This window comes from Uloborus diversus, chromosome 5 (genome assembly GCF_026930045.1).
Source record: "Uloborus diversus isolate 005 chromosome 5, Udiv.v.3.1, whole genome shotgun sequence".
In the NCBI taxonomy this organism is placed as follows: domain Eukaryota; kingdom Metazoa; phylum Arthropoda; class Arachnida; order Araneae; family Uloboridae; genus Uloborus; species Uloborus diversus.
Genome location: NC_072735.1, coordinates 159,430,315 through 159,551,501, shown reverse-complemented (window position 1 = coordinate 159,551,501; position 121,187 = coordinate 159,430,315). Strand labels below are relative to the sequence as shown.

At 32.2% G+C, this 121,187-nt stretch overlaps 3 protein-coding genes across 5 annotated transcripts; 1 reads left to right on the top strand and 2 right to left on the bottom strand.

Moving 5' to 3' along the window:
* Positions 1–3,908: 3,908 nt before the first annotated feature.
* LOC129222881 (ankyrin repeat domain-containing protein 13D-like) lies at positions 3,909–39,151 on the bottom strand. 2 transcript variants are annotated; one of them, XM_054857442.1, is made up of 15 exons: positions 38,970–39,151; positions 33,320–33,455; positions 30,208–30,332; positions 28,301–28,346; positions 28,168–28,221; positions 27,989–28,078; positions 21,221–21,407; positions 20,206–20,272; positions 18,878–19,036; positions 18,389–18,565; positions 18,183–18,285; positions 11,579–11,740; positions 6,574–6,674; positions 5,668–5,738; positions 3,909–4,986 (listed from the first exon to the last, which is right to left on the bottom strand). In XM_054857442.1, exons 1-15 carry the CDS (start codon positions 39,063–39,065, stop codon positions 4,782–4,784), a joined length of 1,779 nt encoding a protein of 592 aa, XP_054713417.1. In that variant the 5' UTR covers positions 39,066–39,151; the 3' UTR covers positions 3,909–4,781. The 2 variants fall into 2 exon arrangements, with proteins under 2 accessions (XP_054713417.1, XP_054713418.1); XM_054857443.1 differs by having other exon boundaries at positions 21,221–21,404.
* Positions 39,152–39,439: 288 nt separating this feature from the next.
* LOC129222880 (myotubularin-related protein 14-like) lies at positions 39,440–79,505 on the top strand. Of its 2 annotated transcripts, XM_054857440.1 has the most exons (19): positions 39,440–39,659; positions 48,323–48,379; positions 49,191–49,294; positions 49,378–49,495; positions 51,744–51,819; positions 54,737–54,785; positions 55,528–55,644; positions 59,135–59,208; positions 59,284–59,354; positions 60,664–60,741; positions 63,449–63,512; positions 66,912–67,074; positions 71,276–71,312; positions 71,787–71,851; positions 72,776–72,828; positions 75,898–76,072; positions 76,193–76,369; positions 76,826–76,924; positions 78,894–79,505. In XM_054857440.1, exons 1-19 carry the CDS (start codon positions 39,573–39,575, stop codon positions 79,063–79,065), a joined length of 1,836 nt encoding a protein of 611 aa, XP_054713415.1. In that variant the 5' UTR covers positions 39,440–39,572; the 3' UTR covers positions 79,066–79,505. The 2 variants fall into 2 exon arrangements, with proteins under 2 accessions (XP_054713415.1, XP_054713416.1); XM_054857441.1 differs by lacking the exon at positions 76,193–76,369.
* A 3,965-nt stretch (positions 79,506–83,470) lies between these two features.
* On the bottom strand, positions 83,471–118,368 carry LOC129222269 (probable cytochrome P450 49a1). The gene is made up of 10 exons (XM_054856749.1): positions 118,313–118,368; positions 115,201–115,413; positions 111,844–112,075; positions 109,371–109,558; positions 107,623–107,818; positions 97,428–97,590; positions 95,292–95,458; positions 94,955–95,033; positions 85,403–85,615; positions 83,471–83,696 (listed from the first exon to the last, which is right to left on the bottom strand). Exons 2-10 carry the CDS (start codon positions 115,391–115,393, stop codon positions 83,577–83,579), a joined length of 1,551 nt encoding a protein of 516 aa, XP_054712724.1. The 5' UTR covers positions 115,394–115,413; positions 118,313–118,368; the 3' UTR covers positions 83,471–83,576.
* Positions 118,369–121,187: the final 2,819 nt, after the last annotated feature.

The window sequence follows — 121,187 nt, the reverse complement described above, 5'->3', positions numbered from 1 at the left end:
CCTAGCATTTGAAATTCATTAATGCGATGTTTTGAATCAATTTATCCCAAGATCTTTTGCACAATGCTACAAATCTTGGGATACATTGGCAAATTCCTGGCTGCAATTTCTTAGAGTAGCGTGTCATCTCTATGTTATTTCTCTGACTCTGTAGTCGTTGGTGCCTGGACAAATTAAACGTTGCCAACAATCAAAATGAATAACAGTAATTACAGCAGTGCTTCTCAACCGATGTCATGTGCCGCGTCAAGATTCTTGGTGTTCCGCAATAGTTTTTAGAGTTGTAGAAAAAGGAATTACAGAAGGGGGTCATTCTACAAAAAACGCACTTTTTTGGGTCTAAGGTGGTTACTTTCAAAAATATTTATTTTTAAACACTTTTTTATGAAATTTAGAAAAGTATAACAAATTTTGCAAATGATCAAAAAATTCATAACATTATAATATTTTAAAAATGTTTTTTTCACTGAACGGAGGGATACTTGTATGCCTCCGTTACATGTCCCAACACATTTCTTCCCATGTACTTTTTCATTTATTTACTCAATACAAAAAATATAACAGATTTAATAGTGAAATTTGAATCATTTGAAAATTACTTGTGACCTAGTCACAAAGTAGTTTTAATCCTGAAATTCTCTCAAAGTTTTAAATAACACGTGCCCTGAAATTTGACCCTGCTGTTGCACAAGTTTTAATATTATCTTTAAGCTCAAAAAAAGAAGGCAAAGTAATAATTGTTTTAAGATCTAAAAATTTTTATTTTCTTCATACATGCAACAATTTTCAGGATTATATCATTAATTAAAAAAAAAAAAGGTAAAATGTCTTCAAGTATTTGGCAAATTAAAAAAGTAAAATACATGAATAATACTTTATGGACATTTCATGAACAGCAACCAAATTGTTGATATTTGTAGTACAGAAATTAAGTCTCCATTCCCACACAAAGCATTTAAAAAGTATAACAGGGTAGATTAAACTAAAAAATTAATTTGAAAAACGCAACAAAATATATTAATATATTTTAAACATTTAAAAAGACTAGAAACAAGTGAGATGATCAAGAAATAAGAAAAACAAAGATCCCAAAATAAATAAAATTTTCAGCTATGATGCTGTTTTTGCTTATAACTCAAATGATGTAATTTGAAATGTTATAGATACTGATTCAAAACAAAATTATATCTATACTGGGGTAGAAAAAGAAAAAATAACACCAGGCCCGCCCTTTATGCGGATCGAGAAGGGTCCAATTGCTGCCCTTTGGATTTGAGAAATTTAACTATAAACATATACAAGGGCATGGTTTTTGTTGTTTTTTGAAATTACATTACATAATACATACATTATACCCTTCGAACACCCGACTGGAAAAATTTGAACCGCTGGGCCTAGGTAACATTATTAGCAAAACAAGCTACTTCTGAGCACTAATTGGAAGACTACGACATGAAACATAATATTTTGTTAGCTCAAAAAAATCTCAACAAAACATATTTCTTTTTATGCAAACTGATATTTCAACGAGAAAATGGAAATATATTTAATATTTTTACTGACAATCATTTCATTTGCAGAGTAATTATGATAATTTTACAAATCAAAAGTACTGTTTTAAAAATCTACAAAACTGATACACAAAATCATTTAAGTTTTAAATTCTAAGGGTGCCTACAAAAATTTATTTACGTGGGGTGGGGGATCCCCCATTGTAACGCCCCTGCCATGGTTGGAGAAATTAACCCAATACATCTTTAATTATATTTAATCTATCAAATTTCAACGTTAATAAAGCACAATAGTGCAGGAAGGGTCGGTTACAAAATTTTTTTTATACATAAAATGCATTCATAATTTTTACTGTCTGTTAAGTTAAATTGCGATTTCCTCACGAAAATAAAAAATTGGTCTCAAAAACTGTGCGGACTGAATGGACTTCGCATGGACAATAGAAACGGCATTGGATATATACCAAGGATTAATTGGTGCCACTTTGGTACTGCTTTTTTTGAAAAAACAATTTCCTCTTTCACTTGAAATTGGTCACAACTCAAGATTCATTTCTCATTGGTGTTCCGGTACTGACAAAATTCACAAAAAACTGATATAAGTGCAATGTGTTTTCTGTTAAAAAAGCAAGTAATAGCATAAATAAGTTAGTTTAAGTACAGATTTTTGTAATCTTCTTGATTTAGCTTCATTTTATAAAGTAATATTGTCTTCTACAGTACAATGAATAAATGAGCTTGTTATTGTCAACAAAGCCAATAAAATTAGTCAGAAGGAATGTCACCTAAGAAAGATAACTTTGGTATGTTACTCGGCATATTTAAGAGAAAAAAAAAACTTTTACAAAATCTAAACTTCATATTTATCATGATCAGTAGGCACCCTAGTAATTACAGTAAATTCCTGATTATTGGTGGTCCCATTACCCGCAGGTCTTTTCACGTTTTTGTCTTTAACTGCCATTAAATGTTTTTTTTCTTCAATTTTATGATTTTTATTTTTACCTTTTACATATATTTTTAACTCCTGACACAAAAAGGAAAGGGGTTATAAGTTTGACGTGTCTGTGTAAACAGATGAACCGATTTCGAAAAAAAAAAATTTTGTTCGAAAGGAGAGTTGATTGAGAGTGTTCTTAGCTAGGTTGCATTTTTGGATGACATTAATTAACGAAAATATTAAAAACCTCTAAAAGATTTTTCGTGATTTTTGCAATGAAAACATAGTTAAAATTTCTGAAATTTAATACCAAAATAAAGAGAATTTTTTTCCGGGTCTGATAGAATGTGTTTGGAACTTCCATGTTTCATAGAATTCAAATCATAACGTTTTTTTAAAGCAGATTTTAATAACAGCTAAGCCTTTATTCACCGATTGATAACCAAATTCATTGTTGGCTGACAAGGAAATTAAAAGCAATGATTTAAAATTTTTATCTGTTGCCAGTTTCTATTTAATAGCAAATAAAATACTTGACATTGATTTGTAATGATATAAGGCTTTTAAAAGGATTTTCAATTTTCCCTCTTGATTTTACAGTTGACTCAGTCGGGGTTTTTTGAAATTTTTAATTTTATTGTTGCTTGTTTACATTCAATGATAGCAGATGCAATATAGCAATGTTTTTAGCTGTAATTTAAATGTATGTGTGAGTGTTTTTCATATTGTTTAGCTATTGTTTACAGTAGTATCGTTTTTTACTTATTATTCGCATTATCTGTGGTTTTCGCTTATTCACAGTTACCATGCCACCCTTTTCTGCGGTTAATCGGGAGTTTACTGTAATTATTTGAATATTTATTGAAATGCTTCATCAAAAAAAAAAAAAAAAAAAAAGCATCAAAATATAATTTATCTTAAGTTTTTAAAAATACTAAAAATAACATGTCTTTTACAAACATCTCATTATAATTGCAGTTTTTTTTAATACATAAGGGCATCAAAGATAACTCTGTTTATTTTAACAAAAACACACATGTTGTATCATGGGTAAAACATTTCCTTTTTGTTACATTAACCCTAATAGTAACCACCAGAAAATATTTAAAAAATAAAACTCATAAATTCAAACTTCTAACTACTTACAGTCTAATTAGTTTTCAATTAAAATCTGGCATAACTGAAGAATACAGGCCATAAATTTTGCTTATGGCCAATATCAAATATTTGTTGAAATATAAAAAATATAACGTTTCATGATTCACAAGATGCAATTTTTATGTATGGAACAGGATTAACATAAAATTTACAATATATATATATATATATATATATATATATATATATATATATATATATATATATATATATATATATAAAATCAATTTTATTTTATAAAAAATGATTTTTTCAAGTAAAAACCAAGTTAAAATAATACAGATTCATGATGTACCCACTCAAAATTCTTCTCTCAATAAGTTCATCTATGATTGCCTCAAAATTATGACTGGCCCATTTGGTAATGAAGGAGTTGGAGTTTAAATAAGGACATGCTAATCTAAATAAATATTAAGGAACTTTTAAGCCCTTTATTTTGCTGCATTTTTGAGTTCAGTGGGATATAACTGATCAACGTATTGAAGAATTATTCAAGAAGTGAAACAAATATGCTTCACAAAATATTAGTCAGCTAGTTTTAAATATTACCAAAATGCATTGGCAACCTTACATCTGAAAATCGATGGTGAAATTTAAAAATTAAGCATCATACAATTACAAGACTTGGTCCCCATTGAATAAATTTTGAATGACAAGGTTTTGTTACAGTCTTCAAAGGAAAAAAAAAACATAACAAAAGAATCAATTGTATCTCTATTGACAAACAAGGGGAGTAGTAATATGGCAGTGAGAAAATACCTGAGGCATTTTCAGATCAATTTAAAAAAGTAATTGATTATTTTAATATATCTTACAGCAACATTAAAAAGCTTTATTGTCATCAGAGTATAAATTTTAAATAAAAAATGCAGATTTGCAGCATTAGCAAGTATATAAAATATAAACAATAAAAGAACCATTTAACAATTCACCACATCTGGGTCTTCATCTGCAAGCTCTAGGATTATCATCTAAGCAAAAAGCTTTTAATTATCCATTCAGTTGCCAAGTGCTCAACATCAAACTTCATATAACAAGAAATTTCATTATTGTCTTCACCACATCTCGAAATCAAGCTCTTTCACGTAATTCTTAAAAGCCTGATGCACGATGAAGCCATCAGTAACTAAATCACATTTCTATTCCGAAGACAGAGCCCAAATTTGTTTCAGTTATTGTTCAGCTAGGGAAAGCCGAAGTACCCTTTCTAATACTTCCTGTTCTTCTTGGAGTTGTTTTTCCTCATCCTCTCGAGCTTGCTGAGAAAGTTTTAAAGCTATTTCAAGCTGCGTTTCTTCACTCGTCCTAAAATCATCCATGGGTGAAGCAACAACTTTAGGTGCAGCAGGTGTTTCAGATAAGCTTTCTTGTATAGCTCTACAACAGGAAGTAACAGGGTAAGCAAAAGCAAGCAATAAAAGCTAATTTTAACTTTACAACTCTAAGGAAACTAAAATTACAGCTAGATTTACAACTCAAAGCTAAGCACAAATGATTTTGCAAACTACACTAATGGTGTGCATTCAAATGATACCTACCTAAGGAGTTCTGTCAATCTTAGTGTGACTACACAAACACTAAGATTTATTTAAGACCTCAGTCAAAATCATATTAAATTTGTTACAAGAAAATATGAGTCTCTTAGAAATACAACACACATCATTTTACAAGCATAATTTCACAAAAAACGTTTTTTTAGATTAGCTAGAGATCAGCAGAAGTTTAGAAATATTTTTTTCTCCTTTAAATTCAAAACAGAAATACAAAGTGAGATGATTTTTGTTAGATCTATTGTAACATGTACATTCTCCTTCAAACCAACTCCAATGAAAAATGGATAACACTATCAAAAGTACTGTGACAAATTGCTTGTTGTAACAACTATGTGACTTTAAATAATTACATTCAGTAACATTACACATATTCATTGATTGTAATTTACACATTAGAAAAAGCACTGAATTTCTAAACGATTCATGGTTTTACAAATTAGAGTGATTCTAAATGTTTTTGAATTTCACAATAGCTTGAAGCCCCACAGGCTGTAATGAAACTTACTTTTGTAGATCCTCATCTTCACTTCCATTTGAATTTGGTTTTTGAGCTCTTAAAGCTTCCCAAATGGTAACCTAATTGAGAAAAGTCATGATAAGTAAAATAAAAAAAGTTTTAGTTTCTCTATATAAATGGAAAAATTATTCAAATTTTTAACATTACTAACAGACAAAAATTTGGTACACTGTAGATAAACAAAACAACAAGCTATTATTTAACTATTTTCTTCACTTATAAAATTTGAAAAAGAAACAAAACATAGGTTAGCTCTAAAATTCTGCATTCAAAGTGACTTTGGTTGATTGGACCTAAATTCTACTAAATTAACTGTGATTTACAACTTTTTTTAAAACCAGAAGAATTGTCTTATCTTTGAAATATGCTTTTCCAAGTATGTTTGCTCAGCCTTTTATTTATGTATGCAATGTGAGGCAACACAGTCAATTGCACACATTATTCATGAAAAGGAAATCTATTTAGCATTTATGCAATGCTGATCAAAAGTAATGCAATGAATATGATTTGTCCCAGTAGTTAACTCATCCTTTCCTTTTCTTCAGTTATTTTCTGTCTCAAGATCTGTCAGTTCTGCTTTTTTTTTTTTTATAATTGTTGCCAAAAAAACAAAGAAAAATAATAGTGATTATAAAGTTAATTTTTGTCAATAAAGTTAATAAAATAATTTCAAGGTTCAACATAAGCAAGCATAAATTTGTGGATTTTAGGTAGTTAAACTTTTTTAAAAAATTAAGGTTCTAAAAGGGGTCTTTGATTTAAATAAAGTCATCAGTTTAAAATTGTTTTAAAAGCACATCATAGGTCCACAGACACCAACCACAGAAAATGAAAAATACGTTTTTTTTTTGTGATCAAAAGAACCATTTATCAACTTTTTTGTGCCTAACTTACTTGATCTTCTTCACTGCCTGCTTCCATGAGGGATTGCTGTATCGCATATTGTAATAATTCATCATCTTCATCGATACTGAGAGGACGAAGTGAGTCAGAGCCTGCAGAAGGGATTCTATTTATTAACATTTGTGAAAATGCTTTTAATTTTGAGAAGAGTAACATACTTAAGGCACACGCTTTAAAAATGTTGCTTTCTCAAAATTAATAAAGAGTGTTAAAGGTAATAAATAATCTATGCCTTGGTACGTTTTTGAAACACAAAAGTCCAAGTCTTTTGTTTCAAAAAATCATTTTCATTAACTAATTAAAATATTCAACATAGCAGCAAATACAAATCTAATAGTTTAAACTAGTTTAACTTATCTCAAGTGATTATGGCCTACAAAAAACTCATGAAACAATAATAAAAGACACCTATTTTAATATGCCACAACCTAATTTTTCAATACAGTAGGCTCTCTGTTTAAGGATCCTCTATTTAATGACTTTCTCTATTTAAAGATGGCTTTTCACGGTCCCAGATGGCCCACAATAGTGTTAAAAGCATTCTATTTAAGGACGCTTTCTACTTAAGGACGATTTTTTGTGGTCCCTTGAAAGTTGTTAAACAGAGAGCCAACTGTATTTCGGATAAATGTTGCCCAAAACTATTTTGAACATAAAATAATCTGCAATACTTTTGGTAAGATTTTTGCATTTATTGTTTAGGGGAAACCTAATTTTACACAATATAACATCAGGATAAAATTATTTTTCACCAGTAGTAATTACTTCCGACAAACTTTTCAACATTATAATAGCAGTAATCCAAGTATTTTAAATAGTCGAATATTTTGGTAAACTTGAATGCTCCTACGTTTAACTCTTAAATCAGAAAAGTTTAAAGACTATTCAATCATAGGACACTTTTGACTCGACAAATTGATAATATTTTTTTGGAAATTAAGAAATTACTAAAATTGTTCACATATGCCCCCTTTCCCCAACAAAGTGTGAAAATACGGTTGGACTACTTTTCTGAGGCATATTTCCAATTTTCAATATGCTAAATGCACCAGTAGAGGTATTAAATATGCATTCAATTACCAGACAGCTCAAGTTATCCACATATTAAGTTAATGAGGTTCAACTGCGTTCATTAATTTTTATTTAAATGAATGTATAGAAACTGAAAAAGAAAACTGCACTTTTCTTAATTTAGAAAATAAAAAATTATACATTTTAGAAAGTTTAGATTTTCTAATTGCTTATAAAGAAGCTACAAAGAATGAAATTTTGAATTTGGCATCAATAAAAAAAGATAGACGGAAGTGTATTTGATTGTTGGTAAATGAGAAATACAGTAATAAAATTCTTTCTTAGGAATAATCCATAATGATTTGTTAAACAAGGGGGGGGGGATAATCTTAAAGTTGAATTACCTTATGTTAATAACTTACAAATTGAATATAATAGAAAAGCTTATACTATTAAGTGAAAAAGTAGTTCTTGGCAAGAAACAGTTGTTAATTAGAAGCAAGTGTTCACTCAAGAGAAGTTCGGCAGAATCATTTCATAAAATAGTAAGCATTTTTAACACACTGTAAAGCTATGAAATGTCTTTCAATACGAGTATTTCAAATCACTGCATTATTACAAACTAAAAATAAAATTAATGATTTTATCCATAGTGCAATATTCATATTAAAATAAATTCCTGATAAATCTGAAAGCAAACTTTATGAAAGTGTATTAAATTGAACAAAACTAACAGTTTGGACAGTGCTAACAACACTGAAAATAATAATGAAACACAATTCTTGGCTTTTAATGAGTGAGATTAAAAACTTTTTCATTTTTACTTGAAGATTTTCTTTTAAACTGTATTACTGTTATAACATATGCATTAAGCAAAGCAACAAAAGACCTTCTATCATAAAGAAGGGTAGCAAGTTTTATTTGCAGCTTTCATGCAAGCATCCATTTTAACCTAGGACTATACATTTATTTATGTATTCATGCACTATATTACCTATCCTGAAATGCAACTTAACGCACCTTCAAATATTAGCTTTCCATTCTTCGTTTAGGTACTTGCTACACTGGAGCCAAAGTAATGCATATGAATATCACAGCAAAAAATGTATTAACAAAAATGCCACATACAATAATTATATTGTTCCAGAAATTAAGAAAAATATTTTTAAAATAAGTAAACTAAAGGGGCAAGTAACTATTACTTAGCATTGCAATCAGTCTCTCAATATTTTTTAAACATAATTTTACTCAAGTGATTTCAACCAGGTGTACATTAGTTTTCATTTTTTAGATTTGGCAGTTTTGTTACATGTAGTGTAAGCCCGGATCCACATTGATAAACTTATTTAATTAAGAAATTTTTTTGAAAGAAATTAAATAATTTTAAGCTATTAAAATAATTAGCTTCAACTTCTTATTTTATTTATTTATTTATATATTTTTTTTGATATATTTGAAATGAACATTTGCAAAAATGTGTCAAAAACTAATGATTTAAATTTGAAGATTTGAGTTGCAGGACCAAAAACAAACAAATGAGACCATGTAACTAAAAGCATAAATAATAGCAATTAAAAGTTAAAATTAGCAAATTGAAAATGTTAAGCTAATGAAGGAAGGGGAGCCTCTACATCATAGCAAAAAACGAGAGGCTAATAGTGACTCAAAGGCAGACCACTTCTAAACAGCTATTAACTAATTTTTACCATTTTATCACTTTTATTTGTGCTTTTAATTACTGTCTTATTATAGTCTATATACTTTAAAGCAAAATGTTTCATTATTTTTATTAATGTTCAAAATAACTCATAAATACTTAATTTAAATTTATAAAAGCATGCAAGGAACTTAAAAAAAATACATTATATATTGAGAAAAAAAATAAATTGTTTAATTTTAAAAGAAAATTTTCAACAAACTGCCCAATGAATCATTTGATCTTTTGAACATACAGTATAACAAATGAACAAATTATACTGCACAAGATTTAGAATTTCCTACTAAAATTATACTTTGCTTTGAGGATGAATATTTTGCTATTACAATAACAAAATTATTCATATCATAGAACAATTTAAAATGCATCATGAAAAGGTAAGTTCCATCAAAATGTAAAAGAAAACTTAAAAATTAAACCTTTATTATTTTAAATTGAATAAGCAGCTGTTAAGTTACTTATGAGCTTGAAAAATTAATGATCTGAAGCAAAGCAATGAAGCTCCTGCATTACTTAAAGATAACCAAATTCAAAAAAGAGAGTTGAAAAATTATTTTTGTTGAAAAGTCAATTACAGTAAAACCCCTCTAATGCGGACATTAACGGGACAATTTTTTTGTCCACAATAGAGGGGTGTCCCCAAAACAAGGGTTTAATGATGTTATTTGCCTTGGAATCGGGGAATTGAAAATTGTCCGCATAAGAGGGGAGTCCACATTTGAGGGTCGTCTGTTAGGAGGGGTTTTACTGTATTTGAACAGCAAAATCCATCCTACTGCAATAAGTATGCATTACCAAAACATGCACTAACTAAATGCCATCAGCAATACATGTGGCTGCAACAATATCTATTCAAAAAAAAAAAAAATGAATTGTTCTAAATGACATAATTTAGCAGTAACGTTATAACGTTTATGGGAAAAAAAGGAAAATAATTTCGGATTTTGAAGACATACTTGACAACCATGAGTGCTTTCTCAACCGAAATAAAATAAAAACTAATTATATTTGACAGGGTTTGCCGATATATATCATGATATATATCACAATATATATCCAAGATTTATTTGGAAAATATCATGATATTTTGATATTTTCGATATTTATTTTTTCAACTACCGTTTTTTCAATATAAAAATTATTAGTCATAGTAATTTTGTTTATTTTTTATTAAAAATAACCAAAAGTTATGTACTGTATTTTTATGATGCATTAATCCATGATTAATGTAACAAAGTAATGTAATATTTCTTTTTATTTTATAATTTTAAATATATTAGCAATGTAATAATTGTAATTCCTATTAAAAGTGCCTAATTAAATATTAAACATTGGTCAGAAAAAAAAGAAAATGTCTTATGATTGTGCACCAACTAATGCATATTTTTTTATTTCTGAATCCTACAACTGTGCAAAGAAGAAAAATGAGTAAAACAGCTAATGCTAAATTAACTCCATTAAAAATTGATAAAAATCTAAAATGAAATATTAGATATAAGTAATGAAAGAAACCTTAATTTTAAGTCTACATATATAATAATATAAGAAAATAAAGAGTGATTTGAGGATGTGCATTTACTATTTTGAAGGCTTTAGTTTGTGCTGATTGAAAATATTGGATATATATCAAAATATCCGATATATATCAAAATATTGGATATATTCGAAAATATCATATTTTTGAACCCTGATATTTGACGATTTTCATTATCTTGTGACAAAAAATATTTATATATAATACATTAGATGTACTGTACAATATGGATCTCATCAATACTTGTATATTAGACAATATTTAATATGATCTATGAGCAGCAGGGGAGGGGAGGAAAAAAAACACCCGCACACAAAGTATAATCTCCATGTAACTTTTTGCTTTAGCTGGGTTGAAACAATTGTATTCTGTTTTTATACATTTTTTTCAATTTCATTAAAATGAGATACATTTATTTTTAAACGTTACAAGTTTTGTAAGTATGTCAGCAAAAACAGTTGAAACTAAAATATATTTGGCACTATAAGGTCAACTCAGTAATAAACTCAGTACAAATACAGCTAATCCCCAATACAACAAACTTGAAAGAAACAGAAATTTTCTTCAATGTAACGGGATTTTTGTTGTTATTCAAGCAATGTAATGACAGTTAAAATGGGACTGAACATTTATTTGGTTCTAGACAGATGTTTCACTGTATTGGTATTCAGTGAAATGAGATTTTACTGTACATGTCAAACATTTAAACTGAATAACGAACTACTAATTCTTACCTAGGCGTACATAACCAGAAGGTACATCAAAGCAATTGTCATCCAATACACATGCTACAGCTTTTTCTTCTTCGATTGGCGTGACACCAGGCACAGCTTCATCAAGAGCAAAAATATTTCCAAAAGTGATTCTAGCATTTAGTACATGGAAAAGTGGAATTTCTAAAATCATAAAGGCATGTCAAAAATTAATTTCAGATGAAGTTTAGTGATTGTTATTAAATGTTCGTTGTATAATTGCTGCAGCATACTTTGGCAGTAATGAAATCAAAAGATAAAAAATAGAATACAAAAACTCAGAAACAGATTGCTCTTTGAGTAAAAAGTATATTAAAATTCTTTCAAATGCTTTTAACACTTCAAACTAGTATGCTGTGGCCATCATGAAATTTCTTCTATATCTTTTTTATGAATTCTGATCCCTCCGCATGAACTTCTTCACAATCATTTTGATATGAATACAAATAAAATGCAATAAAATGTACACATTTAATTAAGATCTAAATTTGTTAAAGCCATATTCAAAGTCTTAACATGATTAGTTATCAACTGTAAATTATTAGGACTCGACCAATGCATCGGCGCCGATGGTTCAACAATTTAGCAATCGGCATCGGCATCGGCGGCTGATGCTAACTTGCAGGAAACATCGGCCCATCGGCCTTAAAAACATCGAAAAGCCGATGGAATTGGCCGATGTTTTTGAAAAAAAAAGACCTTCGTTTTACTTTTTAATGCAAAGTAAAGGGAGTTATTGTTTTCAAACAAAATTGTTTACTTAAATTTCAGTCTGAATTTATATTTTAGTCACCCCTGAAAGAGAGAGTTTTTAATAATGCATTCAGATACCAAACACGTTAATTATTGCGTTGTTTCTTGCGGCTGGATGTACGTATGTATCTCTCATAAGTCATAACTAAAAAATGGTAAGCTGTAGAAGGCTAAATTTTCGCCTGTGGGAAGTGCGCACGTTCCAGTTGTGGCTTTTCCCTTTTTAGCCTACTTTCCCAGTAAAAGTCAGAGAAAGAAGAAAAAAGCATGAAAGAAGGCTTAATGCAGCTCAAAAATATCCCGAAAAACAAAAAAAAGTCAAAAATAAATAAAATAATTAGATAAATATTGAAAAATTCAAAATTGGAAAGTAAGCTATTGAGATGGGGAAAAATGTCTCTCGGTCTGTCTGTCGGTCTGTCTGTCTGTCGGTCTGTCTGTCTGTCCCCCCTAATAACTTTTGAATGAATAGTCCGATTCGAAAAAACTTTTTTTGTTCGAAAGATCTCGGTGAGGACACCTCATTCCTATACTTCATTTTTTGATTTGAACTATTTTTTGTTCAATTTTGAACAGTTCAAAAAAACTTAACATTAGCGCCTACGGGGAAATTCAAGGCAATTCCGAATTGTGAAGCGAATTTGCTTCAAACAAGCTTTGTAGCAAAAAGATTTTGACGAAAAACTTGTATATAAAATATCTTTTTGATTTGAACAATTTTCCGTTCAATTTTGAACAGTTCAAATCCCTTAACAATAGCGCCTACGGGGAAACTGAAAGTCAATGTAGATTCCGCACTTGAAGGCGGATTTACTTCAAACAAATTTTGTTCTAAATAACTCTTGACGCCAAACTCCAGACTTCGACTCCGAGAATTTAGGGGCACTGGACTCCGACTCCTGTGCCCGACAATTAATCGGACTCCGACTCCCCGACTTCGACTCTGACTTCGTAGTTTTGGCAAAAATTTATACACGGAGGACAAATGACTGACTCCGATTCTTAAATATTCAACTCCGACTCCTTTATCTCAAAATGAGATTGACTCCGACTTCGACTCCGCAGCTATGGTTTTAACTGTGAAATATTTATTGTTGATATGATTTGTTTTTATTTTTACGCTAAAGTTACAATTTAGGTACTCAGTTTTTGGCGAATAAACTCGAAGTCATTTATGTTTCTACATTAAGATATGCGCAGACGATTTTTTTTTTTTTTTGACAAAGAAAATTATTTCTTTAAGTTTACATTTTATTGTTTTTTTTTTTTTTGGTAAGTGCATTAATTCATTTAAAATAATGTTTTTGGCAACAGGGGAAAAAGAAACGATTTTTTTTTTTTGATATCATGTATTCATTTTAATGAGCTTATTAATTTTAATTATTATTCTTTCGTTTTGAAAGCTGCTAAAGATTTTTTTTAATGGAAAAAAGTGTATTAGCTGCTTTGTTTAAAACTTGCTGCGATTTTATTTGTTCGGTTTTTTTTTTCTTTTTTTTAACGCATCTAATTTTTTTAGATGAGTGAGGAATATTTTATTCCTAGAAATCAGCTTAAAGTATTTTAAAAATATGTTTGAAAAAATTTGCGATTTTAGCTATTTTTGAGATTATTGATCAGGTACTAGAAAGTAGTATGGGTATACGGGAAAGTAGGCTAGTCTAGTTCTAGACAGAACTTCTTGTTGTTTTCGATCGGGTGTTCTAAAAAGCCTATTAACTGTTTTTTTGTGGCTATTAATAACTTATTTCAATGCAAAACTAATATAGCGTCTCAGACTGACGATCATTTGGTGATATATTGCAGAATTGGAGACCTTGGAAACAAATATGAGATGGCGAAACCGGTTTTGTTTCATTTTGTTCGATTCCCATTGAACCGACGGTAATTTTTAATTTTTCGATGTTTGTAATATGTATCACAGTAATGCAGTATTTTCTGTATCGCTTCAGCGGAGCTACAAGTTTGGGGCCCGTCGAAATACATTTTGGCGCCGTATTTCTCTATCACAAAAGTTGTAAAACATTTATCGAAAGCATTTTTGTAACTCCTACGGTGCCCCTATGGTTATGGGGCCTTCTCGCGCAAATGCAACATTTGCTACATTTTAAATCCGCCACTGCACGTCAAAACAAACTCGGGTGCAAGTTTTAAAAGGGTTTTTCTGCTCAATGTTTATGATTATTTTGAACTTTATTTTTTACGACTATTTTTTGTATTTCCGAGAACACTTGCGTGCTCCTCCTCCCACTCCCTCAATTTCTGAAATTAAACTAAAGTTGTACTTCCGAGTTGTTTAAAACTAACACCATTCATAAAATTAGATATTTTTTTTTTCAAGTTTTATCTATTGTTTAGGGAGAATTTAGAGCATTAATTAGAAATTGATTAAAGACGTTTTGAATGGTGACATAATTCGGAAAACAAAGGGATTTTGAATTTTTTCTTCGGAAGTGCTGAAGTAGATTCAGAAACTCTTCCGAGGCATTGGTGGTAGCGGTTTTGAACTAAAAAAATTAAGCCGAAGTTGGGGCCGAAGTTTAACATTGTGAGTTACTCCAAAATCAGAGGGTGACCCCCTAATCCACCCTCGTCGTTTCAAGCATTTCTTAAATATTTAGTGATTATTTATTTTGGTCAAGAAATGTCATTTTGCGTATTTTTTATATTTGTTTCACCTATATTTTGTAATGCGTCACCTTTTCTGCATCATTAATAGCGATCGATTTTTTTTTCTGTTGTAACTATTTTTATGTATTTATATAAAATCAATGAATAAGTTATTTTCGTTTTCATTATATGTTTAATAATATGTTATAGAAAAGCTTCAAGGATTTTCTACTATGCAATTTTTTAAATTTCAGAAAATTATTGTTAAATTGAAAAATTTAATTTGAACGTGATTGTAGTGCTTCATAAAAGATTAATCAATCAAATTGTTCAATATTACGTGTGCAAACATCAAATCAAGTAGTATATATATGTATTCAGTTATTAACTTGGTGTAAATATTGAGTTTGTTTATTGTAGCTGCGTTTTAAGAACCTCGCTCATTTCATGGCTATTTCCTTTTTCCGCAAAATTTATGTCACTGTTATACATTTTATGAAAAATGCCAACTTTTCTACTCATAAATTTTAAATAAGTATAAAAATATTCCTATTATGATTTAATATTATAATTTATCTGTTACCTTTTTTGTTTAACTTGATGACTAAAAAATGTCTACGTGCAATCTTTCCACTTTAATAGCGTACTTTGTTGACGGTTTCATAGCTTTTTTTTTTTTTTTGAATGATTAAACAACATAATTTAATGCTTTTTAACTATGTTTAGTTTACCTAAATCCAAACATTATTACAATAATACTGAAATCTTAGTTATATGTTCAATTTAAAAAAAAAAAATCAATTGGTTAAGACTGTCTCTTTGTTTCCCCTCCATTTTTTTTTTTTTTTTGGCTGTTGTTCTTTGTCTTCCATCATACAGCAGTCAAAAAAGGAGAAGCATAATTACACCCTATACAGATTGTACGTAGTATGATCCAAAAGTTCGAGGGACAAGCTGTATAAAACCTTACCTAGAATAGTTCACATTACCGAAGCACATCCACCTACAAAAGGTCATCTTGAGGGACTGTGTACTTCTGCCAGTGTTCATATAACTTTTGGAAAAACTCCTGGAAGCCATTTTTCGCTACATTCTGTGATGCAGCTTTATCTTCTCCTGACGGAAGAAAGCGGCGTCCATGCAAATGTTTTTTTTTTTTTTGCTGGGAACAGGTAAAAATCACACGGAGCTAAGTCCGACGAAACGTGATGTTATTGGTTTGTCATATCATAGTATTGACCAATCGAACCGTGCATCCTCAACATGAAAGTCGCCTTCTTCCCCACGATGAAGTCAAAACAGCAGCGAAAGAGGTCTTACAGGAGGTTGCGATAAATGTCTTCCAGGAGTCCTTCTAAAAGCTATACGAACGGTGTCAGAAGTGCATAGTCGTTCAAGGTGACTATTTTGTAGATAGATTCACGGTAAATTTTTATACAACTTGTCCTCGAACTTTTAGATCATACTACCTACGTATGAGTTTTCAACTTACAATTTCATAACTTTTTTGAGTAAGTTTACGCGCATGAAAACATCACAAGAGAATTTGCGATAATTAACTAAGGAGACTTTCAAAATGGATATTTCGATCATCTATATGTTCTTAGGTACATATGCATGAACATTGGAAACACAGTTTAACAGTTGAACAGTTTAAATTGGATGATCGTAAAATAAAAATTTAGGTCGAAATCTGATTTTTTTTTTGGGGGGGGGGGATTACAATTCCTTATTTGTAGAAAGGAAGTAAAGTGAAATGAATCAATAATCCTTTAAATCCCTGACAATCTTATCAATTTATTTCTGTTAGATTTTTTTTTTTTTTTGCCATCGGCCAACAGCATCGGCCATCGGCAATCGGCCATTTGGAGGAAAACAATCGGCCATCGGCCATCTTTAAACAATCGGCATCGGCCCATCGGCCAAAAAATGCCATCGGTCGAGCCCTATAAATTATATAGTGAAGCACCGTTTATATGTTTTTGTAGGGACTGTATGGAAAAAGCGTATAAGTGAAAAATCGTGTCATAGGTACTTGTAAATGCGTATTAGACTCAGCAGGGACCAATTTAAAAACATATAAAAGAGAAACATATAAACGGTGCTCCACAGTATTTTGATTTTATAAAATTCATGAAAGAGTACAGATTCATACTAATAAGTTGCCCCTCAAAAATAAATTACATGATGAGTAGTTTTCTTCAACTGTGAATACTTTGATTCTGGCACAAGTTACCAGTTACTGATGTAATGTGCTACATTTGCCATATCTAATCTTTTAATTCTAGTTCCTCAGTCCTATTTTTAATTAATATTTTTTTCATAAAATGATGATTCTTTTTAAATAATATATCACAAAGGAGAAGATTTACAAAATATATAGTTCAAATACTTAGAGTTTGAAACCACAGAAATTATGAGGAGAGCCACAGTAAACTGGAGAAACAACCACATCTCCCCAATGTTGGTTTGCAAGAAATTAAAAAGTCATAAGAAGTGTATATGTTACCGTTTAAATATGAAATTCAATATTTTATAGAATACCTAGTTATTTCCTGGAATAACTGATCGTGTCCGTTAAAGTGTAAAACTCTCTTGTATTTCATGGTTTAACTATTATTTCATAAAATTACGATCTGCAGCCCGTTAAAGTAAAATAATCTATATCATATACATTGTCCGACAAATACATTTACCTTCCACTCCTGTGTTATCCCTAAAATGTTCGTGTTAAACCCAATGTGTCAACAAAAAATGTTTTTGTTTTAGAAATAATGTTCTTTGTAATTCCAAGTGTCATTTTGGTAATCCTTGTTGTAACAAATGATTTTATGGTACGTTTCCATAAATACCATTTATACACTGCATAAATTGGATAAATTGCTTCTTTTTCATTTTAATTGTCTATCATTAGTTTATTTATAGAATACCTAGTTATTTCATTTTAGATAAATTGTTTATTGTACACTTTAACTCTCTCTCATTAGTTAATTTATAGAATACGTAGTTATTTCATAGAATAACTAGCTAAAAGTGTCAAATTAATAACATATTACACACTTTAATAGACACGATCAGTTATTTCATGGAATAACTAGGTATTCTATAAAAAAACTGCATTATATACTTTAACGGTAACACATATAATTTTTGACAATTTCTCAAATACCATATTTTCAAACTATTCAATTATTGAAGACAGTAAACAAAACTTAAATCTTACCAATCTTAACAGGGAAGCCAGCGGGTAACTGTAGTGTTATAAAATCTCTCAATTTTGCAAAATGGGTGCTGCTAATAGCCATAAGATCAACAATTGGCAGGATCTGCATAAATACCAAATCAAACATCAAAATTCATACCGTTATGCATTACATGCTAAAATATATATTTTTTTAAAAAAATTACCTCAATTAAAAGCTTTATTACCTGTTCTGGAAGAGATAAAGGATAATTTTCACAAAGCCATAAATTGGCTTTAAACTTTTGAACCTTCGTAGAAATTTCTCGAGGACGACCAATATCCCTTCCTCCTAAGTCTACTTCCGGATTAAAATACTCTTCTGGAGTGATATGACAAGGATTTACTGTTGAATTTTTACTTTCCTGTATAAGAATGTAGATTTTTTTAAAAAGCAAATAGGCATTCTATAAAACATCTGAAAACTCAAACTAAATTACAGTTTGACACTTCACACAAAGTAGACTATGTGTGCCTGTGGGCATTGAACATAAGATCCTGCAGCAACTACAATTTTGTTTGGTACAGAATTTGTTTTTATTCTAATCATTAAAATTAACTATCATTTCTAATTAACTATAGTTAATTAGAAATTAACTATCATTTATTTATACATTCATCATACATTAAGTAGTTCAGTAGACACTATGGTCATTTTGAAATTGCATAATACTTACACCATTGACTACTGCAGAGGGGTTCTTTTCTTCTACTTCAACAATGCCCAATAATGATTGTAGTGGAGATCGGGAGGTTTTATGCCGAATCTTATCAGCTTCAGTTAAATGTTCTGTTCTCGTCTTTGTAACAAGTTCAACATTGTTTGCACTAAAAACCTAGATAAAAATTATTGGTCATTATGTATTCATTTACTTTTTTATATCACATAACTGTGGAGTACAAAGCTGGTGTATTAACATTGTAATATTTGAAAATGCAATGGGAACAAAATGAAAAATTGAAAAGGGGGAAAAATTACTATGTAAAATTTAAAAAACTATTACTAGCTAGATACTAGATATTAGATAAACCTTCAGCAACGGAGTATAATATCAAGGGGAAAACAATAGTGAGTTTCAATTTCATAGGAATTTTACAACGAGAAATAGGAATTAGAAAAACCCTAACAAGCAAAGTATCGACTTTTGAGGTTCGATGGATATTTTCCACAATGGAAAGTGTAAAAAAAAACTTTATTTTTTATTTTGCTCTGCATTTAAGATGAAGAAAGTAAATGATTTTCTACGAATTTTTTTTTCATGAAAATCAATTTTTGAAGTATTTTTTACTAGCAAAAGTTAGAAGCAAACAATCATTTGGAAGAAAATATAAAATAATTGGGCAATATGGAATGGAATAAACTAAATTTGGTAATAAACAAGCTTTAACAAGTCATAAAAAATCATGGTTTTAAGAAATGTAAGGTCAAGAAAATTTAATAACTCATTAAGGAATAGTAGGATAAAGAGAAATCATTCAGAGTCAAATTTGTAGAAACTTGAATAATCATAACATTCTAGTTCTGGTGCTTTTGGGGATTATTTGTTACTTTTTTGTTAGGATATTGCGGTTGTTTTGCATTTTGTATCCTATGTTAAATAATGTATACATATGTAGTATTAAACCCAATAAGCTGTCTTGTAAAAAACAAAACCTTTCTGCTATACAAAAGCCAATATCAGCCAAGAAATGAGACTTATGTGAAATATTACTACCCCTTTACAACACAACTTTTAAAGAATTAAAATATAATAAACATTTCCAAGCATTCATCAATGGCTATGACCAAAAAGCAATTTTGAGTACAGAAACATCAATTTGTAAAAATCTGTGACCAAAAAACACAATTTAAATTCATTATGTACATAAATTATAGTAGAATAATACAAGGGATTTTACAGTTTTTTTAAAAGGTTAGTTGCTTTAAATATGGCTAACAATTATTTATATATTTTAAATTAGTATAAGAAAACTAAAATTATAACGAATCAAATTGATAACATACTTTGCTTTCATGACCATTCACAACTTCACTTCTATCACTTCTCCAGCCCCAAATGCCAGATTTATTTCTGGAAAATATAAATATTTCATCATAAAACTAATGTGTTACCATTGATCCAACCATAGTTAAAAACAACGTTATTATTATTATTATTTTTTGAAACAGCTTTAACTGCAACAAATATCAGCAATGCTGCATTATTGTAAAGTATTATTTAATTTTAGTGAATTATTTTTTATAAAGAAAATTAGCTTGCTACTTTCCTTTCTCCTGTGAAATTATCTAACTTTAAGTGTTTATTTAAATAATTCAGAACTAAATTAATAACATCGAATTTCGCAAATTGAAAACTTCTCTTTGTAAGATGATCATTTAGTGACTGAATTATTTTGTATTTCATGTATTTATACATAGTTTTTCTCCTTTGAACTGGTGAACATTTCTTTATTGTTTTGTTGTTAATAATTTTATTGTTTTATACATTTTAAAACTTGTTAGTTTCTTTAATTCAATTTTTAGCTCCAATCTTATGTATCTGCGATACTGAAGGTCCATGATATAAAATCAAGAGCTTTTGCAAAAAAAAAAAAAAAACTTTTGTATAATTATTTTTTAAATGTTAGATTGAAATTCAGATTATGCTCTTGCTACTCTGCATTTTAAAATTTAGAAAGTACATGGTTGTTTAAAAATCATTTTGACATAAACAAACTGATGACGTAACAGTGGAATAAAAATACTTTTCTGTATGAAATTATGCAGAAGTAAAAAGTTATTCTTTGAATGATTCAAAAAGTTAAATTTTTTACATGTTTTTATGATTAATTTAGCCCAGAAAATATAAGACTTTTAATGTTCATAAGACTTTGAAATGTAAATATTTTTTCGGTAATTACATTTCAAAGCTTTGACATGAAGTTTGAAAAATAAACAATACTGCTAACTAACCTGTAAAATGGAGCAATAAACTTAAAGTGCTAAAACCATTAATAACCATACCAAATTGAATTAATACCTTTCAAAATTGATTTTATCAGTGTCAACAAATGTAGTGACAATTGGTGTCGTAAGGCGAGCAGACACTGATTCGGAAGTAGGACGGAAGGCGTGCATATCATCTAGCTGAGGCGAGAGAACTCTCATTTGTTCAACATACACCTGGCCTGATTCATGGTCTATCTCCATCATTGTTGCACTGTCTTCTGCATTAGAACTCAATAATTAAAATACATAACTTACCATTACCATCTTTAGTTTTAATAAACATACAGATAAAAATGATCTACAGACTGGATATGAATACAAATACAAAAGAAACGCAATGGTGTTGTTTCCTTCAGTAAAAAATACTACTTTTAGTCACTGAAATTGATAGAATAAGCAAAAAAAATAATAATATGGAGCAAGAAAAACTTTCATGATGTACTTTGCCACATCTGTCTATTGCGTTTCCACATTATGATAATCAAGCAGTGAATTAAATATTGCGCTCTACGCTTGCTATCAACATTATCGTTGCCAGTACTCATGAGTAAAGATGCGAATTAAATATCACTCTGTGAATCGCATCAGTGAACAGCATTTCATCATTTGTGATGTCATCAGCAAAAGCAGGGCCCGATCAAGCCAAACTGGTGCCCAGGTCCTGAGTAGAATTTGGTGCCCCTCCCCCATGAGAAAATCCGCACAATTTTAAAGTCAATGTTTCATACTAGAAACTACATTTTAAAGGAACATTACTACATTTAAAAAAGGAAACCTGGGATTTGAATACTAAACTCTTGATAGTCACCAAACTAATCACAGTTGCCTCTTAAGGCGAAAAAGAGTTAAAAAAACAATTTAAAACTGCAAAAAAAAAAAAAAAATTCTTACTAATTCTGACAGCAAGCTTTAAAAAGGCTTCGTTATGGCTTTAACAGAGGCAAATGTGTCGATCAAATAATCAAAATCTATGTTTGATGTCACAGAATTTTCAGTGGTTAATAAGGAAAACACCTGTAACTTATCCTGAGAAATGCAGCTTCTCAAATGATTTTTGATTCTTTTCAAAATTGAAAAGGAACGTTCACTGGAACAGCTGCTGATAGGCAAGGTAAGAAGAAGCTGCAGGGGTGAATCCACATTCGGTGTATGTGTAATGTTTAGTGATCTTATCCTTTTAAAACATTCTCCAGGAGAAGGGTTACGTTTGCGAAAATTTTAAAATGTGTTAATTCTTCTAGAAAATGTTCATCTATGTCATCCAAGTAATTTTTCTGAAATTCCAGTGCTAAGGAACAACGACTTCTTTACGCGAAATTTTTTTAACTTTATGAGTTTTTGAGTTGATTTTTAAAAAATTTTGAGCCCCTTCTTCCTTAAAGTCGAGAAAAAGTAAAATAAGCTTTTTTTAAAAGAAAAAAAGGAAGTATGGGAATTTAGACTAGGCCATTTTGGTGCCCCTAAATTTGTGGTGCCCAGGTCCGCGGACCCGCCGGACCGTGCGTTAATCAGGCCCTGAGCAAAAGCGTAAACAATGAAAGCACACTGATTAAAATAATTTTTTTTAAATATTACACTTGGACAAATTATTTCAAAAATGGTCAGATCCTATGTTTTTAAGCATGCTCTTTCAAAAAAAAAAAAAAACTTTTAAAATTTTGGAAACAACCCCATTATAAAATTATAGTTTAACAAAGCACAAAATACCATTTGCCACTCTTAGAGAACACCTTTTATTTTAAGAAACAAAATTTTCAGAAGCAAATAATAACTTTTTCTGGTAGTGACTATCCACTATAATATTAAAATCTGTTCGCGTCTGTCTGTCTGTCTGTCTGAAGATCTATCTTCTCGAGAACCGCTGCGAATCGAGAGTCAAACGAGATACCGATCAATTCGAAATTTTCCAAAGAAAACAATAGGACCAATCTCGTAATTCTGCGACTTTAATTAGCGGAGATATTAATTAAAACGTTAATTAACATAACGTTATTCAGGAATTTTTTTTTCTTTCCTGTTGCCATTTTGCATATTGGTGAGCAAGTAAAATTCTGATAATTCTTTTAAAAGAGATTTTTTGGCTGCTGTCCAAATCTTAAAACAACGTTTCCATCTAGAATTTCATTTTAAATTAGGTTAAAATTGGTTGCCCTATTCGGACATAGCCTTTATTTTATCGTCTGTCCTTTTTTATTTTTTACATTCAACGTTCTTAACTCTTTTCAGCATATGAAAATGATTCTTTAATAATGTTTATTGATTGTAGTGTAAGTTTATCATTCACCGGCCTCATATTTTGGTACATTTAGGATGTGCGACTAATTATGTTTATTTTGTTGGACTTTTTACCGTCACATGGGTGAGTTTTCGAATGGTAATAACTCTCTTTTTCCTTCCTGTTTCTATTTTTGAAATAACAGTTTGTATCGTTAAAAGAACATGTTAAATTAAGATTGTTTGGATTTCTTTAAGTGAAACAGAGTTGAACAAAAATATTCTTTTTAAGGATTTTAACTAGAGCTTAATTCGAATCTGATGGCTTGGTATTAAATTAATGCTTATTGATATTTATTTAGTCTTGGTGCTTTAGTTTCACGTAAGCAACCAAAAAGTATGTGTCATTTTATGTAAAAAGCTGATCTTAATTGTACATACAAATGTTTCAGGTATAGTCTATCAGATTTCATTCAGTTTAAAGTGAGCACAGATTATAATTGATAATGCATATATTTTCATCTTTTGTGCTAACTGAAAATACTCATAACTTGCATTATTGATAACTATGATTAACTTTAAAGAGATTTTTGCCAAAAATATGCTCTACTGGTGTTTTGCAAACCTTGCATTACGCGTATTTTTTACTCCTTAGCGCTTTAGAAACTGATGTCAGAGTAATACAAAAACATCAATTGGACATCTCTTTCATTTTTTAGGTAGCCCGAGCAACGCCGGGCACGCAGCTAGTAGTCAATTATTTTCTGAGAATAAAAAGTACAGTACAAAAAATTATCAATTCAAGATATTTTTATTAAAAAATAATAGCTGCAATTTCATACAAGTGAAGAACTCTCCAAATGTAATAAAAGTGACAACTGTTCTTACAGGAGCAGCAAGCATTTTTTTCTTGGGAAGGGGTATTATACTCCACACGTAGAATTTCAAACTAGTTTAATTCGGTCAAAAAAAAAAAAAAATTGAGTAAGAGAATTTATTTTTCCATATTCAAAGAACATTTACTCTACATCAGAGAATATTTTTCATATTCACTTCTGCTATAAACATGTTTTTACTGTCAGCCCCGCTTAATTGAATATTGTCGGTTTCAAGAAATATTATTCGATTAAGAGGAATATTTGATAAAGTGGGGAAATTTCCTTTACCTTTCTAAATTGACATTATTTATCTTAAAAATTAAAATCAATGGTTATATCAAGGAAATAACTAATGTTATTTGTAAAAAGTTTTTGAAAGAAGCCAAGTAAACATCAAAATAGTTTATTTGTTTATTAATACACTAGTGGTACACGCACGGTTTTGCCTGTAGTAGAAAATTAAATGGTCATTTGGTTCACCTGTATATTTACAAATAATGGATGATGAATTTCTGGCCAATTAGCTATGTTCATTTGCTCTCCAATGTTACAGTTCCACCACGTCATGATAATTTTGTAATTTACTTGTCCATCTTATGATAATTTTGCTAAAAAAATGTTCTTAAAATTGAAATAGAAAAAGAACAAAATCTAATTTTTGAAAAATCGTTTTGAGGTGCACACCCCCATGCTACAAATTAACTTTGTGCCAAATTTCATGAAAATCGGCCAAACGGTCTAGGCACTATGCGCGTCACAGACATCCAGACAGATATCCAGACAGAGAGATTTTCAGCTTTATTATTAGTAAAGATTATAGTACGTATGAAAATTATAAAAAAATAAATTTCAACTTGTGTTATGAAACGTTTGTCTTCTCACCTTATTTCAGCACAATTTTTTTTGAAAAAAATTCTGTAATAGTGGATTGCTAACTCCAAAATATTTTGGGAACACTTTTCCAAGTCCTTTTTCCCTTCTCGTATGCCGTGTTTTACATTTAATATTTTTCAATTTATTATCGCATGAAATGTGTCTATTTCTTTGTGTCATTAATTTAATTATCAATTGCGCTCTTTATTGTTTTTTGCAATGGCAATAGAAATGAGATAGAATGGAGGGAATGTTTTGATGAAAAACAGAAGTTTTTTCAAGCCTGTTGAAGGCAAAAAAACATTGTTTTATATTTTTACATCCACAATTGTTCTTACTTATTTCTAATTTATTCAAAAAAATTTAAACAAAAATATTTGCGAAAGCTGATAAATATTATTCCATTATCCGGGGGAAATTATTCAATTAAGCGAGGATCTTTAACATCCCGTCTATGGGGAAATACTCAGTTCCAGGAGGTTTTATTTGTATAAGAGGGGTATTCATTTATCTGCTACCAGATCAAGCGGGGCTGACAGTATTATTCTCTATCTTTCATTTAATTTATTTTTTTGCTCTATTTGACTAACTACTCTTCGTACGAATTGCTACTTCTAAAACTTGTTATCTGACTCAAGTAACCAGCAAGGATCATTGCTTTTGATCAATGATTTTAAACAGAATAATAAAGTCACAATACAAATGCTTTATATATTTTGAAAGGAGATGACGCTTTTTCAAAAATGCAATAAATTTAGAATGGTACTTTAAGGTAAGGAATACACAGTTAAATTTTTCCCTTCCCTCTGCCATTCTATTCACCCAATTTAAAACCTTATCGCTTAATTCCTTGCAGTTAAATTCTTTTGCCCTATATAAAGCCTTTAGATTCTAGTCTTGCAAATCAAGTCAAATGTTTTTAAACTTTTCCAATAGGGGAAACAGCTTTAAATTCTGGATGCAACTACTTAGATCTATTCTATTAGAAAAAAAAAAGATTGGTTTAGTACCAAAATTGATAGTACAGTTTACATTTTAAATCAATGAAAACAAATTTATCTTTAAAAAAAAAAAAAAAAACCCCACAAGAAGGGACAAGTTAAAAAACGTACAGATTTTACATGATCTCATGGAAAAATACTGTATTTAAAACATCAATCAAGGCTTTACTCTGTCTGAAATAAAGTAATTTCCTACAAGTATATATCAACAGTATAAATACGACTTGCTTATTTGGGCTCATCAATCTGGAATAGCCATAACTGAGCTATCTCAATGTCCTTTCAATGAAGCTGAGATTACTCTCACAATGGTAGCTAAAATTAATTAAGCACACCAGCTAAAGTCTGCAAGCATGGTGTCACTACAGTACCTGGATGTCATAGTCGAGCTGCTTCTACATGTTTGCAGTTCTCTAGACCAGGCTTGCGGCAGTAAATTACAGCTTATAAAACAACTTACTTTATTTGACGTAAAAATTACATTAGTAGCAAATTAATAAAAAATATGAAACATAAAATTATCTATCTGAAAGATTCAAAGTTATTTAATGTTCAGAGCTGTACTATTTATAATGACTAATGAATGAGATTAGGAACTAGAAATATTTAAATTCTAACACGAAGCTAAAAGCTGATACTGCAATTGTTCACCAGATAGAAAAGCAATGAATATATTTAGCAAAAAGCCATTTTCTTTCTCTTTTTTTTCTTGCAGTACACTATGACGATTCTACAAAGCAAATAGCTAGTGATGATGCAAAGCAGATTACCAGCAGTGCTAGTTTCTAAGGTCAAATATATATAATTTAAGATCTTCATTACCACTAACACTGTGATCAAGTGAAAAGATGTAGCTGCGGTCACATCTGATTGCTTTCATAAATTGGTAATCTATGATTTGAATGAAAGAAAAGGACTGGATTAAACCCAAATTAAGCAATATTCACAACACAGTACAACCTCGTTTATACGGACTAAATGGGACCAACAGCAGTCTGGAGAAATGAAAAATTACAAGTAAAATGGAAAAGAAGCAAAACAAATTTCCAAATAAGCAGACTAACTCTGCCCTGGGCAGGTAAACAGCAGTATCTACAATTTTTTCTTTTGCATTTTTGTCATCTATTTTACTTATTGTACAAATCTGCTTATTTGGTTCCCAATGAAAATAAAGTATTAAAGAATCTCAAATACCAATGTTTTACTAGTGTTTGCAAGGAATCAAAAACACGGTTTCACCAAATAGCTCAAAAACTTATTTTTGTAGATACTGCAGTTTATGTACCCATTGCAAAACTGTTTATTAAAAACAATGTTTCACAACACAACTACGCATAATTGTTTACAAGACAACAAAAACATTAAATAATTTTTCACTTCATTTTTTAACAAAGAATTGATTTGCCATCTTCTGTTTCAAGCACCTGTGACATTTGAAGGAAGCACGGTCATGCAAACGCTTTAGTATGAATAAGCTGGAGAAGTTTCTGGCTGATGTTCAAATAATGACATGATAGTTATTTGATTTAAAAAAAGCATTGTACAATCTACAAAGCTGTACATATCAAAATAAAAAGTGGATGTTTGCAGACCTATAGTTATGTTCTTGCTATCATATTTGTGAATTATTATTTATGTAATTGCACATTAAAGTCTACAAACTTAATTCGGATTATCAGGAGATCCGATCAATAAGGCTAGATATATGAGGTTCTACTGTATTGTAGTAAATGACCAAAGCATTAGAAGCACATTTGGTAGCAAGGATGAAAAGTAAAACTTTTAGTTTAAATAACTAAAATATTGAATTATAATTTGCAAAATCTTGATTACCTTGGCCTTTAAATACATAGCTTCGACTCCCTCTTTGCCAGTTTGACTGATCAAATCCTAATAATGTTGTATCAATTCTAACATTTGATCCTTTAAATAAAGAAACCAACATATAAATAACAAAAACACAAGTTAAAAACAATTGATAATGGGTATTTAGATAATTCATGCATTATTACCTGATTTATAGACTTTATATGTATCACTCGGACACATTCTGGATACCAGAGGTACTGAAAATGAATGTTATGTGATATGATTATAAGTAAATTAACAAACCAAAAGGGGAAAAAAAAGTATTTAAAAACCTACCCCAACTAGTAAACTCCCATTTCATTTCCACATAAAAGTCAGGAGTCTGAAAAGAGATGATACATTACAAATTACACATAAGATTCACAAATAACGAAATCAACGAGCTGATCAGTTTCCAAATTACGCAGAAAAACGAGCTGATATGTGCATCCCATGACTTCCTCTTACTCCAATTTAATCTTATTTCCCCATTATTGGCAATTTTAATGTGATTCAAAATATCACCAACAGTAGCCAAATTAAAAGAAAAAAAATCGCCAAATTTGTCGCCAAGTTGGTGGCAAAACTTGGTGACCAAAAGACTGGCGATATATCGCCAAGTGTCCCCCAAATTATAACACCACTTGAGTTTACATCGAAATTAACAATGATTTCCCCCCAAAGAAGGGGGAAAGACCCCTTTAGAAATACCCGAATGCAACCAAATGGGGAGGTGCACAACTAGACCCCATTAGGAGTCTACGTATCCATTTTCAACTTTCTAGGATTTACTGTTCTTGAGTTATGCGATATATATCTGCACATACATACATACGTACATACAGACGTCATGAGAAAATTCATTGTAATTAACTCGGGAATCGTCATTATAGATATTTCGCGTGTGTAGTCGAAAAAACCCTAAATATTCATTCGAGGGTGAATAAAATGAAAATTAAGGTCGATTTTTGAGTGAAATTTTTTTCTCGAATACAATACTTCCTTTTTTGTAAAAGGAAGTAAAAAATGTAAAAAAATGTGAACAAATTCAAATTTAAGGTGATAAGAGGCCAGATCTTAAGAGGCCAAAAATATTACATAAGGTTATTACAGCTAGACAAAAATCAAGGAACTCAAACTTGGAACTTTCTAACACAAATTTCTTGACTTCAGATGCAGTTTTAGATTGGGGATGAAACAAAGCATCGGCCTTGCCAAAAATTTGGTCTAGCCCAACCATAAGCTCATTGTACAACAATTTATGATGTGAATGGTCTGTTTACAATTATTGTTTTTAAAATATTGCCTTCTAAGTTATGCACAATTGTTCCTTTAATAAAAGATAAAGCCTGCATGCATCCTTGGAACCATAAGCCATTCAATAAATTTATGATACATTCTATTTTATTTGAAAGTTGCTCAGAAATAAATAAGTTATATTACATAAATGACTAATAGTTATATTAATAACTTTAGGTGCTTTAAAATGAAGCTATAAACATACTGCATGAAACATTCTTCAAACATTTCATGCCTCGATATTTGTGAGAACAATAGCGCCATTACTCTTATTATTTACCAGGACTGATGTGTCGGCAATGACTATCCAACCTTTTTTACCTCATTTTTAATAAATAAGTTTTGTCACCTTTGGAGTCATTAAAATAAAGATTTATTCCATTAAAGCATAACAAGCTTCAATTTAAGCTCGGCAAATTGGCCGAGTACTGAGTACTCAGTATGTCTCTATTTATTTCAAATTTACAATGATTTTTGAAAATAAAATTGGTCTAATAAGTTAATTAAGGAAGTTTAGAATGGCAATAAAATATGATACAGCTCAAAGAATTAGTTTATAAACTTATTTTAAATTATTTTAAAATATTCAACTGTCTCATGAAGTAATTCATGAATATGTTGCAGTTTTTATTATTGTTTTCTTCTTTAAATTTCAAGATGTAGCTTACAGTTCATTTCTTTACTGCCTGAAATCCACACTACCTCTTCTGTCAAGTTGCACAACTGTCCCCTTTTTTTCTGCCTTTACTGTTGCTGGGAATGGGTTCATGTACAAATGTAAATATAAATGGCTTTTGTCAATCCTTTTTCTGATACATTAGAAAACTACTAGTTTATTTTCAAAGCACAAAGTGTTTTATTAAAAATAAATTTATAAGAAAGAGAGTGAGAAGAAAAATGCTTACATCACGAATCCTTTTAAGAAGTTCAGGAATTCCACCAACACGACTGCTATACCTCTGATAATCCCTTCTTTCCAAAATTTCTTGGATTAACTCAGGGTCACCTGTACTTATTGCTTCATGAAGAACTAAAAACGAAAGTTGAGTGAAAAACTTACAATAAGTTCACTAAAACTTAAAATTATGATCATTGCGCTGCTCAAACTTAGTTTAATTATCAAAGCCTGCATTATATAGAAATTTATATTTGTAAAAGTGATTGGATATTTTTGCTTTGTCTGAGATTAGGTGCATATAAAAGTGTGAAAAGGGAACCATTTTTAAATAACAAAGAAACACACTTCACAAAGAAACAAAAATCCAATAACTCTTCGGAAAGACATTTTGTAGACTTTCTCCCAGTGGCTAATAAGAAAAATAAGGGGATGGGGGCACTCAGCGAGAGACCATGAATTTATTAGAGTATTTGTCTAATACCTGGGGGCGATTGCCTCCAAAGGGGCAATTTGGTTCCTCAAGGGGGCAAAAAATTCTCGAAGAGCGATAGTGGGACAATGAGTATTTTAAAGATAAAACAAACTTAAGTGAATTTTGATATTTAAAACAGATATGAAACAAATTGTTCAGAGTTCAGACAAGGAATCACAAGTTTAAAAAAATGAAGTTCAGGAGCTTCTTCGTCACAACTTGGTTGAACATTGAAGAATCAATTCATTATTTATTGCCAAGTTTTTGAAGTTTAATAACTGAATTTTTTAAATATTGTATTTTAAGTGTGTGTTTTTAATTCAACCAACTTCAAATTTGAAAAAGAAAATAGTTTCATAAAAAATGCATTTGTTTTTGAAAAGTAAGTCAATAATCTCAGTTAAATCTTTTCCTACAAAAAAAAAAAAAAAAAAAAAAAAAAAAAAAAAAAAAAAAAAAGAGAAGAAGAAGAAGAAAACATAAAAAAGGTACTTTTGCTTTTTTTAGTTTAAGAGTGATTGAAAAAATTTGCTTGTTATGTACTTTACTTTAAATTAAAATTTGGTACCAATACTTTCAATAAATCGATGCTCAATAGTGCTAACTTAAAGTTTTTTCAAGAAAGAAGAGGCGGGGGAAGGGGGGGAGGCAATGGGCTCAAAAATGTTGGGAACCACTGGTCTAGTACAGGTGTTTAGTGGGTTTGAGTGACAGAGATATTTCAGTTGCATAACACTTTTTTTAGAATAGTCTTTTGAATAATCCCGGTTTAATCAGGGGTCTATCCAGGATTTTTCACAGGGTCCATTTTTTGTGAAAAATCAAACTGATGAACGTTTGATTGAGGAAAATATTAGAAAGAGAGAATTGGGAGGAATGGGACAGTGTTGCATTTATTCTGAAATAAAATGTAAAAAAGCTTTTTTAACTTGTCCAGTGAATGTAGCAACTTAAGTACAAAGCTGCTACATCTACTGAACAAGCTGGAAATATATTTTTTCTTAAAATTTGTTTTGGCATGAATGCAGCATTGTCCCATTTCTTCTGATTCTCCCCTACAGGAAAAAGATGTTGGAGGATATTCCTAAGCCAATGAGGGATTAATTTTAAAAAAATGTCACGGATTTGGTAGCCACCAGGGTTGGCAAGTTTCTGCCGAGGTGGTTAAAACCACTGGTAGAAACCGGTTAAAACCGGCATGGCAAAAACCACTTTCTGCCACATTTGTGGCTGAAACTGGCAAAAACTCACAAAATGAAAAATTAATTCTTTAAATACAACAGAAAATGCATGGAAAAAATAATTAATTGTTAAGCACTGTAATTTTATTGCAAAATTATCACAATTCAAAATCAAATGTTACATTGTTGGGACCCTGCAATTGCGTCTTCGAAAAGGTGGGTTCTAAAATCTAAACAGGTTCTCAATTTAATATGCACAAACGAGAAACTTAAGAATATTCTTGAAACAGAAGAGCTAGCAGACAATGCATCAAGAAGCAAACAATGTTTGTGAAACTTTCATCTACTGTATTACTGGTTCACCATGTAGTAACTGGGGTTGTGGTAAAAATTTGACTAGAAAAATAAGTTTTGAGTAATGGGGCCAATTTGTTTTGCAAAGCTGTGACATTAGGTACAAAATTCTAGGCAAGTAAAATTCTGGCACTTTCTTCTTGAAGCACATGACATTATAATTTCAATCACAAACAATTTAGAGGAAGCATATAAATGAGCAAATTACATTCAGTAATGCCCGTTTAATTCTGTTTGTCCCTCCTCTTTTCCAAGCTCTCCCGTATGATTTTTTATCCTTTGTTAAATTAATCCAAATACTATGAGCCTCTGTAATTGAAAAGTTCACTTTCTGAACTAAATCAAGGGCACTAGCATTGGATTTTATTTTTTTAAATGATGAAATGATGTTTAATTTTTTAGTTGACTTAAACAAATATCATTTGCTAATTACTTGAGTTATTAAAGACACTTTTAAGTTTTTGCCAGTTTCTGCCGCTTTTTACCGGTTATAACCAGTTTCTGCCACTGGCACGGCAAAAACTAGTTTCTGCCGGCAGAAAGCCAACCCTGGTAGCCACACAAATAAAGCTATTCGGAATCAATTTTTAAGTAATTTTAATTGTTTTATCTTTTAACCTAATTGTTCACAAATGTCAGGTATAATATTCATTTTTCTGACATCTGGAGGATGAGAACTGAAGATTTGCAGCAAAGCTGGAAACGTGTTTTTATATTCTACGAAAAAATTTACTTTTTGCACATTTTGATTGTTCTACAAAAATATGCCTGTGATTCTGAATTACAATTAAATTTGTATGATGAGCTATCTGAGGGGGGGGGGGGCTGTGTGTCTTGAAATTTTTTCAAATATGGCCCTTTGGGCAAAAAATTTGGAGACCCCTATTTTATAGTATAACAATTTGAATACAGATGGAAATGCAATTTTATGAAACAAGAGATTAAGTCAAAGAATATTTTAGGAAAAGACAATTGCCATTCTAAATTGAAAGAGACCAAGAGCTCTCTAAGGGGCATGCATTATTACTTTCTTTAATTTGAAAGGGATATTAACATTATAAGAGGACAGGGAAAAAAGAAAAAACTCTCTAAATATTAAAGAACGAAATTACCTGAAAATCCATCTTTTGTTTCAACATTAACATTGGCATTTGCTTTTAAAAGCACCCTTGTACATTCCAATCGACCAAGAGTAACAGACAGTAATAAAGGAGTTCTTCCACGACAATCAAACTTTTCAATATCATGCTGAAAAAAAAAGTTAAATATTTATTTATAAATACTTTAAGGCAATTTTTCTTTTTAAATTTTAGAGGAAAGAGCCTATGATCAAAATTTGAGTAGATATGCAATTAGATGATTAATAAAATCCTAAGATTATTTTATAAAATGAGTCATACTTCGAGAACTTTATTAAAAAATCTCACAAAATACAACTTTTATAAATTAAAATTTACATTAAAACATTAAAACTTACTGAATGCTATCTATTTATAAACTTATTTTATACAAGAAACATTTATATAGGTCATTACAACAACAAGAAAACCAATACATTTATGAACTCGTAAAAAATTGCGCTTTGTTGTGAAATGTTGAGAAATGACAGTATGCTGAAGAGTATTCAGGAAATGTGCCACAAGTCTTACTATTTATTTAGCAGTTAGGATGCATACAGAGAAGCGAATTGGCAAATTAATTAGTAAAATTGATATCTTAAAGTGAAATTTTAAGCAGTTGTTTTGGAACATTACTTATATACTTATTTTCAAAACAAACCGGCAGAAGTACAAAATACGTTCAAACTAGATTCGGAGGAAATTTTTGCATTTTCAAGATAAATTTCTCTTTTTTCTTCTTTGCTGTCAAACAGTGACGTTTCACTGATGGTTTAAGAAATCAAAATCTTATTAAGCCGATTTAAAACAAACTAGTTAAGTCATTTAATCGTTAGATTTGTCATTTTATGCAAGAAATTTTACAACTGACATTGATTAGGCCTATATAACATATTCAAGCTGAATAACATATAAGCTTGCTCTGTTTTCCCATACAATAAATTTTTAAAAATGCAAATACAGTTTGGGGAACTTAGGACAAAACATATGTTTTGGGAAAATTTTAAGCTTGAATAATCTGCATGCTTGCAAATCAAAAGGTGTGTTGTTGCTGATCCCCTTGGTCTAGGCCCCTCGACCAAGTCCAAGAGATCATGTCGCACTAAGAGATCAAAGAAAATCCCACTCTTATCCGACAGTCACACTGATACAGCAAATAATATGAGAGGGAGAGGCAATAGCTGAGCATGAGCAAGTAAAAAGTGTATATGTCATATGCCTTCCAATGCAGCCCAACAGTCACCTACAGGGACAGACAAAGGGGGAGGGTCATGATCCCCCCACCCAAACTGTCAACAATATAATCCATCTTTCATTATTGTATGTTATCATAATTTAATAACTACAAGATGGATGGATGTAAAGTATCATGTAAGCATATCATTACAAGTTGTATTCAAATACTTTAAGAAAAAGCATATGTGTTTTCCATAATCTTTTGAAATGCTTCTTTTCATTGCTTCTGATATTAATTTAAAAAGTTTGAAAAATATGCAATACTGAAGTGGATTATTCCTCACCGATTTGGTACTTTTGATTGACACTCCTCGTAAACAATATCAAAATTTTTCAAAACTCAAAATTCCTTATTTTTTGGCATAACCCTTAAAATACTAGTCCGTATCCGCCCATGGTCACCAATATATGCCTCATTTATGCCCTCTACAAAATCTGATGCTTGACCTAATGTTTTTTCCTGGCTACAAGCTGAGGCAAATAAAAAGGCTTCAAATAAAAGGTAATAAAAGATGACGACAAAATAAAGCCATGACATGTACAAATGCTTTTAAATTTTGAGAGCTTATAAGGCTTCTGCTCTTTTATAAAGTACAAAAATCACTTTTCGATTACAGTACAGAACCTTTTATCCGGGATCCAGAAAACTGGGAAACAAAAACACCCGGAAATTCCGGCACAATTGTCATATTATTTAAAAAAATTACGTATTTTCAGCTATTTTTTAAAAATTCTGCATTTTTTCAAAATATCTAAAAAAATATGAACAGTTCCTTTATGAATACTGTATATATACCAGTATAATTTGAAAAATTTTGCACAAAAACAAGGTTCAGAGTTGAGGGTCACCTTACATGAGGGGCAAAATTTACAAAAATTTTTCTGGGTGAAATTTGAAAAAAAAAAAAATACTTAAAAATCTAACAATTTATTCAGTTATTCTAAAAGTAAAATACTGACACATCTTAATATTTCTTCAGAGAATTTACAAAATTTTAATGCAATTCTAAAGCAACAACTAACAAATATAGTCAGGGGTCTGTCCAGGATTTTTCACAGGGTCCGTTTTTTGTGAAAAATCAAATAATTTTGCAAAAAAAAAAAAAAAAAAAATTTTTTTTTTGCAAAAACGGAAGTTTAGACTCTTGAGATGGTGGAAACTGCATCATTGACACTTAAAGTTGAGTGTTTTCCCTCTTTTCTGTTGAGAATATCATTCTTTAGTGCTTTTCTAGTATTTGGGGGGGGGGGGAGGCATCGCCCACTGGGAGATTGGCACCCCTCAAGTATCAATATTTATCTACCATTCTACATCATGTTAAATTATACTAGAAATGTTATTTGTATAATATTTAAAACAACTGTAAGAAAAAAAAATTCAGTCGGGGGTTCAGCATTTAAATTTTTAACCCAAGACACTGTTTAAGAGCACAGAATTTCGTTTAAAACTTACAAATTCCGTGATTTTTACAAAAATAAAAAAATATTTTATTTGTTTACTTCTTAACTAAGCGTACTAAACATCGAAAATGCGAAAAATCAGATTCCCATAGCAGATGCAAAGAGATTGCAATCCTCAAAGTGAAGGCATCAAAAGTATAAAAACGGCTTGTAAAATAAATATTTTGGATAAAATTATTTTAGAATTGCATTTTAGAGCCCTATGATAAACATATCATTAATATCTGGACACAGTTGAAGCAAAAATAATAATAATAATAAATAAATAAAATAAAAAATAAACGATCGATTCAGCATTTTAATTATTGACTCATAAAAGAAAATGGAATTCCCCTTTAAAAACCTGAAATAAGCTTTCTTACAAAAATAAAGAATCTTTTTCCTTTATTTGCATCCTAATAAAGCGAAGTTAGCTTGAAAAAAGAATGAAATATGATTCTCATATCGGATGTAAAAAGATTTCGTTTTTCAAAATGTAGGCATCTATAGGAAAAAAAGGTAAATAAAAGAGTTTATTTTAAGTTAATTATCCTTTTTAGCATCGAAAAATCAAACCCATATAACTTTCTCCCAAAATAACAGTTTAACATCGCACCGCCAGACGCTAAGTGGCGATAAATAGTTAAACATCGCACCGCTTTGAATTTGGTAACCCTATCTGAAGCGATCACATCCCCCCCCCTACTACCCTTGCAGTTCTAAGTTCATTTCGCTGTATATTATTGATTATTAAATCATGAGTGGGGAGAAAAGTGCTTACTACGCCTATTCAGAGAATGTTGACGCTTTTTCAAAGAAGTTTACAACAACACCGCTGCATAAAACAAACAAGCAAAATTATAAACCAAACTGACATTCAGCTGTTAATTTCTTTCAAAGAAACCAACAACAGGCATTATATTTATTTGGCCATAGTAATTATTTATGGCTTGCCCCCAAGGAGCATCACAAGAGTGCCGATTTTTTTTTTCTTTTGCAAAATTAGCTGATTTTGTATAAGTTGATTCCTCTAATTTAACTTTAACAAAGTTTCCAACCATTATCGTTTTTATACAGGAAATATGCTGTATTATTTTAATCTGAGATTTGCTCTTTCAATAAACAATTTGTGAAAGATCCGTTTTTGTTTATCAGAATTTTGTGAAGGGTCCGTTTTGGTTGATCGAGATTTTGTGAAAGGTCCGTTTTGGTTGATTGGATTTTTGTGAAAGGTCCGTTTTGGTTGATCGGATTTTTGTGAAGGGTCCGTTAACGGACCCAAATTTGCTCTGGCCAGACCCCTGATAGTAATCACAACAACGAAACCTTTACAAAAATAAATAAAAACATGTTCACAAAAACGGCCTGCTTTCATCCACTAGTATAAAAAAATGCCCATTTACACATAAACACATTTCTTGCATTTTGTTTTATTTCTTTTTAAAATGTTTATTATTGAATACTGAGGTGAAAACTTTCTTTTTAATTTTGATAATGAGGTTCTGGTGAATGTCTTGAGTTTTTTGGCATTTAAGTTGTTCTTTTATTTAATATTTTTCACTATTTTGAATTTTATACGCATTTCTAAGCTGTTTTCTTTATTATTTTTTACAGCAATTTTAGTTTTATAAGCAATTTCCAAATAGCATTTTACAGCAATCCTGAAAACCGGGAAACCCAGGTATCTGGGATGGGGATGGTCCCGAGAATCTGGGATGATTGATTTCCAGATTATTTTTACACAATCAGGGGCAGATACAGACTACCTAATATTTTAGGGGGTCCATGAGGAGGAATGACGCCGCACTATTTTCCGCCCCTAAGAATGAACCAACGGTTTTGGGAGTGAAATTTTTTTGAAACTGTTTCAGTACCAATAGAAAGCACCAAATTGGCCAGGAATAATGCACCGAATGGGCCAAAAAATGAGGGGCATTTCACGACATTTATATAGAGTCCATAACGTGACCTTTTTTTGCCATAACTTTTTAATTTACCGTTTGATTTGCAAATTATTTTAATTTCAGTTAGTGTGTTGGTAGGAAAAGCTCAAAATAAAATATGCTAATCAATTAGTAAACTAAAAAGTTACGTCAGAAAAAGATCACGTTACGGACTCTACATAAGTGTCTAAATTACTGTGAAATGACCCATTACTAAATAATTTCAAAAGCAATTAAAAGAAGTATTTCAAATGTATCAGGTAGTAATTTTTTAATGAATTAAAAAGGCATCTGCAATCATGCATTTTGTTTATAAATTGTTTGAACACAATGTGGATGTATAGCAGTGTCGGTGGTTTAGGGTGGATGACTCCCACGACCCTGCTCCTGCATACATTCCTACTACATTTCACTAAAAGATAACTTTAAAAATTACGTTTTATGCATCAATACAAGTTCTCTCACCTAGATAATTAACATTTTTTAAAGCACTTGAGTTTGAAAAGCTTCCATTAAATAAAATTATATATTTTCATTTTTTGATGCCTTCCATTTTCCCATGTATGCATTTCCCACTATTTTCAGTGCTCAAGAGACACTGATCTTTACTTCTGATTCTGAAGCGAAAACCATGGGAGCAAAATTAAAATCAAACACGAAAGAGAAAACTGTGGACTGGGAGAAAACTAGACCAACACAATTGTGTTTGAAATAAAATTGAAAGAACTTATCATACTTCATGATGATGTAAAACTTATCTAGTGATTTTTTTTAAACTATGAAAATAATAATTTTAAAACAGAACGAGAGAAATAATAAAATAAAACAAACATGACTTGCATCATACAAAATTCATAAATGAAATAAATTTAGAGTTCAGTTCATATTATTAATATTCCTCTTAGAATCTGAAATTCCAAAATAAGTTCTACGATTTCATCTAAACTATTAGTAGTCCTGATGAGGATCCTAAATCCAATTATGTTATTGATGTATCAGCAAGAATTTTAATTGTCAGAGCTTACCACATTTGAATCTAATGCCTTTTGAAGTTCAGAAAAATCATTCTGCCAAATAAACCAATGCAAAGGATACTCTTCTCTAAATCTTCCGCTGGACATTTTAATCTTAAAAAAAGGCTTTAAAAAACCTAGCTTATTTAATCAAAAGATTTTAAATTTCATGATTATTCTCATTACACACGGACATTTGTCGATTGACGGATATATTGTTGCCACTCATGACCTTAAGTTTCGATTTGATTTGACATTTCCATGTAAAATGGATGTTTGAGTGTCGGAGGTAACCAATAGTGATTTTAGCAAAGTTTGCTCAATCAAAAGTTGTTCTTAGTTGAAATAAAGAATTTTTACTATTAGTTATCGTTATTTTTTGGAAAAGATTTCCTTTTAAGTTATTTAATGATCTAATGGCAACTAAAAGCTACTAAAGCAACCAATCACCATCACTTCCTACACGTGACTAATTCTAACAGGTTAATTCCGTAGTTGATAAATACGACGTGGAAATACATTATGTTTCAAATCATGAAATTGAAACGGTGCAAGTTATATATATTTATAGTTTAAGCATTTTATCATACTCTTATTCACGCAAGAATTCTAGATATGACGTCTGTGTGCATTGAAGATATTGAACAACTTTTGGTTTCATTTGCGACGGAAGGCCAATATGACGCAAGGACCGGTGAAGAAGTTCGTTGTTTACATTTCTCTTTCTTGCTCACTTGTCAATAAGTGTCTTGCGCAAAATATTTTAGTGTATTTTAACGAAGTAATAGCTGCACCTTATAAATGTTCTTACTCACACCCTCATTTTATTTTTTACGGAGTAGTCTACATGCCTTTTTCATGGGAATTTCAACCCATTTAAATTTTAAGATAATTATGGTGAATAAATTCATTTACACAGTCGACAAAGACAGTTTCTCGTATTTATTTTGGTCACATGACTTTTTTGAGGGTTTTTCTTATTGCAGAAGGAAATATTCGGAATTTTTTAAATGAAACATTATTGTAATCTCTAAATTTTCTGTAAATAAAACAGCTTTAGCCATAATTTATTTGCAGTCACCCTAATGTTATTACATTGTTTTTTCAGAAATTTTTTGAGTATTCCCCCCCCCCTCCCTACATTAAGATATATTTTTTAATTTTAGCAGTATTCTCAGAGCTGAAAGGTTAAATTTTGAAGTGATGGGAGACAAGACTTAGTGTTAAAGGGGTTATAATGTTTGGAAGGGCCAAATGTGACACATTATGTCACATTTTCAGCTTTTACACACATACTTTAAAATTTTACTTTCAATGCCTTGTTTTGCTCACCCTTCAGCTTTATCCACTACCATAGCAGTCGTTATGTCATGCCTGCAACTAGAGTTTAGTTCAAAAGCTTTCCAGTGTCAAAAGCGAGCAGCATTTGCGCTACTGTGGGTGCCCTTCAAATCAGACATTTTTCCCCAGGAAGAATTCTGCGATATTTTAATAACATTCCGATTCCCATTATCCTGTGCCCCATACTGAATTCTTGTCCCTGACTCATGTTTTTATTTGCAGTACAATTTCTACTATTAATGATCTTGCTTGATCAGTTTCAGCATATTGGCATTTAAATATGTGGCAAAATATTTGATTCTGATACCTGGATTTGTAAACTAAAGGTGCAGAATTTAAATCAAGTCACTTATTCTTTTCTAACTCATCCCGACCAGAACTTGCACTTGATTAAAAAAAAAAAAAAAATTTATAAACTTCTGTTATTAGATAATTAAAGTTTTTACTTGAAATTCAATTTTAAAAAATTACAAATCCACCATCTTCACTGAAAAATTTTCATGATGTTATGTAAAACCAACTAGATGACATAGTAGTCACAGGAAAATGATATAGTAATACAGGAAAATAAAAAATTTACAGCTTGAGGATTTTGTATTTTCGAGGGAGGAGGTTCTATTTCTTTTGAAAAAGGTTAAAGCAACTAAAGTTCCGAGACCAAATATTACTTATCCGAAAATTTTAGTTGAATGTGCAGAGGAATTAGTGGATGTTATTTTAAATATTTTCAATGCTTCTTATTACTTGGGGACAGAGAACTGGAAGCTGGCCAACGTAATGCCACTCTCCAAGAAGGGGTCTGAAAGTAATGCTGGGAACTATAGACCTGTAAGTGACTTCAGTGATTTGTAAGATTTTCGAAGCTTTGATCAAAATTAAGATCATGAACTTCTTAGAGATTAATAGTCTGACTAGTTTGCAGTATGGTTTCAGGAAAGGTAAATCCTGTGCTACTAATTTATTGCATTTCTAAGACAAGGTTACCTCAGCTTTAGATAACAAAAAATGTGTGGATGTTGTTTATATTGATTTTCAAAAAGCTTTTGACAAGGCACCACATGTTGCTCTTCTCAGCAAACTAGTTGACATAGGAATAAGAGGGAAAACTTTACTTTGGGTTAGAAATTGGCTCACTGGTAGGAAGCAAAGAGTAGTTGTGAGAGGAAATAATTTTCAATGGAGTGATGTTTTAAGCGCGGTTCCTCAGGGATCAGTTTTAGGGCCTCTTTTGTTTAATAACTTTATTAATGACATCAATGACAATATTTCTGCAAGCGTGAATTGTTTTGCTGATGAAGTAAAAGTTATGGGGATTGTCGAAAATGAAGAAAGAGTAAAACAGATTCAAGAGGATTTTGATCATATTACTAAGTGGGCAGATAAATGGGGTATGGCAGTTAATGTAGGGAAACGTCAAGTGCTGCACTTAGGTCATGGCAATAAGCATATGAGTTATCGTTACAGGGTTCAGTCATTTGTCAGGCAGAAAATGTTACAGATCTGGGTATCTTAATAAATCAGGACTTTATGTTTAGTGAACAATGCAGCATTGCAAGTAACAAAGCCAACAAAATGCTTGTGTTTATCAATGGATCTATTTCAAACAAATATAAGGTTTTTCTGCCTTTATATAAGAGTTTAGTGAGACCTCATTTGGAGTATGCTGTTCAGTTTTCTTCGCCTTATCTGAAGAGAGATATTTCTGTATTGGAAAGGGTAACTAGTAAGGGCACTTTCAGATTTAGATTATGATGCCAGACTTAATAGGCTTAATATGTATAGCCTGGAGCAAAGGAGAGTCAGAAGGGACATGATTCTGTTATTTAAATTTATCGAAATGAAAGATTTAAATGGATTAAATTTTTGTACGGAAAGCAGGGTGGAGGGATCACTGTTTTTAGCCATTAAAACCTCAGGCTAACTTGGAAATCAGGAAAAACTACTACTTTAGTGGAGTCGCACAGTGAGCACTTGGAACAGCTTACGGGAAGAGGCGGTTATGAGCAAGGGGCTGGATAGCTTTAGGAGGGCCATTGATCTTCATTGAGGACTAATTAATTGACTAGGACCAGCCTAGCTGGGCCCAGAGCCTGTTGCTGGTCATCACATTTGTATTTCTATATAAATGAATTGGCTAATGTTGTTTGAGATAAAAATCGAGAGAGAGTTAAATGTAAGTGAAAGAAAATTCAATTTAAGTAAATTTTTTTTGGTTACTGTTGGTCCCAATTTGCCATGAAATTGGTAGGCAGCCAATTAGGAATACTCCATCTCAATAAGAGGATCAAGGGAAAATTCAATATTAAAGTTTTTTGTTTCTTTCCATGTGACTGTGTTCAGTTAAGTAGATAAGCATATTTGTTAATGGTAAACTAGCATCCCAGCAAATCAGTGTCCTTTTGTAAAACGGATGCTCACTTTTCTGTCACACTGCAGTCAAACATGAAATTTCTGGGGATTTTACTGTTGTACTGACCGCAGGATTGGCAAGTTTCTGCCGAGGCAATTAAAACCACTGGTAGAAACCGGTTAAAATCGGCATGGCAAAAACCACTTTTTGCCACATTTGTGGCAGAAACTGGCAAAAAAAACTCACAAAATGAAAAAAAATTAAATTATTGACATGCAATAGGAAGTGCATGGAAAAAACAATTATTAACCAAAGCACAATTTAATTACAATATTACCACAATTTAAAATCGAATGTTACATTGTTTGGACCCTGCAGTTGCTTCTTAGAAAAGGTGGTTTCTAAAATCTAAACAGTTTCTCAATCTAATATGTACAAATGAGAAACTTAAGAATATTCCTGCAACAGAAGAGCTAGCAGGCAATGCATGAAGGAACAAGCAATGTTCATGAAACTTTCATCTATTGTTTTTTTTTTTAACTGGTCCACCATGTAATAACTGGGGTAGTGGAAGAAATTCAACTGGAAAAATAAGTTTCGAGAAATAGGGCCAATTTGTTTTGCAAAGCTGTGACATTACGTACAAAATCTATGTTAATATTGGCAAGTAAAATTCTGGCACTTTATTCTTGAAGCATGTGATAATTGCGATCACAAACAATTTAGATGAAGTATACAAGTGAGAAATTAAAATCAGAAATGCCTTTTAATTTTGTATATTGCTCCTCTTTCCTGAGCACCTATATGATTTTTCGTCCTTTGTTAGATTAATCCTAACATTACGAGCATCTGTAGTCGAAAAGTTCCCTTCTCAAACTAAATCAATGGCATTAGCATAGAATTTTATTTTTTTGAATGATGAAATGAAGTTTAATTTTTTAGTTTACTTAAACGAATATCATTTAGCAATCACTTAAGTAATTAAAGATGCTTTTAAGTTTTTGCTAGTTTCTGCCAGTTTTTACCTGTTATAACCAGTTTCTGCCACTGGCACGGCAAAAACTAGTTTCTGCTGGCAGAAAGCGAACCCTGACTGCCCGCATTGTTAATTTCTTGATAAAATGATAAGTAATGAAGGAGATGCATCTCCAGAACTAGATAAATATACATTATTGCTATATCATGTGCTCACTTAATTTCAATTTTTAATGTTAATTATGTCTGCAGTTAAGACACATATTCAGCATGCAGTGTTTCCAAAGTCTTTCAAAGATATTTTTACAATTTAGAAAAATTTTTTTTACACGGGATTCATAGGAGTGCATGAACAAGAATATGAGGAAAACCAAAGTGCTTCCGTCACTCTGGTTTTATCTCGAAAAATAAGTGAAAGAATTGTCAAACTAACCCGTACAAAAAGAGATGATTTCTTCCCTAAAGTATTTTTGAAAACATTTAAAACAAAATATTAATTATTTTAGGGGAGAAATACACCCTAACCTATTTTTGTGCAGTAAATAGGGACCACATAACAAAAATCGCACAAAAAAAAAAAAAAATCGAAACTTCACACTTCATGAGTAACTATAAAAATGTTTTCGTAACACAATTAAAATTTTTTTTTTTTCATGCGGTGGATAAAGACGACATAAAAAATAGTCTCACGTAGAAAACAACCCAAAAAACTTACGAAATAGGTAACTTGGAATTGCTTCTGTAACGAAAATCAAAATAAATAGAGTGATAATTTTAACAATTACTCAGGCAAAATTTCTCGAAAGAAGAAATTTGTGGGAGGTCACAGTGATTTCTCACCAGGGTGCCCCTGGGGTCACTTGAAGATACTACCTTGCACTCGTTTTATAAATAATTTGATCAATTGAGTCCCAATTTGATTGAAAATTTTATGTATCGCACAAAAAAAGTTGCAAAAAAAAAAAAAAATCGCAAAAAAATAAGTACCTTCATAAACCTTAACTTGTTACAAATATTCATGGTTTTGAACTTTTCACACCTTATCTTAAGAATGTTAAGAATGGTAAATAGGATGCTCCCTTCCATTGAAATAAAAAAAGTAATTTGTAAATCAACAAGAATGGTGTCAAAAGTATTGTAAAAGATTTCTTCTTTTTGCTTAGCATTGTTATTGATCTTAAAGAGTATGATTGATACTTCTTACTTATCTGATTTTTAAGTACAGTAGGGTCTCAAATATCAGAGCTGATTGGGGCTCATGCTAACTCGGATTATCCGGAAAATTCTCGGTGATTTATACTTTACGCTATTCTAATGACATAAAATTTTGCACCTGGGTCATTCCATGTCAAATCAACGAGCCTCACAACTTGACCATCACGGATTCCAACAAATTTCAGGGGATTGATTATATATATAAAATGATACAGAAAAATATTTTTTTCAGATTTTTAAGTTGCCCAGTTTTTTGTGTAGGGCTTTGTAAAAAAAGGGAAAAAATGCAAAAAACGAGGTTTTAGTTATTACAAAAAGTTGATTTTCTCAGCTTCTATTGAAGCTAAAGAGTTCATTTTGGTTTTAATTTAAAGCTTTTGAAATGGGCTTTTATAGGATATGTCACATTATAAGGTTTGGAGTCGTTAATATTTCAAGGTCACAAAAAATATAATTTGACCTTGAATATTTCAAAAAGTGTATCTTTTAAAAATCTGAAAATAAATTATTTTTTACCCACTAATGCATTGTATATGTGGGAAAAATTTCATAATGGGATTGCAATGGGATCATGGTAAAACAAAATTTTGAACATATATCTACTTACTACTTAAATGCAATTTGTAGCGTTTCCGAAAATATTTACAGAAGGACACAAGTTTTTTTTACCACTTTTGGTTAGCTATGTCCATTTCTTCCTTCGACAAGTTATAAACTCTTCCTTTGAGATTTATCCTGGGATCTACTTTTGATATTACATCATTTACAGGTAAGTACATTCAGAATATCCTCTGCATCTGGATAGTAAAAAGAATATGAAGGTCCATGTGGATGCAAGAATTTTATCTTAAGTGTTTTATTTTCTTCATCAGTCTAAAACACAACCTAACCACCAGTGTCCATCATACCTGCAGATTAAAAACCCGACCATTTCTGCGAATTCAATACAATCCCGAGCAGCTCTTACATATTCTATTCTTGAATTTTTTGAAAATGAAAATACTTTGACTTCCATGTGATTCATGTTCAGTGGAACAAATGAATGGAGTTTCTGAGTACCTGGTATTCTTCTTGCGGTCATTAACCTGTTTTTCAAAGTCTCCTCTTGTTTATGTTCTTCAGTTGTACTATATTGAAAATGTATTGTCTTAATGTGATCTATTGCCCATTCATACAGCTGTCGAGGAGTCATAATTTGGTCAGTATGTATCATTTGAAGACTAGCTCTCGCTGCTAGTCTTTTCACAGTGCCTCCTACACCATCGCATGCACTTTTGCCATGTGATGTTGCAAAAAAGTGCCATTGTGCTTTGATACCAAAGTCTGACCCATGGTAGCAGAGATTCAGAAAATTGAATCGATTTTTGTACTGAGAAGCAGAACCATCACTATAGTAATAGTTAAGTTTGGTTTTGTGTTATAATGAGATTGTATGTTTTTGAAAAAGATTGACTGCTGTTGTGTCATGTACAAGGCAATCAGAAATTATTACTAGAGATGTATTCATTACTGCTTTTGTGGAAGCGTCCTGAAAATAAATGGTGAAGGGGTGAATTGTAGCTTGAGCATCGTTCTAATAGAAACCTTGGGCAGCATCCTGGAGGATAAAAGAATAATTCTCTGCAAAGTCGCAGATTACAAGGTATTCACCTTCTTTTAACGATTGAGATAGCTCAATTGTTGACTTACAAGAAATGAGTGAAGAAGTTTTGGGAGATTTTCAAAAAATATATTGATGAATTCTTCAGTAGTTTTCACTAATGTCTCGAGAGATGTTCTTTTTTCAACTTGTATCCACTGTTTATATATGATGTTTTCAATGCAGTTGAATTCAAAAGCTTCGATTCTTTCTTTGACTCTTTCAAACCCAGGACAATTTATACAATTTCCAAAGTAACAAGCTGCAGTAGGATTTTCGCAAACTGAATATTTCATAACATCTTCATACATGGTCCTGTAGGGCCATGTGGTTGAATGGGAAACTCTAGTATACTTCAAAATCCAACAACATATTTATTTGATCACAGTGCTGTTCTTGTTTAGTGCATGATTTTAAAAAGAGTAAAGGAATATTTAAAATGAAAAGGAAATGGAGGTGAAAAATTTATAATGAAAAAGTCATGCAATTTATTTTATTTTTAGTAGATATACATATTATGATACTAAAAAATATTTTTCATTTTAAAAAAAATGTTATTCCATTTCAAAAATAAATATGCTAGCAAATTTTATTTTTCTTTAAAATTCATAGAATAAAACTACTTTTTTTAATATTGATATTAATTTTAATTTATGTTCAGTACATATGTATAGTATATAATACCCCTTAATAATGTGTTAATTTTAATATATTATTAAATAAATATTTGCTGCAGTATGGTTGATTTTTTAAAAAATATGTGTATAAATTAAAACTTAAATGCCGATTTTGTACTGAAATGGTAAGTTACATTTTATTTTATAACTTAGCATCCCATGGCAATCCCATGTTTATATGCTCGTATATTGTAAAAAATAGATGTAGGAATAAAATTTTTTTTAAAAGAAAAATTAAAATACACTTTCTGAAATATCGAAGGTTAAAGCGTTTGACCTTGAAATTAAAAAATCAATAAACATAAGCATGTCACATATCAAATAAAAGGTCCATTCAAGCACTTTCTAAAAACACCAAAAGTAATGTTCTGCGACAATACGGGAACAAATAATGACTTATTATATGATTAGCAAAATGCAAAATTTTACATTTTTTGCTTATCTTTGGATCGAATTATCTCAGAAACTAAAATAGATAGACTTATTATTGTATATTTATTCCTTTTTATGTAAACCTAACAATTGAACCAAATATCAAAAAAATTTGAGAAGGTCAGGTTGAAAATGCCATTTTTTTCGTTGATTTGACATGGAACGACCCACCTTATACTTCCTTGTAAGGTGAAAAGGATGCATTATTTGCATGAAAGATTTGTCATTTAAATTTCAACAAATTTAAATTTTATTTGCCTTTAAACTAAATTTTATTAAATTTTATTTCATGATGTCTTTTTATATGTTTGTGTGAAAACTTGAAAGCAGTGTAAAAATGAATTTTGCTTATTTCGAAACCCATTTTTATAAGTATTGCCGTGACATCTGTATGAGTGTGTATATGTGAGTAAAGTGCCTCGTATAGCGCAAAAACAATTAGTTATAGAAGGTTAAAATTTTGCATACACGACTCGTGCGACGTCTAGTCACATTCGAGAGAGTACTCTTCCCTTGTGGATTGTTATGGGACATTTCAGAAACGCTTATTCCTTCTTTGTTGCAAAACAATGTTAATTGAAAGTCGTTTGTTGTATTCAGTTAATCTCCACAGCAAAAAAAAAAAAAAAAACATTAAATATGAACAACGCACCTCAATTAAACAGAACTTTTGAGACTCGGATTTTCGAGACTCTACTGTTAATGACTTGTTTTAAAGTTGCTCTTTTTATTTCAGAACATGGAGATTCAGAGGAAATGCAAAGAGCTCTTTGAAAAAGATTATAGCTGTTGTGTAAGTAGAGCTTAAACTAAAAAAATTTTTTTTTGCTTTATTTTTTTTTCAGTTCAGTAAGTTGGCATTGAAAATGTATTTTTTTTTTCCATTCTTTCCAGGCTCTAGTAGTGATCTATTTATTTTTCAGTGCTCTAAGTACACCAGTATGCTTAGCTTTTATCACTGTAAAAATTGAACTAAAGAATGTCTGTCTTTTTAATGAAGAAAATCATTCATTATATTATTTATAATAAACTTCGTTATTGTTAAAGCATTTATTTTTACAAGCTGTAATTTACGTTGAAATAAACATTGGTAATTCCGGCGCATAAATTGCAATTATCTTTCAAAGTGGTGAATGGTTATATATAAAGCTCATAAAATGTTGTTTTTTTTCATTGCATTACTTAATTATATTATTGTTTTATATTCAAGGAATAGTTGTATAGCATCAAAAAAAAAGGTGGTTAATTCAATAATTTTTTCTCCTTATCTAAGTAACTGTGCAGTAAATCATTAAATTTTGGGTGAGTGGAAATTTTATTTTTTAAAAAGTTATTATTTGAGGCAGAAAAGAAAAGTTGCAAGGCTTAAATTTTAGCGATTATGGTGGCCAGCAAACATTAAAGCTTTATCAAAATAAGTGCTTTCACAGTGTATAATATTTTAATGTATTTTGAAGAATGATAAGTGGTGCAAGTTGCATGAATTTGATTACCGTTTTCAGTTTACAAAAAATACTTCTCTAATTACTGTTAGTGCACATAAAAAATGATATTTCCAAGTTCTTTCATGTTGAAGTTCTTAACGTAAAATAATTATTTTTTAGATAATTGAGAATGAAAAAGGATTATTATCTGTAAATTATCCCTCAGAAATCATCATTCCTTTTGAAAAGAAGGTTTTATCCAAAGAGTCGGAAATTTCCGAGAGGTAATTGGTCTTTTCCCCCCTATTATTTTAAGTTATTAGAATATTTTATGATGCAATTTTAAATGCTTTGTTGAACATTTTAGCTCAGACAGCTATATATCAACATTCAGTGCTGCAAACTTTAAAGAAATTGCCAACAAATCGAATTCAGCAAGATGCAGAAAGAGATTTCCAGTGCCAGTAATATTTTGTGAAGGAAAAGTATGTATGTTTTGTGTTATATAAAGCAATTGTAAAAATTATAACCAAATGCACAAAGGAAGTAATTAGTTGGCTAGCAGAAAAAATACAAATTTATATTGCCTTAGAATGTATAATTTCTCAAATGCAAAAATAAAGCGTAATAGTAAAACTAAGATAGCTGTTTGAGACTGATCTCATCAGCAGTGAAAATCTCGATTACAAAGTACCAGAGTGAAAGATATCCTAGATTTAATGATTACTTTTTCCAGTTCCTTGACAATCATTAAATCAAGGTTATACTGTAAATAGAAAAACTTCTTTTAAGCCAAGAATAATAAATAACATCCTTTCATACAATTTTGAAAAAATAAGAGGAATGCAACTAGTGCTCTACTGCAATGAAAGTTATGTCTAAAGGTGAAATGGCAAATTTTTTTAGGAAATTCTAAAACGCAAAAAATTAACATATTTAATGGGCTATGCTGTCAACATACTATATGCAAACCACTCAGAACAGAAACAACAAAATTAAATCTTAACGGGAATTAGTGAAATTTTAGAATATTGCTTTAGTTTATATTAAATTTTATTAAAAAATTTTTGTGCATTTCAGTAATGAAAGCATCTATTCAAGTTTAAGAAATTTTTTTTTAAAGCATTTGTTTTAAAAATGGAATGTCTTTTGTATGGCTATATGTAAGGTTTTATAATTAATTCAGTTTAACTTTGAGGTTTTATTATAATTTAGTGTTTTTATAAACTTAGAAATTATTTAGTGCATAAATTTTGTTTTTCATTTATACTAATATAGGGTCAGATGGGGTAGAATGGGTATAAAAACAGGTATTTTTGAAATGATTATCAAACTATTCAAATTTTATATCCAACAATTAAAAAACCTTAATGAGTTTTTACAGTTCAACAATACACTTCACATATCTATAGTTATTATTTCTGAGATAATTTTATTATTTAGTGAAAAAGCTATTTCAAAGTCAGTATTTATACCCATTCCACCCCATGGGGTGGGGTGAAATGGGTAGTATTGTTTTAAATTAAATTTCAGGGTGGAAAACATGAACTTATTTATTTTTTCACAAAAATATATTATGAGAATAAAAATCTATTGAACAATTTAGTCTGTAATTTCACTGCAAGTAAAGGTATAATGTCCACAATTATTGAGGATTGGCTGACTTAGGTTTTGATGATCTGTTCTTCAATCTCCATTTTCGCGTTATTGGGGAAGGTGAAAAAATTTCCAAAGACAAGACTTTTTAACGACTTCACAAGAATTTTTACAACATAAGTATAAGTATATAAAGATTCTAGAGCTTGAGCAATAGAATACTTTTTTAAATTTCTTAACACTCTATTCAACTAGCACCCAATCTTCTGTAGATATAGTTCTTGAACATAAGCTTAGTGGAATGGGAGTTTGATCTGACTGGTTTTCAATTTACTTATTCGGCTCTGGCGTTGTGTAGTGGTTGCATGGTATGATTCATATTAGGCGGTAGGCAAATGATAATTTCATTATCGATTGCATGCTTTACAGTTTCATAGGTCAGCTGGCTTGCATGTCTTTTCAGATGCCTTGCGAAAAGTTTGAACCATTCTTTAAAGATATCTTCCGTTCAACCAGATTTAGTGCAACCATAAGCAACTCCGTATCATAAGGATTTCAGAATGTAAAACTTTTGATAAAATGAACTACTTACTTCAGAGAATAACCTTTAATGAGAAAAAATGTTAATTCCACAGCCTATGTCAGTAAACCTAATATTATACTCATTTCACCCTATTTTAACATTTCTTAAAATCTATGGAATTTTTCTCTTCTGAATTTTTCAGTTAACAAAGACTTCCTTTAATATAATAACAGCAATAGAATGCTATCTGAATTCCAACAAAATCCTAAAAACAAAGTTTCAACAATATCAGTTTTGATTTACAATGTAACTTACAAGTCTGCCACTAAACTGTTTCCATTCAGTTTTTTCTTGAACCAAAATAAAGTCAAGCTATTGTAAACAACATGAGTGTTAATATTAAAAAAAAAAAATTTTTTTTTTTATTCTGTAATTTAAAAGATTAATAAACTACCCTTCCACCCCACATACCCATTCCACCCCACCTGACCCTATTTAAGTATTTTCAAAGTTTCATATTATGTGTGTTAAAATTTTATTCTAAAGATGCATTATTCGAAATTTCAGATGAAGTGTGTTCATTTTCTGTTAATATCAAAATTTCTTTTATTTAGTTTGTGTGTAGGTCAGCTACACTAGCATGTGGTGGAGAAATGTTGTTTCGGGACGTATCTGGTTGCATTTTTAATGGTAAGTGCCAAAGATATCAATGTAGGTTGAATATTTCTGCACTTTTGTTTTTCTTTGCTTTAAAAAATGCTAATATTATGTGGCTGAGGTTCACCTTTTATGATACAGTGGGTTAATGTGAAAGTTTAGGAAGATAAAGATGAGCTTTGGTTAGCCATGGTTTAAAAATGGAAAAATAAGCTAAAATTTCGAAGATTTTGCATCATTGTTTAAATATTGCGACTCAAAAAGGTTGTTATTTGTGGAAATGATTTCTTTAAAAAGCAAAATTTGTTAAAAATGTATAGAAAATAAACTATTGTATATATTAAGAATTAATAGGGCTGTTGTAAAATACATGGAACTGGGCTTATTTGCTTGGGAGTTCAACTGTTGCACCCTTTTTCAAATTTATATGAATTTTTACATATTGGACAAAATTCAGACTTATGCATTATTAAAATAATTTTTGAAGACTATAGAGCTCCCACTCTTTTTTTTGTATGAAATTAAGCCCTTTCAGGACCTCCGTAAATCTTTATTAGGTTCAGATAGACTTGATCTGCTTTGGCATGCCATATGTTTTCATTTCAAATTATCCTTTGCTGCAAATTATTATCAGAATTAAATTGTTCATTGAAGTTGCTTCTGTGTTCAAGGTTCAATATTTTTCAAGATAGTGAATATTTTATGTATGGAGCTCATAAACTTTAAAAATGTTATTTGTTTTCATTTGAAAAAAAAATCATTTAAGCTTATCAAAATGCAGCTCATTGCTTTGGATCTTGGCATTCATGCAGCTTATTTAGCGACAAATCACACATTGTTTCTACACCAACATATGATATGTCTTTGCATCCTGTGTTTATCAGCCACATTTAATTGGAATTTGGAAAAAAAATCCTTCAAAAAATGTGATATGACTAAAGATATTTAAAATAAGCTTCTTCTAAACAAGTTATAGAGGAAAATCCAAAAAAAAGTAGACTTAAGGATCAGTACATACTGTAATGGGCGCTGGGATTCAGGATCATAATGGTCCCAAACAAACACAGGAAATGATATAAATGATGATTTAAATATAGGAAGTCATGATGGAGCCTAAGAGAGAGTATAAATTTCTGGGCATCAAAATGAACAGCCAATAATAGGATGGCAAACCTAACATGGCACTGTTTTAATATTATGATTAGGATCTGTGCAGCCTTCACAACACTGCCAAGTTGGGTTAGCCCCAACTATAGGCTAACCTGTTTTTAATGAATCAAATATGAATCCAAGTAGAATTTTTATAAAATTAAACACACTACCAATATGAACGGTTGTATGCTCCGATAGCATATTTGTAATGTACAAAAAAAAAAAAAAAAAATTAAGGCTGAATTCATTACATTTGAAAATTACTTTCAAAAATTTGTCCTTCGGGACAATAGTGGGTCTTTATCATAATTAGTCAGTAAAGAAAAGCTTCAATGTGATCAAAAACTTTAGGTGTCAAACTTAGCGCCTCAGGTTAGAAATCTAGGTTTCAAATCAAAATTTTTGGTTATAAAACGCAATTAACAACCATTTATTTCTTACACTGAACACAGGTAATTAATGCTTAATTATACAGTAGTCTCGAAAGTTCAAGGTTCCGCTTAATTCGAGGTGCTTACTTTATGTGTTCAGATACATTTTTTAGTTCTAAAAAAATTTTCATTAAAATCTGAAAGGAAATTTTTCATGAAAGTCTAACTCATTTAACTACGCAGTATATAACAAAAAATGCATTGAGAGGTTTGTTGCAACAACACTCCTTAAGTAACATGAAATATTCATCGATTATTAAATATGGATTAAGAGATGTCTTGGAAATAATAACTTGACATTGATTAACCACAACGAACATAACTTGCCTTTTGGACTACCCGATTGGACTAAAAACAGAAGATTCAGAACTTATCTATACTGTATGAATGATACTATATATATACAAAGCTGCCAACTGCTACGAAAAAATTGTAGTTTCTACGAATTACAGCTTTAAACTACAACATTACGAAAGTGGATCCAAAAATTACGGTTTTCTGTTTATTTAATTTATAATCACAAAGAAAAAAAACCCCCATAAACTGCATGAAAACTAAACCAGTATGTTTAGAAAATCCAACTTCTAAAAATGTGCTGATGGTCTTTGCGAATAAAAGATGTCCTATTTGCTCGTGTCCTTGAACTCGTGTATTGCTCGTGTGAAACTTTCTATAAACAAGAAATAAGTGATATTCTGACTTTTCATTCACTTGGAACAAAAATGCATTGCAAATTATCCAACAGACGTAATGGACAAAACATATCAAAATGGATTCAGGCACTGTCAAAATGCATGTTTGGTTGCATACATATTTGGGTGCACACATAAATACGTACAAAGACATTGTGAAGAAAATATTCAAAATTCATTTAGAGATATTAAAAGCGAAATTTATGCTGAAATTTCAGTGATATTATTTTTTTTTGAAGACAATATTTTCTCTTCTTTGTACAAAAGTAAGTAAAAGGTGCTCCTCCTCCTTACTTAATCAAAAAGTATAAAATTTTAATCTGGAAGGATTTTCTGGATAATCTGAGTTTTCAGTAATCCGCGGTGGTGTTCAGTTTTGAGACTCTACTAAAATTAATAATTGGTTAAATAAGCTTGTTTTTTGTGGAATCGACTTTAGAAATAGGTTTTTTTCCCCTTTTAAGAAAAGATGTAAGACTGCATAAGTTGATTCTCGTTAAAAGTTTTATCTCTGTGTAGTGTGTATATGGGTATATTTGTGATGCCATGTTTAAAAAGATAATTTAGCAAGTTTGTTTCCTTATTCAGTTGGTTTTTTGGTTTCTCTTATGTGTTCTACTGCTCACATGGTTTGTTTTGTAACAATAGTTTTCCCTAAATATTGTTCATTTGCAGCATATACCAACTCTGACATTGAGGAGAAAAATAGCTCTCTGTATACAAGGTGAGAACTTACAATTTTATATCTATGAATTATATATTTGTTAGTAAATATCTATAATTTTCATCTCTCTTTGTTAATGAATGCTATCATTGTTCATAACATACTTTCTACAATAATTTTGAATGAAAGAATGAATCATTAATATAAATTTTGGTTCTTTTTCAACTTAATTTAGTTAAGGTATTTTGTTAAGCTTTATCAGAATTGCCAATGTTTCAACTTGGAGTGTTTCCATTTTCTGAAAGTAGCATATGTGACTAAAACGTTCTTCCAGTTCTTTGCAAGAATTTAAGATTCTGAAAATGTGTTCATCTTGTCTAAAAGTACAAGTTTGTACTGCAAATACAATAGATGCTGCCTAAAAGGCTTTCACCTTTTATTTTTTCTTTCAAAATGTTTCTTCTGATTAAAATGTATTGGGGCAATTCCACGAAAAATGGTTCTTCCCCTTCAATCATCTGTAAGTAAGGGAGGTGACGTCTCTTTGTTTGTAGAAGATGTCTGGAGGTCCTATAGTTCCATAGAGTATTGAAATAGAATTAAGAGTAAAAAGTATTAAAGTATTCTTTTCTTTTCATTTCTGTGTATGATAATTTATTCAAGTTAATTCTCCCCATAAAGTTGTTTATTGTAATTTGATTATAATGGCAACCAATCTTTTATTTACCTTTAAATAATGTTTTTTGTTCAAAACAATGATTATTTTGTTTTTTTATGAGTTATGCCTGTAATTTTGATTTAGTAATGGAGCACTATCAACGGATAGACGAAGTCAGGATATCAAACTTTTGAAAGAATTATCAGTCAGTTATATCTGTGATCTTATGGTAGAAAATAAAAAAGTGAAGTTTGGACTTAGGTAAGTGATATAAATGAATTTTAACTTTGTTTTATTATTTATTTATTTATTTATTTATTTATTTTTTTTTTTTTTGTCCTTTTTTTGATGCTATGGATAAAATGTTGTCAAAGAGGTTTTTATTTGAATTAGGATGTTAAAATAAAGTCCACAAACAACCAAACAATGAACTTTTTCTTTTTATTTATTTGTGACATAAAAGTTGTACTGTTGTTAGATGACAACTATAATTAAAGAAGCATAAGTTGCATTAATTATTAACAATTGAAAATCTATGGAATTCAGCAAAACCAAGTGTTTATTTACAGATATGAATGTTATTTAAGAAGCAATTTTACTTTCTTTTTGATGTGCAAAATTTTTTTTAAATGAAAAATCAAGAGATGGCATTTTCAATAGAGGGCTAAGGATGAACGGAAGAACTAGGCATCATTGATCTCAAATACGTTTTTATTAGTTTTAATTTTGAAAACGTTTTACCGCTAATTTTATTGCATTTAAGTTTTTGTTTCTCTTACTTTTACATTTTTCATTTCTCTTTTAAATGTGTTGAAGTTATTTTAATAATTTGGATCAAATTTGTAAATATCAATTCAAATTGTATTGATTTGTTAATGTAATTAACAGGTATTTTTGAGGGTGAAAGCCCTCTCCTCCCAGTTCAATTTTCTATACATTTCCATGTTTAAAGATAAGGGAAGAATTTCAATGACTCATGTTCTCACATTCTGTGGTCAGTCAGTTTTTTCACCTCTTAGTGTACCCTTGACTAAATGAAACGGAAGTAATGAAGTTTTTACAGCATGGCTAGCTCTTAAAATTTACTTATATTTAGATCTATGATGCACACCAAAGCTGAGCAAGTTTTAGAAACATTTGTTAAAGATTTTTATAAATTCAATGTAAGTAAAATTCATAGATGTATATCATGAGACTGCAATTGTTTGTTCACTGTTTCTAAGACAAAATAAATTTGATGGATTTTTGTGTGGTTCAGAATAGATTTTTTACAAGAAATGTTCAGAAAAAAGTCAAATTAATGAGTTTTTTTGGCCTTAGATAACAAACTAGGTGTTGAAATATCATTTGGGAAAAGTTCTTTTAGGTCACATAGTTAGTGAATAGTGATAATAACAATGATTATTTGTTAATTTTTTATACTGAACATCTTGTAATTAACAGATATCTGCAAGGGCGCCCATATGGGGGGAGGGGGCAAATGGGTGCTCAAGCCCCCCCCCCCCTTTGAAATTAGAACTTTCTTGCTTTTAGTGCTTTTTTCTTTGCAAAAATTTAAAAACATTTCTTCTCCCGCAATTAACGAATAAGTTATTAAAAATGTCAAATTTTAATAACTCTCATCTGTATTGAAATCTGTTTCTATGGGGAAAATATCCTGTTAAACCATGGGGAAAATATCTGAGAGACCCCCCCCCCCCCCCTCGAAATTTTGCATATGGGCGCCCTTGGATATCTAGAAATAATGCAGTACATTAAGAATTTCTATTTGCAATTTTCAAAGTCGATGCAGAATTGAAAAGTTTTGAACCAATGCAAAAATACTTTTATTTTAAATTAATTTAAAATAATCTTAGTTTGATTGAAAGGTACCTTAGTTCACCTTATCTTTCGGTTTTGGTGTACTTAGTTTAACTTCACTAAGTTTGGTGCACTTAGTTAGGTTTTAGTTTTGGTTAATTAGTTCACCACAAGTATTTTTTCTGTTAAGAGATAAGCCATGTGTTTCTTAAATTTTTTAGATGCATCTTTTTATAAAATTTCAAACTTGTCTAAGTAAGATTAAAATGTTCATTGATCCTTTAGCATTTTGTTTTATAAAATTTCATTCTACTATAACTGGTTTTAAAGTAACCATTTTAAGTATTTGTTTGAGCTTTAAATAAAAATAGAACTGTCTTAGATGTCTCAAAGTTATTGAGATAAATAATAAAATTACATCAAATAATCTCAAATAAATTTTTGAGGCTAAGCTTTATTCTTACGAGTGAGAGAAGATTTTTAAATTTCACTAACAATATTTCAAATATGAGCTAAGGGGGTATTTGAACTAAGTGGAGGGTTTAAATTCATTCAAATATTGGAACTAACAGTGGAGCTATTGGTAGAAGTAAAGAAATCTGTACTATTGGGATTCCCCCCACACCCTCCAAATAATCATGTAAATGTTACGTACAAGTTAACAAGGTATTGCAGTGAAACCTGTGTAAGTTGACCACTTGCGGTGCAGTACTTTGGTGGTCAACTTAGACAGGTGGTCAACTTATAGGTAATGATTTATTATTATTTTTTTTTTTTTGTCATTTCTTGCACCATGTATTCATTTTTTGACTAATTGACACTTACTCTTTCCGTTCAACTCACTTTCATTGCTTAACACTACTTTGAAACAATAATTTAAAATGTTATTCAAATATTTTAGGAGGTTATTTTCTCAAAATGACGTATAATGTGTCATGTAAATTTAAAATTTCAGTAAATTGATCAAAAAAAATCATTGTTTATAAAAAGGTATTTGATATTAATAGTTCCTAAAAATTCATAGCTAATAAAAAATAACAAATTTTTCCCTTTTTTTTCTCATATACATTTAATACATTTATAACCATGATGATCTACTTTTCAACAAATAACTCCTTATTGAAATTTGGTGCACTTATTAGACACTAGTTTTGGAAATTCCATATGTGTCAGCTAATTTTCTCTGGATTTCTCCCTTTCAATTAATTTTAATCTGGGAAAAAATACTTTGAACTTTTCTACTGACACATGTTTTCATTGACCAGAGAGAACAAAAGGTAATCTCAAATAGAACAACAAAAGAAAAACAATTTTTTAGAATTAAAGGGTTCTTAGTAGTTTTTCAATGTGGGGGTTAAACTTACAAGGAGGTTTAGTTATGCTGCTGTTTTATTTAGTTGGTAAAATGCTTGTCTGACATCAAAAATATTCTTGGAAAGCTATAAGAAAAATAATAATAAAATAAAATAATTTGCTAAATTAAGTTTTAAAAAATAAATTAAGTGGTCAACTTACAAAGGGTTTTTTACAATACTCCAAACCAAATTTGGGGTACATTAGTGGTCAAGATAGACAGGTGGTCAAGATAGAAAGGTGGTCAAGTTACAGAGGTTTTCCTTCATTATACAAGATATGACTAATTCCGTTCCTGACAAAAGCGGTCAACATAGACAGGTGGTCAACTTACAAAGGTGGTCAACTTTATAGGTTTTACTGTATTACTCCTGATAGTTACTCTATATCAAATTTTAAGTTCATAAATGTAGCATTTTAATTGAAATGTTCAAACCAGACTAATTGTTTTATCGATTATAACCTCTATATTTTTACATCAGCTCGAGTAATTCTACTTTCTTATGCATGTCGGATGTTTTGATTCTTTATTTTTTAAATTAAATTTATCCAGAAACTTGATTAAAATATTTATTAAAATCACAAACTTTATTTTTAGGGTTACTTCATCAGAAAAAGTTGACAAAGAGAACAGATACTGTGATTTTAAAATAATGCAGCTTCCATATCCAGGTAATTTGTTTTTAATCTTTGCAACGGCTCATGATTTGTAAGCATTGCATTAGTTACATACATTTATATTTTTAGGCTGCGAATTTTTTAAGAAGTTTAAAGACAATAATTATGTTGCTCAAGGTTTGATGTTCGACTGGGAGCAGGTGAGAAATCTTTCTCAAATGCTATAACTCTATACCCTTGCTTTAATTGTTTTTTGCAAGAACGTAAGTTTGTGTATTGCAAATTAGCGTTTTTGTCATGACTTGTCAAAAACTTATCAAGCATTTAAAACCCAATGTGTTAAAAAATCTCATTTTCTGCGATGAGGTGCTCTCCATAAATGTCTCCTTTTTTTCCCCAACATTTTTCACCCACTCCCCTTTTAGTCACAGAAAGCGTTAATTTGAAAGTACTTTTGTAGTCTTGATTACTAATGTAAGTGAAAACTATCTTCTTCCCCTAAAGGTACGTATAAGCTTGTTTGTTATCAATGACTAGCCTAAATTTAGTAAAATATGTTTGTAAACAGCAACCATTGAAATATATTTTTTCTCTAAAGGTAGGTTTCAAGTCCTTGTTATTTAAGTGCTAAAAACGTTAAATTGTTTAATTACTGTAAATAGCATGCTGTAAATCGGATATGAGATTAAAACAGCAGAATTTTAATCTTAATGGTACTCAAAACCTCCATACTTGGAACTCTCCTTATCTTATATTTTCTACTTTTCCGTGCAATTAAAGATTTGCTGATTTAACTGTTGTGGGATTCCAGTGAAAGAAGTTTTTAAATTTTTAATTACAATCAACCTAGAACCATCCTGCTGGTTTTTTGGGAAATTGGCCTTACTGTACTAGTTAACTGCAAATATCTGCTTTAATGTGTATTAAGTAGACAGTTTCCTTTATTTTGCAATTTAGACCGATGCAAATTAGATATTAGATTAGAAAGGTTCTGAATTGTAGATTGCTGTTTATGAATGAAAAGAAAATAATATCAAAGTATTATTTATGATTAGTTATGTGCAAACAGAAAAGGAACTGATGTGTTTTTGTTAATTTTTTTCATCCCTGTGTCCTCAACCTTATAAAATACCTTCCCAAAAAGATGTTTCCATTCTTCCTCAAATGTGCAATATGTAGTTTCAATCTCTTATTCAAAATATGAAGTTGCTTTATTTAGACACGAGTTTAAATAAGATATGATAAGAAAAAGTATTGCATTGTGTTCAAATATTGTTGCATCCAATTCTGTGTTTCTAATTTATCTTTATTACCTGATCATTTTCTTGTCTGATAGCGTGTTCAACATGTGGCTTAGTTTTCTTAAGGCTTTGATTTTTTTTTCTTTATTTAATGCAACTTTGATGCAGTATTGCCTATTTAGACTCTTGTGTCAAAAAAACATTAGAACTAACTTAATGCTATGTTTATTTTGTAAAATGCTTGCATAATTAAATTTGCTTTTTTTAGAGTTATGTTGATTCGCCATTAAGATTACCATCTGATTCAGTTGCATCATCATTGGGTATTCAATGGTGTAATTACAAAGTAAGAATATTCTCTACTAGTATCAGTTCAACTTTTAATTATTGCAATTATAAAATGGGATGCTAATCTAATTTACTATGATCCTTAAATTCTGAAAATCGAAGTTAAAATCTTTTAATAACCAACTTGCTTTTTGTTGTAAATGTTTAGGAACTTCTGAAATCACGAAAGGATTTATAAAGCATATAAAGAAATTTTATGTGTTCTCTTAGTATTCTTAAGACTTAGAAGAAAAAAAAAATTTAATTTTTCATTCTTCAATGCTGTAAAGACTTACAATTGTAAAGGTTGCAAGTCTGAAGGTACCAATGCTGTCAAATCTTACTCTTTCTGTGTAATTATTCCGAAATTTCTCCCTGAGCATCTGCTTGCCCAACACATCTTTTCTAATGAACAAATAAATTTTCTAAAACTGTATTAGTCCATTTTTCCATATAAGAACTTGGATTTTAATTCTTAAATTTTCTAATCTCAGGCATCTTTCGGTTAGCTTTTTTCAAATTATTTCAGTTATACTTTTTATCGATGTAGTTTTCTGAAAACAAATATATTAAGTTGAAAATAAAATGATTTGTGGTCATTCAACAGAAAAAGACATTTTGTCCTGCAATTGACTCACATATATTTATTTAAAATATTTTTGAAGTGTAACAAAAAAAATGTACTTAAGAAATCGCAAACATGTGTCACTTCTAAAGCAAAACATTTTGTTCATTAAGGTTAACACGCATGTTAACAAGCCTGGGCACATATGAAAATGGTAAAAAAAAAAATAATGCTTTAGATCAGTTTTACAAATTTTATAACAACTATAATGGTGTTACTGATATTTTTGATGCAGAAACTTGTAGAATTAATGGTAAAAATGTTTAATTTTTTAATTAAAATCAAAAAGAAAGAAAAGATCGCCACATTCAAGGCAATCTCGTTTCACTTTACTTTCACTTGAAATTATATTTTGCAGTGAAAAAATCAGAGTTATTCCCTTAATTTAAGAAATCTGCACCCTTTTTCACTTTGTATCATATTTGCTGAAATGTTCACGATCTAAGAATTTCTATTCTAAAACATCTTTAGGTTTATATTATTCATTGATGAAACAGTTACTCAATTTCAATAAAAAGTGTTGGAAATTGATCTACTTCTTCCTCGTATGGTATTGGTATTAGCTACTATTTACATGAAATAACTGCAATATTGAAGAGATATAAACAAAATACAGTCAAACCTCCCTTAACGGACACTCCCAGATAGCGGACACTTCCCGTTAGCGGACAGTTTCTGAATCCCCAGACCCTCGAGATGGGCATATAATGTATTTCACTCCTCGTTAGCTGACACGGCCGTTAGAGGACCATAATTAGCAGAGTTTCGTTTTATTTTTCTGTGTCTGGTAAGATTTTACTCAGCACTGCTTTTGTGGCAAGAAGTGTTTTCTACTCCTTTAGGATGTTCTGGGGCCAACCAGTACCGATAAGAGGATTAACACCCCTTTTGCTCCGAAAAAGAGCCATTCAAGTCGAAAAACTTTTAAGTCGAAACTTATGAAAGTTTTGTTTTTATTTCATGCACAAAATTTCAGCAAAAAACAGAAGAAAAAAGTCTTTCTTATTTTACACAGTACTTTGCCTTATCAGTTTGCATGGGAGAGAAATTCATTCAAAAAAACTCTCGTGCTACTTTGGGGTTTCTCTCCCCCCCCCCCCCCCCACTGAATTTTGGGAGATGAGCGTTGGCGCCGTGTGTTTTCCCTCCAGACGATGATGAGGAATCCGCACAGTATTTCCAGATTTAGTGAAAAGTAGCGGATTGGGCTACATTTTGCTACTATCTGAAACTTTATGGAGTAGAATTTACGAAATTATCCAATCACATTTTGTATAAATTATGTAATACATAAAAAATGCCTTCCTATTTTATTTTCCCGAAAAATTCAACGGATTATTTACTTATTGGGTAAGTACACTTATATAAGTCTACTTATTAATTTAATTTAAAATTGTACACTATGTCTAGGCTTAGAATAAAAAATTAAAATGTTATTGTAAATTCAAACTCCCCCAATAGTGGACACTCCCCGTTAACGGACATAAACTCTGGTCATGGCAGAGTCCACTATTTGGAAGTTTGACTGGATTTGCATTGGCCTTTCTTAATAGTTGATCTGTGGAGCAAACGGCAGGACGCGCAGAGTCATTTTATGACCCCAGTAACTGATTGAGCGTGTTTTAGTGGAGCACAAAAACTTGAAATCCGTTCAAACTGCTACCAAAAGGTAGATGGGGACCGAATTCAGCTTTTGATAAGAAAAGAATGAACTGGTGGCTACTTTTTGAAAATTACTATTTGCAGAAGGCTTGGGGTCATAAAATGACCCTCGCGGGTCCTCTTGGCTTAAAACAAATACTTTCAGATCACTATAGAACTAATAACAAGAGTTTAAATAGGCCACCCGATAAGTCCAAACATTCCAGAAGCGGAACAGCTCTCAACACCCCATTTCGGTTGGATTTCTGAGGTCCCACTGAATTTTCATTCTGAAATATTCTCATACAATATATTAATTTTAGTTTGAAAATACGAGTAGAAACTAAAATATTTGATTTGTGTCAGTTCTTTTCAAACTTGATCTTTCCCTTTAATATTTCAAGTGAGCTTTTCTTGTTCATTCTTTCTTAATAGAACCAGTAAAATTTCCTTTTTTCAGATGTGGGATCTAGTCAAATTAACTCAAAACTACTTAAAATTGCTTCTAACTTTCATTGTTGAAGGTATGACATTTTTTACTAAGTTTTCTTCATGTAAACTTATTTAGTAACTCTGATGATTATCTTGATTTAAAAAAAAACATATTGAAAATAAATGAACTTTTTTTTAGTTTTATTTTTTAATTTTTGTGCAAATGATCTTGAATTTTGACTTGTGATTATAAAGAGAGCTGCCAACTGCTACAAAAAAATAGTTTCTATGAACTACAGCCTTAAACTACGATGTTACGAAAAGGAATCCAAAAATTTGATTTTCTTTTTTTAGTAATCCTAAAAAAAATTCAACCTTTACAGATATTGTCCATGTTATTAATTAAAAAGATGATAATGCATGCTCTCTAACAAGTGTTCCAAATTTTTGTTCAAAAATTATCATATTAATTGACAAAATAATAAGAAAATTAATATTTTTTCAACATAAACTGTTAGTTGTCCCAATGGAAATCCAGAAAGTAACACTTCTATTGATTATACCCGTTCCTCTTTCAACAAAAAGTAAGATGTTCTCGTATTTTTTGCTGAACTTTTTCATTTGCTACTCCTTCATAGAAAAGAAAAAAAAAAAACATTTTCTGCTCTGTATATCAGAAGGTTTTTAGAATTTTACTGCCCCCTTCAATGTGCAGATTTACTTTTCTAAAAAAAAAGTAAAGAAACAAGTCATACATTAAAAAAAGCCATTCGCCAGTTTTGGGGATTCATTCCTTCCACCTTGGCAAGACGCTAGTGCAAATGAGCAGTCTCCAAGGTGATGACATTAGGAAAACACTTGTTTAAAAATTGTCGCAAAACTTAGAAATAACAAAACACAAAAAACAAAGTTCAAAAAACCTCGATTAACTCCTACCCCCTTAAATTTATCAGCTTGCTCTTAAAAATAGGGGGGGGGGGGAGGTTACTTTCAGGATTTTTCGAACATTACTTATTTATAGTGTCTGTTCAATTTGTTATTTAAAAGTGTTGTCCCCCCCCCCCCCCCCCTCCACGCAAAACTCTGCTACAAATTCAGATTTTCAAAAGTTGGCAGCTCTGATTATGCATAAAATGTTAGCAGCATAAAATTAACCAGAATTAGTGTTCAAATATTTCTGCTGTCTCTCTAAACTTTTTCAGATAGAAATCCTGAGCTGTAATTCTCAATCTTTACGTTTAAGCATAAAAATCCTAGAATTAAGTTTTTGGAAATGTAATGTTTCTTTTGTTAATTATCTCTTTTCTTAGGATATCTATGTATGTTTTAACAATCAGTTTTTTTTGTTAACAGTTTAAATGTTGTTTTCCGTCATAAGAATATAAAATACTATTGGTTTTTAAGTTATCAGAAAATTGAAGCATTGTGTAATAGGATACTAATAGTTATGGAAGGACTTCCTAATTTTCTTTTGTTAGGAGTGATTATTATAATATAAGGATGGAGAATTCTGTGAAAATTTAACTTTCTTTAAAGAATAAGTACTTAGCTTGACATAAGTGTTTGATTTTATTTATCGGCAATTGCGACACAACCATCAAACAAGAGTAGACATCTTGGCAGAAATAGTTTTACTATCAACGTTGCAAGTTTGCCATATTTGACCTTTTAGTTCTCTTTGAATGTAAAGGGTGTCCGAAAATTAATGAAAGATTTGAATTTGCTGTCTTTTTTGTAGTTAGTTGTTGGCAACCCTGAAAAAAAAGGAAAAACTGACAACTGAGAGTTTAGGGTTATTAAAAATGGAGCGTTATATTATACAGTAATGCGTTTTCATTATTGAACAATTATTTCAAAAATGATGAAAGTTGAGGCTGGTCAAGCAGTTTGTGTTATTGGCCTTCGATATCGCACCATGGTAATGAACAGGTGGTTGTGGGCCTGTTGACATAGACCTTTGACTTCAAATAATCCCATAAGAAGAAATCTAATGATGTTAAATGAAATCACATGATCTAGGGTGCCAATTCTGATCACTGAAACGTGAGTATGCGACTAGGAAAGGCGTTATGTAGTAATGTTTCACTGGCTGTATTGTAGCATAACACTCCATTTTTACTAACCCTAAACTCTCAGTTGTTAAATTGTTCTTTTTTCATGGCTGCCAACAATTTACAACAAAAATGGTGGCAATTTCAAATCTTGCATTTATTTTGGGGCACCTTTTAGAAATATTTGTTCTTAGAAAAGTTCCTTGTTGATATGTTTGAATAAATAATTGAACTGTCATATTTGAGGTCAAATTGAGAGCCTTAATGCAAGAAACGGGTAATTCCAGACTCGCTCATTTTTAGTAAGATTAACAAATAGCATCATCAGCCAATACAAACTGAGAAAAATTTGGACTTACCTGGTTTTTGTATCAAGACCCTCGATTAAATGACTAAGTATTGCTGATGTATTCTAATGCTTTAGAAGCATGTTTACATGTAATGAAATGTTCCAGAGCTATTAAATTTCAGATCAAATAATACTACATTAGAATATCAAAAATCCGAATGCACTCCCATAAAGTTTTAATTAAATGCTTTGCAATTGCACAGGAACAGATACATTTCGTGAAATAAATTTTTCATCCAATGATTCAAGGAATGAAATAATTTTTTAAAATCATTTTAAGTCTTTTTTTCTTACCAAAATTGAGTCGACTTTTTTCGTCTTAAGTGGGTGTGTATTTCAGAAGTTCATTTAATTTTCTTTGTTTAGTTACTGTATAATAGTTACTCTCAGAGTACGTTCAGTGCTGTGAATATTTTCCTTTTAACCTTTATGTTCAGTTAACAAGAGTTTTTGCTAATTTTTTTCAAAAAATCTAATTAAATATTGCAGCATTATGTACTATATTATATGTTATTGTATTAAAAAAAATTTTACATGCAGTACCTGCACGTTTTTTCCCGTAGTAGAAAATTAGGTCTTTTGGTCGTCTGTATATTTACAAATATAGGATGATGGATTTTTTTTGTCAATATGCTATATAAGTTGCTTGTCCATGTCAAGATAATTTGCTCAGTGCAGAGGAATTAAATCCACCAATGGTGATAAAAATAAAATCATAGAAAAAGAAAAAAAATAAATTTTTCGAAAAATTGCCTGGAGGTGCTCATTCTTATGCTACAAACTAATTTTGTGCCAAATTTCATGAAAATTGGCCGAACCGGTCTAGGCGCTGTAGGTAACCGAGATCCATAGACACAGACTTTCAGCTTTATTATTTGTAAAGATTAAATGACATTCTATTTTCCTAAATGGTATTTTACCAATTCTGAAATTTTATTGATTACAGAGCATGTGCTTCAGCAATCTTTTTTTCAAGATTTTTTAAACGTTATTTCAAGATTGATTTTTTGTTTTATTTGCTTTGAGAGTTTTTATGAGTTTTGCCTTTGCACATTGATGCAAAAATAGTGATTATATTTTCTTTGTTTTAGATACTTCTAGTATTTTAATTCATTGCATATCTGGATGGGATCGCACACCACTTTTCATTTCATTATTGCGAATATCATTATGGGCTGATGGTAGAGCTCATGCAAGCTTGTCAGCTGTTGAAATTGCATATTTGACTCTTGCATATGATTGGTATCTTTTTGGGTAAGTCTTTTATTTTATTCTCAAATAAACTCGTGATTTTCATCCTTTCCAAACGTTTATTGCTAGTTTTTAATTATTAAAGTATTAAAATCAAGAATCTTTATATTATTACTTTTAATCAAGTATTTAAAGATAGTTACCTTGAGTAATAAAAAATAGCTTTATTTAAGTTCATTTTTAAACTTAAAAAGAGTCTTTCTAAAAGGCTATTTAACTCTCTGATGGTTTTGAACGTCTTTTCACGCCCTACTAAGCATGTTTCAAAAGCATTTTACACTTATTTTTCTGATGCTAAATGTTCATTGTCAAACGGTTCAAGGCACAGGGCTAGTCATTGATAGGAGGTATGGCACTTTATTTGCATGGCAAGTACACAAAAAAAAAAAAAATCAGGGGGAAGAATTTCACGAATATTACTCATGACCCAGGACCGTTAGGAAGGTTAAATGTCTTTCAAAATATAAGAGTTTTCACAGTGCTTAGGGATGCTGGAATTTTAAAATATTTAAAATTCCGTAGTAAATATAACTCCCAGTGGCAGAAAGAATACTAGTTTTTAGTTATGATAGGGAAATATTTAACTTAATATTTTTAAAATTGAAGCAATTTTATATTTTGGTGCATGTTATGCTTCCTTTTTTTTGTGTGTCCATTTTAGTTTGAGAATGGAGCAGATTTACATTTTAATTTTGCTAACATTTGATATATTTATACAGGGGCGGCATTTCAGCATTTCATTTGGGGGGTCGAGTTTCTTAAACATGAATTACCTCAGTATGGAACAAAACACATATTGGCTAACAGCAAGTAATCATGGTATGGGGGGAGGGGGAGACTGCATAAAGAGCCCCCAGAAAAGATATTTGTTGTTGCGAGATATGTTTTTCAAAAATAGTATGTATTTTTAAAGAGTATCTATGAAAGCATACTATGCATGAGCAGCTGAAATGTGTTTCTAGCGGAAGAAAGTGATGAACACTCATTAAATAGTCACACTTAAAGTATGAGCGTAACAATGAATGTAAAATACCACGGCATTTTCTTATGAAAATCATACAGCCACACCACTGCACGGCCTCTCATAAACCATCGTTATGCAGAGCACACAAGAACGATATACTTAGCCTATATGAGGAAATTACGTCTTTCGTTAAAATTAACCATGATTCTTCATCAGTTTTTTTTTTCTGTTACGAAAAGGCCGGTAAAAGCTTGATGAATTTCTAATAATTTAAAAAACGGAAAATACTTGCTCTTGTCTGGAAATGTGTCAAGTTTCAACCATTACGGAGAACCAGCAAGATTGTTTTTCTTCAACTTTGATTGGCGATTTACGTAAGTTGAATTTGCTCACTTTTTATTATTCCTCTGAAAAAATTTGGGGGTGCAACCGCCCCCTCTTGACCCCCCTATTTGCCGCCCCTGTATTTATAGGAGTAAAAGTTTAAAACTCATTGTATTGAATATAATGATGTAGTACATAAAATAATGGGAACACCTCTAAAAAAATTGAAAATCTTTTCTTAGTAAGCAGTTGGGTCATTCCTGTATGACTTGAATTCGCAGAGGAATCGATTGACCAATAAAGGTCTTGAATCGAGTTCATTGAGATTCACACCCATTCCTTATGCTGAGCAGGCTCTTGTTCAGATAGTGTACGTTCAAGAGGAAACCGAGCATAGACTTTCTTTTCTAAAATCGGAACTCATCCCGAAATTTTTGTATAGTTGATTCAGGGTGGCGACAGATCAGGGAGATCAGGGAAAAGTCAGGGAACTTTATTAATCAGGGAAACGTCAGGGAATTACAAAAAAATCAGGAAAAATTGATTTTATGAAGGATTTTTTTTTTTTTTTTGCTTTACAAAATTAAGTATCCAAATTCCTTATGCATTTTCTGCCAATTATCTGTTCAAAAAAAAAATAAATAAATAAATAAAATTAATGAGGTGCAATTATTCACTGCCGCATAATTTTAAATCTTTTTTCCTCAACGTCTAAGTATTGAACCTTATTAACCGCAGGATGAACTTCTTAAGATTGTTTCTGTGTCTGTTAGGTTGTTTATTTTACCTAGCTTGAAATTTCCTTTTTTCAGTGCTATGTAAAATAAACAACCATACAGGCAAAGAGGAAGCCTTCATTAATGCCTTAGCTCCTTTGCCTTTATTCCATTGTCTCGAAGTGATTAGTGTACTGTAATCAAGATTTCAAGAAGAAATCTTTGGTTTTTGAATTAATGCTGATAAAAACTATTACTTCTTCATGTTTTTAATTTAATTGCTAAAATTGAACTTTCAATCAAAAAAACTTTGTTTTTTTGCGGCTATACTATTTGTTGTCACCGCAGATTATAAAGGTTTTCTTTTCTTCAGACTTAAGTGATTCTTTAATTTTATAACCAAGTTGTATTCTTCTTTTATATATTTTGAAATTAATTAATTGCTTTTTTCTTTCTTTCTATCTATCTTTTTTTTTTTTCTTGCATTTCAAAGTTTGCGACAAAAGCAATCCAAGATTTTTTTGTTACATACTGAAATCATTTGAAATAGAGTTAACTTGTGTACTTAAATAAATATCTTTATTTTTTATTGTTAAAATGCTGTATTCATTCATTAAAACTTATGTTCTTGATTAGAGAAAAGCTCCTTATGAATGGATGTCAAATGGTTTCATTTGTTTTGCATAAATATGTCAATTAGTTATATAAGAATAACTAAACTTCTATCCTTTCACTATTACTAGTTATTCTTGCAACAATAATTATAATGTTTGAAAACTTAGTTCAAAATAATTTCAATTACTTTTTAGTTCTATCATAAATACACATGTTTTTAAGAGTAATTTTAATAGTTTCTTAAAATTCTTATGCTAAGTGGTTTCTGGAAGTAAAGTTTTTTTTTATAATTTTCTATAATCTTTTCATGTAGAAAAATTTAATGTACTGTTTTGTAGATTCCCCCCCCCCCCAAAATTGACTTGATATGTTTTTTTAAAAACATTTTATTAAAAAAGTAGCATCTTTTTAAAAAATATCTTTAGTTCAACAACTTTACACAACTTAAAACGTTTAAAATACTGCATTTTATACAAACATACAATGAATTTCAAGTAGAGCAAAGAAAGAAAACCATTATCATTGGTAACGTAAGTCAGGGAAATTTGAACTTAATCAGGGAAATCAGGGAAAAGTCGGGGAACTTTTTTTCACAGTTCCTGTCGCCACCCTGTGATTACAAGTAAAAGGGAGCTCGTTTTTTAACAAAAAAGTAATGTAAAAACTTGAAAGGAGGATAAGGAAAAAAGAAAATCATGTACATATTTTATTGATGTGAGTATAGAATCAAAGCGACAAATAGCAGAAATTCGAAAAAACGAACCATTTCTTAAAAAATGCGAAAACAAACTTTTTTTGCGCAAAAATATGATTATTGTTCATTCTAGTTCGTAAACATGATTATAAAATTTCATTTTATTTTTTTGTATAGAGTTAATTTGCAAAAAAAAAGTGCTGCGAAACTTTTTCGATTTTTCTCTAAAAATCTTAAATCGGTTTAAGCGCTGGATTACGTTTTTTAAAAATAAGTTGTGGGATAGAGCCATATACGCAAATATATACTGTAAATTTTTTCTTTTTAATTGGTATTTTCTACTCTGATATACCATGGATCAGTTAATCATCCTTCTTAAGAGCGGCGTTTCTGAGCATTTAAATTTTTTTTGATGAAATTTTTTTTCTGGGAGTGGTGATAATGCTGATGCGGCGTTTCAACCTGAAATTACTATACTCTTAAGAAAGCCCCCCTCCCCAAATTTCAATAGCATAGTTAATGTGTTGATCCCCCCCCCCCCCAATGAATTGCTATATGTATGAATTTTTTAATTTCATTTTTCACAAAATTACAGTTAACTCTCATTAACTCAAAAGTCCCAAGGGATGGCATAAATCATTAGAGTTGGTAGTTTGAGTTATGGAAAGTTTCCACAACAGTCTTAAGAGTTAGGAACCCGATGAAAACTTCAAGATAAAGGAATATTCGAGTTATAAGCTTTGAGTTATCGAGATTCGACTGTATTTGACTTGTCACAAAATTATTTCATTTTTCACAAAAGTACCCTGTGAAAAATCTTTCACAGACCCCTGAAATATAAATGATGTGTTTATTTCATAGCGTAATAATGTATACTGTTTCTTTTTCCAGACATGATCTTCCATCTAGATTGAAATCTGGGGAAGAAGTAAGTTTCTCTTTATTTCAATACTTTTAATTTAAAATGTCTTCATTTCATTGTTTGATTTAGTAGTTGAAAATTTAAGTAGTTTTGTAGCATAGCTTTCTTATTAATATATCTATTTTTATTTCCCTTTAAGGAAAAAAAAGCATTAGGATTCATTGTTTTTACAGAACTTTTAAAAAACTTTGCTTTACTCTCAAAGCTTTATTTTGAACTTTGTTTGAATGTGCATGCATCAACTAGTGTTAAGCAGCAAAGTTTTTGCTTTCATTGATAAGAATAAATGCTAATCCCAGTTTTGTTTCTTCATAAAAATCATGTGCTTTAGAAAAAATGTTTTTTTTCAAATTGTTTTCAAAGCTTTGTGTTAAAATTGACATTTGTAAACTCATTAGTGTGTACCTCTCACCAGTGTACCTTACCTTGTGTTAAAATATTATTTTTGTGTGGATAATAATTATTTTTGTTTACTTTCAGATTTTGCTCTTTTGCTTTGAGTTCTTGTTGTATCTTGCTTCAGATGAGTTTTCTACCAAAAAGCGGTATGTTTATTCATTTGTAGCACAATTGAAACAGCTAAATTTATTCAGTTAAGGAAATCAGTTATAGAATTAGAGAAGCAGAAATTCTGAAAATTTCAGCTAATTTTAACTTTTTATAACCAGAACCGGAGTTGCTTATGGTGATATCAGAACATGTCCCTTTGTACCATCCTATGTATTTCCCAAAAAGAGCTTTTCCATCGCTACCGTAAATATTCTCATACTAGTTGGCTTCTTTACTATTTAGGTGAAAATCTGGGAAAAATTAAAAACCCTTGTATAAGTCAAACCCCCAAAAAAGACAGAGCCTCTGGGAAAATACCTGCTACAATTTGCGAGATGTTTGAAAATAAATATTTTAAAAAGAAGGCAAATGAAATATAATGAACATTCTTCCGGTCAGAAATGTGCTCTTTTTATACTTTTGTACAATAAGAGTTAATTTCTGCTATTGCAATTTTTGTAATGAGTTTTATCTCGGTTATGAACGTTAATTTCTGCATAACCAGCTATCGGGAAAATTTGCGAATTTAAATAGTCAGACCATGTAAAATTATAGCGGAATGTGGAATTTTTTGCTTCATTAGCGTTTATTTAAAAGGGATGAACTGAAATTAGAAAAATTTTTTTTTTAGTGTTTACTTTTTTTAAAGAATTGTTTGCCAAAAATTTTCGGAAATTCTACCTTGTGGATAAGTTGATCCCCCCAACTCTTTACCTCCTTTTTTGTGCTAAATGTATCAACTTATACCTGAGTATATACAGTACTTTTCAGTTTAATAACAAGAATAATATTAAGAAATCAAACTTAAATCCTTAAATAATAAATGTCTTTGAAAATTTATTTGAACTTTTATTTATTTTATTTTTTATTATGTTGCTTGGTTGTTTCATGTTTTAAGTTTAAGTTATTTATTTTAATAGGTGTCGGAAGATAAGCAACAATTGTGCAGATAATACTTTGGATATTCTTGTTGGTAAGGTTATTTACAGGTTCAATATTTTTACTCGTAACTATAAATTGGCTTTCAGTCGCTTAGTTTTAAATGAAAAATTAAACTTTGAGTTATTAAGTTCATAAAAGAAAAAAAAATAACAATGCTATATAGATAGAATAATTTCATGAAATTTAATGTTTGATTCTATAGTTTCTAAGCTTCTTGAAAAGTGTTTGGCATTTGCTTCAAACATTAATAAATAAACTTAAATTGTCAGTATGCTCCAGAACTTATGCTTCATCTTTCAACATGAAACTTGTGCTTTTCACATAAATTTCAAAACTTTCTAAAAAATTAAAAATTGTGTTCCATGTTTTCATTGTAATGAATTTGTCATGCAAAAAGATTGTTGCAAAGGTTACCTGTAATTAAGATAACAGCAATAATAATGATAGGAATGTTATCAACATTAACAGGCTATATAAAATAGTTTTATTTATATTTGTGATTCAAATTTTAAAAAATATATATTTGTGGTCCCAGAATTAGTGTTTGTTTTTGATTTTATGTCAATGTGACTCGCTACCAATAAAACTGAGGGTAATTTTTTTGAAACTGAGAGCTGATTTCATTTGGAAAATTAAGAGAGATTACATAATTTTAAACACAGCTGCAGTTAATCTATTTAAAAAGTTGAATTTATTGGGATGCATATTATATGCAATGTTGAATGTGCAATAAACTAAAAATGATAAAGTCCAAGCACTCTTTTTTCTTTTTTTAAAAAAAAAAGAAAAAAACCATTTCTGAGTGGAGAAGTAACTACTTTATAATAGACTGAAGTGTTGATTTGCCTTTTCACGCAGCTGTGTAAATATTTAAATTGAATGGAAAGTTACTAACAAAAGTTAATGATTAAAATTATTTTAGATTATTCTTTTTTTTAATACTTTTATCCAAAAGCAATTGTTCTAGAATGAACCCCTGCAAGTTTTATTCAGAACAATTCCTGTTTGACTAAAAATGATGTTAAAGTGGAATGTTTTATATTTTTGGCTGAATTCTGTCCTTTCCTGTATAGTTTCAACAATTTTTTTTATATAGTGATCTTTATTACATTTGTTTCAACCATCTATACTTTTGACTAATAAAATTATAATTTATCTCTTTAAATGTTATTTTTAATTTTTTTGCCAACATTTGAATAGATTAAAGTTGAAACCAATTTGTGCTGTATTTTGATGTGTTTTGTAAAGAAAATAAATTTTCCAAGATAATATTTTGAAATTTCATTGATAGTGCTTTGGGGTCAACTTAAATTATTTGATTCAGTGCAACTTTGGTTTAACTGTTACAATGCACACAATTGATGATCAATGGCAGAGAGAGTCAGTATGTAGTAATAATAAAATGCTGTACTGTAATATTACTGTACAGTAGATATAGCAATAATATTAATAACTGAAAAAATGCAAATGATTTATGCTCTGTGATCAGATTATTGTTCTAATATTTTTTTTAAGTAGTTGCTTTGCCTTTTCTTTAATAACTTTTCCATCTATGGTAACACTGTTTTCTGCTTTCTTTAATTCACAATACAGGAGCAGCTCCCATTTCCATAATGTTTCCATTTTGCTTAGCCATAACTCTGTGAACGTCAATATTGAAACTAAGTTCTGAACTTGTACACATTTTCTTTCTTTGGCTTTTAGTTATACATGTAGAAATGTTCATTTGTACCTAACTGTTGTGCTGCCTTCGATGCAATTTTTAGTTGTTCAGGCACATTGAGAATCTTACCTTTTCTGTAACTGTCGAAAGCTTTCTCTTTTTCTTTCTATCTTCAAACTTTAGATGAAACAGCGTGCTTAGATTCTCTTATAATTTCATCAACTTTCATATTTAGAATGGTAAAAAATAAGTGAAAAATGCCGAGTGGTTATTCGTATACTGTAACAAAGCGACATATAGACTAGTATGGCATTTACATTCAGTGATGTTAAAGGGACAAAAGCCATTTAGAAAGTTAATATTTAATAGCCAATAATGTAGCCGATACTTACCACCACTATTCCCTTCCGAAAATGTTCGTATTGGGGGCGAGGAATTCGCGTTAGCTTTAAAATTTGATACTCATGTTGTAGAAATTTCATGAAAATCAAATCATGTTGTAGAGCGAGTCCACTGTATCATTTTTGAATGTTAAACCTTTTTTGATTTAAATATTAAAGACTTTATTTTTTAGGGATGAAAATATTCCAAGAAGTGTTAGTTTATTCAAATTTCATAACCTGTTAACTTCTTTTATTAAATGTGCACTATATAAATTGCAAAAAAACTAACATTTTAAAAATAATTGGATTAAAAATATAAATCAGGTTTAGTTTTATTGCTTTTGAGACATTTATTGTGTTGTGTATTAAATACTATACCCTACTGTTAGCACAGAATGCAATTAGAAATACTGGAAGCTTTTCTCTTTTACTTTTTTTTGTTTAATCTTATGAACTCTCGCTTGAAACTGCCTATTTGGTCTCTTAAATATATTTTTATAAATGAAGAGGAAATGAAATAATCAACAAATTTTAATAATTTCATAATGCAGGAACTCATGATTGATGAAGATGTTTTTTCAAAGTTAAACTATTTTGAACCACCCAACTAGTAATTTTATCTCTAACTTTTAGACATGTGAAAAAGGTTACTTAAAATATACTTCTGATTGATCAACTAAGAATTCTATTTTTTTAAGACTTTTGTTGACTTTGAGATTTATTCTTCTTCAAATTTCAACCTGTTTGAAATAACTCTTTTAAATGTGTGTACAAAAATTTTCTTTCCCCTTCCTAATTTTCTGTTTTCTAAGTTTCGTACATTTTGTTTGTGAACTTTAGAAATTACAAGTTTAGTAATTATGCTTATTTGATTTGCAATAAATTCATTTGGTAATGTTACTATGATAAAATTCCATTGAAACTTTCTGGTTTGAATAAAAATTAGTTTTATTTTATGAAACCGCAGTTTCTTGGTTTTTGAACACACGTGTATCTTTTTCATTTGAAAAGGTTGGCAGGCATGTTTTATACTCATGTCATAAACATTTTTTAGAAGAAGAATGTCCTGGGAAATCTACGGAAAACAGCGAGAGTTGCTCAAGTGTACATAAATATGAAAATGGAAGATCTAGTACTTTTTATGCTAGTTTAGATCCATCTCAAGATAATCCTTCACCTACATTATTCTGTTCTAGTCTTGATTCAGAAGAGTCCGACAGTTTAAAAATGTAAGTATCTCTCTAAAACATTTCAAAAAAAGATGTTGTAAACTAACTTGTAAAGTAATTATTTTTCAAACTGTGAATTTTCAATGGCATATTTTGAAAAGAATTAATAAATGCCTCTAGGAAAACTGAAGTGCTAAATGATACATCATCTTCGGGTAGTGATACCCCTCCAACTGTGATAAGTAATTTGGAAAATTTGGCTAATAATAATGGCATTAAATGTGCTGTCTCATCAAGTATTCCTGTTCCAGTTCCTAATACTAGACAAAGAGTTGACAGTTTATCAAGTTTAGGAAGGTAATTAGATATGAAACTTTATTTGGTGTTGATGCTTTTTAAAGTCTTTTTTTTTTTCTTTTTTTTTCTAGATTTTGTGGAAGCTCTTTTGAATAATTTTGTCTTGTGAACTTTAGTTCTTAAAAATATAATCTCTTTGCATTAAAATATATTTTAAGTAAGTTGGAAGCTCAATTTTTGTTTTTTTTTTTAATTTATTTTTTGTTCATATGTATCTACATATGTTACTGTGAAATCTGGTAAAATATTGTATATTGTTTTTACTAAATTTCCCTACAAAATATTTTAAATATTTTTAATTATTTTAATGTTACATACTTTCTGCTTGTGTTATTTAAATGAAAAAAAAACATATTTTCAGAAGTTACCTATAAAATTTTAATAGAATGAGCTATTGTGAAATATGTTTTCCTAGTCATTGAGTACATGCCTTCATTTTCTCCCCCCTTTCTACAGTTGGCAGTTTGTTTCTGGTACAGGAAGTTTGCTTGGATCAGTTACTTCAAGAATTTCTTCAGAAGTCACATCAAATGGTTCTCACTCGAATTGCAGTTTGTAAGTTTCATTTCCTAACAAGCTCAAAATGCATTAATTATAATCCCCCCCCCCACCGTTACATTATTTTAACTGTGTTAAAGTGAAAAAGGAAGGAAACGGAGGATCCCTCCTATGCTGAAAAATTTCCAAAGTTAGTATTAAAACTTTTAGATTGCCTTTGTTGATGTATAAATTAAAGAAGGGGTCTGTAATCTTAAGTATGCAAATTTCAGCCACTGTTAGTGATGCTAGAGGAAGGGGTTCAGGTGCTCTATTGCAAACATTTTGCGAAGCAGCATTAAAAACATTATTTAAAGCTTTCTTTGGATGACTTAACGGAAGGAATTTGGAATTCAACTTTGAAATGCACAAATTTTCAGGAAACTGTCAATACCTGTTTCAGAGTTTCAATGAACCCCGTTTTCAATGCAAAAGAATTGAGGTTATGGGTGAAAAGGCATCTGACAAAGGATATTAACGCTGTATTATATTTTACTTTTCAGCCCTTTTTTATTACCGTATTACCCCGCATTATCCGGCATGCCGCAAAATTTGATGTCGCCAAATTTTCAGTAACACTTGCCTGGTCATTTCTGGCATGCCGAAAAAATCAAGATTAGGTTTAAAAATAATACAATAAAAATATATGTTCAGTTTTAAAATGAATATAAGTTCTATACATATCTTATTAGTATTAATAGTTTAATTTTGTAAAAATATCACAATGTCATTTGTTTTTTTAACAAGAAAAAAATTATTTAATAACCGATAATTTTATAAAAATTAAAACTAAGCAAACATTTAAGCAGTAAGTTGCCACCCCTAAACCAGTGCTAAAGAATTTACCATAGCTATTCAAAAAAAAGCTTGCCTCTCTAAAAGGAAGCTAAAATAATTAATTTAAAAAAATTATGAACAAATCGTAGTAACAATGATTGCTTCTGAATTGATTACTTTATTGGTATGTAATTAAATCTGTTAATAATGACCTACCATAAATAACAAGCACATATTACGCAATACACAATTTTTTTGACAGAAGGTTAATTTCGGGATTTATTTATATTTTTCCTTACAGTGGTTTGCTTTCTGAATGGAGAAATTTACTTTTGTATTTCAAAATAAACCTTGAATTTCCCGGCATGCTGGTCAACCTCGCTTTTTTCCAGCATGCCGACTAATGAGGGGTAATACGGTAGTCATACTGCTTTTGACACCATTGTTTGATACAGCAACATGGGTGCCACTCTAAAAATTGGCCAGGACTGAAAAACGCGTGGATCCATTTTGTGACACCAAAATGTTAGCACTTTGTTTGATGTTTTAGACATATATAATGCTAATTTTTGATGCTGTAACTATATAGTAAAACCAAATTGTAAGATTAAGTAAAAATTAAAACCTAAATAAAAAAATAACATATCATTGTCCAAGATTTTTAGGAGGTAAAAGTAGAAAAAGAACCTAATAATAAAATACTATAAAAAAAACTTGCTACTGCAGAAAAAAAGCTTCAAGTTGTATAGTTCATGTTACATAAATAGTTCATATTTCATACAAAAAAATAGTAATTAAAAAAAATTCAGGTTTGAGATTCTTGGCTATAAGATGCATTGTGATAAAAACTTTAACAAAATTTTCGAGATTAAGATAAGAATGGTTGAAATCAACAGATTGAGTAACTTATTTATTTTTTGAAAAAAAAAAAAAAAACAGCTTATCTTTTTAACTTTAACAGATAGGCCAGTTTTTTGTCCCCAGAAGAATAAGACCTTTTTGGAGAGAGAGATTCAAAAGTAAAGATATGTTTCATCTATAAAAATCATTTTGAACATGGAAAAAAAAAATCCGATGGCCGAAATTTTTGAAAAGACGGAATTCCGTCCCTTGGGTGGAAGTGTGGTAGCCATGTACAGCAATAAAGCAGAAAACTTTTGCAAGCTTTGGAAATTTTTATCATGATAAATTTGTTTTTTTCCCTCGGCAGATCATCAGAAAGCAGTAATGGAAATATAGCTTCAGCTGTTTGCTCAAATACGCAAAGAGCGGAAAGACTGAAATCTGTTCGAACTTTGGTTATCCCCGCCTACAGAAAAGCCATTGAAAGCAAGGATGGTTTGAATTCTGACAGATACAGTTACTTCTCTTGGCGACTATGACAAAGGGAGAGCGATTCTTGAACAAATGCGTCATGTGATGAAAGATCATTTCACACAATTTCATTTTTATTTCATTTTAACCTGCAAAGTATGCTTTTGTTAGTTATAACTTTATTTTTATACTTCAAATGTTTTTTCTTTTCAGCATTGTATTTATAACAATGAACAAATCATCGACAATCTATAATATTTTAAATTCCAACTTTTAATATGAAAATAAATCTTTGAATTTGAGCTTGTTCATGAAAAATTATTGTTTTAGGAATCATATTTTTAAAAAAAATCATAAAATTCATGCTCATTACTGGTTAGTAACATAATTTTGAGGATAATTTTCTTATGTATAAAAATGTTATTCTAGTATACGATTACAAATTTTCACTGCCATTTATTAACCTGTAAATTATGTATAAGAATTTTTGTACATGTGTGAAATTTTGTTGACATTATTTTTGAGTATTAATTTTCATTATTTATCTATCATAATTGAAATATTTACATTCAAAAGATGTTATTTTTACATACAGAAGTATTTATAGTTGCAATAAATTCTTAATCGTGTCTTTTTTGTGTTAGTTTCTTTTGTAACAGACTTTGCACATTAATATTGATTTAAGCTACAACTATCAAATTATCTGCTTTTTATAAAGATTTAATTTATATTTCAGGGCATTTAGTGTATAGTTTGGCTCAGATAGCTTGAGCTTTGATGAATTGAAGAGTAAACAATTTAATTTCTTAAAATAATGCTGATTAAAGTAGTTTTGCTTTTCCAATAACTTATTGTGTTAATTACAGTTGAACTTTGTTAAACCGCTAACCTTAGTGATGGACCGAAAGTTGGCGGAAGTCGAGGGTGGCAGTTTAAAGAATTTTCCCCAATCCTGCACGAATTTTCATGAAAATATATATGAAAGCATGTGTAGTAAAATTCAGTTTCAACAAAATAAAATTTTCAGTCCCAGTTCGATTTGCATTACATTGTTTAGATTACATTACAACGAACAAAATCTGCTGTTAATTGAAGTTGGTTATAACTGGATTTCATTGTATTAGCCTATGAAATAAAATAATAGTTTTAAAAAAAACCGCTTTCTTAGCAAAATGAACTAAAAAGTGAAAAATAATCTTTGGATGATAGTAGTTGACCAATCACTTAATTTTAATGTAATAATGTGTGGATAATGTAATAAATGTTTAATGTGTGGGGGCTGTCTATTTACATTTTTACATGGACAACAAATGGAAAAAATTCAAGACAACTGATAAGAAGCCCCCCCCCCCCCCCACGGTTTTTTCTATTACATTAAAATTGAGTGATTGGCCAACTACTATCATCCAAAGATTATTTTTCACTTTTTAGTTCATTTTGCTAAGAAAGCGTATTTTTTTAGTTTTTTAAACTATTATTTTATTTTTCTGTTTTTTAGTCTTATGTTGGAGAATTATCGGGCGACGAAATTATTTATAAAACGAGTGCTAGGTAATATCTTAAAGTTAAGACAAGGGCACCACGATGGGAAGATACTGTGAGTTAGCAATGTATGTTTGCGGAAATCATTTATATTACTTTGAAAATTTGAGATGCATTTGAATAAAAGTTTTGTTCAACAATGGTCTGATCAGCAATGAATTTCCAATTGAAGGCTCACCTAAATTTTTGCATGAAATTAGTTAAAAACAATTATATTTCATGTTCTAATTACCTTGGAACATTGGAACAAATTTTATCTGATGCAGAAAAATTAAAGGTTTTTGTAGATATTTTAAAATAATTTTTGCAAGCATTTTTTATTGTATTTTTTTAAATTTTTCCTTTTTCGCATTGTTGGATGTATGCCAAAATATTGATTAAAATTGGAGGAAACTAACAATTAAAAGAGTTCATTAATTAATTTGATTATATAATATTGCATTGTCATCGGGTCTGACATCGCATGCCAAATTTCAAAAGAATCCGATCTCAGGAAGTGGGCGAAATTTGAGCTGCAAGATTCCGTTACAAGATACATACAGGTGAAGCTAATAAAAGCGTGTTAAAAATGAACTTTGAGAAATAAAAGCTTCAAATTTTCTTGCAGTGTGTTACCGATGGTTCTTCGACTCGAATGTTTTCTCCTCAGAATTTGAAAATACATTGGCAATAAATTAATGGCTTGCAGATTGAATTTTAATCTGAAACACCCAAAATAGAATTTTTATCATGTATGTTTAAAATTGCTTGCGACATCTTTGCAGAACGAAGCAACAGAACACTATGTTGCAACTTTTATGATACCAACTGTTATTTGCTGAAGTCTATACAATGTCGGTTACAGGTTAAGCCTCATTATCCCCTCCCCCTCCATGAACAGAACAGAAAAGGGGTCAAAAATGAATGCTTTTATAGCTGAGTATTGAAATGTCGAATTGAATTAGGTTGAAAGGGCAGGGAGAGCTGATAAGATCAAATTAAAAAATTCGTGGAGATTTTGGAAGCAAACGATTCTCCTTGGGGACTGTGCAGCAGGGAGTGGATTGAACAAAAAGTACCTCCTGGTTAATCTAGGTGCATTTGTATGGGGCATTAGTAGCTGGTGTGTGTGACATTTCATGATTTCTCAGTGTCTTGTCATTCACTCTCCTAAATAGCTCATTTCCAAGTTTGAATTATTTGACATGGTCTTTCAAGATGGCTGTTTAAACAGTAGTATTATCATACTGAGTATGCAGCTTTCATCGAAAATCAGTGGTTGTTGGAGGACAGTGGGCTTGCGGTGTATGGAGGGAATTTGTATTGCATTCTTTTACAGAAGGTTTTTTCACCATCTTTCTTGTCAAACTTAGAGGGTGGTTGTTTTTTTGGGTTGGGGGGCGGGTTTCACGAGATTAGAATTCCTCCACACTCTCCCTAAGCAGAAATAGACTCTCTAGAGGTCAGAATTTGTTATCAAATTCATACTCTATAGTTGTAAAATTATATCTGTTACACTCAAGTAAGCATATACAGTCGAAGCCCTTTAGAGCGACCTCCCATTATTGTGAACTTTCCATTATAACAACCAATGGATTAGTCCCGTTTGTTATTCCATAGCTGTTATTATTTTAACGTCCATTAGAACGGCCAAACAGAACTGTTCCTTCCAATATAATGGCCAAAGTTAAGTTTCAACTTTTTTTTATAGTTCTTAAGACTATCTATTTAAGAACCATGGTCACTTCTTTTCCTAAATGTGAAATATCGCTCCTCAAGATTTATACCATCAATGCTCTTTTGTGTTGTTGGTAGAGACTAATGTTCTGAAGCTTAATTTTATGATGCTCATTCTTCAAATTCGAAAAAAGTAAGTTTCAAGATTGTCACTTGATTTGCTAAAATATATTTACTGTTGAAAAAATACTATGGTATAACCTACATTGAAATTGTTCCTTTGACTTGCGTTTGCTTTTGATTTTTGCAAAGTGTCTATTTTGTTCAGAGCTTTTTTCTGACAGTCTCTTGCTTAAGCAAAAGCAATTGTGATGACTTCAGAGGCGACTGTTTGTCTGACTTTGTTTTCATTTGCTAGAGAATATGGTGTTTTTTTTCAAAGTGCTTGGATTAGTGCATCTTAATTTTATTCGGCCACTGATCTTTTTTAAAGAGTAACTGAAATTTTGAGAGCCACGTTCTTTGTCAATTTTGAGCGTTGTTCAATTTAATTTCTTCATGCTGCAAAGATTTGTGTTGGCATTGTTTATTTATCAGTGGAGATTTCATATCCCGCTGCCGGCGAATAGATGCTCGGTTTTTCAATCTTGGTCATGACCTCTGAATGCCGCTAAGATATATTATGTGTATGAAAAAGTGTTTGCGGACTGTGAGCTTATCATGGTTGATGGCATTTTATTACCAATATATATGCTTACCAGTGTTTACCTTGTGCCGATTGATTTGGATTTACCATGCGATTTCCCGTTGTGATCACCAGCTATGTGATTTTAAGACGTATAATCTGATTATGTACTACAATTTTTGAACTGCATAAAAATAAACTTTATTCACCTTTGATCTTGTGGAATGAGACTTCTTATAACCTAATTGATTATTTACGCTGGTGTGACCGGTAGCAGATGTTTGGTGAGATGCTTTATTTTATGATACGTTGATACTAATTTTGTGCCAGCATTTCATTAATATTGTGCATATGTTTTAAGATGCTAGTGTTTGAGCCTGATTTCCCCTGTAAGTGGTTCACATCTCATGTTATATTGTAAAATTTGCTGAGAGCTTGTAATGGTCGTGGTTGCATGACTCTGGCCTTGGGTTTGGTTTAGCGGCTTCACACAACGATGTGCCCACAATACTACCTTGTTGGTCAAATGCAGTAAGTCCGATCGCCCCCCCATTCATCTACACAACAAATACCTAAAAATTTTTTAATAACATATTTTGATAATGACACATTACAGATGATGCAAAAACTTTCATTTTTGATATACTGCATAGATTTGCTTACTTTATGATGCTTTCATATGGTCGCTTGAAACATTTATTTGATGCGCAGTCGATCAGTGAAGGTAAAGTTGAGTGGTTTGTCTGGTATCAATAACATCCGCATCTTTCTTCCTACTTCGGGGCCATTATAAGTCACTTCAAAGTTCTGTATGACCTGTAAAATATTTATTTAAAAAAAATAGATGCGAGATGTATGAAGATAATTGGTAAATATAAGAATACCAGTTACCTGAAGAGCTAGGATACCCCCCCCCCCCCCCAAATACAAATACCGTAAACCGGGGTTACTTTAGACTGACGGGGTAACTTTATAAAAACCTGTTTTTTATTTTTGAACCGTTCTGGCGGGCTTAATTTTACAATTGGCGACCCCCTGGTGGTCTCAGGATTTCAAGAATCACTTTTCAGAGTGCGCTGAATTGCCAACTGATTGAAACAGTAAAATGGTTTTGGCAACACTGATTTATGTGTTATCCGTGATATCAGCTGTTTTCAGTTTGTTGTCCTAACCTCTTCTGGTGCCATCAACTGAGCAACCTTTTGAATTCGGGCTAGTTATTTTCTGATTACACAACTATTTAAGATGATTTTGTCTTTTTTTTATTTCTGTAACTCAATTCTACTATTTACTATGAATTAAAACATAAAACAACACAAGTTGAAGGGGTAACTTTGATACATGGGGAATTCTGAATCTTGCCGCATCTGCTGCAGGATTCGAATCCCAAGGATCATACCTGTTGACTTGAAGCCATGGATCAAAGACTGCTGTGAGTGCACCTTGGATAAGGTTCACGATATGAGAAAGATCTCATGTGCCTCATTTATTTTAAAAATTTTGTGATTTCTGTGCCTTATTCTTAATTTCCTTTCGAGCGTTTATAAGTTTTGAATCGATTCTTTTCAAGTTCTAGTTCAAGTTTTATTTTATTCTAATTAAGTAGTTACCTTGATATTTTTTATTTTCGAAATGAAGAAAAACATTACGATGGCTGTGGTTTTACATTTAAAAAACACGCTTGATGTGATTTCAAGCTTTTTTCAACTGATGTTTTATAATAAAAGTTTCCTATGAATTTCTTTCTTTTTAGTTTGATTCAAACCTGATTCCTGCTAGATGAGCATGCTTAGAGTGGTAGGAACCACTCTACGTGACTTAAGAACCATTTTTCATTTAAAACCAGCTTTTTAAACCCAAAAAAATAGAAAAATTGAATTTTGTTATTAAAAAAAACTCAGGCTATCTTTTGGATGGGGTAACTTTATTACAAACCACCGAAACAGTTGTTTTAGATGGAGAAAACACGTTGTTACAAAGTAACCCCGGATGATGGGGTAACATTAATTTGAAAAAGAAATGACCCCCCTTCCTCCCTATTCAATATATCGAATAATTTCAAACGGCAATTTAAAACTGAGATGTTAAGCTATCGTTTGGTTCAAGAATTATTGAAATATCTTAAAAAATGAGGGTGCTACAATACAAAATATGCGAAACATGTATCAAAGTAACCCCAGTTTACGGTATTTGAAGTTTTTCAGTCAATTTGTAATGCGTTTGAATAAATAAAATTAAAGCATTAAAAAAACTTAGACAACTTGATAATTCTATTTGGTTCTCTTCGGACACTTTGTCATACGATTCCCGCACAGTTTTGCGGAAAATTTCACTTGTATTTATTGAAAACTAGTTAGAAAATTTTCAAAAACATGAATACCATGTAAGCCTATTGACTACTTGTCAATTCTAATATGGGGTATCTACATTGTAAAAATAATGTGAATTGGTTTAAAACAATTTTCGTTTTGCAAGTTCGCTGAACAACTTAGACTACTAGAATTCATGTTATTTATATTTACCTTTATAATACATAATCGAATCTCTTGTTCGGCAAATCTCTGTCCAACACATCTTCTGACTCCATGAGTAAAAGGCAGAACGCAGTAAGGGTGAGCTACATTCCCGATTCGCCGACTGTGTTCATCCACCCATCGTTCCGGTTTGAACTTCAGTGGATCTGTAAAATGTTCCGGGAGACGACTTATTATTGGATGTGGTCCGACGCACAAGGTCTGCAAGAAGGAATGTATTTTCATGTTTTTATTTGCACGAAAATCAACTGCTGGTTTTAATGTGTACAGAATATTTTGCTCATTCATTCTAAATATATAATCAAATAATTAGAAGACCGAGCCTGGTATTTGCACCAGGAGTTCCCGCCCTTCTATGAGGGCGCTCCTCCCAAAACCACAACCCCCCCACCCCAAAAAAAAAAAGAGAAATATCCCTAAAAACAACCTTCTAAATACTTTAATGGCATGCATAGTCTGTGATATTGAAATTTTTAGGGACGGGGGTGCTTTGAGGGGTATTTTTGTCATTTTTTGGGGGAGGGTTTCTTGCTTCTGGGGGAGACGCATCCCCTGTTTTCACTTTCCTGGTGAGAAGTAAACAATATCTGTAGGCATGTTCACAATGCTCACCAGTAGTTTCATAGAACCCCAATTAGCTCTAAAACAAACACTAATACAAATCTGATGAAAGTTTTGCATTTAGGTCTTACTAGTCCATCTGCACAGGCATGTCATTATTACATACATATTTACATTTTATTCCCAAATATTTATTTTTGAGTAAAGTAAAACCGTTTATTCGGACTAACTGGCACCAAAGGCAATCTGGATAAACAAAAATCCGAGCAATATGGGTTGCAAAACGCATTCTCAAATAAGAAGTAGAAAACAATGCTTTGCAATAAAATTACTGTGGATCGTTTCTCACAAACACTTTATCCTTTGCAGTTGAGCTGCAGTGGTCTGGGACTGGCGTTCCAAGTACGCTTTGATTATATTTGTTAAAATTTATTTCAAAATAAAAAGCGAAAACATTTGGCGTATTTATACGCTGTAAAAACAATTCAGAAACGCAGTGGCGTACCAAGACAGATGGGGGCCTGGGGCGCTACTCGAAATGGGGGCCTACCTGGTATTAAAACTGAAGTTTCTCAAACTATGTGTACGTACCATATATTACAATAATTATTTTAAGTGGTACATTTTTACATATTTCAGTAGTGTTGGTTTGATTTCGGACACTGTTGTAAATACCACGGCAAAACACATGGTTTTAAGTAAAATTAAGTAAATACTATATTTTTAATAAAATTGTGCTTTGTCAGAAAATATCAAAAACAGAAAAAAGTCCTAAAATTATATTGTATCTTAAAAATTTATTGCATCTGAACATCCAAGTACAGTGAACAGAAACGTTTACGCATTCCAGATTTAATTAATTTTAGGATAAAAATTTTCTTTTACAGAAAAAAAACCCTTTACTATTCCCTTGAGTAAGACACACCAGTTAACTATTTACCTGATAACATCACCTAATCTCAGAGAAAAATATTTTTAAAACATGCTTACCTAAATAAGGATGAAATTCACATGTTCACAGTCTAAATAAAATTTTTCTGCTAGGTCTCACTCACAAAAAAAAAAAAAAAAAAACGCTCTTTATGTTCTTCAGACAAAAAAACTCTGGTGTGACCCTATACTTGCCTGGTGCGTTAATATTTAATGTTCGACAGAAATTAAGACAAAAAATTTTTGCGTATGCGTGGGTTTAACTAACTAATCCGATTTCTAAAGCGAAGAGCGTAATTTCCCCCGATTAGTAGTGTATGAATTAAGACTAGACCATCGTAGTCTTAATACACAAAACAAAACATAAAACAGATATTTTAGCTGTATACTGTAATGATCAAAAATTATAAACGTGCGTCTGTTATGCATTAGTTTTTTTTTTATAAATTGTTTGAAAAAAAAAATGCATAAAACTTTGCTGAAAGCACTTAACAAAATAAAAGCAAATGATTTTTATAGGTTTAGTTAATTTAAAAATAAATTTGGGGCCCCCATTAAATTCGTGGCCCAAGCGCTCATGTACCTTTGTACACTAGGACGAGTCACTGAAAAAAAGTCATATTTAACAAAATTTATGATATATACTCGCATATATAGGTAACTGATTAATATTTCTAATCATGATGTATATGACAGATCTACTGGAAAAAATAAGATACAATTTCAGGGCTTATGTCAAAGCGGGGCCTGTGGGACATAATTTGCCCTCTCTTTGTTGAGGCAAGTCACTGAGAAAATATTCATTCTACATAAAAAGTCAACTTTTTATTTATCTAAACCATGACATAAGGCACGTCTGGCGAAAGAGAAAACGAATTAAAATTTTGGGGCCTATGTCAAAGCGGGGCCTGGGTATCATAAACCCTCCATTGATCCCGAAGAGGTATTGATTGTATCCCTGAACAAATATTTGGTCTTTAAAAAAATTATGATTTATTAAGTCAACTTGTTTAAGCATTCAAACCAAGATATGCGACAATATTGGTGAAAACCAAAAATTGAAATTTGGGGGCCTATGTCAAAGCGGGGCCTGGGGCGGACCGCCCCCTCCGCCCCCCCCTTCGGTACGCCACTGCAGAAACGTTCCTGGAAAATAATACAGGCAGCTAATGTGCCCAATTTCTGCCATTGACATATCTCGGAGAAAACAGGAATGTTTTCCGCTGAAATTTATAGTAACCTTCCTGAAATGATCATGGAAGCTTAATGAACAGTTCAGAAATCTCCCCGTTTAAAGCCTGTGGTATTTCTGGAATCTTTAGAGTAATAGATATAATATAATAGCTTGGCACCTTCCTGATTTGTCACGAAAGTTCTAAAAGCATAGTTATAAACGTGATGAGCTAAGAAAGAATTGCAACAAAGCAGGGTCGCACTAGGTCCCCCAAGAGGGCGCCAACCTTGACTACCGAAGAGCACAAAGAGATTAGAAAAAAAAGGTGCACACGTTCTTGGGCGCAAAAAAAAGGTCGAGGGGTGAGGGGAATCAGAAGGCGCATAATTTCGAGAAAGAAAAAAAAAAAAAAAGCCGAAGGCGCTCAAGTTTGTTAGCACAAAAAGAATAAAGAAGGAGCTGAGGTTTTTAAGGGCTCAAAAAACCTGAGGACGCACAGGTTTTAAGGACGCGAAAAAAAGAAGGCGTACAGGTTCAAAGACACAAAAGAAAAATGAAAGAAAGAAACGATGTCGCACAGGTCTGAGGGCGCAAAAGAAAAAAAAACCCGAAGGCGCACGCTTTCTAGAGCGCAAAAAAAAAAAAAAAAAAAAGTTGAAACTTGTTGCAAATTACTTCTTACCCTTCCAGCACTTTGCGCGTCGGGTTTTGGGAAAAAGGGGGGGGGGGGCGAAATAATCCTTTTTTTAAAATAAAAATAATGTCTATTACTTAAAAAAAATACTCAAAAGTCGCAGAAATCACACTCTCTAATAGTAAAATAATAAACTCTCATAGAAAAATGCTAATTAACCGGGGTGCACATGAGGGGGCAGGGGGGGGGGGGTCCATGGCGCAGATTGCGTCATTGGAATTTTTAAGGCAGTTTTTTCACTCTTTTTTCAAGGGGTATTTCTTTCTTTTTTGAGGGCTTTTTCTCTGGATGGATACTCCGTCACACTTCAGGGGTGCACCATCGCTTAGGGCGGGGGGGGGGGGACATGAATTGGGCTTCTAAAATCAACGATTGCAGTGAAGTTCATGAAAAAATTTCACTGATTTAAAACTTTTACGAAGTACAAAATGTCCCACCATGATATAGTAATGACAGAAGGATAATTCTAAAAGATCTAAGCGAGCTCAGTAACCAATTTAGTTGCGACTGGAGTTATTAAACAGTTTACAGCGCTGGGGTGATATCTAAAACAAAATCCCTGTGCAGCATAAAAAATAGTCCAAATTGACTGCAGTTTACCTCCTTCTTCTAAATTAATTTACTTCAACTTTTCTTTTATCTTTTGCCATTACCGTAAGGGGGGATAAGCCAAAATTGCCAACAGTGAGACGGGCAATGCTAAAATTCTGCACTCTCCAAGTCGGTGGGGGTTCTCGTTTGCAAACACCTAGCCGCCTCTCTTTTACGCAGCCTGTTATGTGAATTTTGCTAAATATGCGAACATATTCTTGCTACACTATCTGAAACATTCGAGTACATTATGCAATTTAAAAAAAAAAAAAAAAAGATAAATATGTCGCATCAGCTACCCAACGATCCAACGCAGTGACAAATTTAGGTGGTCCAGAACCTGTAGTGATTCAACGATGGAAGAAGTCTTGATGAGAGCAATGAAACAACAGTAGAATGCTAAATACTGCTCGTCCCTCTCTACGGGTATTGACTCAAGTTGGTAGTGGTGTTGCTCCCCGATACTGGTCGATCGCTGATAATAAGGTGAAATGTGATGAGAGGTAGTAACATAAAAGGATATGGAAAGGCAAAAAATTTAGTGACATTTCTTTGTGAAGGAGTTATGCAATTATGTCTCTAGCTTCTGTTACGAGAGTAGTTACTATCTGTAGAGCTGTGTAAGCCCAAACCATCTTTTACACCGAATAGTATGAACAGTAAAAAAGATGGAACAACAAATTGCTAAAACTTCTAGTGCGAGTTGTGCCCTGATCCTCCATCAGTATTCGATAAATCTGGTTTCAGAAGTAAAGAAAACCTGTATGTTAAGTGTTATTATCTGAAGCAAAAGATCCAACCACGCCACCATCACAAAATAAGCAGTTGGTGTCATATATGTTATAGATTGAAGATACCTTCTCGATCATGTTTTTTCTCTTTTTTTTTGGTAATGGTCTGCAAGCCTCAAGGAAATATGCCAGCAATGCAATGTCACTTGCAAGAATGGGAAAGCCAGTGTGATGGGTACAAAGAAGGAGAGAGCACCACAGAAATATCTGCGTTCTATTACAACAGCAAGCCTTCCGCTCTAGAAGACTTTCTTCGCCTCATATCTTGTGCTTGCTCTGAGGGGTTCATTGGAAAAATGAATATTTGCTAAGTCTGAAAGTGGACAGAAGTGCTCAACTATATGCGCAAACTGTGTCAGACATAGCTGCAACAATAACGATTTTGCCGAGAATCTAGATTACAAAAAAGATCTTGATAACGAAGACTTATTGTTACAAGCTTAGGAAAAATCATTTGAGAACTCCAGTTCTGTTGGAGCTTTTATCTCAATCTGATGACATATTTGAGGCATGCATGTTATAACGCAAACTAAAAATTTTGCTTTTAAGTACTGCAGAAAAGCAATGTAGTAATACAGTAAAAAGAGAAAAAAAAAACAGTTCAGCATAATTTTTCTGATCATTTAATCAACTGTGCCATCAGGGGGGGGGGGTATCTTTAAGTATGTTATTTCGTTTTGGGAGGTGAGCTACTGTTCTTGTGGGATGGACAATCCTGATTTAATGCATTTTAAATTTACATGAAATAATACTTCTACTTGAAATGGAAAGGGGGGGGGGGAGGGATTGGCGTATTATTTTTTTCGGGGAGGGGGGTGCTTTGGTTTTGAAAGGAGGAGCACCATCGCACTTGGAGGATGGACACACTTGGTTACTAACTTTAACTTTGCATAAAATAATATTTCCACTTGAAATATATGGAGAGGGGGAGAACGGGGGTGCTGCTTCGTTTTACGGGATAGGGGGGCTCTAGATGGGTTTTGTCATCCTTCTTGGGAGTAAACGCCTTTATTTTCATGCTTTTAAATTTAGTATGACATAATATTCCCTCTTGAAATTTACTCTAAAAATTCCGAAAAAATGCTCAAAACAGCAATTTTTAGATGTCCCCCATTCCGAAACCCGACGCACAATGGGGTGGGACTTTTTACCTGTTCTTACTGGGAGGGTAATAAACAATTTGCACCAAGTTTAGCTTTTTTTCTTTTGGATGTTTGGGTCCGACCCCTATTTTTACTGTACTAGGCAAATTTTTGATGTCCGCGATTTAACATTTAGTCAATCGCGCAAGTTTGAGGGCGCATTGAGCTACGGGCCCCTGCAAGTGAGTATAAGAAAGTAACTCTCCAGCAAAACTTCAGCCAGGACTTATTCACTCCCTTGGGAGCTTAATCAGTCTGGACGAGCCGTAATCGGACTGAAACCGATACACATATAAAATACGCTGAATTAATTTTTAAACTGGTCGCTAAAAGTATTCTTCACAGCAGTGAGAAGTCTAAAGATACTTCATTTTCTCAGGAAGTGGATAAAAACCAGTAACTTCCCGAAACGTTACCCGGAAATAATCAGCAACGTTTCAGAATTTTTTTACAGTGTAGTTCTGCTCTTGCGATAATAATTTAATATTATTTAATTATACAGATATTTTTAACTCTGGAAAATTGGTCTGGATAAAGGGTGGGTAAACGAGGTTCTACTGTACAAAGTTTTCCCCCCAGAAAGTTGCTCCTTTATTTTGTTTAGTCCAGGGCTTCGCAACCGGTGTGCCGCGGCACACTGGAGCGCCGCGACAAGGAACATGGTGTGCCACGGTATTTTCGTAGTGATATAAAAAGAAAGGGACTTGATGTATTTTATTTTAAAGTTACGACCGAATAGCGTTTGTATCGTATTCTGTAACTTCTCAATTCATCCTGTCGATCTTGTGCAATAAGACATACCCAAGAAGGGGAGAGGCGGGATTTGCTGCCTCACCTATTTTAACTTCTTGTGATCCTATTACTTTCAATTTTTGAAAACGGATTCTAATTTCCACGAAATCAACTAATTATACAGAATTTTTTCTTCTTCTTTCGCAAATGGGATTATTGCTCCCTCCCCCAGGCAGGGATCGTGCACTTCCGCCCAGAATTTTAGCCACAGCTTTAACTTTTGTTTTCCTCTTTTCCGGTTCCGATACTAATTTCATTTTATCGTAGTTTCTCAAAGCTTGGTTCTGAGACTTAGTAACCTGGAAATTAAAACCATATACTGTTTCCACCATCATAAAGCTCTCATGGCAAAGATCTTACCAGATGAGCTGAAGACAGCTTTGGCTGAAGTCGTGAAAATCGTCAATTTCATTAAAATCGAGGCCGCTTAGTTCTCGCCTTTTCTCCGTATACTTTGTGAAGAATTGAGTGCAGATCACCACTCCCTACTTCTTCATACAAAGATTCGCTGGCTTTCATGTGGTAAGGTACTATCAATAATTTTCGAATTGAGGGACGAGGTACGACAGTTTTTGATTTTAAAAAATGAAATGCAGTACGCCAGTTTGTTGCAAGACAAATATTGACTGGGAAAACTAGCGTACATGGCTAAAATTTTTGAACACTTTAACAAATTGAATCGAAAAATGCAAGGACAAGGAGAGAATTTGGGTTACATGTATGGACAAGCTAAACGGATTTGAATCAAAAATTCAGCTGTGGAGAGAAGAAGTAGATCGTGGCTCATTGGACATGTTCAAACGGACCGTCAACATGGTATGTGAAGGAAATGGCACGGAAGAAAAGCTGCTGAATGTGCAGAGCATTTAGTCATACTTCAGGACAAGTTTAAGCACTATTTCAGGAATACAGACATAGAGCAGTGTGACTGGATTTGCGATCCATTCTCTTCATATGCGGATGCATCAGTTAAAGACCTTTCTTTGAAGGCGCGAGAAGAATTTATGCACCTCAAGAGCGACCGTACACTTAAACTTGGGTTGAGCGAAGTGTCTCTGGACGAATTTTGGTTGCTGGTTAAGAATGAGTATCCCACCATCTCTTGTCTTGCTATTGATGTGCTGCTATCATTTTCAACTACGTATCTTTTCGAACTCAGCTTCTTAGCCCTCACACTTATAAAATAACAGCAAGAGATCATCTCTAAAAGAGCCTGGATCAAGACTTCGTGTAGCTTTTTCCAGCATTGAGCCGAACATCAAACGTCTTTGCTCCTCAAAGTAGGTTCAAAGTGTCTCATTAGTGTCAAACGGAAGTTAGGTGCTTGTTTTTAATTTCTTGCTTGCTTCTTTTTTGAAACATTATTTGATGAATCGTTTAACTGCATTATGCACTTTAATGATATGTTTGACCGAAATGCTTTGTAACATATGAAGCATAATTTTCTGTTAAGTTTGATATAGGTAGTTTTGTTGTTCAGTATCAACCTCTATACATTAGAAATATTTCTACTTTCTAAATAAATTTAAATACACTACGTTAGTTATAATTGTTTGATTCATATGAAAAAAGTCCCCCCCCCCGTCTTTTTACCTGTGAATGATAAAAGCATTTCTATATTACCATTGCGAAATTAAGTTCAGTGTGCCTCGTTGATCTAGAAATTTTTTAAATGTGCCGCAAAGTAAAAAAGGTTGAGAAGCACTGGTTTAGTCGATACTTTATTTTCAGGATTACGAACCCTGAAACATGTGTCCACACTTACTTGCAAATTAGTATGTTTTAACGTTTTCCTTTCATATCTCCTAAAGATTGGGATTCTGATTTTTTTTTGGTTCTAAATTGTTAGATAAAACAATAATGCTGCTGTGAGCTGGTAAAAGGTAGTAACTGCAAATTTTTCATTTTTTTGCACTTTTGTCATCAATTGTACGTTGCCTTTATCGTACAAGCTTGCTTATTTGGTTTCCGCAGAAAACAACGTCTAATCCCAACATTTCCTTATTGTTAATATTGAATCCAACACACATTTCTTCAAATATCTTGAAAACTCATTCCTGCAGATACTGCTGTTTACCTGCCCACGGCAGAAGACTAAGCTGTATGTATAACTTTCTCAACCATTGTCTTTATTTTTTCGAAAATGTACTTTCCACACTTTCAAAATAAACGGCTCAGATCATATGAGGCAGTGAGAAGCAAAGGGATGCAAGTGGCAAAATTAAAATTTATAGATATCCAGTACAAATGGTAGGTGAACCAATCCTCTATCTTGGGGCAAGATATAGTACTAGTAGCCTTGGTAGGTTTCGGTATGCATCTACACAACCTTTACTTTGCTAGAGGCCATGAAAAAATTTGTTGACTGTTGATTGGTTACCATGCAAATACATCATCCATCTATTTCATAGCTTGTTTTGCATACTCTAATTATTGTTTCATTTCGAAAAAAAGATCTAATCATTATTCGATTGCAGGAGGGGAAAGGAATTTTAAAAATTAGAACGTGAATTTAGAACTTCTGAGAAACGAATTTCGTTCACATACGTTGAATGACGAAAAAAATATAGCCAAAACATTTTCGTCGACTGACCAATCAGGAGGCTCAAAACAATCACAAGGTCCCTAGCAGAGAAAAGGTTGTTTACATGCTTCCAGCATACAGCTTGATTTATAAAAAAATTTCAAAGAAAGCCTACCTAGGATCTGATCTTTCTTTGCTTCTAGCTGCCTCATATATCTTTTTTCAAATAGATAATGAAGATATACTTAAGGTTTAAATGGACAGCAAATCTTCTAAGCAGTTAGATTTGTTGCATTGTCTTTGTCTGTTATTATTATTCTCAACAGTATAAGTTTCCTTACGTTTTTTGGTATGTAATAGCCTGAAAGAACTGTTTCTTCATTCAATATTCTTGCAGTTCCACCTGATGTTGGGTGCAGTCTGAAAAGACATATAGACATTTTATTCAGCAGTTTATCAAACTTAGTAAAAAAAATGCAATTTTAATTTTATCATTAACAGCACACCATTTATTTCTACATTCTAAATCAAGATATGTATAATGCTGTACAAGGAACTAATTGAATAGTTACTGTCATTTTTTTATTGTCATATTTTTAATTGACTAGTAGTAAAAGAAAGGTGTTCAGGGGGATTGTGTTCCCTAAGGGGGCGTGAGGAATAGATTTATTTGCTTACCTGTAAGATTCTTTAATGCATGCATTCAAGTATTTCATATTTTCCACAGTGTCCTGCATCTTCTCCTGTCCACATGGCGCATAGCGTTCAATTTCTTCGAATAACTTTTGTTGAACTTCTGGATTTTGTGCCAGATCATAGAGCAAAAATCCAATGGCGTTTCCTGTCTGAAATAACTAAATAATAAGATCTAAAAACACTTCCCTAAATAAATTTAATTTATTTGATATTAGCTCTGTACCTGCACGGCTCTGCCGGTTGAAGAAAATTAAAAGGTCATTTGATTCGCCTGTATATTTACAAATAATGGATGGTGAATTTCTCGCCAATAAGCTATGTTAATTCGCTCGTCCATGTTATGGTAATTTGCTCATCCATGTAATGGTAATTTGCTCGTCCATGTTATGGTAATTTACTGATCCATGTTATGGTAATTCACTCGGTAAAATGGGCTTGAAATTGAAATAAAAAAAGAACAAAATCGAATTTTCGAAAAATCGCCACGAGGTGCTCACCCCATGCTACGAACTAATTCTGTGCCAAATTTCATGAAAATCAGCCAAACGGTCTAGGTGCTATGTGCGTAACAGACAAAGATCCAGACGTACAGACTTTCAGCTTCATTATCAGTAAAGAAGATTAAGCATTTCATATACAAGTTCGTTGATTGGTTATAACACATAACGTCGTCAGTTTTAGGATTATTAAATTACACATTGGAGGCTTGATGAGTATGGCGAATTCACCAAAAAAATTTAATTGTTTCAACTATCATTGGCTATGGGAAGCTTGATGTTAAGGGTACCAATCTCGGGCTCGTTAAATACAGAGCTCTAAGTCCGAATGTGAAGCCAAAAGTTCTGTGGTTGGTCAATAAGTTGCCATTTATTAATTACTTAAGGGTCCTAAGGGAAAGGGGGGGGGGATCAAACCTATTCTAACGTAATATTTTCGATAAGTCGGTATTTTATATTAGAAATCGCGCTGTCAAGTGGTTAGGCAGGCATCATATTTCATCTGCGCCTGGAAGGTAAAATACGTATTAGGATGAGCTGTTTTTTATTTGTTTTACAACTAATGAGTAGTGTTTATGAAAGAATCACACCATGTATGGCACGTTTTATTTTTAATTAGTGTTGCATCATATACAAAAAAAAAAAAAAATGTCGAAAAAACATTTAGTCTAGATTTTCGCTTTTTAGAAATTATTTCTTTACACAATAGGTTTTTAAAAATAATTTAATAATAGTGCATTTAGTAACGATTCCAGAGATGTAAGATTTGTTATTCTATTATTTTGAAAAACGAAATGGAATCTTACGTAAGAATGGGGGAAGGGGAGGAATTTGAAAAATCTTACGTACGCTTAGATGAGTAGGGGGAGGGGGTCAAAAATTTCCAAAATCATCCATACATAATTAATGAATGGTCCCTAAGCAGTCCATCATAGATGCAGGAGGTAGGGGAAAATTTCCCTCCCTTCCAGTGTTTTGTCCAAACTATTCGAAGCATAAATGACTGGTGGAGCAATCTTTTGAGGTTACGTGATTTATTGTCGGTCTGTGTTAGGTGCCATGATGGCCTACCTCAAGGGCGGATCCAGAAATGATTCAAGGTGGAAGCGATTTATTTTCATTACTTACCCCTTACTATTTACCCTGATTCAGATTGTGCGTGTGTGCCTGAAGAAACAAAGCCATGGCTACCAACATTCAGAACAGGAAATTAGGGGAACTTTGCATGAATAAAGTTAACGAGAAAAATTTTGAATGTAAAAATGTTTTTTTTTTCTGCTCACGGATTGTATGGAATTGGTAAACATCCAGTTAAGACGAGTCTTTCTGAATGAGGGGGAAAAGTAAAAATTTTTGATGCGCGTGTTCCACTGAATTGAATGTGACCTCTGCTTAATTTAGAGGTTAAAATACATCTGCAAAAGCTGACATTCCTGAAAACTAATAGATGCGTCCACTTCCGCCTGAGAACCGGATGTTTGTCTTTCCATCCAACCGGTGGTGAGTCTGTAGGAATATCTTAAATTAGGCCTGCATAGGACCCGAAATTCGGTAATTGAAATTACTACAATTAATTAGACAAAAACGATCGATACATATATGTGCAGAAAAAAATACTTACTGCATCTATGCCTGCTGAAAAAATTTCTGTCATGAGAAGACTTACGTCCTTCGAATTTAGTTTATTTTCTGTGAAAAGGCGTTTGAAGAATTCTAAACTGACGTCATCGGAATTGTGGTGCTTAATTCTTTCAGCAGCTTCTTTGGCACATTTTGATGCGAAACTGAAAATGTTCATTTCATACATTATCATAACCATTTTAAAACCAACTGGAAACAAAAGTATGCGACTTAAATCCTGTACAGAATCTTTATGTTTCGTTAGATGGAAGAAATCAAGAATAAGAGGATTCAAGGTCACATCAGCTAGTTGTTGATGTTTAAACACCTTTGTATGCCGCAAAAAAGATGGAATGTTTTGAGAAACGAGCTGATGTGTGCATCACATGACTTTCTGTTACTCCAATTCAATGATAATAGGGCCTTAGAGTAAGCAAGGATACACTCTAAATATTTTCACCCCTAGTTCCTAGTTTGTCACGAACCGATGCAAAAATTCGTTTTACAACGATTCATTTTCTCAGTATCGGAAATTTTAACTTGATTCAAATTACAACTCTTTAAATATCGCCAATAGCGCTAAATTAAAGCCAAATTCGGAAAAAAATCGCCAAATTTGCCGCCAACTTAGAGATGTATTGCCAACTTAGCAACAAAACTTGGCGATGTACCGCCAAGTGTTCGTCAAATGATAACATTACTTGAGTTTGCATTGATATTAATACTGGTTTTCCCCCAAAAAGGCGTAAAAGACCCCTTTGGGAACATCCGAATGCAACCAAAAGGGAAGGTGCACAACTAAACCCCACTAGGAGTCTATGTACCAAGTTTCAACTTATTACGACGTACTGTTTTTGATTTATGCGAGCTTTGTACACACGTACGTATATTACATACATACGTACTGTCGCACCACAGATTGTATGGAGTTGGCAAACGTCCAATGAAGACGAGTCTATCTGAATGAGGGGGAAAAGTAAAAATTTGCGTGTTCCGATCTTTTGAATGAGACTCTGCTTAAGGGGTTGAACTTTGAGAGATATTAATGATAACTCTTAGAGAAATCGTAATTTTACAATAAACATAATAGGTAATTGATCCTCTGTACACTGGAAAATAATTTATCTTTTCTTAATCAACAACCTCAAAATCAATTTTCAGAGTCTGTCTTCAACGAAAAGTCTGCAGATGCTAATAAATCTTCATAACTGGAAAATCGCCCGTCAAAGTACGGCGGGTGAAAATTGCTTCTACATTTGAACGAAGCAATTGCCTGATTGGTGGTATTTTGATTGTTGAAATCTTAACCCTAACTCCAGTGGATTAAACCTAAACTCCAGTAGACAGATTTAACTGTTAACCACTCTTTCGTTTCTTCACCCTCCTAAAATTACAGTCTTACCAGTAAAACAGTTAGGTTACCGGATCCAGTTTAGCCTTGTCGAAATAAAGCATTCCTTCCATGTCAAACATTGCTAGAAAATATCAAATTCTCATGCTATACGCGAGTTTCATCGTTGGTGACGTCAGCGTTACTCGATCAGTGAATTGGCTATTATCTTAATATATAAAAATCAATGTCCTGAGATAACATATATATATATATATATCAACGCACAGCCAATACCGCTGAAGCTTCAGACTTGAAATTTGGCAGACATGTCCGCATGATTACGAAAGTATCCACTAAGAAAGGATTTTTCGAAATCTCAATTAGTTCGGGAGAAATTAATTAAAACCCTTCAATTTCTGCGAAATTAAAACCTGTCATTGAAATTCAAATCCCTTATTTTCGAAGGCTTTCCTCCATTCAAATCATTATTTAGTACTTCATCTCAACTTTTGGTCGATAGCAAACTATAAATTTGATATTGTTTTTGTTTCTCACGTGATTCTTCGAGGCTTTTCTCAAGTCAAATCATAATGTTTCTGTCTTTTGCTTTCGTTTTTTCTAAACTAGAAACGAAGTTTTTAAGAACATCATCACAGCCGGAGTATCCTTTTAAATTTAGAAGAGTGCAGTTTCCTGTTAAAGTTTGCTTTGCAATAACCATTAATAAGTCACATGGACAGACATTAAAAGTAGCAGGGATCGATTTAAGAGAAGAATTTTTTTCAAACGGCCAATGTTATGTAGCTTGCTCCAAAGTCAGTTCATCAAGCAGCTTAATAATTTTAGCACCAGAAAAAAAAAATAAAATAAAAATGTTGTGTATACAAAGAAGTTCTCGTTTAAACATAGGTATAACAATAAAATGTGGATGGCCTGTGTTTGCAAAGATAATCAATACTTTAAAAGGATCGTTAGTAACAGTCAGGGGTGCCCATCCCCCCCAAGCTCAATGGCGCAAAATCCCGCCCCCCCCCCCAAACTTTTCTCGCTTTTGAATAAGGTTAAAGGTAGCACTCTTTCGAGTTTCTAATTCCCAGGAAAACTAACGCGAGGAGGGGGGGGGGGTAACGCTAACTACTGTCATCTGAACCGAAATATCGTTGGATTGTTGACACGTATCACCTCATAAAACTTACAATATGACTCTTGAGTAAAAAAGTTTAGATTTTTTTTTCAAACGTAAATAAAAAAAAAAATACAGAGAATGGATTCACCCTTCTGGTTTGGGATAAAGTCATTACTGGATGTAAGCAAGTTGAACCTTGTCGGAAGTATAATATTCAGTCAGGTAGGGGGGTCCGGGGGTTTCTCCCCCGAAAAATTTTTGAAATTGTAGTTATAAAAACACAGTTTTAGACATTAATTGGGAAGGTTTGGTTGCATTGATTGGAACGATTCGGTGGTCCCTCCCCGGTATTTTTTTCGAAATTGAAATATCAAAAAAGTACTTGTAGATACTTTTCTGTTATGTAAAAGAGGTGGGTTCGGGGACTCTCCCCCGAAACGTTTTCAAAATAGTAGTTCATAAAAACGGCGATTTCAGGCTATCTATGCTTAGGGGACAGGCATTTTTCGGAATTTGGAGCTCTAAAATCGCACTTGCAGCCGCCCTTCGTGACGTTAAAGAAAGGAGTTTTCGGAAGCACTCCCCAGAAATTTTTTTCGAGATTACAGCCTGAAAAACAAATTTAAGACAATCTTTAATGATTTTGATGAGAGTGGGGAAGGGAGAGGGGCGCTCCACTTAAATGTTCCACTTAAATGCTGTTGATTAAGAAACGCAATTTTGATAGATCTTTGGTAATGTTAAAGGAAGGAGAAGTTCGGTGGCATTCCCCCGGCAATTTTTCGAAATTGAAACTCCAAAAAGGCAATTGCAGATAGTCTTTGATCCTGTTAAGAGGAGGGAAGGTTCAGGGGCTCCTCCCCATAAATTTTTCAAAATTGCAGTTCTGGAAACTCAGTTTTAGATTACTCTTAATGGCAAAGAGGGCGTTTTTTGAGCGTTACAGTGGAGGAGCTCAACTGGAAGTTTACCGAAATTGCAGTCGCATATCCAAAAAAGATGGGTCAGACACAAATTCACTATAACAGATATTTTTCAGAAATCCTCAAAATTGATTCAGCTATTCAGCACACATCGAAATTCAGAACTCGAAAATTTTCCCGAATCTAATACTTCCTTCTATAACATATCAGATACAGAAGAAAATAAAAATGATTTTAGAAAAATAATTAAAATACCTGAAGAACAAAACGATCTACTTCCAACAGTGACCTAACGTCATTGAAAGTTTTATAAAAATCATCTAATGATAAATTGAAAGAACAATCAATTTGAAAATGGTAGAAAAAACGAGAGTAAAGTGAAATGAAAAATTCTACATAAACTTAAGCTGATTTATGAAGAAAGTGCATTAATTTTCAAGTGATGGGCTAAAAAATATTTTACAGTGAAACCTGTATAAGTTGATCACTTGCGGTGCACTACTTTAGTGGTCAACTTAAACAGGTGGTCAACTTATAAAGGTTGAATTATATGATATAGATCTGATTCTGTGCCTGAAAATAGCGGTCAACTTAGATTGGTGGTCAACTTAACAGGTTTTACCGTATTCGAAAACTTCAAAATTAGTTTTAAACGATTGTTTTGGTGCAAATGAATCCATGAAAGGCTAGAGCATAGTGGTCAAAATTCTTACAAACAATAAATAAATAACAGGGGGGGGGGGGGAAACAATTTAAAAACTTTATTTTGGCCATTTTTGACCTCTTTCTCATCATTGTTACACGTATTTCTCATACAAAACTGTGTTACTTCCAGAAAATCTATATAAATAAAACAAAGAATACATGTGCATATATCTATGCATGTTCCCCATACAAATCGAGTTTAAATCGGATCTCGACCAAATTTGACAGGGACATACTTGGGCACTCGAGAAGGAACGTAGAGGGATTTTCAAGCGGCAAAGAAGCATGGATGTAAAGAAGTACCGAACAGTTCCAATTTTAGTTTTAGGACCTTAAATGGCATTAAAAGACTCTTTCTACCCGAAATAATTATCCGATCGGTTCGATTTTAGTCTCATTTGAAAGTCCGCAAAAATACCTCTGAAGTAGATCTACTTCTCTTGGATTTCAAAACCATCAATAAGGCTGTAAAGTCAACAGGAGAAAAGTTATACGCATTTTTAGGTAAAGGAACACCAAAATAAAATCGGAAACTTATTGTTTACGGCGAGCTCAGTTTTAATTATCGTCAATAAAATCACTGAAAAGAAAGATCTATTGCCATTTTTTTTCTCGACTGTGAACAAATAAAATTCTTGCTTTTGTTTTGAGGCTTTTCCTGTAGTTAATAGGAGATAGGGTTTTAAAATTTTTCCTTTTTGGTTATTTTTCCACCATCTGTCGGGAAATTTTTCAGATATATATATATATTTTTTTTCAAGCCTGATTATTAAACACACATCACTTGACTTACTTTTTATTTTCGAGGTAAATCTTGCAAAGCCGGGTGACGCAGCTAGTTTATAATATATTAAAAAGAAATCAAATCGTCTGATCCTGATTTGCAACGGACACTCCATCCTGTCTTTGATGATCCCTTTATTGAAAACTAGTGATACCCGCACGGCTTTGCCCGTAATAGAAAAATCAAAAGGTCTTTTGGTTCGCCTGTATATTTACAAATAATGTATGGTGAATTTTCTCGCCAGTTGGCTTGTACCCATCTTACAGTTCCACGTTATGATAATTTCGTATCTCGCCAATTGGCTTGTGCCCATGTTTCGGTTCCACGTTATGATAATTTCGTAATTTATTCGTAAATCTTATGATTTTTTTTTCTTCTTAAAATTGGAATAGAAAAAGAACCACATCGAATTTTCGAAAAATCGCTTCGAGGTGCACACCCCCATGCTACATACTAATTTTGTGCCAAATTTCATGAAAATCGGCCGAACGGTCTAGGCGCTATGCGCGTCACAGACATCCTACAGACATCCTCCGGATAGAGAGACTTTCAGCTTTATTATTAGTAAAGAAGAGACACGGCTAATAAATTTTGGAATGAGTACGCCACAAGTGTAATATTTATGCATGTAGGGGAGGGTGGCCCAAAGCGGGCAAGTTTACGAATAACGCTCAAAAATTGTAGTTTTTGAATTTTAATTGCAACAATTTCGGTTTTATTTCCTAGCAGGGTTCTTAAACTTAAAAAAAAAAGTGATTTTTGTATTATTTAAAATCCAATATTTAATTATTATCAAACTTAACAAATATGTGAAAAACCCGCTTTGCCCTTCCAGGTAGCCCAAAGCGGGTAAGCTTAACTAATTGTGGTTTGGTACATTTTCTAATCAAATATGAAGTTATAAATGATTAAAATAGTCGACTAACAACCTGCCATTATATAAAAAAAATATAAAACAGTTGTACTTATCTAATTTAAAGTCAGTACATTTGTTTACCAAATATAAAGAAATAACTGAGTTAATTAATAGACTAATTAATTGCTAACCTAAAGAATAACTTTTTAAAGTTGTACTTATCCTATTGAAAGAGAAAATCGAAGTCAGCACACGAGTCAAGAAATTTTAAATAAATATATGATTAAATCCTATACCCGCTTTGCCCGACCCGGTTTGCCCAAAGGCACGTTTTTTACTTCAATAATTATAACCTTAAATTAATAATTAAAAAAAACGGAATGACCATCGTAGTTTAATAACTACGTAGTTTCAATAACTAAAAAAAAACGGAATGACCATCGTAGTTTTTGTAGGTGGATAGTGTCAGAATATTGACAATAAAAAATAAACTGGTCTTCGACTAATCACAAGTTACAAAACTTCATTTTTTTTTCCAATGTATAATTTTTTTCTTAAATTTTAAGCCTGGTTGTGCCATGCCGCTTGCGAACTGATAACTCAGCGGTGTTCGGGTAAACACGACATACGTATTCGTCGCCGCTAACACACCATGGGAGGTGGGGGGGGGGGCATACGAAGGCCTACCCACTTTGGGCCCTCCCTCCCCTATTTCTTGTTGAATAAGTTTAAATATTTTATTTCCTTCTAAAAATCAAAAATTTCGTGTTCTAAAAAAAAAAAAATTCTGGAAAAAAAAATTCCCCCCAAAAATTTTGATGGCGCAACTTGCGCCATAATCCCCCCCTGTGGGCACCCCTGGTAACAGTTAAAAATCGGTTAAGGACAAGGGCATATATATAAGGAGTCCAGGGGCCCCGGGGTCCTCCCAAAATTAGAAAAAATTATAGGTAATAAGTAATTATTACAGGGGATTTTCGAAACTAGGTGCACCAAACACTGTTAACCCCTGCTAATTCCATTACCGAGCAATACCGGGTACGGGAATGCTAGTATATTATATTACGATGATTCAAATAATGTGTGTAGTTGAATAGGTAGAGTCAATCTAAATAATGTCCCACCATGTTTAGTTTGGAAAATTGGCAAGCGGACAGCTACACAATTCTATCTGAATGAGTCCAGAAGGAGAAAAGAAGAGGGGATTTAAGCTCGTGTTTCGTTTATTTTGATGTGTCCCTCCTTTGAGTTCGGCAAAAATGGCATCCCCGTTAATAATCAGATGTGTCAGTTTCAGCCTATAAACTGTATGTTCACCTTTCCATCTATTTGGTGATCGAACAATACACAGTGAAATCTACTACTTTAGATTTGGTGAAAACTCAGGGGTGCTCACAAGGGGGGGGGGGGGGCTATACCCAATTTCAGTTGTGCCATCAAACTTCGGGATGCGGGTAATTTTTTTAATTTATTTCTCGTTTTTTTTTTTTTTAATTTACATTATTTATTTTATTTCATCCTTATATATTATTTCTGTAGCCTGTTTTTGGTTTCTACGCGAGATTTTCCTCAATTCTTGATCGATTTCTTTGATTTACACCTTATTTTAAAGCTTATCGTGCTGGCTACTGACGAAAAATAGACCCACGGTCTAAAAATTGTTTCTTTCTGCCAAAAAACCTGTTTCAAAGAACCAGAATGAGATTTTCGTTTAAATTTATAACTTTAACTTGCACGATGACCGACAGAGCTGAATAGCTTGATCGGCAGAGCGTTCGCCTGGTAACCAGGAGAATAAGTGTTCGGGCCTACGTCCGGACAATCTGCATAAAAAAAAAGAGAAATAGCGCGCATTAAATGAACACTTAATAACAATGAATATCAAATGTGAGGGAGTAGTATAGATGAGATGGAAACGCTCTTTGCTGTTATGAAAATTTGATGCAACATGGAGCTTCATTGTAAGGCTTTTTTTTTTTTTTTTCAGCTTTGGCTTCGGTAAGAAAATTAAAGCATAGAGTAAGCGAAAATATAAGTATCAGGTTTAAGATTTCAGACTACAATAGAGTTGTTTTTTGTTCAGAAAAAAAAAAAAATAAATCGTATATTGAAATATAGATTCTTCTAATGAGTTTTTGACTCTTTGTACAAATAAAAAAATTACTACCTCAATTTGAAGAGTAAACTACATTTTTTTCTTCTTTTCGTAAAAAACAAACAGCTTATATTTTTACTACATTCGAAAAGCTGCGCTTAAAAAAGAACTTAGTTCAAATTATTTTGTATTTTAACCGTGCTGTTAAATGATGAACACGTGCTGACATCTAAGTCATAACGGTCTTAGTTGCCTGCGATAACAAATTGTAAAAAATTTCAAAAATAAAAACGCTTCTAATCAATATCTTATCTTATATATTATTCCCCTCTCATTTTAAAACTTATCAGGCCGGCTAATGACACAAAACAGACTTACGGTCGAAAAGTTTAGTTTTCGGAAACGCCCCTTGCTGTTGCAAAACCTTGATGCAGCCTGAAGTTCTTATGCAGATTTTTTTTTTTTTTAAAGCAAAGTTCTAATACAATTTTCCAATTTTTTACGTCGCTTTCGGAAAAAAAAAAAAAATTAACCTGTGTGGTTGTGTGTGTGTTTTTTTTTTTCTTTTTTCTTTCTTTCTTTTCTTTTCTTTTTTTTTTGAATAAATCTCAAAAGCACTGGACTTAGTTGTTGGATTAAATTGATAATTTTCCTTTTCGGTAGAGCATTCGGCTTTAAACTAACTGAACTTCGGGCAAGGTCCGACATAATAGCAAATTTAGATTAATATTATACATTACATTTACTCATAACATACAGCAGATAACACACGTAATAAAATAAATGCAATGGGAATGCTACTTGGTGTTTCGACTCCTTTATGCAGGCTACAGTTATCAATCGGATAAGTTGACTGTTAATCGAAGGGTGTTCTTACTTTTTTTTTAAAGCTTTGACTCCATCCAAACCACTAAGCATAAAAAAGTATTAGATTTACCTCAAAGGAATCCTTTTCGTGCAAAAAAAACATTTTCATTGTATGCGGAAATGTAGATTTTTCTAATAGCAGTGTTCGACCTTTTGTACAAATGAAAAAATACTACGCCAAACTACGAGTTTCACCCACTAAACCTTTAATTTTTTATTCGCGCGAATACGATATAAAACATTCAAATAATTATCAACTTCATTAGTAAGAAATAATTTTCTACTCCTCTGCTTTCTGCTGAAAAAGAAATACATTTTGTCTACGTTCGAAAAATTACACTTAAAAAACGGACTCAGTTGAACTGGCTTTGGCTTGAATTTTAAGTGTTCAATTAAAAGAGAAACGTGCGGGCATTTAAGACGTAACGGTTAAAACAACCTGCTATGTGAAATAGTTCAATATTCAAAAATAAAAACACTTATTTTCAATCTAATTTATTACTTCTGTAGAATGTTTGTTTCAATCGCTACGTGAGATCTTTGTCATTCTTTAATCAAATTCCATGCTTTACGAATAATTTTAAATCGTATCATGCTAGCTAATGCCAAAACATAGACGCATGATCTTATTTTTTTTTCGGTAAAAAAGTCTTTTGCTGTTTTTTACTACGCATTCCTTCAATGAATATATTTATTCGAAAAGGAAGGCACAATTGCTACGTTTGTTGAGGTGTTGGGCTGTTAATCAGAATGGCGCCAATTCGAATCCGTGCCAATAAATATCTCTTTAATGTTTCTTTTTTTCCCGTCAGATGCTCACATGGGCAGGACTGTATTTGCCACAACCTGTTTTTTCACATGCACAATTACTGCTTTTTCACGAGTCACTACTCAGTCACACATTTAATGATATTTGTGTTTGCATTGAAAGTACGTAAAACAAAAAGGTGAGCGATGATCAAACTATCAAAACGTTGTATTTAACCAGATTTTGTAACTGATGTCTTCAAATTACATGCCTTCTCTTGTGCGCTTACTTTTTTCCGTTTACTTTTTTCGATTCTTCTTCATAATGTTCTTTCTTTGATATTTTTAAAGAGCGAAATGCCTCATGAAACGGTTCGAAGCACAGTGCGGAGTTCCGCACGGGTCGACTAGTTTTATTTTATTCTGTTTATATTTTATTTTATTTATTTAGTTTGTGTGTGAATGTTATTGAGGGTATAGCACAGACTTTTCTAATGAAATAATAATATTAATCACTAAATAAGTAATATTTTAAAAAAATAAACAAAATAAACAAAGAGAGCTAAAAAAGGGAAAGAAGGTTGAGATTTTTTTTTTTTGGGGGGGGGGGGGGTTGCGCCATTGACCTTGGGAGAGATAGGCACCCTGTGAAAACTTGTAATGCTATTAGTCACCACTCAAACTTTTGGCTTTCCTTTGTTATAATTGGATAAAATGCTTTAAAATGTCAGAAATATTTACAGTTGAGGTTTAACCTTACTTGTGGAAAAAGTCCTGCGATTGTGCAAGCTTTTTGTAAGTAGGAGTGTTGAATATTTTCCACCATGGGAACCCCAAAAGAGTGTCAGCAAGAGCCTGCATGGTGTCATCCGCTGCTTTGGACAGCTGGGCGCTGTTGTCGGTGAGAGCCTGGTTCAAAAGTCCAAGACGCGTTCCGAAACACACGAAACCAATAGCTAAAAATGAGTGAAACATCAATAACACCAATCAACAAGAGTTTCACAGAAATAAATATAAGCAAAGATACAAATAGGAAAAGCATGATCACTGCATACTTAAAATACATCACCAGCTCAGTTATTCCATCACTGATGGAATAACTGAGCTGGTGGTGTATTTTAAGTATTTCTGCCTTAGCCCTGGCTTAGGGCGGTAACTTACTACAAAATGATCACTGCATGCTAATAATACGTGACAAAGATCACTTAAATAGCTAAAAATGAGTGAAACATCAATAACACCAATCAACAAGAGTTTCACAGAAATAAATATAAGCAAAGATACAAATAGGAAAAGCATGATCACTGCATACTTAAAATACACCACCAGCTCAGTTATTCCATCACTGATGGAATAACTGAGCTGGTGGTGTATTTTAAGTATTTCTGCCTTAGCCCTGGCTTAGGGCGGTAACTTACTACAAAATGATCACTGCATGCTAATAATACGTGACAAAGATCACTTAAATTGCTAAAAATGAGTGAAACATCAATAACACCAATCAACAAGAGTTTCACAGAAATAAATATAAGCAAAGATACAAATAGGAAAAGCATGATCACTGCATACTTAAAATACACCACCAGCTCAGTTATTCCATCACTGATGGAATAACTGAGCTGGTGGTGTATTTTAAGTATTTCTGCCTCAGCCCTGGCTTAGGGCGGTAACTTACTACAAAATGATCACTGCATGCTAATAATACGTGACAAAGATCACTTAAATTGCTAAAAATGAGTGAAACATCAATAACACCAATCAACAAGAGTTTCACAGAAATAAATGTAAATAATTGAGGGCAAATAATTTATTAATCGTAATAGAAGGTGACTGACTTTTTAAACGTAAGATCGGACCACTACCTTCAACGAAACATACTTATAAAAGTTTTTGTACAATAAATAAATAAATACCTTTCTTCAAAAAAGAAAGAGAAAATGTAATAACGTTGAATCACACAAAATTTGCAGATACTGTGTACACGTTTTTCGGGGTTTCAAGGAAACCCTTTTTTAATGCAAAAAAGTAAGTTTTTGGATGCAAAGACATAAAAGCCTTTTTAGGATGTCTTTACATCGAACAGCTCATCTGTTTTGCATTGAAAAGGAATTTTGCCCCGAACCCTCCTCGAAACATGTATTCCAGCAAATTTAAAGCGATTTAACGTTTTTATATTCTCTTTTATTATTTACACTTTTCCACATTTTTCGTAGATGTTGTACATTTTTGTCCGCCACAGTAGGTACGAAATGCATTTTTATATGATTAAAAGTGACTTATTATACCTAGACTCAAAAATTCCTATTTTGCGAAGATTAAATTTCTCCAATCAAACACAGCTTTACAACCAAATGTAAACATATGTCATAATAAGCATACTTTCTCAACTTCATTTGTTTTTTAAGTAATAAACCATATTTCGTGTAACTATATCACTAAACAAAGTTAAATAAATGTCAGTGAAATATTACTAGCATATATATATATATAGTAAATTTTAAAATTTACCTTCCTCCGTAAATCGATAAATTTCTTGTAAAAAATCAGGAATATGTCCGTCTGCATCTTTGACAAGTTTTATTCTATTAACAAAGTCCTGTGCAATCTCGGTTTGCGCAGGCAAATATAATTGAGCAAAATGAGGTCTCATCATAAAATTAATGGCTTCTCGAAGTCGACGCCATTCATGGCCATTTCTGAAAGAAACGAGAATTTTTAAAATCAATTTAAGCAAGCAGTGTATAGTAATAAATACATAAGTCGTTATGTATAGGTTCTTATTTTTATGACTGTGTGTGTTTCGACAGTACGCAAAATACATTAATTTAATGTTGAATTTATACGGTTTGTCACGATTCCGTCCGATGTTTGGAAAGCTTATTAAAATAAACAAATTACAAATACAGCAACAACGTTGACTTTACTGGCGAAAGTCATTCTGCAAGTTTTTTTTCCTTCACAAAAGCTCGATAGGTGAATGTTTCGTTATGCGGCAGATATCAAGTCCTAATTCTTCTGTCACTCGCTGTGACAAGTAGCGATCAGTGGTCGTTCATTTTCCAACAAGATGGGACACCCCTCTATGGTCTGACTACACTGTCAAAACTACGGGCGCCTCTGGAAAACAATTTGACTCCCTAGGGTGAAAACACGGTGCCTCAGGGTGCAATGGACGCTAGGAAATATGATCAAGGTAAATGACGCTAAAAAATGTGAAGACGAACCTCCTAAAAGCAAGGGTGATACGTTGGCGCATGCGCTATGACATCGTTCAACCACAATCAATGGCGGACGAAGGAAGTAACTGCGCAGCAGATGCACTTTCGCATTGAATGAAGTACGAAATTAGATTTTTGGATCAGAAGCAGGAAACAGGAAGGGTGAAAATGTTCTGCCATAGGGTTCCATTTTTCACCGCGGTGCACGCTGAGTTAAGGGTGCCAGTTTACTACCCGTGTTAAGGGTACAAGTTCAGCACCGGCATAGGGTGCCGCTGGTGAACAAGCTTTTCACCCTTGAAAGGTGCCAAATGCAACCAGCAGTTTTATCAGTGTACCGTGGCCACTGCCTCTCCGGACCTAACACCATGCATTTTTTAATAAATGGAATTATGTCAAGGATCGTGTGTTTGTGCCCACTGTGCCACATGGTTTACAAGATTTCACCAAAGGATCCCAACCGCATTTGCTACCTTTGATCATGACATGTTACAACAAGTGAAACAAGAGTTAGGTTTTTGACTTGATATCGAGTGCAACACGAATGTTTCACCTACTGAACGTTTGTGAAACAAAATTTCTACAATATCTTTCTCCAGTAAAATTAACGTTGTTGCTGTAGTGGTAATAGGTTTGGTTTAATAGTCTTCCATCAGAGTGGTATAGTGGTTATACGCTGGTCGAGAGGTGCAAGTGGAGTCAAGTGAAATTTTCTGAAGACAGTGTGAAATTTTCGGAATTTCGACCCCTCTCCCCCGTAAAAACTCTTCAATTATGTATACAAAAATCATTGATAAAAACCATTTATTTATTTTTTTTAAGACCAAAATTTTCGGAAACGGCAACCCAAAATTTTCAGAAATGTTGGATCATAAACACCCTTGCGGCTGGACCAAATGCGCAGGTTTGAACCTGCCTCTAGTCAGTAGACTTTCAAAATGCATAAAATTGACAGCGTCCTTGCGGTATGATTATGCAAAAAGTTTCTCGAGTACTCGTTGGAATACTCTGAACAAAATCAAACTCCTAATGATGAATGGAACAGCATCGCGTTTATATCGAAATACAATGCGAAAAATACTTTCTAGCTTGTCCAGTAGATTTAGCAGCAAGAGTCTAAGCTACTACTTCCTCTACTGGAAAAACTAGGGCATTTTAATATTTTTTCTGCATAAATCTAGTGCTGTCCCATTCCTCTCTTGCAGAAAAGAAATTTCAAACCAAAAATAGTATTATTTTATAAACTAATTCAATTAACTTTTTTTAGGGTGATTATACGAGTTACAACAAAGATCTTTCTTTACCCGCACATCGCACTTCATTTTAAAATAAATCTCCCGGGCTAGAAGACGTATTAAATTTAAAGTTTTTTACATTTATTCGGATTACACGCGACTTTCGCTGAACCGCGGTTACCGTGCCACCGCGGGTAATCGGGAGTTTATTGTAGTTTTACCTTAGCCCTTGCTTAAGCACGGTAACTTACTGCTTTTCCAATACTTCCATGCTAAGCACAAAAGTCGTATCTGCACTTTTTGTGAAATTTGAGTTACGGTCACCAGGTGATTCTTTGTCACATATTTCACCTAAATACAACGTTTTACGGTCATTTGCCAATGGGAAAGTTGAAAAAAAAAAAAAAATCTGAAGAAGGTTCATCTGAATCAAACACATGGTGGCTCAAAACTTTAAACGGCAATTTCTCCTTTTGAACTCAGCTGCAGATACCACTTTTGTTCTTAGCCCGGCAAAATAGTACTTACTCCCCGACAAGACCAGCTGATGAGTAAGTGTCCTTCTTTTTCGATCTGTAGAATCGCAAAGCCTCAAAAATTGGTCTTTGGGGATACCGACCATCCAAAGCCAATACTTGCTGGATATCCTCCGGGCGGAAGAGCAGAACCAATGATATTCCAACATCCAGTCGTACTATAGGTCCATATAATTTATACAAATCTTCATAAGCGTCATACAGCTTATCAAAAGAGTATGGTCCTGGAATTAAGAATGATTCTTAAAAGAGTTAAATAGTTAAATGAGGCAGTGATAAACAAAAGGACGTTTATATGAGGAGATAACATTTCCGGGCTTATTGGCCATGGTCTTATTGGAGTAGAAATTCTCGTCGTTTCGGTTTGCTTTGCTGCAGCCATCATCAGTGGTTTGAGTTTGGTGAGACTGATTCCTGGCTTCCGTGGCTCCGGTATTTAAGAAAACTGCTGCTGCTCTACTGGTCCTGATTGGGAGGCGTTCTCAAGCCGCTGGTGGAATAAGGTTCCTGATTGGATGAGATTCAAACCGCTGGGTGATCCTGGTACCTGATTGGATGGGATTCACAAGCCGTGGTGGCTACCGGTTTCTGATTGGATGGGACCACAGTATGTTTTTTCAATCAGGAACCTTATTCCACCAGCGGCTTGAGAACGCCTCCCAATCAGGACCAGCAGCGCAGCAGCAGTTTGCTTAAATACCGGAGCCACCGAAGCCAGAAATTAGTCTCACCAAACTCAAACCCCTGATGATGGCTGCAGCAAAGCAAGCCGAAACGTCTGGAATTTCTACTCCAATTAGACCACGGCCAATAAGCCCGGAAATGTTATCTCCTCATATTGACGCCGGCCGTGAAAGCCTTAAACAGTATTAAATGGACGTTTCTGAACACTTTCAAGTTTTGAATAACACGCGTTTAAAGATAAGGTCCTAGGTAGGCTTTCATTGAAAAGTTTTTCTAAATCATCCTGTATAACAGCACCTACCAGGGCTTCTAGTACTATCTCTTGCCCCAAGACAAAGAAAGGAGAGGTTCACTTACCATTTTTACTGGTTATCTCCAACCCAACTTTGTAATTTTGCCACTTACACATCCCTTTTGCTTCTCACTGCCTCAAATGTAAAACTGGAAATTTAAAATAAATATACCTATGGTACGTTCAAAACTTAAGATATCTAATACATTTGCTACTAATTCTAGAAACACGTATTGCAATATTTTGTATTTTGTGCTATGCAGTATTTATTTTATTAATCAATCAATTTTTGAATTCATACTCTCAGTCCACTCTCCCTGTATTTATTTATATAGCTTGTTCAATTCCTGCAAACTGAATTTTCATCTACTTCCTGTCATCGGATTCTTTAAAATTTGGTATGCGACCTCAGAGCCACCAGCCCTGTCTACTGGTCAGAGGAGTCTGATTGCAATGGGGAGGTTCCGGGTTCGAATCCCGACTCGGGCATGGACGTACTTTCTCTCTCCTGTCATTTTCCTTTCGTTGTATGAATGTGTTGTTATGCTGTGAATGGTGCCTACCCTATAAACGGGTTCTTATGGCATGTGCGTACTGTGGAAGTCGGACTTATACCAAATTACGGTACAGTTGCAAAAGTGAAACAGCGAACCCCAAATTGCCAGCCTAACTGGCACAGAACAACAACAACATGCGACCTCAGAGCGTCGATGACGATGCAATATTCTTTAATCAAATTAATTTATTAATTAGCCATTAATTGCTCGTTTATTTGAATTTTAATCGACATTTTTGCATAAATCCTCTAATATGAGGAGGAAAAAAATTCTCGCACAAGTTAGAAATAAATATCCGTAAAAACCCCTGTTTTTTCTGTATCCGATTAAATTTGTTCCAATGTTCCAAGATGCACGCCAATGTTCTGTTCCAATGCCTTTTTTAATTTTTTAAAGCAATTTAAATATTAGGGTGGATCATCGTCCTGTGGTGAAAAAAAAAAAAAATCTACTGATTTTTATCGGGCACAGCACGAAAAAAGTGCCAAAAGATGTTTTATAAGGTTTTTTTTTTTTAAAATGATGTTTATTCAGTAGGAATTGATTTATTGTTATTATTATTATTTATTTTTTTAAAAATGTAATATGATTTTTACTTCATTTTCTCACAGAGAAACTTCCACTTTTATATAAATTAGAGTAGATGTTTTACAATTGTTAAATATCTTCTCAAGAAAGTCAATTTTTCTTCGGTGACTTTGCATCCAAAAAGCTCACGCCAGTTTGCATTGAAAAAGGGGCTCCTTGATGCTACAAAACACGTGTCAGTTGCTGATTTCTGCTTTATCACAGTTGTTTACATCTGTAAATTATTTCTGTGTCTGTCCTGTATCAGTCTGTCTCTCATAAGTTGAATTCCCACAGCTGAGGGCAGAAGTGTGCACAGAGGGGGAGGGGGGGGGGAGAGAAAAGGGAAACCTGTTGGCCCGGGACCGAGCTTGAAGGGGACCCAAATTTTCAAAATGTGGGTGAAATGTAGAGACGTAGGGGTAAATAATATGGAGGGGATCTGTAAAGGTCATTTGGGACGGGCTCAAAATTTCTGTGCACTCCCCTGGCAGAGGGTTAAACGATTCCATTTGTTAAAATAGGGAGGGGGGGGGCAAAGCCAGAATGGTTTGCGATAACGATTACTGGTGCTGTGCCAATCGAAGAATTTGTTCGCTCAGGGGTGCCCTCCCCCCTCCCCCAAGTGCAATATAGTTCAAATCCCCCCTCCCCCCGAAAAAGAAATTATCAACCCTCTTTTCCTTTTTTATTTTAAGCTCTCTTTTTTATTTTTTTTTTTTTAAATTTGTATTTATTTATTTATTTATTATAATAATAATAATTATACATATATTTTTATTATTTTATTAGAAAAGTTCTGTGCTACGCCAATGACATATAAACTCACACACATACAAACTAAATAAAGTAATAAAACAAAATGTAAACCGAACAAAATAAAATAAAATAAATAATTTAAATTAAAAAAATCAATAAATAAATTTAAATAAATCAATTTGAAAACATTTTAAAAAATCCCCCCCCTCCCTCAAATTTTGATGGCGCAACTTGCGTTATAATCCCCCCTCGTGGGAAACCCTGCATTCACTTTCAAACCAAACATTTAAGTGAGAGCTCGTCCAAGATCAAGCTTCAAGTTACCAGAGACACACAATACAAGAATTGTAATATTAATAAAAATGTTTCATTTGCAGTTAGCTGATCGGATAAGAAATGCATCTGACAGTTTCAAAGCTAGAGTAGTTAATGGAAAATTTAAAAAACATCATAAGTTCTATTTAATTACAAAATAAGGTTGCAAACTTACCAAACTTGCTGAACAAATGTAGGTGCCCTATAAGAGGCAATCTACGTGGACCAGGAATGGAATCGAAAGACTTAATGTTGCATTCACTTTTTTCTGACGCAACTGTAGTTTCTTGCCTATAAAATGACGTACTGGAAACAATTTTTTTGGCATCTCTGAAGCTTCTCAGAAATCTTGAGTATGAAGCAAACATTTCATCAATCTTATATCGTTCTGACAAATAAATATGCAAAAATTAAGTTTCTTACAAATTTGGAGAAAATAAATGTTCATTAAAAGTTTCTACAGTCACTCTCATTCCGAAACTGTTTGAATAAAAGTCACTTTAATAAAATTCATATACAGTGGACTCATTCTCTATTCTGAACACTCATGGGATCGAACAAAAGTGTTTAATTTGTAGGGCTTTTCATTATAGAGGGAGACTGGATAATGTATGCATATGTAATCTATTGCATTATTGGAATTTGTTCAGTATTTCGGTTGGTGAGCTATACCAGTTACTGAGATAGCGGCATGGGCTCATATAGGGGGATAAGTGGAGCTCAAGCCCCTCCCCCTAGAAATTAGGACTTTCTTGCTTAATTTCAACATTTCTTCTCGAGACATTAATGAATAAGTTATAAAAAAAATATTCAAATTTTAATAACCTTAATTTGTACTGAAATCATTTTCCATGGGAAAAATATCTGAGCTCCCCGGCCTTAAAATTTTGCATATGGGTGCCTATGAATAAAGGTGCTTAGTTTTGGATTGGTGGCTTGCGTATTTTTCAATTCAGCTCAGTAGGACCTTGATTCTTGCATTTATTTATTTCTTTTTTAATCTAAAAAGTTTTACATAACATTCAACAATATGTAGTGTGTATTCACTGTATAAAGTAAAGCAACCATTGAAACGGGGCAGGAAAATTTGACAGTGCACTGGGCATGGAAACGGCCCAGGGCACCACAAATTAGGGGCATGGTATTTGTAGTTAAGGTTTTAAGAAATGCGATTAATATCACACATTTTTCCAATTAATAAGTCATATTTTTATGTCACATACAAAAGAAAAACGTAATCTATACACATCTATCACACTATAGCAAAATTTAAATTAAATCTCAAAAAAAAAAAAAAAAAAGATTCCTTTTGCAAATTTAAAAGCCTTTCCAAGTTCAATCCTACATTCACCACATTTAAACGTTTTACAATTGATACTTTTTATATTTATGTCATATTAAATCCAGGCAAAATTGGACGACACCGTATACCATACCATAATGCGCTGATATCACTTCTACTTATATTATAGCTACTTACAAAATCTAAAATATATAAGACATCATCAAATTTCGCTCTGCTGCTGTAATATGAAAGGATCAAAATATTTTGTTACACAGTATAAGAAGGGGGTGGGGGAGGGGAAAGGGGCACCAAATAAGCTCAGTCCCAGGGTGCTCGAAAGTCACAGTCGGGCCCTATGCAATTCAACGAATACATGTTGTGCAGACACACTGCAATATAGGAGTGATTTCTGTGATAGGATTAAAATTCTTGCTAGAACACACAGCTAGTGAATTTTCTTTATGAAGAGCGTGAAAGGAAATACACAACTAGTTATCGTACATAACTAGAGTAGGTAAGTAGGCAGGGCCTATCAAGAAAGTGACGCCTAAGTCCTGGCAAACATTTGCTGCCCCTATCACAAGAAATCTAGCGTATTTTGAACGTAGGGATTTTAACAAGGGAAGGGGTAAAGAGAACCTCTATTTTGGTGCTTCTGAAATTATGGTGGCCAGATTTATGAACCTGCAAGACCGTGCATTGGTCAGGCATTGAAAGTAGGACGTGCGACCGTGCGAGACTCACTAATTGAAGAATAGGAATTTTGTATTGCTTAAAATCGAGGGACATGATTGCACAATATCGTTGAGGGCAAGGCCTGATCTGATTAACACACAGGCCTGGACTACTAGGTCCGGGGTCTGGGGCCTCATCCTCCTAAGAAGCCCTAAATTATCTCAAGAATTATGCATCGCAACTATATGAAAAATACACGCATTTTAAAAATAACAATAAACGAGCTGATGTGTGCATCACATGACTTCCTTTTACTCCAATTTAATGTCATTTCCCCATTATTGGCAATTTTAATGTGATTCAATTGTTTACTCTCTAAATATCACCAACAGTGGCCAAATTGAACCCAAACTTAAAATTAAAAAAAAAAAATCGCCAAATTTGACACCAAGTTGGCGACCAAAAGACTGGCGATATATTGCCAAGTGTCCGATAAATTATAACATCACTTGAATTTACATCGAAATTAACAATGATTCCCCCCCCCCAAAAAAAAGGGGCAAAAAGTACAACTAGGCCTCACTAGGAGTCTACGTACCAAATTTCAACTTTCTAGGACATACCGTTTTTGAGTTATGCAAGATGCATACGCACATACACACATACGTACATATGCACGTCACGAGAAAATTCGTCGTAATTAACTCGGGGGTTGTCAAAATGGATAATTCGGGTGTCTGTAGGTTCTTAGGCATATATCCGTTTGGTCAGGTCGAAAAAAAAAAAAAAAAAAAAAACCCTCAACAGTCATTTGGGGGTGAGAAAAATGAAAATTAAGGCCGATTTTTGAGTGAAATTTTTTTCGCAAATACGATATTTCCTTTTTTGTAAAAGGAAGTAAAAATATGACTTGTTAATTGGAAAAAATTTTCCTTTAAGAAGAATTTTTATTCATTCTGCATCTAACGAATCAACCGTGTCACAATTTAAGGGACCCCAAAGAGGATTTATAAAGGAACAGGAACATGATGAATGATTTATATATAGTTCTGTGATAAACAAAGAGGCCCTCAAAAATGCATTCCGACGGTCTCCAAGCTTGTGTATCAAGCACTGCATTCCGTTCCGGTATAGAATATTCAGGGGACTTCCAAATTATTTTGGAGGGCCTCACTTTTTGTTTATCGGACCCTGATTGAGTAGCCCCCCCCCCCCCCCTTATAACTGATTCTGCGGTAAACTGTTACGTGGTATAGGAGGGTTCTTCCGTGTCTGTAGATATAATAAATTCAGAAAAAAGAAGGATCAAATTAGTTCAATGACTTACCTTGAGGATGGACAACACACCGAATCAGAGTAAGGTGCCTGTCGTCTGCACAACCATCACCCTGATTCCCCCCGAAGACGGAGGAGATTCCTACTCGGGGTTGAAACTCGTTTTTGAAAGCTTCGAAACGTGTAATTATTGATCAAGTTAACACAAGGTCAGCGTTCATTGAAATTCTGCCGGCGGAAGCATTTTTCCCTTTCCCAGACAATGGTACAACTCTTTCTGAAAAAATGGTTATTTCTCTTTTTGAATACAGTTGAACATCGTTTATCTGGCCCTTATTGATCCGGACCTACAGATGGTCCGGGTTTTTTTTTAACTTTTTCTTTTTTTTGTTGATAGCAAGAATGTGATTACAAGTACGCCAAACATTAAATTTTTTTTTTTTGATCGAAAATAATGATAAAGAATTTGTCTGACTGATTCCTTCAAACTTCAGGCATGTTTGAAACATGAGACATCTGAACAATTCTCTGTTAAGCTTGTAAACAAGTCCATATGAGGCAGAGAGAAGCAAAGGGATGTAACTGCCAAAATTAAAAATTTGTGGACAACCAATACAAATGGAAGGTGAACCTCTCCTCTGTTTTGGGGCTAGAGATAGTACAAGGAGCTCTGGTAGTACTGCTATACAGTGTGATTTAGAAAAAACATTTCAATTAAAGCCTACCTCCTAGGACCTTATCTTTAAACGCATTTTACCCCAAACTTGAAAATGTCCACTTACATCCTTTTGGATCGCACTGCCTCATATGATTATTCTATGTCACATCAGTGAATGCAGTTCTTGGAATCTTCAAAAACGGGCTGTAAAAAAAAAGAAAAAAAAAGAAAAGACTGGAGAGGAGAGAGGGTGATAAAGAAAAAGCAGGGTGTGACATAAAGACGCACGACAGAAGGGAAATTTTTGTACGAGGGTCGATCCAAAAGTAAGGTTCAAATCAATTTTACAAATATACAGCACTGTCGATTCTCATTGAAATTTACATCGTTGGAAAGAAAAAACGTTTCGCTATTTTTATACATAATTGCCATTTTTTTCTGCGCATTATTGTCGACAGTGCCCTAACTTCTGTATCGAGTGTCACAGAATTCCACCGCCAAACCATTGAGCAAGCGTTGCACCTTTTTTTTTTTGGCTTCGTCGTCGCTCCGTATACGTTGGTCATCAAAGTGTTCTTTAAACTAAGGAAACAAGTGGTAATCACTCGACTCGAGCTCCGGACTGCAATCAAGAACGGAAGGGTTTGTTGACTGTCATGTCCCACTCTTGCGGTGGAATTCCGTGACACTCGATACAGTTGTTCAGGCACCGTCGACAATAATGCACCGAAAAAGATGGTGATTATGTATAAAAATAGAGAAACGTTTTTTCTTTCCAACGATGTAAATTTCAATGGGAATAGACAGTGCTGTATATTCGTAAAATTGATGGGAACCTTACTTTTGGATCGACCCTCGTATTACAGGGAAACATTTTAATTATTCATCAATAACTTTTGAATAGCATAGATTGTGTGAATAATTCATGTACATATGTGTCACTATGCATCATCTTCTTTGCTCTTATGAACAGAAATTACAGTTTTCGCACACATGTTAATATTACCGCACAACGTAATGTAAGTGACAATCACAATGGTTCAATCGGCAGAGAGCTAAGCTTTGAAGACACCGGACGCCAGATCGAGTCCTGGTCTAGACGTTTCGGGCACATTCACAACAAAATTGTCTATATTAATTTAGGAAAAAGATTATAAGCAAAGAGAATACCAAACAATAATCTACCACGATTAACGAGAAAGAAAGAAAGCGAGAAGAGCGCATTTGCGATTTATCGTAAACAAAAATCAACTACGTCACTTCCATTGCACAAATGTTTGCCGATTAGAATTTCAAAGCCTTCGCATAAAAAGTTTTCCTTCTGAAATTTGATATCATTGTTAATGAGGATTTTAAAGTGAGAACAAATCAAAAGATTAAATGAATGTTCTTCTAACTTAACCCAAAATTAAAATTACACAAGGGCTGTAAAAAAATAAATAAAAAATAAATAAAATAAATAGGAAAAAAATAAATAAATAAACAGCAAAAGCTGCATTGTACATGTATGCGGTCATGTAATTTATGTATCTACACGAACACAGCAGCGAATTTCACACTAATCAAAAGGGTTACAACCAATTCAAATTTTTATGAAATTACAAAACTTTTATTTTCGTAAAATGAAGGAACATGTGAAAGAAAATAAAGCGAAAGAGGAGGCAATTCCCATGCTGGGAATACTTGTCTGATAAAAATAATGCCATTAAAAAGGTGTTTCTTTATCATTGAAATTATAGAGATTCTTTCAATGATTTTATAACAATATTTGGAAGAGAGAAAAAGAAAAAGAAGAAGAAGAACGGATTGAAACAAGAATTTTTGAAAAAAACTTTGCCTAAATATCTTACCCAGAGGAATGCAACCTTTATAAACTAGTGAAAGATAATCAAGATTGATATTCTCTTCATCTTAAACTATGAATTTTGACCATCCAAATTGAAATAGGAGTTACAAGCAAAGTTTGACCGTTCGTTTTTAAGCTAAAAAACTGCAAATTTTAATTCTAATATTTTTCAACAATCTGTCAACAACATTCCCCAAATGCCTAATTTTTCGGAATTAAAAATAAATGAGAAATAAATAAATAATTAAAAAAATAATAAAATATAAATAAATAAAATATAAATGAATCAATAAAAATGAAATTTTTACTTATATTAAAGCTGAAAGTCCGTGTATCTGGATCTCTGTCTATTTTTATGGGGCAAATTATCATAACGTGGACGAACAAATTACTATAACGTGGACTAGCAAATTACCTTAACTT

What these genes read in the sequence shown, in the direction of transcription:
- LOC129222881 (XM_054857442.1), bottom strand. Translation starts at nt 39,065, where the DNA reads ATGTCCAGCGGAAGATTTAGAGAAGAGTATCCTTTGCATTGGTTTATT. An exon ending in TTCTTAAAAGGATTCGTGAT is followed by an intron (nt 28,347 to 30,207) that starts GTAAGCATTTTT and finishes ATCTCTTTTCAG; the next exon opens with ACTCCTGACTTTTATGTGGA. An exon ending in TGAATGGTCATGAAAGCAAA is followed by an intron (nt 19,037 to 20,205) that starts GTATGTTATCAA and finishes ATTTTTATCTAG; the next exon opens with GTTTTTAGTGCAAACAATGT.
- LOC129222880 (XM_054857440.1), top strand. Translation starts at nt 39,573, where the DNA reads ATGACGTCTGTGTGCATTGAAGATATTGAACAACTTTTGGTTTCATTT. An exon ending in AATAGCTCTCTGTATACAAG is followed by an intron (nt 54,786 to 55,527) that starts GTGAGAACTTAC and finishes ATTTTGATTTAG; the next exon opens with TAATGGAGCACTATCAACGG. An exon ending in TATGATTGGTATCTTTTTGG is followed by an intron (nt 67,075 to 71,275) that starts GTAAGTCTTTTA and finishes TTCTTTTTCCAG; the next exon opens with ACATGATCTTCCATCTAGAT.
- LOC129222269 (XM_054856749.1), bottom strand. Translation starts at nt 115,393, where the DNA reads ATGTTTGCTTCATACTCAAGATTTCTGAGAAGCTTCAGAGATGCCAAA. An exon ending in TGCATTAAAGAATCTTACAG is followed by an intron (nt 95,034 to 95,291) that starts GTAAGCAAATAA and finishes ATGTCTTTTCAG; the next exon opens with ACTGCACCCAACATCAGGTG. An exon ending in TTCGATTATGTATTATAAAG is followed by an intron (nt 83,697 to 85,402) that starts GTAAATATAAAT and finishes AATATTTTACAG; the next exon opens with GTCATACAGAACTTTGAAGT.